Source organism: Vulpes vulpes, chromosome 14 (genome assembly GCF_048418805.1).
Source record: "Vulpes vulpes isolate BD-2025 chromosome 14, VulVul3, whole genome shotgun sequence".
NCBI lineage: Eukaryota > Metazoa > Chordata > Mammalia > Carnivora > Canidae > Vulpes > Vulpes vulpes.
The window spans coordinates 666,199-798,995 of NC_132793.1; the positions used below are offsets into that span (position 1 = coordinate 666,199).

At 66.1% G+C, this 132,797-nt stretch overlaps 6 protein-coding genes across 21 annotated transcripts; 3 read left to right on the top strand and 3 right to left on the bottom strand.

The window, feature by feature from the left end:
* The first annotated feature begins 15,050 nt into the window (after window positions 1-15,050).
* On the top strand, window positions 15,051-29,865 carry CHRNA4 (cholinergic receptor nicotinic alpha 4 subunit). 7 transcript variants are annotated; one of them, XM_026015175.2, is made up of 8 exons: window positions 15,051-15,114; window positions 15,866-15,984; window positions 16,076-16,265; window positions 19,731-19,882; window positions 22,216-22,260; window positions 22,354-22,463; window positions 26,080-27,424; window positions 29,496-29,865. In XM_026015175.2, the coding sequence occupies exons 5-8, from the start codon at window positions 22,231-22,233 to the stop codon at window positions 29,619-29,621; spliced, it is 1,611 nt and encodes a 536-aa protein (XP_025870960.2). In that variant the 5' UTR covers window positions 15,051-15,114; window positions 15,866-15,984; window positions 16,076-16,265; window positions 19,731-19,882; window positions 22,216-22,230; the 3' UTR covers window positions 29,622-29,865. The 7 variants fall into 7 exon arrangements, with proteins under 7 accessions (XP_025870960.2, XP_072591485.1, XP_072591484.1 ...); XM_072735384.1 differs by having other exon boundaries at window positions 15,055-15,114; window positions 16,113-16,401; XM_072735383.1 differs by lacking the exon at window positions 15,051-15,114 and having other exon boundaries at window positions 15,447-15,984; window positions 16,076-16,401.
* Window positions 29,866-36,641: 6,776 nt separating this feature from the next.
* Window positions 36,642-55,993, bottom strand: COL20A1 (collagen type XX alpha 1 chain). 3 transcript variants are annotated; one of them, XM_072735380.1, is made up of 37 exons: window positions 55,893-55,993; window positions 55,492-55,582; window positions 53,882-53,992; window positions 53,204-53,347; window positions 52,947-53,111; window positions 51,748-51,906; window positions 51,396-51,515; window positions 50,889-51,053; window positions 50,080-50,238; window positions 49,697-49,866; window positions 49,331-49,460; window positions 48,542-48,687; window positions 48,331-48,454; window positions 48,102-48,241; window positions 47,561-47,690; window positions 47,095-47,231; window positions 46,879-47,011; window positions 46,445-46,587; window positions 46,126-46,255; window positions 45,069-45,104; window positions 44,547-44,685; window positions 43,380-43,522; window positions 43,173-43,282; window positions 42,618-42,776; window positions 42,462-42,539; window positions 41,870-41,956; window positions 41,443-41,496; window positions 40,326-40,421; window positions 40,203-40,256; window positions 40,014-40,067; window positions 39,685-39,738; window positions 39,016-39,087; window positions 38,603-38,638; window positions 38,454-38,520; window positions 38,147-38,266; window positions 37,367-37,444; window positions 36,642-36,787 (listed from the first exon to the last, which is right to left on the bottom strand). In XM_072735380.1, the coding sequence occupies exons 2-37, from the start codon at window positions 55,571-55,573 to the stop codon at window positions 36,660-36,662; spliced, it is 4,053 nt and encodes a 1,350-aa protein (XP_072591481.1). In that variant the 5' UTR covers window positions 55,574-55,582; window positions 55,893-55,993; the 3' UTR covers window positions 36,642-36,659. The 3 variants fall into 3 exon arrangements, with proteins under 3 accessions (XP_072591481.1, XP_072591480.1, XP_072591482.1); XM_072735379.1 differs by having other exon boundaries at window positions 45,069-45,107; XM_072735381.1 differs by having other exon boundaries at window positions 36,642-36,792; window positions 45,069-45,107.
* A 3,090-nt stretch (window positions 55,994-59,083) lies between these two features.
* Window positions 59,084-71,436, bottom strand: ARFGAP1 (ARF GTPase activating protein 1). Of its 4 annotated transcripts, XM_072735386.1 has the most exons (14): window positions 71,314-71,436; window positions 67,712-67,775; window positions 67,384-67,493; window positions 66,973-67,144; window positions 66,465-66,565; window positions 65,572-65,658; window positions 65,044-65,140; window positions 64,517-64,573; window positions 63,339-63,371; window positions 62,464-62,493; window positions 61,590-61,646; window positions 61,048-61,107; window positions 60,385-60,458; window positions 59,084-59,742 (listed from the first exon to the last, which is right to left on the bottom strand). In XM_072735386.1, the coding sequence occupies exons 2-14, from the start codon at window positions 67,769-67,771 to the stop codon at window positions 59,400-59,402; spliced, it is 1,281 nt and encodes a 426-aa protein (XP_072591487.1). In that variant the 5' UTR covers window positions 67,772-67,775; window positions 71,314-71,436; the 3' UTR covers window positions 59,084-59,399. The 4 variants fall into 4 exon arrangements, with proteins under 4 accessions (XP_072591487.1, XP_072591488.1, XP_072591489.1 ...); XM_072735387.1 differs by lacking the exon at window positions 62,464-62,493; XM_072735388.1 differs by lacking the exon at window positions 61,048-61,107 and having other exon boundaries at window positions 60,385-60,452.
* A 13,445-nt stretch (window positions 71,437-84,881) lies between these two features.
* On the top strand, window positions 84,882-99,951 carry NKAIN4 (sodium/potassium transporting ATPase interacting 4). 5 transcript variants are annotated; one of them, XR_011996816.1, is made up of 7 exons: window positions 84,882-84,985; window positions 90,453-90,590; window positions 90,869-90,949; window positions 91,841-92,035; window positions 96,735-97,358; window positions 98,056-98,140; window positions 99,248-99,951. XR_011996816.1 is itself a non-coding variant. In XM_072735392.1 (7 exons), the coding sequence occupies exons 1-7, from the start codon at window positions 84,932-84,934 to the stop codon at window positions 99,255-99,257; spliced, it is 624 nt and encodes a 207-aa protein (XP_072591493.1). In that variant the 5' UTR covers window positions 84,882-84,931; the 3' UTR covers window positions 99,258-99,951. The 5 variants fall into 5 exon arrangements, 4 of the variants coding, with proteins under 4 accessions (XP_072591493.1, XP_072591494.1, XP_072591492.1 ...); XM_072735392.1 differs by having other exon boundaries at window positions 96,735-96,795; XM_072735390.1 differs by lacking the exon at window positions 84,882-84,985 and adding an exon at window positions 85,012-89,430 and having other exon boundaries at window positions 96,735-96,795.
* Window positions 99,952-99,974: 23 nt separating this feature from the next.
* On the bottom strand, window positions 99,975-103,832 carry BIRC7 (baculoviral IAP repeat containing 7). Its single transcript, XM_072736411.1, has 7 exons — window positions 103,508-103,832; window positions 102,748-102,847; window positions 102,379-102,460; window positions 102,234-102,279; window positions 101,162-101,233; window positions 100,749-100,946; window positions 99,975-100,059 (listed from the first exon to the last, which is right to left on the bottom strand). Exons 1-6 carry the CDS (start codon window positions 103,830-103,832, stop codon window positions 100,753-100,755), a joined length of 819 nt encoding a protein of 272 aa, XP_072592512.1. The 3' UTR covers window positions 99,975-100,059; window positions 100,749-100,752.
* Window positions 103,833-116,017: 12,185 nt separating this feature from the next.
* Window positions 116,018-129,080, top strand: YTHDF1 (YTH N6-methyladenosine RNA binding protein F1). Its single transcript, XM_072735395.1, has 5 exons — window positions 116,018-116,267; window positions 116,473-116,497; window positions 117,629-117,708; window positions 124,173-125,693; window positions 127,830-129,080. Exons 1-5 carry the CDS (start codon window positions 116,241-116,243, stop codon window positions 127,854-127,856), a joined length of 1,680 nt encoding a protein of 559 aa, XP_072591496.1. The 5' UTR covers window positions 116,018-116,240; the 3' UTR covers window positions 127,857-129,080.
* The last annotated feature ends 3,717 nt before the right edge of the window (window positions 129,081-132,797 follow it).

The following is a 132,797-nucleotide window of genomic DNA, read 5'->3' on the forward strand; positions in this document are numbered from 1 at the left end:
CCCGCCGCGGGTGCCCTGGGGTCAGAGCACGTGCTCTTGCCCACATCCAGGTGGGGGTACATCCTGCTGCCTCCGGGGCCCCAGAGTCACCGTGTGGGGGCAGATGGGGCAGGTGGCAGGGTTAGACCTGGGGTGCGAGGAGAGGGGCACTGATAGGAGCACCCGTGGTTGGCGCCTCACGCACTGCCTGCCCCTCCTGCCCTGGATGACCTCACTGGGACCCGAGACGACCTTGGGGTGACGTCGGCATTCCCGTGTGGCTGGCGAGGTTTCCTGGACGTCTGATGCCCCTAAACCCAACACACACCATCCCGTGTGACCCCAAGTCCACGGGGGCTCCACCATCAGTGGGCCCAGAGTGTCTGAGGGTGTCGTCCCTCGGGGTGGGGCGACCCAGGGGGGTCACGAGGCCTGCAAGAGGGTCAGCAGGGCTGCGGTCAGAGGGGGGACAGGATGTGGTGCAGATGGACCGGGGGGCACTGGCTCCACGGGGGCTGCTGGGTGCCGGCTCCTGTGCATGCCAGTCCCCTGCCCCCTGTCCCCTTCCCCTGCCCCTGCCCCTGCCCCCTTCCCCTGCCTCCTGCCCCTGCCCCTGCCCCTTGGACACCCCCTGTCGCACTTCCTGGGCCTGGAGCCGCCGTGTCCAGAAGCCACTAGGTGGCAGCGCACACACGGAGGTCGGCCTCCCGCGGAGCCAGAGCCAGGCTGAGGTGCTCAGGGCTGACCCTGCAGCTTCCCACTGGGATTCTAGAACCTTCACCCCCTACGGAGTGAGGGAGGTAGAGGTCAGACACGGTAAGTCTCGAAATAAGGCTCGGAGCTCCTGGACGAGGGGTTATTGCGGCCTCTCCCACCTGTGCTCAGGCACACACGTGCATGTGTACATGTGTGAGTGCGTGTGCTCGCGCGTGCGTGAGTCCTTATGCTCGTGTGCATGGCGTGTGTGCGCGTGCATACGTGTGCGTGTGTGCTCGCACGTGCGGGCGTGGGCCACGGGAGGCAGGAGCCGGGACCCCGTGAAGCAGCCCACAGGAGGGGCCCTGGGGAGGCCGGGTGGTCACAGGCCGGGTCAGGGGCCCTGGTGGCTGCAGCTGAGCCATGACCCTGGAGCCTGTGACCCGGGGACACGTGACCCCAGAGGCTGGGCCCAGAAGAGGCACCGACCCCGGCTTGCCCTGGCCTCTGCTGACCTGTGCAGAACGAACCTGAGGTCACACGGTCACCTCCGAAGCTTCCAGAACAGCCCCCTCTGACCTGATGCCCCACAGCAGGAGCCGGTAGGGGCTCGGGGAGGACCCGGGGGCCAGAGAAGGGGCCGTGCTGTGTCCCCCCGCAGGCCTGGACTGGCCTCCACCTGCCCTCCCCTGGGCAGAGCATCGGCCCCCGGGGCTCCCCGACGCCCCTGCCTGCGACCAGGTTCCCTCCTCTGCACCCAACACCTCCCCCCCCACCCCCGGGCCGGGCCCACCTCCCAGGCCTCCTGCCTCCAGCAACACTTGGGCTCCGCGACCTGGACCCCAAGGCCAGAGGCGGCAGGTGGGGCCCAGAGCCCGCAGTCTCCTGCAGCCCCCGCAGGGTCTGTTTTGGGGGGGCGGCCGCCAGGCCAGCGGGAGTCTCAGGCAGGACAGAGGGCAGAGGGCAGAGGGCCCAGCACCGCCCGGGAAATGCCCATTAGTGCCTCGGCCGCCCGCCCCCCCCGCCCCTGGGCCCCGGCGCTCCTGCTCCTTCTGCGGCTCCCTGCTGCCGTCGGGGCTGCCAAGTCCCTGTGCTGCCTGCCCCCCCCCCACCCCGCGCCCGAACCCTCCCAGGCCTGCCGGCCGCCCCACTCCCACCCCTGCCTTGCCCCAGGGTCCTCCTTCGTCCGGACCTGCGTCCTGTGGTGACAGGCGGCCCCTCATTCTCGGGGGGCTCCTCGTCCTGGGCCCAAGGTCCCGAAGGTCCCTGAGCTCATCCTGCCCGGCCCCGAGCCCCCGGCACCACCGAGGGCGGGGTGCGGGCCCCGTGGGGCCTCAGGAATCAACCCAGCCACCGTCTGGCTTCCTAAGATGCAAAAAAGTAATCGCTGCTCCAAGTTACACACGGACTGGACTGGTTTCGGCCGCGGACGGACGTTGGCCTTTGCTTCTGCGTCTGCCGAGGGAGGAGCGACGCTCGACCCGGCCTGGCGCGTGGCGCTCCCCACACGTCCCTGCGGGGGCGGCCAAGGGCGCCTGGGAGGCGAGAGCGACCCCGGGGACCCGCCCAGGCTGGCAGCCCGCTGGTGGGGGTGGGCGGCCAGGGAGGCGGCTGGGGCAAGGCCCGGAGCTCTGCGCAGACGCGGCCGTGACCGCGGCCCCCACGCCCGCCGCCAGCACGTGGGAGGCTCCGGGACCTGCGGGGCTGGGGGCTCTTCGCTGGCCGCGGCGGGCGCTGTCCGTCCCCCGCCCAGATGTCAGCCCTGCAGCCCCGTCCCCACTGGTCCCGCGGCCTCTGTGGCCCCGGACGTGCGCTGTCCTCAGGCGGGTTTGCGCACCCATCGTGGCTGCATCGTGGCCATTCGGTCCCCCACGCGCTCCTCAGCACGGAGCCCACAGCCGTGCCCAGGACGTCTCGGCTCCCCCCTGGCCCTGGCCCCTCCTGCATTCTAGACGGGAGATCTCCGGTGATGCAGCCGAGGGTGTCCCGGGCGGCTGGTGGTCCACTGATACCTCCAGTCTTTTCCTCGTCACCCAGCTTGGAGTCTAGGGCAGTGAATTCGGGTCTCGGGTTGGCAACTCTGGTCAGATGGCACGTTGTGCCCGGCGGCTTCTGTCCTCTGGGCGTGGCCTCGGCCCGAGTCCCCCCGACATCCAGAGCTGCTACTTCCACTGCCCGTTCGGCTTGACATTTGCTTGGAACTGGTTTGTGTTCACCTCCTGCCGGCTGCTGGCACAGGCCCTGGGGCGCCGACCCCGTGGGCAGGCCCGGAGCCGTGGGGTCACCTCCACCGAGACCTCAGCACCGGCCGCCCACCCTGCCCACCTCCTCCAGGAAGGCCTCCCGCTGGGCCCCGTCAGCAGGTGAGGCCTGACCGCGCCCCGCTCCGTGGTGCCCCCCCCAGCGTCCGGGGCTCAGGGCTCCCGCTCTCCAGCTGTGCATCCGCTGGCCCTGCCTGGGTGCTGTGCGTGCAGCGGGTGCAGACCGGTTGCCTGCCCGCCCCCCTCGTGCTGACCGCCAGTGGGAGCTGGAGGCGGAGCCGTGGGGGCCCCCACGCCTGCGCTCGCAGATTTGCTCGGTGGGGACCCTCCCGCAGCCTCGCCCCCGACCCCAGGCCTCTGACGGGGCGGCCAGCGGGGAGGGAGGGGCCGCTCAGGACAGAGGCCCAGGCCAGGCTGCACAGCGGGGCCGGGGGGTGTCCTGCTCCCCAGCACCCTCTCCCCCAGGAGGAGCCCCCACCCACCCGGGGGGACCTGGATCCCAGGCGAGCTGCCTGGGCAGGGGGCGGCAGGGCCCAGAGGCACGGACGGCAGCCCTGAGGGTGTGGGTGGGACAGGGCTCCGGATCCAGCCAGCGCGGGTGGGGGGCCTGCTGGGGATCCCAGTGCCTGCCTTGGGGGCCCAGAGGCCCCCGCGGTGGGTCCGCAGAGGCCTTGGTGCCTTGCAGTCTTCCAGCACAGCCCAGGAGGCCAGGACGGAGGGGGGGTGTGTTCCTCCTTCTGCGCCTAGAACACCTGCCTTCTGCGCTGGCCGAGGGGCACCTGCTCTGGGTGCAGGGCCGGGGCACAGGTGGGCCCCCCGGGGACGGGGTCCACGCCCAGAGGGGACAGGGGCTCCCTCCCATCGGGCATTGGCCTGGACAGTGCAGACGCTGTCTCCCTGGGATCTGCGCGGCTGGGGGCCCCCCCCCGCTCAGCCCGGCCCCGCCCAAGCACAGCTCAAGGCAGGTGAGGAGCGAGACGTGTTCACGCAGCTGTGATCCCGTCGGCGGTGCTGCCCGCTCCACCGGCAGAGGGGACGCCGCTCGCCCAGGGACGCGGCCGGGTCGGGTGGCTCGAGGCCCCCGCGTGCTCCCTGCACTCACACCCCTAACCCTGCACCCGCGGATGGTGGACGCGGCGGGAGCTGTGGGCCCGAATCTGCACCCCCGCTTCTCCGTGGATGGTCCCAGCATGAAACGTGGGTTTGTAAGTTAAAAACACCAAATAAATCTTCAGTCATCTCACCGCCGAGGAGGGAAAACAGAACGGAAGGACCAGGCCCGCGAGGCCGCCAGCGCCTCAGAGGACGGCGATGCCCCCGGGCCAGCCCCAGCCCCCCTCCAGGCCTCAGTCCTTGCTGCTGGGTGCGGGTGGTCTCGGTCATGGTCGCCTCCCGGAGGGAAAGGGCTGCGGGGCGAGGGCGGGACTCGTCACATTCGGGCAGCAGGAAATGATCTGGTCAATATTTGATGTGCCTCTTAAAATATCTGGGCTGACGGCAGCCGGGGCGGGGGGCTGTGGGGGGTCAGCGGTTTAGGGTCGGCCTTCAGCCCGGCGTGTGATCCTGGAGTCCTGGGATCGAGTCCCATGTCAGGCCCCCTGCACGGAGCCTGCTTTTTCCTCTGCCTGTGTCTCTGCCTCTCTCTCTCGCTCTGTGTCTCTCATGAGTAAATAAATAAAAACCTTAAAAAAAAAAAAATCTGGGCTGAGAGGAGGCCTCGGCTGGTGGGGGGGGGCAGCTGGGGCCTCAGAGGGGGCGCCTGGGTCTGCAGGACCCTCCCTTGAGAGGAGAGAGAGGAGGGGGCGGGGCCGAGGGCAGCGGAGGAGAGGCCAGGCCTGGGGGGGGCTCCAGTGGCAGAACAATGGGTGTCTGGGACCCAGAGCCCTCGCTGTGGGGACTCCCTGCCCTGGGGGCAGGATGGCGATGGGGATTCTTGGTCCCCCTGCCCCCCAGGGGCAGCAGGGCAGTGCTGCCCTGCTCCTGTGGGGAGGACCTGAGCTGGGGGTGTCCTGGAGCCACGGGGGACCCTGGGGCCACGGGGGGGGGACCCTGGGGCCATGGGGGGGACCCTGGAGCTAGCAGGGGGCCCTGGGGCCACGGGGGGGGGGACCCTGGAGCCACGGGGGCCTGGAGCCAGCAGAGGCGGGGCATGTGCTGCGTCAGGGCCGCCCACCAGCAGCCTGGGCTGGGATCCCGGAGCTTCTGCATCTGCCTTTTCCCTGAGGCCGAGTGTTCAGCGCCTGGAGATGAGGCCCACCTTCCTCCCGTACTTGGGCCCGGCTGCTCCTTCCAGCCTTAGCCAAACCAGCAGCGGAGGGCGCACACGACACAGGGCACCCCTTGGAGAGCGGGGAACCCGTGGGAGGTTCCCAGGTCAGCCCCGAAGCCCCACCGCCCCCCTCAGAAGAGCCCCATCCCACCCTGGCCTTACAGGGAAACAAGGGTCCCTTCCCTCCCTTCCCGGCTCCCCAGGTGCAAAAACAGGAAGGCGGGCGGGCGGGAAGGAAGAAGGAAGACGGCGCGTGTGGCAGGTGCCACTAGGGTGGGGGCGGAGCGGAGGCTGGGACAGCCTGGCCGTGGGCAGCAGGGCCAGCTGCGTGCTCACTGTCTCTCGGGGGGGCACGTCACGTGCAGATCACCGAAGGCCGGACGCTCCGACGCCCGGGCTCGCAGACGCGCACTCGTTCCTTCTTTGATAAATGTCAAGGGTCACTAGGGAAATGAGGCTGACCCGACCCCAAGATTCAAATGAGTTTGCACTTTGCTCAGGGTGACCCAGGAATATGACAGGTCCCATCCAGCTGCCCACCCGTCCGTCTGCTCCTGCCTTAACCGCCCTCAGGAGGACTGCAGAGGCCCTCGGGAGGGAACCCGCCCCGCGGCCACAGCGAGTGTATCCCAGCTGCCCCCTCACGACAGTGGGGCTGAGCACAGAGTAAGTGGACTGGTCAGGAGGGGAGGGGCCGTGCAGGGGTGACCCGACCGTCTGCCCTGTCCCGGCCCCACAGGCAGCTGGGCCCCGTCCCCCGAGGCCCCCCGTGACCCGCCCCTGCCCTCTCTGCTCCCCAGCACAGCCTTCGCCGTCCTCCCTGTGCTGCCTACAGGTCAGCCCCCTGGTCCCTCGTCCCTCCCTGGGTGACCCCGGGGCTGCTCCCCTGCGTCAGATGGGGTCACACCGAGGACAGCGCCACCCAGCAGGAGCGGGGACATCAGCACCCCCCCCACCAGCCCGGACCTGGACGCCCTCCTGTCCCCGCGGCAAGTGGCCCAGTGTTGGTGGAGGCACTTCCGGGAGTGACAGAAGAGGAAGAGGAAGAGGAAGAGGAAGAGGAAGAGCCTGAGCGTCCTGAGGGACGCAGGCCCACTTGCACTCAGGCATCCCGGCCACGTCTGGGGGTGAGAACCTCGCCTCAGAAATGATGCTCCTACTACCGGGAGCTGCAACGGGGCCCCTGCGGGTCTGAAAGGACCGTCGCTGTGCATTGTCCCCGGGAGGGACCACCCAGGTGCCTATGGAGGGGCCACTGTGCTTGCAGCGTTCAGTACTGGGTGCTTGGTATTAGGTCCTCCATCCTCAGTACTGGGTCCTCGGTGCGCAGCACTCAGTGCTTGGTACTCAGACCTTAGTGCCCAGTACTCAGTCTTTGGTACCTGGTCTTTGGTCCTCAGTACTCAGTACTGGGTCCTCAGTCCTTGGTGCTTGGTCCTCAGTCCTCTGTGCTCAGTCCCCAGGCCTCAGTGTTTGGTGCTCAGCACTCAGTGCTTGGTGCTTGGTACTCAGTCCTCAGTGCTCCGCACTCAGTGCTTGCGTGGGGAAGCGCAGGGGCTGGAGCAGGGCTGTGCACGGCACACCTGGGGCGGCCCCTGCTGACACCTGCTCCCAGAACAAATGAGGGCACGCGCAGGGGGAGGCAGGAGACACGCGGTGCACTGCAGACACGCGGCGCCCTCGCTCCGGCCCACCGCTGGGAGGCTGCCCGCCGCCCCCGTGTGATCCAGATGGGACCCGCCTTCGGAGAGCTCACCTGCGGGTTGCCGTGGAAACACGGGCTGGGGGGGGCTGTGGCTGTGGATGGCGGGGGCCGGGCCGTGTGACCTCCCGGGGGGACACGCCGCTAGTGACCTGGGTCATGGGGCCCTGAGCCACTGCCTGCTCACAGCTGCTGCGCAGAGTCCGCCGTGGGGCTCCCGCCGCGGGCTGTGGCCGGGGGGGGGGCTGCGGCCTCTACGCACCCCTGCTCCTCCGTGGGGGGCCCAACCCCAAGCTCGGCGCACCCCGCCGCCTCAGGCCTCTGCGGGCCACGAGCACCTGCTCGGGGCGTGGGGTGGGCCGTGATTCCGCGCATCCCACATTCAGGCCTGGGGGTGCAGGAGGGCAGGGGTCTCGCCCCACGGCGGCCTTGGCCACAGGGACCGCGGGCCGGGAAATGCTTGCCTGTGGGGCCGCCCAGAGGCTCACGCAGGATGGCCCCCGAGTGAATGGCTGGCGCCCCTCCAGCCGGGCCCCCCTGCGTGACCGCGTCGTGGCCTGAGGGCACCAGCCGGGGCCTGTGTGCTGGGGTGGGGGCTGGGACCCGGCACAGACACCCCAGGCCCAGCCGAGGGCACCCAGCGCAGGCCGCAGCCTCCACCGGGTCCCAGCTTTCTCTGCCTTCCCTCTTCCCGAGAAAGCCCTTCCGGGGTCCCCTCGGCTGAGCTCAGGGCTCCTGGGGGCCTGGGGGTGTTGCCCAAGGCTGTTAGGCATGACTGAGGCCCATTCCCGGCGTCCCCACCCGCAGCACCTCTCCTGACCCACCTTCCCCTAAATCATCGGAGGTGTGGTGGAAAGGGCCTGGGTGTCTCTGGAGGCCTGGGTGGGCCGGTGGCCCCGGGGCGCCCCCTCGGAGGGGTGCGGGCCGCTGGGGCTCGCAGGCGGTGGCTGACCTTTGCCCGAAGGTGTGGTGCCCCGAGGTCCCGGGCGTCAGGGAGGGTTGGGGTGGTGAGGGCACAGCTGGGGGGGCCTGGAGGCAGGGAGGCAGCGGCCACCCCCGAGCCCCGGGCCAGACCCCAGGTGCTCCCTGGCTGAGCCTCCCATGGTGTCCCCCACCTGCCTGGCCCGTCACGCTTGGCGGGAGTCAGCAGGCGCCAGGCCTGGGGCCACTCTCAGACCTTAGTCCTGAAGACGGGCGCTTGTCAACTGTGCCCCTGCCAGGCAGGGCGGGGTGGGTGCCGGGTCCAGCTCACAAAAGGGGGGGCAGCAAGAGGGGTCTTTGTGGGGGCCTGAGGCTGCCTGTGCCGCGAGCGCAGGACATGGGGGGCTGCGACCCGAGGCCGGTCAGCCGGAGGGACAGACGGGGCAGGACGCAGCTCCTTGGCGGCTGCACCCGCCCACCTGCGGGCCAGGCTTTGGGGGAAGGACTCAGGGGCCCCAACAGCTAGTGCAGGGCAGCTGTGGCCCCACGTGGGGCTGAAGGCTGCAGGGCGTGTCTGCGCTGGGGGGTCAGGGAGCTGGGCCGATCCTGGGGGGCGGGGGGCGGCTGCGCTGCGTGCCCACCTCTCACCTGGGGGGGGCGCCCAGGGCCGGGAGGGGAGCTGGAGGGCGGCCGTCGGCCGGTGGGGTCGGAGCACTCCAGGCTCATGTCCCCGTGGCCTTGCCTCTCCTGGTCACTCTGTGAAGCCGACCGTCCAGGAGGACGACAGACTTGTCACGCGGGGGAAGGGAAGGTTGCCGGGTAGGGTCCCCAACTCAAGGTGGGGGGTGGCGGCGGCCCCGGGCTCCGCTTCCCGGGACGGAAGAGCCCAGCCCCAAGGCGGTGCCCTGCGGCCTCCCGGAATGCAGCAGCCACTGCCCACCGAGACCCACGGAGGCCGCGGCCCCGCCATCCGCAGGCACCACCCCAGCCGGTGGGCATCAGGCGCCCGCAGGCCCGGGCCGCCCGGCGTGTGCTCAGAGCAGGCCAGGGGCGGGGGACGGGGGGCGCCCGGGCCCACCCAGGTTCCCTCCGCCTGCTGCCCCACCTGCTCGGCTCACCGCCCCCCTCCCCGCGGTCGCACATCCACCCTCCCGCACAGCCCAGAGCCCCCCAGACTGACACCCAGCCTGTGGCACTCTGGGGACACCTGCACACAGAGGGGAGCCAGGCTCCTCAGCGGCCACCCTCCTCCTGCGTGTATCGCAGCCCCGGCCCCCGTGCCCGGGTGTCTGCCCTGAGCTGATGGCTGATGGCGCGACACCAGTCCCGCTCGGGGGAACGCCATCCCGGATGCGGTGGGCCGGGGGGACGCGTGCCACCCTCCGCAGCTGCCACAGCCAGATCTGTGTCTCCAGCGTCGGGGCCGCGCATCTAAACTCTGCCAACCGACGTCAGGGCGATTTTCTCCACCCAGGACTGGGACGGGGGCCAGGGTCTCCCTGGGAGCAGGCCAGGGACGCGGCAAGTGCTTCGGAGAGGCGACGAGCCCAAGCAGGGCGCTGGCCCGGGACAGTCTAAGGGGGCCACTGAAGGTCGGTGGCGGGGACTGGAGCCACAGAAGCGGCCTACTGGCGCTGATTAGGAAGACGTGAATATTCATGAGCGGCGGGCGGCCCTGCCCAGGTGGCTGGGGCGGCGCTGGCACCGCGGCCTTGGCTCGGTCTCCTGGTTCTTGGAGCGCGAGGAGCTATTTGCAGACACGTCTCTGTCAACAGGAAGCAAAGCTGGATCTACGAGCTCTCCTGAGCGGTGGACTCCGCACAGCTCAGGGCGGACGGCGGGCGGGGTGTCGAGGAGCAGCGATGCTGGAGGTGGCCAGGTGACCTCAGCTTCGTCACCACGGGAGCAGCCGAACAGCCGTGTGGCCTCCGTCTGGTACGACGAGTGTTAGAATATGCCAGAAATCAAAGCACTCCCCGCTGCCAATAAGCTCCACTTCCTTCCCCTTCCCGCTCCCCAGATGATGCCAGGGATGAGCTCAGAACCTCGGAGGCGGGTGGAGTGGGGCTCCCGGGCGGTGACAGGTCCCGGGAATGTGTCCTGCGGGGCCCTCGTCAATATGCTACTTGGTCAGGACCTAGTCAGCGGCTCCGTCTCCTTCCGCGGGCACCTCCGGCAGCCCTGGCTCCTGGGCCCCTGCGTGGAGGCATCTCTTCCAGAAAGGGACTGGGGGCTCCCTCGCTGGGTCCGCGTGCCGGGACCAAACAGGGAGACGCGGGGCCCCGGGAGCCCGCCTGGGGCACCTCAACCACCGGAGCGCTCCTCTTTTTTTTTTTTTTTACATCTTATTACTTATGTTTCTAGCTCTGTTGAGCTATAATCAACGTATAACGTTGTGTCAGTTCGAGGCGCACAGAGTGTTGGTCCGATGCACACTTATTTTAAGACGTAAGCTCTGCGCCCAACGTGGGGCTTGACGTCATGATCCTGAGAAGAATCGGCCCCCTCCGCGGACTGAGCCAGCCGCCGCCTCTCGGGCTCTCCTCTTGCTCTCCCCGGAGCCCGGGGATCCTCGGGTGGGCTTCCTCCCCGAAGCCCTGGGGCCCAGAGGTGCCAGGTCCCACTTCATCCACCTGCCCCCCCCTGCAGCAGAGCTCCAGCCCCCGTGAGATGGGAGGTGCGTGCACCCTGGGCGGCCCACAGAGGGGAGCAGGGGAGCGCGGGGGCAGCAGCTCCGCTGCTGGGGGACAGGGGGACAGCGTCCCGGTGTGTGACACTCCTCCCACGTCTCTGGCACCAGCCGCATGGGGGACTGATGAGGACAGGACTGCAGAGGACAGACCCTGCCCCCCCCCCCCCCCCCCCCCCCCCGCCCTCAGGGCACTTCCACAGGAATGTGCTGACTTGCAAATCCAGTCACCTCTGCTCTGGGGGTCACCGTGTGCGGAGCCCAGTGCCCACCCCTGAGGCTGGGAAGGGCAGCGTGTGCCCGGGTTTGGGCGGGCTGCGATGGGGGCCGCCTTCCCTGCTCGAGGGCCGCCAGGGCGGGCGGGGGTGGGGGGGCTGGCCTGTGGCCTCCGGGCCTGTAGCTATCCTGCCGGCCTTGCATCCATGCGGGGCTCCTCTGTGGGCCGTGGCCTGGGGCCCCTCTGCCCGTCTCTGCAGCCCGCTGTTTGCACCGCCAGGGCCGGGGCGCCGCACCACTGTCTTTTCCGGCCTGTTTGTGGGAACTCAGGCCCCACGGGACTGGCCCACAGGGTCTGTCGGAGGATCCAGCCTGGCCCACAGGCCGCCTGACCACGGGGCTCCCCAAGGGGCCTGAGATGGTGACAGGGCAGCAGGTGTCAGCGTGGGGGCTCCTCAGGGCCATTGTCCTGGGACAGCCGCACTGACGCCCCTGCCCCGTGTCCGCTGCAGCAGGGAGCTTTCTGACATCCCTGCTCAGAGCCAGGGAGGCGAGGGCTGCACCCCCATGTTGTGGGCGGGAGGCTGAGCTGGGGGTGGCCTTGCCCTCGCTCCTCTCCTGGGAGGGGGGGGCAGGCTTGGGTCTGGGCCTCAGTCTCCCGACTTGGGGCCCCATGGCTCACCCATGCCTCTCCAAAGGTGGAGCCCGGGACATGCCCAGGGGCAGAGGTGACAAGCCTGGGAGGGCCTCGGCGCTGCCTCCGACCTGCAGGTAGCAGAGCCCTCCTCCCGCAGAGCCCTCCTCCCGTGCCGGAGCCAGTGGGAGCCTGAGCGAGGCCGAGGCCTCGTCTCCCCTCCCCTCCCTGGCAGGTGGGGCCAGTGTTTGAGGATCAAGTCCCAGTTTCCAGCTTCAGGGCATGCTTCTCCCTCCCTTGGAGGCCCTGGGGCTGCTCAGTGGGGCTGTGTGGGCGTGCCCATGCCCCTGGGGCAGGATGCACCATGGCCTGGCCCCTCCTCTAGGAGCTCCCCGCAGCCACTTGCCCCAGGGTCTCAGGGTTTGGTGGGGGAGAGGGACGCCCACAGCCAAGGGTTTGGGGCTGCCTGTGGATCAGCAGAGTTGGGCTAGCCCAGAACCCACGCACCGCTGTGCCCTCAGGAGGGGCCCCCCACACGGTGCTGACATCAGGGCTGCTGGGCTCAGGGCCTCTCCGTGTGCGGATGTGGTGCGTCCATCGGCCCGGAAGGGGCCAGGCCTCGGGGGTCTCAGGCCCAGGCGGGGCTCCACCTGAAACTGCAGAAGTCTCTTCTCTGCCCCGTGCCAGGTCTGGGGCCGAGAGAGGGCGAGCTGACCTGGAAGGGAGGGAGACAGGGGAGGCTCTGCGGGGAGGACCTAGCGTTCTCCCGAAGGGCCACGGCGTCTCCCACCGGCTCTGCTCTCCCTCTGCACGCAGAGCCAGCCAGCCTGTGACCAGCCTGCCCCCTCCTCTAGGACCCCCTCCTGGATGTCCACATCCGCCCCGAAGGCTCATGCGAGGAACCAGCAGGCGGCCAGCTGGCCCGGACAAAGGGCTTTTCTGTGCCGACAGCCATCAGGATGCAATTCTTCACACGGCGCTGGACTCTCTCCTTGTCCCAAAGTCGGCTCCGGGTCCGCAGCCAGAGGGCTCGGTGTGTCTGCCAGCACGAGGGGCAGGCGTGCGTCCAGGGGCCTGTTGTCTGGTCCTGGGTTAGGCCCCTGGACAGAGCCCTGGTGGGGGCTCGGCCCCTGCGTTGGGCGCGAAGCTGCTGGGTGGCTCTGCAGCCCCTAGGACACGGGGCAGGGGGCAGGGCCCACAGGGCTAAGGTGCAGCTCTGGGTCGTGCTGCCCGCGGCCTGGCCCAAGAGCTCCGTGGCTGGGCTCTGAAGGCCCTTGGGGTGCGACCCCGTGTGCCGCCCCTCGGCGGCGGACACAGAGATCCTCCTCCTGAGAAAGAAGAGCCATTTAGCGGCCATTTCGTGGTGGCCCAATTCAGCAGCTGCTGCACCCTAAAGCCGGGTCCCAAGTGGCCAGCTGGCCCCGTCTCCATCCTCGCACTGAGCCGCTGGGTTGGGGACTGTTCCTGTTCCCACTGAGCAGCTGGGGAGACAGGCCCAGGGAGGCATCGGCTGCGACCTGCCCAGGAGCCCAGGGTCACCGCCAGCGGCACAAGCCCCAGTCCCCCGGCTCTGCGCCTCTCGCTGGAGCTGGAGCCTCCTCGGGGTGTCTTATAGACAATCGGCGGCTTAGCAGAGCGGCAGGGGCGCTGGGTGGGGGTGGGGGGGGGGGCGGGGGTGGGGGCGGGGGCGGCCACGCTCAGCGGCGACGCGGGAGGCCAGCAGGCCGCGGATCAATTCTCCGTCTAAGCAAATCCCGCAGAGTCGAGGGCGAGCCCGGCTCCAGGTGGGGCTCGGGGCCTGGTCCCGGAGGGCCCGGCCCGCCTTCCTCTGGCTCCGCCCCCTCCTCTGCCCGGGGAGCATCCGAGGGTCTTTCAACAGCGACCCCCTCCCCCTCCCCTCCCCCTCCCCCTCCCCCTCTCCCCTCCCCCTCCCCCTCCCCCCTCCCCCTCCTCCTCCGCCCGCCTGCGAGGCCTTCAGGGACCCGCGAGGCGCTGTCCCTACGGGGTGGGTGGGGGCGTGGCCGGGGCCGGGAGGGGCGGGGCCAAGGCCGGAGGGGGCGGGGCCAGGGCCGGGCCGGGAGCTGTCCGCGGTGCTGAGAGCCGGGAGCACGCGGCGGCGGGGAGGTGGGCGGGGGAGCCTCCGGGCCCAGAGGACTCGGCTCCGCGGGTGGTCAGCGTGGCGGGGGTGGAGGGGGCCGTGTCGCTGGCCGTGTGCGCTGGGCCAGGGCTCCCGCTGCGGGGCTCCAGCTCAAGGCCCCAGGGAGAGGGCAGCCAGCGCCAGCCCGGGGCCCTGGTGGGGCCGGTCCAGGATGCATCACCGAGAGGGGCCGGCTGGGCTGGGACAAGTGCTTCAAGGGCAGCCAGGGGGCAGGCACGACCCCCGACCTGAGGGCGGGTGGCCTTGCCAGGCCCAGTGAAAACCACTAAATCCTGATTCACTCCTGTTCCCCTCCTGATGGATGACAGGGAATCAATGAGGTGAAAAGGGTCCCCCATTCCGAGCGTCCTTGCTCCTGCCTGACCACTCCTCCCTCCAGGCAGATGTCACTTCTCCGTGAGCCCAGGACCAACCCCAAACACCTGAATCCTCTCAGCCTGAGTGTACAGGGGCCAGGCCACAGGCACAACTGGGGCCCACTCTGGGCCTGGCTTTCCTTATGCCCTTTGATAGGTATCCATCCACCCATCCACCACCCATCCTCCACCCTCCACCCTCCACCCATCTACCATCCACCCCCCACCATCCACTCTCCACCCACCCTCCACCATCCATCCATCCATCCACTCGTCCACCATCCACCCATCCATTCATCCTTGCATTTAACATGTTTACCCAGACTGTACTAAAAGCCAGACACTGTGTACAAAGCCTACAGCCTTCCCTCTGAATTTACTTTATTGGCAGAGGTGCAGGGTCGGGGGAGACCCCATCTGGTGGTGAGGAGTCCTAGGGAGAGAAACAAAGCCTGGCTTTGGGGTAGATTGTGGGGGAGCAAGGGAAAACACCTCCAAAATGTTCCTTTACATTGGAGCACTGACTGTACTTTTCGTGTGCCCCCTTCCTTAGGGATATTTGGGTTTTGAAGGATCTGCTAACCCTAGAAAGAACGGAGAGACATCAGGAACGGTGTCGCCTGGGATCCCTGGGTGGCGCAGCGGTTTAGCGCCTGCCTTTGGCCCAGGGTGCGATCCTGGAGACCCGGGATCGAGTCCCACGTCAGGCTCCCAGTGCATGGAGCCTGCTTCTCCCTCTGCCTGTGTCTCTGCCTCTCTCTCTCTCTCTCTGTGTGACTATCATAAATAAATAAAAATTAAAAAAAAAAAAGGAACGGTGTCGCCTGGGGTGTGATGGAGGATGTGGTTCGTGAAAGGTTGGAGGTCTCCTAGGGTAGTGGGGGTACATGCTGGACCCCCGCATCCAGGCTGAGCTTGCCAGCGCTGCCCCCTTCTCACGGGGGTCCCCTGGAGCCCCCTAGGTCCTGCTCCTGATGGACCCGTCCCAGCCCCCATCAAGGTGGGGCCTGGATGCCTCTTTCTCCGTGCTGCTGGGACTGGGCGCCCCGCTGAATCTCCCACCTTTAATTCAAATCCCTGTTTCTGCCACCAACTGGTTACCATGGAGATGTCCTTGGGACAGGGTGGAGGGTGGAGAGGGCCATGGGAGGGAGGGGGCCAGGCTGCTCCTGCAGAGATGACCTTCCACTTTTGCCGGTAGCAGTCCTTGGTGTTGGCCGACACTGGCTGGGGGTGAGTCTGGGGACGGGTCTTGGAGGACCCAGCCCCACATCCTTCCTCCCCTTGGCCCCCACCGGGGATCACCCTCGAGGACACAGGGCTCCTGCCACAAAGGCTGTGTGACACAGGGCTGGTCTCATTTGTTTGTCAATTGGGGCTTTTCCTTTCCACTGAGACAGCAGTCTGAAGAGCAGCTGGAGGGCTGGGCCTGGAGTAAGTCTAATTCCGCTACGATGATGATTTCTAGGCTCCCGCAAGGAGGGCTTTCCAGCGGGTGCAGGTGGGGAGGGAGGGCCTGGCAAATTAATGAGTTAGACCCGATTAATCTTGCTGCATTAGCAAATCTGCAGGGAAAGCCAAATGAGGTTGGACAGATGTGCGTGAGCGTGCGCACGCCAGCCACGGGGCCCAGTCCGCCAGAGACTGGCCCCGGGCACCAGGGAGACGGGCCTGCTGGCCTCCGCCGGGCCCCTGCCTGGATTCGCCCATAGGAATGGCCATCAAGAGCCACCCTCCTGGCCGCTGGAGCTGGTCAAGATGAAGGGACAGGAGGTAGAGCTGACTTGGCCTGAGAACTGCTGCAGGCCCCTGCCCACAGCCAAGGGATCTCTCCCTGTGCCCGCCCCCCGCCCCGTAGCCATTCTGGCACCTGCTGCGGGCCAGGAGGCCAGGCTGACTCCAAACCCTTGCCCGGGGCTGGGGGCCTGGCTGGAGCCTCCTCAGGAGTCTTTGAAACTACATTCCTGTGTGCTCCTTCTTCCAGGAAGCCTTCACAGATTGAAGCCCCCTATGCCCAACCTTTCTCATCTGACCCCAGCCTGACAATTGCAAGAGCCCCAACTTTACCAAGTCCTGAGGAATAATTGCTTCTCATCCCCAGAGGTGTGTCATATTTGCTACGGTGGGACAATGGGACAAAGCAAAGGTCACTTCATCAGCTGGTGACAAGCCTGTGTATGGCTCCCCTTCCTAGGTCGACAAACGAGTATCATGTGACCTCTGCTTCACAGGGATGCTGAGATGGTTGGAAGAGGCTCCCGGAAGGACCCTGAGTACGGCCGACCTTGTTACTAACCAAGGAATATGGAGTTGGCTCTAGGCGGCCAAGCAGGGCCGTTCTGGGGCAGCACAGGGGACTTCTCTAGACCGGACGTGAAAACGGGGTACGGCTACGTACGGCTTCTCCCAACTGCTGCGCTTGTCCCCTCCCTGGTCCCCTCTCTGAGTGGGAGCCTCTGGCAGGTTCTGAGCCTCCTGTGGCCTGTGTCCTGGGGAGGAGGAGGCCTTTGCCTGCTCCAGGTGAGGCATGGGCTCAGCTGTGCACCACCCCTGGGTCGATCCAACTCTGATCAGCTTCGGTGAACCTTCTCATGATGAGCATGGAGCTGGCTTGTGGAGATTCTGGAGGAATCCAGGGTCTGGCACTGCTGGGGGGCTGCTGGCTGTGAAAAGGAGGAGGGAGGTGTGAGGGGTCCTACCTGCAGGAACAGGACACCAACCAGACCGGGCCCGGGGTCTGTGGGGGTCTCTGAGGGAGAGCCACGTGCTGGGCAAGGCAGTCCAGGCTTCCCTTGGCCCCAGGAAATGACAGACCGTGGGGTGCTACCAGGAGGCCATCTCAGGAAGGGCCACAGGCCAGTTCTGGGACACGCTCTGCCCAAGGACTGAAGGTCCTGAAGCCAGGTGGGCTGGGTTGGAAACCCTGTGCCTGCTGCGTGACCTTGGGCATGTGGCCTAACCTCTGGGTGCATCTACCTCCTCATCCCGATGCAGGGAGAACAGGAGCCCATGGAATAGGGTAACCGCCTATCACTGCTGAGGCCGCCCCGGAGGTCTCAGAGCAGGTGTGTTAGGTGTGAAGAGCTCAACCTGGAGTGCAGGTGGGCTGGGGGGGTAGGGGGCAGGAGAGATGGGGAGGGGAGGGGCAGGGGGTGATGGGGGTGGGGCAGGAGAGATGGGGAGGGAGAACGGGGGGAGGGGAAGGAGACCTGGGGAGGCGACGGGGACGGGGAGGGGCAGGAGATTGGGGGAGGGAGGCCAGCTGGGAGGGGTCTGCGGCGATGGAGGGGGGAGGGGCCCCTGGGATTGCTGCCTGTGACCCCGAGCGCCCCCGCGTGTGCGCGCGTGGGGAGGGAGGCAGGGGTTCCTGGCAGACATGGTGCCCCTTCAAGGGCGGGCGCGGACGTCTGCAGCCTCCGCTCTGCGCGCATCGCTGACCCGGTGCCCGGTGCCCGGGGTGTCCGAGTGGGGGCTCTGGGGCGGCGCAGCGGTGGCCGCGGGCGTTTCTGCCGAGCGGCGCCCTCTCCTCGCCGCAGACCCGGGCTGCGCGCACAAAGCGGCCGCTCCCCGCCGGCCTCGGGCACCTGCACCCACCTGGGCAGAGCCCCCACCGGGCAGAGCCCCCGCCAGGGCAGCGCGGGACCTGAGCGCTGGCGCCCCGCCGCCCCGCAGCCGCCGAGACCCTGCCCCTCCGCCTCGCAGCGTGTCCACAGCGCGGGCCCGGGCGGGATCGGGGCTGCGGGGCCGCTTCGCCCTCCCCCCGGGGGTGCCCAGGACGCCTGGACTCCCCACCGGCCGCTTTCCCGTCCGCGGGGGCCAGGCCGACCGCGTGGTCCTCCCCGCCGCGCCGGGGACGCAGACGAGGGGCTTGTGGTTTCCAACCTGCGACGCGGGCGGGGGCGATGGGGTTAACCAGGCGCCTGCGGGGCGCCCGGGCCGGGGAGCGCGAGCCCACCCGGCGGGCGGCGGGGGTCGCGGGGCTGGGCGGGCGCCGAGGCCCGTGTGCGCGGTCCCCAGCCGGGCGCCAGGACGGCCCCGCGCGCTCGCAGTGACTGTCGCCCCCGCGGCCGCTCGTCCCCAGCCCCGGGGACCCGGAAACTTTGCGGGCCGAGCGGCCTCCGCGCCCCCTCCAGGCGGGTGGTCTGCCCCCGCCCTCCCCGCCGCGTCCCGCCCGCTTCCCCTCCCCCTCCCCTCCCCTCCTCCCCCTCCCCTCCCCCCTCCTCCCCTCCCCCTCCCCCTCCCCCTCCCCCTCCCCCTCCCCCTCCTCGCCGGCTGGAGGCGGGCAGGGCCGGGCGGGGCCGCGCCGCTGAGCCCACAGCCCGGTGCTCCCGGCCGGGTCGCCGCCGCCCGCCCCGCGGGAGGAGCGCGGACGGACGGACGGACGGACGGAGCGGCCGGCGCGGGGGCATGAAGTTGGGCGCGCGCGGGGCTGGGAGCGGGGCCGCGGCGGAGCCGGGAGCCGCCCGCGTCTAGAGCCCGCTCGGTGCGCCATGGAGCTCGGGGGCCCCGGGGCGCCGCCGCCGCCGCTGCCGGCGCTGCTGCTGCTGCTGGGGGCCGGCTTCCTGCCCGGTGAGTTCCGGGGCGCCGGGCGGCCCCGCTTCCCCGTCAGGCGGCCTCGGACCTCGGGCCGGAGGGGGAGGCCGGGGCTGCGGTCCGAGCCGCGGGTGCGCGCAGCGGGGTGGCCGCGGAGGCCCCCGCCCCCAGACGCAGAGGCTGTCCTGGGGGCCGCCGGGCCAGGAGGGAGTTAACGGGCGGGCCGGAGCCGGAGCCGGAGCCGCAGCCGGGAGAGGGGCTGGTGGGGCGGGGGCGGCCCTTTGGGGACTGGACCCGGCAGCTCCAAGTTGGGCGGAGAGAGGCGGGGCCGTCGCTCCTTCTTCATCCTCAGGCCGATTTCCCTGCAGACACCCCAGCCGCCTCCCGGTTTGGGGGAGCAGAGGGGGCTTCCGGCCCTGGCGGCGCCCCCCGCCCCTGCTCTGCGCCCCCAGGCTCCCGGGACAGCTGCAGCCCCAGCTCCCCCAGCCCCCCCCCCCGCCCGCACCCCCATCCCTGGGCTGGTGGTGGGCGATGGAGGGAATCTGGGCGCTCGGCCTCCCCAGGGAGGAGTGGTCCCCCACCGGAAGAATAAGGTTGGGGGCAGAGTGAAGGGTGGGGGGGACTAACACTGACCTAGGGCGCTTGTGCACCCCCCTTAGCACCCCATGCAGGACTCACAGGTGAGCAGGGCCGGGCCGGGGGCAGGCACCTGGACCCTGTTCCCATCCCCAAATCCCTTCCTGATGCGGTGACCCGGGGCAGGGGTCCAGGGGGTTGGCCTGGACCAGAGCGGCCCCTCCCCAGGAAGCAGAGTGCATGGGGTCACCCCTGACGCATGGCCGGCTGTCAGAGAACAGGGGGTCCTGGGTGATCAGTCAGGGCTGCTGCAGCCCCAGGAAGCAGGCTCTCACCCCCGCCCAGTCTGGGCCTCCCCACCCGGGCCTGCCCCCACCCTGGGAGTCCTGCGGTTACCCTCACCTTGGGCGTCCAGGCAAGGTTTTCAGAAGTCAGCCAGTAGCTGCAGATTCAGCCCCTCCTGCCCGAAGGCCCGTCTGGTGAGAGTAAGCCGAGTCAGCGCCCAGCAGCTCCGTTGTCTGTATTTGGGGTGCAGGGTTGTCTGTATTTGGGGTGCAGTGCAGGCGTCTGAGGGGTCTGGAAGGGCTTCCCTGAGGAGGTTACACTTCCACCCAGAGAACAGGAGGGAAACCGAGGCCAGGGCTGGGGCAGGATGTGCAAATGTCCTGAGGTGGGTGGAACTGGAAGGAAGCCAGGGCTGGTCGTCCCGCCTGGACGCCTGCCACCCTCTGTCCCCACAGTGAGCAGCCACGTGGAGACCCGGGCCCACGCGGAGGAACGGCTGCTGAAGACGCTTTTCTCTGGCTACAACAAGTGGTCCCGGCCCGTGGCCAACATCTCCGACGTGGTCCTCGTCCACTTCGGGCTGTCCATCGCGCAGCTCATTGACGTGGTAGGTGCGGGGGGCGGAGCGGGCCGCTCGGAGCCTCGGCGTCCCCGCAGCAGCGGAGACTCGCCCTGGGGAGCACCCCCGCGTGAGGGGAGGCGGGCCTGGCGCCGAACCACCCACGTGCCCCCGTGGAGGAGCCCGAGGAGGGGGCGGCCGGCAGGCCCTGATGGTACACGGGCGCCGCCATGGTACCGGGTGTGCCCCGAGCTCCTCACCTGTGAGCTGCGCTGAGCCGCGTCTGAGGGGCCCCGGGGGCAGGCCCACGGCCCCCTGCACGGACAGCAGGGCCGTCTGTGGCCCTGTGAGGGGACACCGGTCGCTCTGTCCTCGGTGTCCCGACTGGCGCCTTCGGGCCTCTTGGACCTGGGCGTCGAGGGGGCCCTGCCCTGTGCTTCTGGCGCCTGGGGTGCAGCGCTCCGAACCCCCCGGGCTTTGCAGACGTGGCCGAAGTGGCGGTGGGACTGTGCCCCCGGGGCTCTTGCCGCTCAGGGGCGCAGGGGCCACGTCAGCCGCAGCGACTGGCCTTCCCCTGGGCCCCTCGGGGCTGGTCCCCTCCCTGCACCGCCGCCAGCGCGCCCAGGAGATGGTGACGGGGCACACGCGGGGCTCACGCGGGCCGTGTGCATGGAGCGGGCGCAGGCCGTGCCCGGGGCCGTGTGTGCCAGCTGCTGAGCGGCCTCCGCACGTCCTGGCCGGTGGCCCGAGGCCCGCGCCACGTCTGTGGGGGGTCGGGGTGGCGCACACTGTCCGTTTGCAGGGCCTGTGTCCAGGCGGGGCGAGCGCACGGCCTCGGGGAGCCGGGAATCCGGGTGCTTCTGGGCCTGGGAAGCCGGCCGGGCCCTGCCCCTCGGAGCTGGGCCCGTGGAGCTGGGGTGGGGCACGTGCTCAGGCCGCTGGGTGGCCCACCCTGGGTGCTCAGAGGAGGCAGGGTAAAGGGCAGGGCCTGGGGGTGGCAAGAGGCCCTGTCCCCCCTCCCTGAACTGGCCGACAGGGAGCTCGTCCTCGTCTCCCTGGGGAGGTGGGAGGGCAGGGCCCAGGCCTGCGTCTTTGGGGCACAAGACCCCCCAGCTCCCCCGGCCTGTGCAGGCCCTGGACGCCGATCCCGTTCGATGGCCCCCTGGATTTCTTTGGCTTCGGTGGTCTTGCCCGGGGGCCTGCGCTCCTGGTCGCGGGCTGTGGAGGGGAAAGCTTGGGCCGTGACAGGCACGGCCCCCACCCCTGTGCAGCCCCCTCCCCGTGGGGCAGAGCCGCGGGCAGCTGCTCTCTGGGGGAGGCCTCTGTGGGTGGCGGGCGCTCCTGCCCCCAGCGGCCAGCCCCTCTCCAGTGGGTGCCCAGGGGGCTGGGGCGTGGCTATGGCTCCCAGAGGCTGGCATTCAGCCCCCACGGATCCCACAGATCCCACGGAGGGGCTGTGAGGACCCCGGGGCTCCTGTCCCTTCAGGCCCCGTGTCCCCGCGTGGAGTCTCGTGTCCTCCCAAAGGCCTCAGCACGTGCTGGGCTCTCACCCCCTGGGGGACGGCCTGTCGTGCTCCCCCGCAGACACTGTCGGATGCCCCACTAGCCAGCGGGAGTCGGGGGTCAGTGGGGACACTGGCTGGTCGGGACTTCCCAGCACGTGTGGTCCACCTCCCCACCTGGACGGGTGACCCCACGGTGGCCAAGACGGAGCCAGTGGGTCTCCCGCTTCCACCTCCCGGTTCCAGCCCCTTACTCGTCCACCTCAGGGTCCCGAGGCCCCGGACCCCCCGGCCCCCCGGCCCTAAAGGCCCTAAAGGGGCCGCTGTCTCGGGCTGAGCCTGTGGGACCTTGTGCATCCCAGGGTCGCGTTCGTGGCAGCAGGAGGGGCAGGTACTTGCTCCCCTAGGAGCCTGCAGACCAGCCGGGCGGGTCCACCCAGGAGGGCGGGGGTCCAGGAGGGAGGCGCTCCCCCAGTGGCTTGGGGGCCCTCTGTGCACCCCCCTCAACTGACCGTGGCTGGGGGAGGGCCAGGCCCGGGCCACCTGCGAAGTCAGACAAGCCGTGTCCCCACTGTCCTTCTGGAAAGGTTCAGGGTCCTTCTTCCTGCCTCTGCGTCCCCTCGGGCTGACCATCTGCGCTTGGTTGCCTCCAGGGATGAGGGATTCACTCCTTCCTAGGGTCACCTGTTCCCCATGTTCAACTGAGGCCTGTCTTTGTGGGCGAAGAAACTCAGGGCTGGGAGAGAGAGAGAGAGAGAGAGATGAGGAAGGAGAGGGAAAGGGAGAGGGAGAGGGAGGGAGAAAGAGGAAGGGAGGGAGAAAGAGGAAGGGAGGGGAGACACCCAGGGGTCACAGCTGCCCTTGACCTTTGTGTCCTAGGATGAGAAGAACCAGATGATGACCACCAACGTGTGGGTGAAGCAGGTGAGTGAGCGGGGATGGGGGGCCTCCACCCCTGGTTCCTCCCAGCACCCCCCCGCCCTCCCCTCACCACGGCCTCCCCCTGTCCTGGCCCAGGAGTGGCACGACTACAAGCTGCGCTGGGACCCTGCCGATTACGAGAACGTCACCTCCATCCGCATCCCCTCTGAGCTCATCTGGCGGCCGGACATCGTCCTCTACAACAAGTGAGCCCCGGGAGGTCAGCGGGGGGAGGTCAGCGGTTGGGGCAGCAGGCACCTGTGTCCACGTGCGATGACGCAGGGGATCCAGGCGTGAGCAGGAGGCGGTGCCTGTGTGGGCTCGCCTGCCCTCCTCCCCCTCCCCCCTCCCCCTTCCACCCTCGGGAGCCAGTGCTGAAGCCTCTGGAAGGGAGAGGAGGGAGCAGGGAGGGCGGGGGGGGGGGGGGGGGGGGGGGAGAGGGTCTAGTGGGCGGCAGGGGCCGGGGCCCTGGTGCAGCGTGGGCCGGGGTCTCAGGGTCAGTCCCCACCGGGCGGGCAGGGGGCACTGTCCTCTCCGCAGGAAGCTCCCAGACTGCCCCCCGCCCCCCCCCTCACCGGCCTTGGGGACCTTCCCCGGCCCAGACCCCTCCCCGGCCCCTTCGGTCACGCTCCGAGCGTGCAGCCTCCCGGGACGTGGTGGCTTCTGAATCTGCTCACGTCCGCGGCTTATTCTGCGCCGGGAAGCCCGCGTTTGGCGGGCGTGGCCGAGGCCGGGGCTGCGGTTGTCCTTCCCGGGACCCCTGCTGGGGGCTCCCGGGCCCTCCTGTGTCCCCAGTCCCGAGTCCCTGCCTGGCCAGCAGCGCCTGGGGCTCAGAGATCAAGCAGATGGAAGCACTCAGGTCCCTGGGCCCCCCCCGCCCCCCAGGCCCCGGGCGCTGGGCCTGACCTATAAAGCGCTGCTGTTTGATTAACAACCACTGGGCTCCTCTCCCAACGGAACTGATTCCAGGAACGGCCGCGGGGAGAGCTTGATGGTTCTCGGCCGCGTGGGGGGTGGGGGGTCCGCTCCGTGAGCCGCTCTTCCCTCAGGGCAGGCTCCCTGCTCTCTGCAACCAGCCCCCCAACCACCAGCCTGGGGGCCCCCCCGCCGCCCCAGCCTTCCTGGGCTCCACGCCCAGCGCCCCCCGCCCCCCGCCCCAGCACCCGTTTCCCGGAGGGGCCGATTCAGAGACCCCGTAGTGGCGTCATCGTCCTGGGACGCCGGGAGCATCGTGCTGCGGCGCGAGCTCTTCCTGCCCTGGGCACACGGTGCCGGCTGAGAAGCGGCCTGGGACCCGGACGGACCCCGGGACCGCGGCCCAGAATGCGGGGCGGCCGCCTCACAACCCCCCTTGGGTCGAGGTCGGCATAGACGCTGTCCGGGGACGGTCCCGAGCGGGGCCGACGCTGGCCGGGCCACAGCCACCAGCGGGCCCGTGTCCAGGGGCAGCGGGGGGCTGCTGACCAGGCCGCCGTGGGCTTGAGGGGGTCAGGGGTCAGCCCGGCTGCTGGCTTATCTGATGGCTGCGGGGGCCCCGGTTGGAGGCTGTGCATGCGAGGCCCTGCTGTCCACTTGGGGCCGAGGGTCTCGCGAGGCCTCCCACAGCCCCGCGGACGGGGCTTCCCGGGGCCAGGAAGGCTCCTCTGCTCTGCTGGGGCCGCAGCTCCAGGGCCGAGGCCGGACGTGCTCGAGGTGCGCCCCTTCGTCCCAGCGCCTTCTCCCCTGCCCCGCGCCTCAGCCCGCCCAGCTGGGGCCTCGAACCCAGGCCCCGGGCGAGATCGGCCGCTCGGCCGCCTTCAGAGAGCAAGTGGGCGGTGGACGTGAGATGCTGCCTCACGGGGAGCGTCTGCCCGCAGGTCCAGACCTCAAGTCCCGGGGTGGAGGCCCTCCTGGGAGGTGTCTCGGGGATCTGGGCCAGGTCCAGGCTGGGGGCACGGGTCGGGGGCCACAGCCATGGGGGTCAGTGGGCTGTGCCCCAGGAGAAAACTCTCGTCCTGTCTGTGGCATTGAACCCCCGAGACCCAGGCGCAGATTCCCAGTCCTGGGGCTGCTTTCAGTGAACTTCTGGAACATTCCCTGCCTTTCCTGGGGCATCTGGGCTACCTGAGCTCGCGCTGGCTGGAGCCTCTCATCTCCCTGCAGAATGTTTGCTGAGCCATGTTTGCTCTGTGCCTCAGAGAGCAAGGCTGTGGGTTTGGAGCGATGTTGCTGGGGGGACGGTCCTGCACCCCCCTGAGAGCCTCAGTCCCACGCTCAGTCCAGCTGTGGGTCCTGAGTGGACAGCCCCTGCCGCTCCTCCATGGATGCATTTGCAGGTCTCCACCTGCCGCCGACCTAGACGTCAGTGCAGAAGGGCTCGTGGAGGTCATAGGACCGGATTGGCACGGAGGCCATCGGGGGCCTCTGAGCTGGATGTCAGGCGTGGGGAGGTGGCCCCTGGGCTGGGGGCTTCTAGGCTGTGGTGGGTGTGGGAGGCAGGGGTGCAGGCAGCTCGGAAGGCCGGGTTCTGAGGCCGTGGTGGGGCACCTGACTCACATCCAGGGGAGCAGTTGGCAGCCAGGGTGGACTGGGGCCCGGCTGGGCAGCTTCCCTGGCTCAGCGGCGGTGCCCCTGGGTTGTTCCAAGGCAGCGTGGGGCACGTGGGTGCTGTCCTTAGGGCTCGTGAGGCTGTGGGGAGGTTCCCCAGCAGCGCTTCAGAGCCGAGCCATGGGGCCAGCGACCACCTCCACCGTGGACCCCACCCACGGGCAGCGGACAGCTCAGCTTACACCTACTGGGGACCCCGACTGGCACCCAGGGGCTTCCAGCTGCGCAGCAGGGCCAGGCCGACTCCCGGAGCCCTTGAGGGGTGAGGGGTGAGGGCTTGGGGTGGTGTCTGCTAGCAGGTGTCCCTGGGCTCCCATGCGCCGGCCGTGCGTGTCCTTGTGGGGGCACCGAGGGAAGCCCGGGGCCAGGGCCGGCAGCCCCGCAGCCTGCCACCCACCTGGCCCCAGACGGCACCAACACCCCGAGGCTGAGGGCGGGTGGCCGGAGGGGCCCTGTCCTTCCTGCTCAGGCGGCCTGGGGTCTCCCCCGAGCTCGAGCCGCACGCCGGGGGGATAATGCAGAGAGAGCACTGAAGGTGCTCGGAGGTGTTGGCACGCTCGGTCTGTGGCGGGACGCGGGGCTGCTCGGCCCCCAGGGTGGCCCGCAGGGCATTCGGCTCTGTCCCGGGGGACCTGGCAAAGTTCCGCGGCGTGTTGCCCGGCAGCCACTGTCGTGCCTGTGCCCTCACGCCTGCATGGCATGAGCGGCCAGGTGGGCCGTGCTGGGTCCCAGGAGGGGCTGCTCAGCCCCCAGCCCACCGGGACGGGACATGGGGATGTGGTGGGCGCCGAGCCCCTCTGAGGAGCCATCCCCCTGCCTTCCGCCCTGGGCCGAGGGGCAGGAGAGCGTGGGGCTCTGTCTGCAGAGTCGCGCCGAGGACAGGAGCTCCCCAACCTCAGGCCCTTCCAGGCTGCCCACTGGTTCCCAGCTCCCGGACAGGAAGGGACCAGGCGCCTCCTCCCTTGGTGCTGGCAGGTGCACGGCCCCGGTCCCTGCCCGACCCGCCGAGCAACCACCATGGTCACCAACGAGCGGCTGTGTCAGGGGCGGCGTGGGCCGTGGAGGGCAGCGTGATGAGCGGGGGCGGATGGGTGACGCGCCCGGGACGACCCGCCAGCCCCCGGGCCCCGACTCTGGCCGGTGGCCTCCCTTTCTTTGCTCCCCTGTGAAGCAAGAATGTGGGAGAGAGCTGGGCGGCGGTGCGGGTGGGTCTCACGCCCCTCTCTTCCTGCGCAGCGCGGACGGGGACTTTGCGGTCACCCACCTGACCAAGGCCCACCTCTTCTACGACGGCCGGGTCCAGTGGACACCCCCCGCCATCTACAAGAGCTCGTGCAGCATCGACGTCACCTTCTTCCCATTCGACCAGCAGAACTGCACCATGAAGTTCGGGTCCTGGACGTACGACAAGGCCAAGATAGACCTGGTGAGCATGCACAGCCGCGTGGACCAGCTGGACCTGTGGGAGAGCGGCGAGTGGGTCATCGTGGACGCCGTGGGCACCTACAACACCAGGAAGTACGAGTGCTGCGCCGAGGTCTACCCGGACATCACCTACGCCTTCGTCATCCGGCGCCTGCCGCTCTTCTACACCATCAACCTCATCATCCCCTGCCTGCTCATCTCCTGCCTCACCGTGCTCGTCTTCTACCTGCCGTCGGAGTGCGGCGAGAAGATCACGCTGTGCATCTCCGTGCTGCTCTCGCTCACCGTCTTCCTGCTGCTCATCACCGAGATCATCCCCTCCACCTCGCTGGTCATCCCGCTCATCGGCGAGTACCTGCTCTTCACCATGATCTTCGTCACGCTGTCCATCGTCATCACGGTCTTCGTGCTCAACGTGCACCACCGCTCGCCGCGCACGCACACCATGCCCGCCTGGGTCCGCCGGGTCTTCCTGGACGTCGTGCCCCGCCTGCTCTTCATGAAGCGGCCGTCCGTGGTCAAGGACAACTGCAGGCGGCTCATCGAGTCCATGCACAAGATGGCCAGCGCCCCGGGCTTCTGGCCCGAGCCCGAGGGGGAGCCCGGCGTCCCGAGCGGAACCCAGAGCCGGGGCCCCTCGCGCTCCCCGTCCTTCTGCGGCCCCGTGGACGAGCCGGCCAAGCCCCCGCCGGCCTGCAAGTCGCCCTCGGGCCAGGCCCCTGCTCTGCGGCCCTCAGAGGCGGAGGAAGCGAGCCCCCGCCCCTCGCCTGACTCCTGCCGCCCCCTCACCAAAGCCCGGTCCCTGAGTGTCCAGCACGTGTCCGGCCCTCCCGAAGGGGCGGAGGACGGCGTCCGCTGCCGGTCCCGGAGCATCCAGTACGGCGGTCCCCAGGATGCCACCGCCTCTGAAGCTGGGGGCCCCGTGGCCGGCTCCCCCGCCTTGCTCAAGGCCAGCTCGGCCGAGCTCCCGGCCCCAGAGCAGCCCTCTCCCTGCAAATGCAGGTGCAAGAAGGAGCCGTCCCCGAGCACCGTGCCCAAAGCCCGGGGCACCAAAGTGCCCCCCCGGCACCTGCCCCTGTCTCCGGCCCTGACGCGGGCGGTGGAGGGCGTCCAGTACATCGCGGACCATCTGAAGGCCGAGGACACAGACTTCTCGGTAAGTGTCCGCCTGTGGCTCAGTCCGGAGGCGTCCCTGGCGCTGTCCCTGGGGGGACGCTGCTTCCTTTCCTCTCGGGAGGAGGGCGTGGCCCCCGACACCCAGCACTGGGCCCCGGAGCTCTGGGGGGCCTGCAGCCCCCCCACCCGTCCTTTCCCTCCTCCCTGAGCATCCAATACCTACGGGTGGCCCCTGGGGCCCCGTGTGGCTGGTGCGGGCAGGGGCGTCCTGTGTCACCAGGGCGGGGAGCCTGCAGGCACAGGGAGGCCTGGCCTGGGAAGTCCCTGGCCACCGGAGTGCCTCTGGGGAGGTACGAGGGGGCTGTGCCCCGGGGCAGGGGCGGGAGAGGGGAAGGGCAGGGGCTGTGTCTGGGGGACAGCCCGGCCTCGGGGGCCAGCACCCCGCATGTCAAGCTGGGGAGAAGGGGCGGTAATACGGCCGAGCTGCAGGACCTGGGCCCCGGGGACCCGGGGCAGCAGGAGGGACGTGGGGTGTCTGCAAAGGTCCAGGCTGGGGGGCAGCGCTCGGGTCGGGGGGCGGGCAGGGGGAGGGAGAGCAGGCCGCCCTGGGCCCAGCCCCTGCCCCGCGGCGTCCCCCCGGTCCTCGTCGGCCGTGTCCTGCCGTGACGACGCTGCTCCTCCTTGTCCCTGCATCCACCGCGGTCACAGCCCCGGACCGCCCAGGGGGCCCTGCGAGCGGCCGAGCCGCTTCCCCAGACACCCGGCTGGACCTCAGGAGGCAGAGGAGCCATTCTGGAGGTTTCTGGAAGGTCTGCCCGGGAGAAGCTGCTTCTCGACCTCATTTTGCTGCAGCTCTTGAGCAGCGGGCAGCGGCCCTGAGCCGCTCGGGGTGTGACCCGGACCCCGGGGAGCCTGGCGGGCGGGTGGCGCTCTGCGGCTGGGCCCAGCCCCTCGTTTGTGTGCGGGGCACGTGCAGCCGCCGCGACCTGGTTCCGGCTTCGGGCGGCAGAGGCCCCGGGGAGCGAAGTGCGGCCGGGGACGGGCCTCGGAGGCTCGGGCGGCTTTGTCCACGAGGCTTTCATCCTCGGGTGGGGGACGCACGCAGGGGACCAGAGACAAAGCGGAGGCCGCTGCAGCTCGGCCGCCCGGAACGGACGGTCCTGCACGGACTTTTTATTTATAAGTGACCTTGCCTGCTCTCCGGTGTCGGCTTGGTTTTAAACCATCGGGGAGTCTCGGATTCCATGAAAAAACAGCAGAAGGTGGCAGCGGAGAGCGCTCTGCACCCTGCCACCCCTTCCGGAGCCCCGGGCTGCGTCCTTTTCCTTCCCCCGGGGCCCGGGGAGGCTGAGGTGGGGGCTCGGGAGCCAGGGCCGAGGAGCGCCCGGCCTGGTTGGGGCCTGGGGTGTGTGACCGTGGCCCGCCCCAGCCCCCCTGTGCCACGGGGTCCGCGGGTGCACGTGGGCGCACCGCGGCCTTTCCCCAGGGGGGTGGCCCAGGGCCCCTGCTCAGTGGGCGGCATGTGACCTCCCCGCTTGCCCTCTGGCCTCGGCGTGCAGGACCCACCTCAGGCCGGGCCTCTCCCTCAGCTCCTGGCAGCTCTGCCCCACGCGGGGCCTGCCTGCTGTGCCTGCCCCCCCCTTCTGCTCGTGTCCCCCACCCTGGAGGGGCTTTAGGGCCAGAGCTAGGAGACCCGCCGACCCAGGAGGGCCAGGCTGTGTGGGCGTCCCCCGTCTGGGCCTGGCTGTGCTCATCTGCTAACCGGGGGTCGCGGGCGGCTTCCCACGGGGCCCCTCCCAGCGTGCTGCAGCGAGAGCAGATTCCACCGTGAGGCAGCCTGGACCCCGGGGCCCTGGCAGGTGAGGTCAGGTGGGCCCAGCTCCGACCCCCGGCCGGGGTGGCAGTGGACCCTGCGAGGGCGGGCCTCGGCTGGGCAGCCATGTCCCTGAGCCCCTCCGCCGGCCACCTCAGGGCAGGGGGTCGCCGCGCGGGGTTGGCCCGTGTCAAGGAGGGGACACGGAACCCGCCTCAGGGTCGTCAGGCTCTAGGAGGCACCCGTGGCAGGAGGCCGGGGGCGGCGGGCGGGCGGTGACCCGTGTGTCTGTTTGCAGGTGAAGGAGGACTGGAAGTACGTGGCCATGGTCATCGACCGAATCTTCCTCTGGGTGTTCATCATCGTCTGCCTGCTGGGGACCGCGGGCCTCTTCCTGCCCCCCTGGCTGGCCGGCATGATCTAGCGGGGCGGGGCGGGCACCCGCAGGCCCGGCGGCGGCTTGGGGAGGTCACCGGGGGTCTGGGTCCGGCCGTCCGGGGACTGCTGTGTTCTGTGGGGTCGCGCCATCTGCCAAATTGTCCCCCAGTTTCTGCGTCCTGCAGGGGGGCCTTGGCAAGGGCCACTGTCCCCGGGGGACCCTGCTGGCCTCTCGCCTGGACGGCCGAGTCACGCCCACGTCTTATTAAAGTTGATCCGGAGCATGGTGACGGTGGCTTCCTGCCCAGGGTGCGCGTCTGCCCGGCGGTCCCGGGGCGCACTACTCCCAGCCCCCCAGCCCCGAATGCCCTCTTCCCCGTGGGACCCTGGAGGCCCGGGCTCCGACCCCGGCCTGGCACCCTCCCTTGGACGACCCCAGGGCCTGGCGGCAGACCCTCACATCTCATCCTGGGGGGCGGGGGGGAGCAGGGATGTTTTGTGTTATTCTGGGTAAATTAGGAACCAGGCGAGTGTTGTGCTGAGGGTTGAGTCCTTGGGCCTGGGCAGGCCTGAGGGGTCGCGGGACGTCTGCCATCCTGGGTCCTGGGAAGTCCTGGGCCGGGGTTGGCGGCCAGAGTCCCAGGGGCTCCGGGGCGCGTGTCTGAGCCTCCCAGGCTCCCTCTGTGCACAGCCCCCTGGACGCCCGCCCGAAGCATGGACATGGCAGCGTGGTGAGGGGTCGCTGGGGACGGCTGACCCGGCTGACCCTGGGACCCTCGGCAGTGTGGGCGCCTGAGAAATGTCACGGGGGTGGGGGGGCCCCACGGTGGCCAGCACAGCCGAGGAAGCCCAGGGGCCCCCAGCCTGGGACCTGGTGCCATCCCCCTACGACCCTGGGGCCATGTGGGGTGGGCTCTCCCGGGTTCTTCAGAGGCCTTAGGCCCTGAGTACCAGGGAGGGGAGTGAGGACGTTCACGGGGGACAAGGCCCAGGAGGCTGAGGAGTCTGGGCCCCCCTTTGATGCTCAAACCCCACCTCCCCAGACCCCCTTACTTCAGGGGTGCAGGTGAGAACTGGCCTCGCAGCCCTCTCCCTGCCCAGAGGTGCCCGGGTCAGGAGAGCGGAGCGGATACCGACGTTCAGAGCCCAGCGCAGACTGAGCGTCCGATGGACCTGGCTGCTGCGGGACTGGGGTGCGGGTCGGCTGGGGGCAGCCACACCCTCGCCCCCCCGGGGCACCTGCGCAGCATGGACCCCAGCTGGGGCCCGGAAGGTCCTGGAGCCCAGGGGCGGGGCAGGGAGCCCAGGATCCTAATCCCGCGAGGTTGCCTCCCAGCCCCAGGGCATGTGGGTCCCCAGGGGGCCGTGACCTGCCCCTCCCCCTGGGCGGCTGGTCCCCCGGAAGCACCTCCCTCCGTCCACGCGGGCGGGGGCTGCGGGGAGGGGCCCGGGCGCTCGGCCGCCCATGTGCTTTCCTGGGCGGGAGGGGAGCACGGCGCTGCTGCAGGCGTCTCTCTCCTTGTTTTTGTTGTTTGGTTCTGATTTTTTGACTCAAAAATCGACGTCCGAGAATCCCCTCGAGAACACGCAGGTTCCCGTCGCGCCCGGCGAGCCGCAGCCACCATCCTGCGTGTGTGCCTGCAGGGCTCTTCTCTGCATGGAGGCGGACTTCCCAGGTGGCCGAGCGCCTGCTCTCCAGCCCTCCCGTCAGTGAGTCTCCCACTCAGTGCGACACGGAGGCCCCCGGGCCCGGGGCACAAGGGACACTGACGCCGCCGTGGCCGGGAAGGCGCAGCCCTGCGGTGACCCAGCGTCCGTCCTGTCTGCCCTGAACTCGTACCAGAAGCTGCAGGGCGGCGTCCCCCGTGTGCGTCCCTGTGTGCGTCCCCCGCTCCGAGTGTCGCGGCTCAGCGGCGTGAGCGGGTTCTCCTCTCCCTTCCCGTTAACCACGTGTGGATGGATATGGGGATCGGGTGTCACGAGGACATCCGGGGCCTTAGGGGCCAGGAGAGGGACGGCCCGGGGTCGCGGTCCCCAGGAGCGGCACTGGCACTTTGGCGGCGGCCGGGCCCCGCCCCTCCCCGAGCCACTGTCGCCTGCCCACTGCGCCGGGGCCGGGTCCAGGCGACGAGGGGCAGCCCGTGACCGAGTGCCCTGCGCTGCCCAAAGCAGCCGGTCCCACCGCCCCCGGCCGCCCTGGCTGGGGCGCTAGGGCCGCCCTCGCACAAGGCTGCACGCGGCTTCGCTTGGTCGCCCGCACGGCGGAGGCGGACACGGCCGTGGGCACAGCCGTTGCGCTGCTCGGTCACGGGTGCAGGTGACCATGTGCCTCTGCTTTCCCGGCCCAAGTGTCTTCAGGTCCGCTTGTCCCCACCCTGGACGGCTCGGGGCCAGCAGGGCTCGCCGGCCTCGGCACATGGAGCTCAGGGCGCCGGCGCCTCCGGGAGACCTTGTGGGCCCCGCGGTGGAAGCTGCTCCCGCCGGAACCCTCGGGTTCGTGTCCCCGGGTGCGCCTCTGCAGCGCTCACCTGACCCTCCTACGGCCTGGGCTCTGGTCCTTTCGAGTCTAGAATTTTCCCTTCCTCTGAATAAAAACGGGAACTCGGGGCCGGGTTTCCTGACCTGTGCTTGGGCGGCGCCGCACGGCAGTGGCGTGGCTCAGCAGGTGACAGCAGGTCGCCGCAGCCTGGGTCCCGGGCGCACCGCCCGACGCCGCAGCTTGACGGCTCTCCCTCACGGGCCGACCGGGCGCCCTCCCCGCCCTGCCCGCTGTTGACCTTCGCGCAGCCACCCTCAGTGGGTCCCTCGGGCTCTGTGGCCCTGCCGAGAGCACAGGCTGCTGCGTCTGCATCGTGCTGGTCGCTCCGCGGGTCGCGGGTGGCGGGTGGCCCTGCGCAGGGAAGGGCGTGCACCCGCCGAGCGGGCTGTGGTCGGTGGCTCGCCGGTCGCTGTGTCCCGTTGCCTGCCCGCCCCCGCCCCCCGCGGCTTCTGGCCTGGGGGACGCGGCTCGCCCCACGGTCACCTGCATTCCTGCAGCTCCGCCGTGAGGCCGCCTCTTACCGGCCGTGCGTCACCGGCTCTGCTGCGTGTTCTTGAGCTGGGCCAGCTTCCCGGCGTCCCGTGCGGCCTCCTGCCGCAATCCCACTCTAGACAGTTCGGTTCTACATTCTTGACACTTGTTTGGGGCCCAGCGCGTGCTGGACAGGGGGGTGTGGCTTGCCGCGGGGAAGGTTCCAGAAATGCCAGGCAGGTGGGTCGGGGAGGGGTCTGCTGTGGGCTCTGCAGACCCGTCTCGGTCTACTTTCCCTCCCGACTCCTGAGCGGGTGCCGGTGTTGCAGGGTCGCTCCGGGGTGGCCGCGTCCTCTCCGCCCGTTGCTTGGTCATACGGAGGGGGGCTGTCCTCCCGGCAAACGTCCCCCTTCGAGTCTGGCGCTGCCTGTGTTCTGGGTCCACCTCTTCTGACGATGACGGAGCCGTTCGGCTTCCTCTGGGGTGAGTTTCCACGTGTCACGGCCAACCTGGCTCAGGTCCGTGGACCCGCGGACGCCGCGTGGCTACCACCCGAGCCGACAGACGGGGCATCTCCGTCCCCAGGAAGCCCCGCCCCTCCCCGGGAGACCGCGGCCCGGCCGCCGTCACTCTGGAAGCTCGCGTGTTCTAGAACCTGGTGGACGATCCTCCTTTGCGGGTGGCCCTTCGGCCCGGCGTGTTGGGGCCGGTCCCCCGCCGCTGCGTGTGCGATGGCTCGAGTCCCCGCACACGCCGCCATGTGTTCATCCGCTGGTGGACACGCGGGTGGTCTCGTGTGCGGCGCTGTGGTGGCTCATGCTGCCTCGCACACTCACACACGCGTCTTTGCGGGGACGTGTTCGCGTGTCTGGGCCGCACGCCTGGTGGAATTTTGGGGCCGCGGGAGCCTGGTGCTTCGGTCTCAGTGAGGAGCTGAGAACCCCCGAGCGCCCCCGCGGCCACCCCGACCCCCACCCCTGGGCCAGTGTCGCGGCTGCGGGCCCCTCCCTGCGCGGCGCGGCTCGCTGGCCGGTGGGTGTGCAGGGCGCCCTCTTCGTGGTTGTGGATACTCCGTCCTCGTCTCTGGCTGTATTTTTCTCTCTTCATGGCGTCTTGAAGAAAAGCTTTTAATTTCGATGAGGCGCATTTTATGACTGTTCCTGCTGTGGTTACCGCCTACGGCTCCTGAGAAATCTGCTCATCCCGAGGCGGCGTGTGCTTGTGTGTTTCCTTCCAGAAAGTTCTGTGTCAGCTTTCGTGTGTCAGTTTGCGGCGTGTTTGGAGTTAGTTTCCGTGCGTGGTGTGAGGGGAGCGGGGGTCGGTGCTGCTGACTCCGGGCCCAGTTGTCCCCGCAGCGCCTCCGAACGCCAGCGGCCGCCCCGTCCAGCCCCTGGCCCTGGGGGCGGGCGTCCGTCCGGTCCTGGCCGCTCCGTCCCGCGAGACGCAGAAGCTGGCTCTTGCCTCTCGACGCACTTTGGAGAGCTCACGTCTTGATTGATGAGTCGAGCTCACTCACATTTATTGTGACTTCCGCGACGCTGGGACAGGTTGAAGCCGTTTCTGTTTTCTGTTCACACGTTCTATCCCGACCCGTGAGAGAAAACTTGGCCCTGTCGGCTAATCCCGAGGGCTGTCCGTTCTGTTTTTCCCTCCTGGTGGCTGCTCCCAAATGTCCTAAGAGTAATAGGTCGATCCCACACCGCCCATCGCCAGGGGAGCCAGCGCTTTGGTTGCTTTCGGGGACCTGGCCGCCCACACCAGCCACGCGGAAGGACCTAGAACCGTGGTGACCTGTGCGTGTGGAGAGCTCCACTGTTCACCTGGTAGCGAATCCCATCACGTGTTCCAGTGCCTGTGGGTCTGCTACGTATGGGGTCTGATTCCTGGTTATTCGGCCCTTTTTGCAGAAGCCCCCCAAGCGGGCTGCCGAGGAGGGTCTCGTTTCCCCTGAGGCTCCGAGCACTCGCGCATGTCCTCGCAGGCTTCTCGTTTCGGTGATGATTCCAGGGGATCTGAAATCTGAGTCTTGCTTCCTCAACACTCTGGGTCATTATGCTCCCGGGACATCGAGCTGACTCATTCTTCTGCAGAAAGACGTCTAAGGAGTATTTCCATGATCTTTGTCGTGTTTTGCATTAGAGAATCCAAGGGTGGTTTATTTGGGGGGCGGGGGTCAGAGGGAGAGAACCTCACGCAAACGCCCTGCTGAGCGTGGAGCCCGACCCTGAGACAGGATCTGCGCCGAAACCAAGAGTCAGACGCTTCACCGACTGAGCCACCGAGACGCTCCTAAAATTTTAATTTTAAGTCACGTCCTCGCCCAGCGTGGGACTTGAACTCGCAGCCCAAGTTCGGGTCCCAGGCTCCACCTACCTACTGCGCCAGCCGGGCGCCCTATAAGGGTGGATTTTAGGAATTGACCCATTTGGCCTTTGTGAAGTCTCCGATCTTCTCCAATCCTCCGGTTTTTAAAAATCACGTATTTCAACATTCCCAGTCCTCATTCACTCGCCGCCCCTTTCCTCTCGCCACATAGATGCTGACACATTCTCCCTTTTTCAACTTTTTCTGAACCTCGGGGAGACGTCTTCCAGCTGACTTGCCGCTCAGGTTCCCGGGTGGCCGTCACCGCCCCGCCGGCTCCTTGCTGGTAGCTCTGGCTTCGTGTCATTACCGCCCATCCTTCCCTCTTTGAAGGTGTGATGTCCAGGTCCGCGGGCGGAAGGGGACGTGTCCCTGCCACTTCGTCTCCTGGACCTGACAGCGGTGCCGCCTGTGAACACGTGTGGGGCAGTACATTCGGGCACACGTGTGCGTGCGTGTGCGCAGGGCTTGGGGTGCTGCAGCGGCCCACGTGACACGTGCAGTCAGCCCACGGGGGTGCAGGAGGGCGGGAGGGCGGGCGGCAGGGATGCTGCGTCTCCAGTCCAGCGGCACGTCGGGGCGGGCAGGGCGGGGACCCGGTTCCTGCTCGGGCTGGGCTCTCTGCTGGACGCCAGCTCCCGGAAGAGGCGCCCGGCTCCGCTCCCCGGCCCCCCGACAGCGCCCTTCCCGGGGGCACCCACAGCCAGCCCGAGGCTCCCATCGCTGTGAGATGGCGGCCCCCACGCTTCTGTCCCCATGAGCCCCAGACTCCCACCCCTTCTGCACGTGGCTCCCGGGGAGCACCCACAAGCTGCTCTCCCGCCCAGATGGGTCTCAGGCCGCTCCCGCCCCCCAGGGCACGGCCCCCTGCCTCCCTCCCCAGCCAAGCCAGCAGCCCACCCCCACCTCCGTGTCAGGGGACGATGGGCGAGGTCCCAGAGGTCAGACCCATGGGCCACGTAGAACACACACCAGGTGCCATCGGGTCCCCGCTCAGAGTCCAGCCCCCCCCCCGAAGCAGCCCCCGTCGGGAGCTGACCCTGCCCCTGGCCGTGGGCTCAGCCTTCTCTGTCCCCGAGCCACCTGCCGTTTCTGGGCGTGCTGTGGTCCAGGCCTCCCGGTGCCCCACTCCCGTCCCCGCTCCCCCGTTTCTGCCTCTGCTCCACCGTCACCTCGGATGCCCACGTTGGCCTCCGCAGCTAACGGACGCCCCTCCCAAGTTCTTCCGTGTGTGTAGGGAAAGACGTGGTGGTAATAGGCCCACTGCAGGTGGGGGGGGAGGTGTGGCCCTGGGTGCTTCTGGCAGCAGCTGTGATGTCCAGGCTGCGGGGTGGGGAGTGGGGGGGGTGGGAGAGACGAGGCACGGGGCCAGCAGGCCGGGGTCCCCATGGGGCCAAGTCCTTGGGAGGTGAGCTGGACGTTGTGACGGCTGCTAGGGAGGTGGGGAGCCCCCGAGGCCTGGCTGGGCCCAGGAGGTGACATCAGCAGGTGTTTGGGAGGGCTGGGCGCCGTGCTCGTCGCCCCCACCCGGGGGGTCAAAGTGCAGCTGAGAAACCGTGTCCGGGCCGGGCCTGGGGCCGCACCACCAGGACACGGGGGCTCAAGGGAGACTGGGGGGAGCCTTGGACTCCACTTGGCAGGGCCGAACTCTGGGCCCTGGGACACCCCTCCCTGCAGTGAGCAGCCCCGTGGTGACAAGCATGTGGCGGTTTATCTGAGTGCGGAAAGCGTACAGAGGAGGGGCTCCCCACCGCCCTCCTCTCGCTCCAGGTCGTCCCGGGACGTCTCGGTGCTGGAGTCTGGGGAGGGGTGCAGGCTCACTGTGGGGAGCACGGGGGCTGTCCTGGCAGGAGACAAGGGAGGGCAGGGCTGAGGGAGGTGCCAGGCAGCTGGCCCCCAGCCCACCCGGCGCCACAGATCCGAGCTCCCGGGTCTCCGTGGGTCCAGGTGGGCCAGGAGCCCACAGCATGAATCTGCTCCTCAGGGCGCTGCTCCCACGGGCCCCCGCCCCCGGGTCAGGGTCAGGCGTTCCGCGTGCCCCCCGGGTCAGATGCTCCACATGCCCCCCCCGGGTCAGGTGCTCCCACGTGCCCCCCCGGTCAGGTGCTCCCACGTGCCCCCCCCGGGTCAGGTGCTCCCACGTGCCCCCCCGGGTCAGGTGCTCCCACGTGCCCCCCGCTCCGGTCAGGCGCACTGTGGTGCACACCCAGTCTACCCTCCTGATGCGCTAACAACCAACATGGGCCCTCCTGGCTCCCCCACATCTGCCCACGGGCTTGCAAGTCTCCCCCAAGGCCCCTGAACCCCCCTGTGCCCAGCCAGCCAGAGGCCCTGCTTCTCGGCAGCTGCGTGTTTATCTGTGCTGCACCCCCACCCTGCAGCCCCCCTAGTCTCCCCTCCCCTGGGTGGGGGCTCACCCGTTCCTGCCAGGGGTCTCGGAGGCTCGCTCCCTTTCGGCCTAGGGCTGCCCATGGGACCGAGGGTTCTGGGCTCGCCTGAACAGAAAGGGGGTGCGCTAGAGCCAGGGGGTGCAGATGGGGCTCTGTTCTGGGGTGGTGCCTGAGCCCCAACAGACACCAGCGGTCGGCTCAGTGGCCCAGGCTGACTGTGGGGAGCCGGGTGGGGGGCCCGGTGGGGGTTCTCACCCAGCACTTGTCAGCCTCTGGGAACTACGAAGGGCCGTGGAGGGCAGGGGGTCCCGTCCCCCAGCCCAATGGCTAGCCCGAGGGGGGGGCCCTCCTTGCCCGCAGCGCCCCAGCGGCCCCCTGCCCCTCTATCTTCAACCCTACCCGGGCCCACGAGTGGTGTCCCCCCAGGGGCCCTACGTCCATCCTAGCACCTGGGCCGTGAGCAGCGCCGCAGCCCCAGTCAGATGGAGGGACGCCCGACAAGGTCACTGGACCGAGCCTCCTGCCGCATCAGAGCGAGGAAGGAGGGCGCGGAGGACACAGGCAGGAGGGGACAGCAGGGCAGGAAAGGGCCCTACTCCGGGGCTTCCTGGGAGAGCGGGGAAGGGGCCTCCTTGAGAAGCCAGGGAGCCAGGCAGCGTCCAGCCCTGCCCCGAGCGCCCTGTGTGGGGGCTCTGGGGCCCTGCGTCCACACCCCGGCTCCGGAAGGGAGGGGAGCAGCGCACAGGACGAGCACCCCGTACGGGGGCGAGCGGCGGGGCCCTAGACCCTCCCCCAGGGGGCCGGTACCTCTGTCCTCGGGGCGGGGGCTGTCCTGTCCTCCTTGTCCAGGGAGCTTGGGTGCCTCCAAGATGGGCCGGGGGGGCCTGGCGCTCTCGTGGAGGAAGGAGTGGAGCTTCAGCACGTGAGCTGGGGGGTGGGGTGCGGGCATCAGCGGGGTGGGGCAGGGGCGGAGGGCTCCCCGCTTGCTCTCCCGGACCCTGCGGTGCACGGCCTAGGAGAACGGCCACCCAGGAGCCTGCTGGTGAGTGCAGGGGCTGTGTGGTGGGGGTCACGGGAGGTTGTGGGGTCCTCCCGAGGGGGCTGCACCACTCACTCTGGATGGCAGACTCGCAGGCCCGGCTCAGCAGCTGGGAGATGGTGGCCAGGGACTGTGGCTCACCCTGCAAGGGAGGACGGGCCACGTGGCCAGCTGCCCCCTTGCTCCCCAGGAAGTGCCCAGACCCTGGACAGGGGCCGCCTCACCTTCTCTCCTCGCTCCCCTTTGGGTCCCGGCAGCCCCTGCAGTGGAGGAGAAGGAGAAAGCCGGTCGGCGTGGTCAGCGTGGTCAGGGCAGGCGGCCGGGCTCCCCTCCGGGTGGGGGGCCTGCTCCCCGCGGGCGGCAGGAGGGCCAGGCGGCACAGCCCACCCAAGCCCGGGGCACAGGCCAGAGTCCACCAGGCCTGCGAGAGGAGCCCCCACCTAGCCCGCGGCCCCCGTCTGTGCCCCGACCTGTGCAGGGGCGGCCCCAGGGAAGCCCCAAACCCAGGCTCCTCGCAGGCCTTGCTTTACAAAGCGGCCTGAGTGACCGGAAGGAGGCGTTTGCTCACATCTGCTCCCCGCCTCCTCCCCACTCCTGTCTTTGCTGGGGGGCTGCTGAGAGTGGGCAGGGGACTTACCGTGGGTCCCACGGCCCCCGGGGGGCCTCTCTCCCCTGCGGTGCCCCTGGCTCCCACCACGCCCTGGAAGCCCTGCAGAGGTGCAGAGGTGGGGGTTCGGCTGCAGGCCCCGGAGGACGTGGCCCCTCCTCCCTCCGGCCCTGGCTCCCTGTGGTCTGGGGTCCCCGCGGCCCTGGACCAGGACCAGCCCCTGCAGGCCGCTCATCACCCGCCTCGGAGCTCGGCCAGGCCCCCTGCCCAGGGCACAGCCCCGCCCGTCCTGGCCCTCCGAGGATTCTTCACTACCACACCCCTGGCTTTGTTCCGGCTGTGCCCAGTGTCACAGCTGTCCTCTCGCCCCGGGGCGGCCCCACCCGAGGCCGCCCTGGACCTCCCCACTCAGGGTAGTGTGGACCCACTGGCTGGGGAGAACGAGGAGGGGCCCAGCTCATGTCCTGAAGCCAGCCTCACCCATGCACCCGGCCCGGGCCTACCGGGAGCCCGGGCACCTTCCTGCCGTATGGATCTAGTGCAGGGGGCCTGGGGCCACCCGCCCTGCCCCGTGGAGGCCAGAAAGAGCCTCGCTGGGCTCCCCAGGGCTCCCGGGGTCACCTCCAGGGGTGCCTGCACTCTGGCTGTGGCCTTGCAGACTGCTCTGTTCACCCCGAGGAGGCTGGGGGAGGAGCCTACCCTCGGGCCGGGGGGTCCAGGCAGGCCAGCGCTCCCCTCCAGGCCTCTCATTCCCTGAGAGCAGAGGAAGGGGCAGGCTGGGGCGGGGAGTGCTGGGCACCCCCACACGCCCCTCCCGCGGCAGCGCCGGTGACCCCCACGAGTGACCGCACCAGAGAACCTGGACACCCGGCCACCCGCCCCTTGAAGCCGTGGCACCCGCGAGCCTCCCCCTGAGAGCCAGCAAGGCCAGCCCAGCGCGGCGCCCGCCTCCTGCCCGGGCAGCGAGCACACGCCACCCCCCTGCTCCCCAGGCCGCCGCCCCCACGGCTCTGTCGGAGCTCTCCCACCTTTGGTCCCTGGAGGCCGACCTTCCCGGGGGCGCCCTGGTGACCGGGGTGGCCCTGGAAGGGAACGGACACTCTGGCCAGGCTGGGGCCCTGGTCTGAACCAGAGGAGGAGGCCCTGTCCCCGAGACCCAGGTCCCCGGCCCAGGCCCACCCCACCCACGTGCCCTGAGCGGGGTCTGGTGCCACTACCTGCAGGCCCGGGAGCCCATGGTCCCCCTTCTCTCCTTTGACCCCCGGCGGGCCCTGGAGAGGAGAGAGCCTCAGCGGCTGGTCCGTCGGGGAGGAAGGGGGTGGGGGAGGGGCAGCACCTACCACAGGTCCCTGCACAGTCCGGCCCTGGGTCCCTGGCGAGCCCTGCTGACCTCCAGGACCCTCCGGTCCCATCTGTCCGGGTGGCCCAGGCTCTCCCTGCAAACGCAGGTCGGGGAGGGGCTGAGGAGGCCCCGGGCCCCCCTCCTGGCCTCAGTGGCCCTCCTGACCCTCCAGCTGACCCCGGACCCAGACCCGGGCTCGTACAGAGATGTCGTCACCGTCACCACCCACCCTGGGCTGCGCCACCCCCTCTACAGCCAGGAACTGAGCGAGGCCACTGGTCCGGGCCACAGAGCCGGGGAGCCTCCTCCCCCTTGGCGGCCGGGGGCCCGGGGGCGCCTGGACCCTCACAGAGCTCGGAGGCCCGAGCACTCCGCCCCCGTGCAGCGGGACGGGGCGCCCGCTAGCCCCACTGTGAGACCGCGGGGAAGACAATGCTTCGAATCGTTGCGGTGACTTAAGCACATCAAGGTCCCGACCTCCGTGAAGACTGCACGGTTGTGCGTGACCACGCGCGAGAACACGAAGGCCGCGGCCCTCGGCGCCCGGGGGCGCACGCGGTGTAGGCGAGGCCGGGCAGGCCCGGGGGACGCCAAGGCCATCCGCACCCGGCGGCTCCAGGAGAAAAACCATCTGGCCGTGTCCCAGCAGCCGCGGAAGCACCGAATCCTACTAAACATCCGCACTTGAGGTTTTAAGTCTCCCGATAAGACCAGAGCCCACGGACGAGCCAGGCACACTCCGGCCCGGCCGCCCCGGGCAGCTCCACACAGACGCCGCCCCGACTCCCGGCACACGGCGGCAACGGCCATGAAGGACGCGCGCCGAGGGTTAGTAGGAACGGTGACCCGGGGCACAGGGCTCAGAGGACATTCGTCCCACGAGAAAATCCCAGCAACTTCCAAAGGGTGTTGGAGCTGCTTTAGGAGAAACGCCAATTAAAACGGCGTCAGCACATGTCACCTGTCAGAGTCCCAAGGGCAGGGACAAGATGACTTGTGATTGCCGGGCTGGGGGGCGAGGGCCCGTCCCGGGGAGGACGCCCGGCTTCTAGCTGTGGGGCTCACTCCTGTATTCTCAGGAAGGTAGGGTCCCCGCAGGGCTCCCCACAACTCACCCTGGGCCCCGGGAAGCCCCGCTCTCCTGGGGCTCCGCTCCTTCCAGGGAGGCCCTGCAAGGGCAGGCGGGGCTCAGTGCTGTCCACCCGCGGGCCCACGGCATCGCAGCCCGGGGCCGGGAGGGGGACCTGGCCCACCCTTCCCTCCCACAGCCTCTGGGTACAGCAGAGTCCAGGCTCTGACACCCACCGGCCACACAGCACAGCCACAGACAGCTGGGCCTGGGTCCCCCCCGGGGAAACCAGGGGGACGCTGGATCCCACAGCAGAGAGGGCTCGGCCCAGTGGAGGGCAGCCAGGTGATGGAGGGGCGGCCGGGGGCCTCGTGAGCACGTCCCACGGGCGCGGCCACGTCAACCGCTCGGTGCCGTGGTGGCGGGATGTTGCGGGAGCCCCTGGTCACCCCAGGGGAGGGCGGGTGACTCACCGGAGGTCCTTGGGGCCCCGGGGGCCCGGGGGTCTGTGAGGCGCAGGTGCAGGCAGATGCAAAGGCCGGGCAGGTCTCTCCGTCCTTCTGCAGGAAGGACACCCCACCCAGTAAGTGGGCCCCTTGCCGGTCCCGTGTGGACTACAGCTCGGGGTACCAGTGCCCCAGGTCCAGGCCTGGGAGGTGGGGACGGGGGGCCCATGCTGGTGCCACCCTGCAGGCTGCCCGGCCACGCCCTCTCCCAGTGCCGCATGAGTCCCTCACCTGCCCAGGCCCCACGTGGGTACAGGGTGCGGAGGCCACCGGAGCCTCTGGCTCCCCCCAGCCTTGTGGGCGAGCCCCTTGCTGGCCTGCTGTGTACACCCAGCTGTGCCCAGAGGACGGGCAGCGGCCACCCCTGACTCCCCGACACTGCGGCCCGCCTTGCCCCCAGGGCCTCCAGGACACTTGCATCCAGCTGCCCCGGGGCTCTGGCTCTGGCCCAGAGGCCACCTCCTCCAGGAAGCCTGCCCTGGCCTCTCCCAGCACCGTGACGACGGGCACCCTGTGGACCCCCAGGCTCCGCGACCCTCGGCGGCACCAGCCGACCTACCGACGCAGGGAGCTCGCAGCACACGTCTTCGTCTGCCCAGGAGTCACTGCACACGACCTGCAGCATCTGGAGCTGGAACTGCAGGGGGAGCGGCCCCAGGTAAGGCCGGGCTTCCGCGGCGCCCCTGCCAGCCCGCAGCACAAGGCCCACGCTCACTGAGGCGGAGCTGCTCCGGGGCCCGCGCGCCTTGGCCAGCCTCCCCAGCATCATGAAGCCGGCGGCAGGCGGGCTGCCCGCCTCCCCGATGGGCCTCTCGGCCACCTTCCTGCAGTCCACGTACAGCCCGACCTTGGAGCGGCCCACGGCCACGTGCACCTGCCGAGACACGAGCTCCCCTGCAGCCCCCGCCAGGCGGCCCCGTCTGTGCCCGCAAGGCCAGGCCTTGTGAGACACCTCCCCGGGCCTCACTTTCCCCTTTACCCCACGGACCAAATCACACCTGCTGCAGACCCCTCCAGGGAGCCGTGGGACCAGTACAGGGGACCGTGGGGGCCGCGGGGGCAGCAGCATCAGGGACAGGGGCTCCCGCAGCCCAACGGGGCTTCCAGGGAAAATGAGAGGGGGCAGGGAGGGGGCGAGCCCCAGGTGACGGCGGCCCACGGTGGGAGGCAGGCACGGCTTGTGGGGCCGGGGGGCTCTGCTCCAGAGCCTGGGGGCCGGGGGAGGGTCTTAGGGGACGTGCGCTGCCGTCTTTCAGGAACCTTCCAGGACCTTGTGGAAGCTTCCGAAGAATATCCTCTTCACTTCGGGCAGGTCAAAGGTGACCTCTTGCAAGGTGGCCATGCGGTCGTGGTGGAAGTAGGTCAGAGACCTCCTGCCCGCTGCAGGGGAGGGGCGACGAGCTCAGCGGCCCGGGGGGGCTGCACACAGACCGCCCGGGACCCGCGAGCTGCGCCACCGCCCTCGCCCCCGACTGACCGTCCAGCAGGACGCCCAGGACGGGCTGGAAGTCGTCGGCCGTCATCTGCCACAACGCGAAGGTCTCCCGGGGGGTCTCGGGCAGCACGCGCAAGAGGAAGACCACCGTGTGCTCGGGCGGGGGCGCAGCCAGGTGGGGGGCACTGTCGGAGCACGGGGGCATCTGCATCGCGGGCTCCGGGGCCAAGCTGGCCGCTCCCGCCCCCGTCCCCAGGAGCAGCACAGGTGCGTGAGGGGCAGAGCTGGCGGGGTTCAGCAGGACCCCACGGTCCAGGGTCTCTGGGCCTGCGTCCTGGGGTCGGGAGCCCACGAGCGGCTTCCTCTGACCCGAGCTCGTCGGAGTGCTCAGACGGGCCAGGCGGGTTGTGCCCCTGCCCACTGGGGAGTGTGAGGGCTGCGAAGGGCAGGGAAGGTTAGGTCACCCAGTAGAATTGCTCCTAAAGGCCAAAGCCTCGCTCTTCGCCCTTCATTTGCTCTTAGGATAGCCAAGAACCCCAAGGACCCGGCCTGGCCCATTCCTGGGGTTCTTCAAGCAAACTGACCCCAGGGCCTTGGCACAGGTGGCTCCTTTTCTCCGGGGCCCTTCCCCTTCCCTGTTGTCTCTCCAGGGGCCCCTACTTGTTGCCGCTTCCTTGGGGCACCTTCCTGGCCCCCCGCCCCAGGCTCCTGCTCTGGGGGCCCCTCCCACTCACGCTCTTTGTGTCTCTGTCTGCAGTCAGTCAATACAGTGTTTACACAGAAAAGGCAATGCTGTGCCTATCACAGCTCCCGCCTTGACTCAAGACCGCTCCGCAAGCAGGTCGGGGCCGTGCGATGTCGGGAGCCACACAGCCTTGCTCAGGGCCTTGCTCGCTGGCCCCGCGAGCCAGCGGGACCCTCACTTGGACGACGAAGGGCCCCGGGGAGTGCAGGCCCTGGGGGGTCCCGGTGGGCAGTGGCTGCCCTCGTACTCCAGGCTTGCTGCGCACGCAGGCCGCCGGCAGAGACGCAGGGGCTCTCAGGGCACGGGGGTCGGGGCCTTCCACGGGGGAGTCGCCCGGGAAGAGGCCCCGCGCCAGCCACGTCCCCCCGTGGGCCGCCGGCCTCAGTGCCCAGGGAGGGACACGGGGGAGGCGGCCGCCCCCCGCAGCCGCCCCGTCGGACCCCCGCCCGTCCCCGCTGTCTCACCTGGCCCGGCGGCTCAGCTGGGCGTCCCTGAGGATGGTGAAGGTCCTGGCGCGGCCGAAAGCCGAGGGCTCCATGGCGACGCCGCGGACGGAGGCGTACTCCTTCTCCACCAGCCCGAAGGCCCTCATGAGGTCGAAGCCTGGGAGGCCAGGCAGCACGACGTCACCGTCCCCGAGGAGCAGCCAGAGAGCGGGAAGCACGGGGGGGGGGGGGGGGGGGGGGGGGGGGGGCGCGGGAGGGCATCTCGGCCGCGCAGACACGGGAAGAAGGTGACCGTGGAGACCGCAGACCGCAGACGGGCACAAACTCGAGCCCGCAGGCGCTCGGGAGCCTGGGCCTCCTGCTACGCTCCATGTGGACCCCACACCTGGGGGCCTCCGGGGCCCAGCACCAGCCACACCACCTGCCCCTGCTCAGCCGGCTCAGACCACCCACACCTCCTCTGACTACAGTGGGGAAGGGGAAGGGGGTGCGGGGTGGGGGGGAGGGGCTCAGCTGTCACACGGGGGCGGGAGGGCCTACCTGGGAGGGAGCTGTCAGGGCTGAGCGCAGGGCAGGCTGCTGGGGGGCAACGGGGAAGGGTGAGTGCGAGGGGCCTGGCCTCCACCTGGAGCGGCCCCGTGCCCAGGTGCCCGGCCCCGAAGCCCACGGGTGCGCTGGAGCCACTTGCAGGTCTTCAGGCCCGTGGTCCCCACTCCCCAGGGAGGGGACAAGGAAGGGACAGGGATGGCGTCCTGCTCCCTGGGAGACAGTGCCCAGCCAGGGCTGCTCCACGGGGTGCTGCACCCCAAGGGGGCACGGGCCAGCAGCACGCCCCAGGTGGCAGGGGCGTGACATGCCAGCCTGGGCCAAGTGCAGGTTTACTCCACCGCTGGGGACATGGGGGCGCTCAGAGCTTGTCCACCGGCCAGTAAGGGCTCACCATCCCCAGAGGCATTCAAGCCAGAACGAGGTGCCCCACGGAGGCACACAGGGACCCTGGGGTGGCCGGCTGAGTGGCCTCGGAGGGTGCCCTGCTCTGAGCGTCTGTGATTGCCCAGGAGCCCAGCAGACAGCGGCCATGCACAAGCAGCAAGGTCCTCCCGGTGGGTCCCGGCTGTGGGCAGTCCTCCAGGGCCCACGGGTGCCATGTGCGTGGACTCAGTGGGCGCAGAGACGCCAGCCTGGGCCTCCCTAAGTAGCCTCCCGGGCCCCTTGCCCGTCCCGTCAGTGATCTGTGTTCGGCTTGCCCGGGACTCGCCGGGCTGCACGTCTGACCTGCGCCTCCCGAGGCAGATGTGCAGTCCGGGGCCCATTCCCAGCGGTGGGCATCTGCCCGCGAGGTTCCAGCCAGGAGCCCCCCCCCGCCTCAGCCTACACACTTTTTATTGGACTGATGTGGTCTTAACCCCTGGGTAGTGGTGGCCCCGCACGGGGGAAGGTTTCAGGGAAAACCCCAATCGGCCCTCTGCTAGCTCTGCAGGGCTGGGCTGTGTGCGGAGCATGACACGTAGTGCAGGTTCTAGAGGCTTCTGGGGGCCGGGCTGGGGGTGCGGGTCGGGGGCCTGGCTGGGTCCTGGTGGTCTTGGGGTCTGCTCACCGGTCCGGCCCGTGGCAGACACTGTCAGACTCTCCCCTGCTCCGTAGACGGCCGAGACCAGGACCCTGTATTTGGTGGCTGCCAGTAGGTCAGGCAGTGTCACGTGGCTCCTGGGTCCTGGGACAGAGATCTGGGGTGGGGGTACACGGTCACCTAGGTCCCCCTCCCGCTGGAGCATCTTTGCTCATCTGGGCATCTGAGCTCTCACGGTCTGTGTCCTGCCACAGAGGAGCCGCCACCCTCATCAGGGGGGCTGTCTGCCCCCTGCACCCGGGACCCGGGGGCACGAGGGGCCACGGCCTCCCCGCTCCACACCCACCGACTTCTCGGGTCCCGAGCCCGAGGCCAGCGCATAGGTGAGCCGGTAGTGGAGGACGGGGCCGCTCGGGGGCGTCCAGCTGACTCGCAGGCTGTTGGGCGACTCGGAAGCCAGGGTCAGGTCAGACGGCGGGCTGCGGCGCGCTGGGGGAGGCAGCGCCCAGGGCTCAGGGGGCAGCCGCGTGCCCTCCCCCAGGTCCTGCCGCTTCCTGGCCCCAGCTCTGCTCCGTGTGCCAGGTGCGATACCAGGTGACATGAAACCTCGGCCAGCCCGGGACCCCTACCTAGCGGGCTCAGGGGTGGCCTGCGGGCCCCAGGGTCAGGCCAGAGGGCCGGGCGCTCGGGGAGCTGCCCGCCAGCAGTCCTGGGAGGGTCTGGGTCCCCCCGGGCTGTCATTGCTGCTCAGCAGCTGAGGGCGGGGCAGGGGTCACCTACGGGGGCTGTAGCGCAGGGACACCGGGTCGCTGCGGGCCCCGTCCCTGTAGTAGGCCAGGATGGTGATGTCGTACTCCAGGTGGCTTCGCAGGCCAGGCAGGACCGCCATGGCCCGGCTCCCGGGGACGGAGACCTGTGCAGGGAGGGACAGGTGTGCGCCCCGCAGACAGGCCGGCTCACAGGGCTGGAGGGCGCCCTCCCCTCCCCACCCCGCACCTCGTGGGCCTTCCCGTCTCCCAGGGGTGTCCACTTGATCTGATAGACGAGCACTCCGGAAGCCGCCGCCCACTGCAGCCGAGCCTCGTCCCCGGGGAGCCCTGTCACCACGAGCTGGCTGGGGCTGGGGACCTTCCCTGGGCGACAGAGCAGGGACACAGGGCTCAGGGCAGCCCACCAGCGAAGGCTTCACAGCTGCGGGGCCACGCCTGAGGGCTGCCGGGGCGTGGGCAGGGGACCCAGGCCCACACAGCACCCACGCCCACGTTGGCCCCCCCCAGGGCCAGCAGCTCAGCAGGCGGAGCCGAGTCGTGTCCTTGAGGCCCCGACGCCCCGCACCCCACCTGTGCCCGCCTGACTCAGCAGCGCACACAGCAGGTGCCCACGCGGTAACCTGGTCATTTGAACTGTCCATCAGGGGAGGGACGCAGCCGTCCCAGGGACCCCCCAACCTCAGCCCACTCACGTGTGGTCAGGTGGCCAGTCAACGTGGAGGAGCCGCCCCCGGGGTAGAGGCAGGTGACGCGGACAGCATACGTGGTGGAGGAGGACAGAGGGCCCAGAGAGGCCGAGGTGGCATTCCCGGGAACCTCCACCTGCCAGGCAGCCAGGGTGAGGCGTGGAGCCCCGTCCCCAGGCCACGGAGGGGTCGGCCCCGGGCAGGAGGGACACACACCTGGGACCTGCCAACCCGACCACCCATGAGCACCCCCGGAGTGGGGACCGTGGACATGCGCTAGGGGGCCTCCTGGGGCCTGGACGCCCTCACAGCACCCCCTGCCCCGCGCCCCTTCACGATGTCATTTGCGGGTTGCTGATGCCTTGCTTCACGCCTGTGTGTCCCCCAGCCCTGCAGACCAGCCCCCAAGGACCGGGATGGTCAGGGCTGCCCTCTGTGCCCCATGCCAGGCCAGACACCCACCAGCTGTGAATGTGGGGTGTGGGGCCTGGGCTGTCCCCGTGGGGTGCCGGGCCCCCCAGTGGCCCCCAGGCAGGGCTGCGCTCACCTGCCCCGAGTGGCTGCCGTCGCTGGAGACAAAGCTGACCCTGAACAGGCGGACGGGCCTCGGGAGGCCGTCCCAGAACACACGTGCGGAGTCGTGACTCACATCCGAGAAGCCCAGGTGTCTGGGGGGCGCCAGGGTGGCTGCGGAACACATGGTGGCCTCAGGGACCAGCCAGCGCCCTCTCCCAGCTGGGGGGTGGGGGCCTGGGGGCAGCCCGGGGGGCACTCACAGGTCCTGGCGCGGACGCCCCGGGCCTCGCTGGCCTCTGTGCCCTGCAAGCTCTGCACCCGGACATCGTAGTCCCTGCCAGGCTCCAGGCCGTCCAGCAGCACCTCGGGCTGCCCCACCCGCACCTGCAGGGAGGTGGCACCTGCTGGCCGCTGCCCGCGCCCCGCCGCCCCCGCTCTCCCTCCTCGCCTCCCCGTCAGCTGGCCGCGGACCTCTCTGCCCTCCTCCTGGCCCGCAGGGGAGGCTGGCAGGCATCGCACCAGGTACTGTGTGGCCCCGGCCGAGGGCCGCCAGGTGAGGCGGATGGTTCTGGGTGTCACCGCAGCCACGGTCAGCGCCTGGGGCGGGGGCAGAGGCGCTGGGGGAGGGCGGACACTTTAGGAAGGCGGCATGCGGCACGGAGCACCCCCACGAGCCAGCGGGACCCTCACTTGGACGACAAAGGGCCCCGGGGAGTGCAGGCCCTGGGGGGGTCTCGGGGGGCAGACGTCGGCAGAGGAGCCCCTGGGAGCGTGGGGACACCCCACAGACAATTCTGACTCTGCCCCCCCGACTTCACGTGGGGCCGAGTCTCCAGCTCACATTCCCGGGGAAACACGGCCACCTGTGGGGTTTCTGCTTAAAGCCCCTGTCCTGAGGGTGAGGGTGCCAGGCCCCCAGGGCTAGAAACCCCACGAAGAAGCCAGTCAGTGGTGCCGTCCACCAAAACGGCAAGTCCACGGACACAGACGCCGACCGGGGATTGCCAGGGCCTGGGGGACGGGCGGGCCGCGGGGCGCAGGCCTTCCCTCCAGGGGCGACGGTTCTACAGGCCGCTGTGAGGCGCTCGCGGGAGGTAACGGGCAGGCCGGGGGGCGGGGGGGGTGCATATAAGGAGTGAGCGACTCAGAAGAGGATCCTGAGGGTCAGAGGGGCCCCGCGACTGGGTCTTGGCCACGCAGCAACGGGCTGGGACGGCCTGCCTCCGCATCGGCCTCGTGGCCCGGCCCCACCCCACCCACCTGTGGTCACCAGGCCCCGCAGGCCCTCGCCGACCCCGGCCTCGCCGACGGGGATCACAGACACCAAGTACTCCGTGCCGGCGGCCAGGTCGTGCAGCTCCGCGGACGAGGTGGGCCCGTCCACCACCACCTGCCACGGGGGCCACAGTGGAGCCGCAGGGTGGGCACCGGGGCTGCGGCCCTGGGGGCGCTGAGGTCGGGGCTCACTCCCCACGGTGCCACCGCGGGCGCCAGCACCCACACGTGCCCCATCTCCTCCACTTGGCCATCGGGGCTCCCGCCGGGGGGCTGCCGCGGCTTTGGCAGGGCCGCCCTCACCCGGCTCGCCCCGACTTAGCTGGGGGCAGGCAGAGAGCCACCCCTCACCTCCCGGGGCGGGCCACCCCTCGAGGGCCGCCACACGATCAGATACTTGAGGGGCAGCTGGGCGGCTGGAGTCCAGGACAGGTGGGCGCTGGAGGAGGTCACCTGGGTCAACAGCAGGCTGCTGGGAGTGAAGAGGGTGTCCAGGGCGGGGGTGGCTGCCGCCGGCCGGGCTGGGTGGGGGGAGAGGACGGTCAAAGGCCCGAGGGCAGCCTGCGTCCGCGCTGCACCCGCTCTCCCGGCGGCCCCCGCAGGTTCCCCAGGCCGCAGGCCCCTCGGCCGCGAGAACCGAGGCGGGAGCGGGTGCGGGGCGCACCGTACAGGGGCCCCATCCCTTTGCCCAGAGCGGCCAGGCGGGGCCGCGGCCAGCGAGGGTGACTGCTCACCCGGGTCCCTGCTCCCGCCCTGGACCTTCTGGCAGATGAGGCGGCCGAGCAGGCCGGCCAAGGTGCTGAGCTGCGGGAAGTCCTGCACGTTGTGGACGGTGATGTCCAGTGGCTGGGACGCCAGGAGCTGCAGCTCAGCCTCGTCCGCGTTCTTTACACCTGCTCCCGGGCACGGCGGTGAGGACGCAGCCGACCCCGCCCACCCAGTGCTGTCGTCGCGTCTCACAACCAAGACCGGGGCCCCTGCCCGAGTCACCCGGTGGTCTGAGGGGGCCTCCCAAGCGTCGTGCCCGCGATCCCACAGGCCCCCGAGAGACGGCAGCTTGGTGCTGGCACAGGTGGGGCTGGACCCCGGCAGACCCCTCGCAGGCCGTGCCGTGCCTGCTGGGTCTCCACGGGGCTTGGGGCCCGGAGGGAGGCCAGTGTGCTTTCCTTGGAGGCCGACCCAGGAATCCGGGGCCTGAGCAGGGGACCAGGGTCATCAAGGAAGTCCCCTGCCCCCAGGAGCCTCCCAAATGTGCAGATCTCTTCCCAAGGGACAGAGATAGGAACTGACCAGTGACGTGAGCAGGAGATCACTGGGGCACCGGGCGCTGTGGGGACGTCCACATGTGGCCCCCAACTCGGCGTGTTGCTGGGAGCCCCACACTATGTGTCCCCCTCCCCGCCCCCCGAGTGCCCGTTGGCCCTCAGCTCCTGGAGCAGAGACCGGTCCTCACTGTGGCACAGATGCCACAGGACCTCCAGCCCAGGGTGCAAACTGCCCCTGCAGCCAGGGGGACCCCAGGGGAGGGCTGGGGGCTGCTCACCCACAGCAAAGATGGCAACACCCAGGTCCTTGAGGATGCGGCCAGCGGCACGGGCATCGTCCTGGGATTTGCCGTCCGTCACCAGGATCAGCACCTTGGTGGCCTCAGGCCGGGGCCCCGCTGTGGGCCGCAGGTTGTGCTCGAGCACGTGCGTCAGCGCCAGGCCTTGGGCACAGCCAGAACCGGGGGCATGTGGCTCGGGTCCCCTCCCGCCCCCGCCACCAACCCCAGCGCCTGGCCCACCGCATCCTGACCCTGCCGGCTGGGGGCTGCTCCCCTCCCTCAAAGGCAGCCTGAGACCCAGGGGGTGCCCGGGCGCTTCCCGCAGGGCCTCTGCCCCGCCCACGGGCGCCCCCAAGCTCTGCCCCCCGAGGCTGCCCAGTCCCAGCTGGGGCCTGACAACAGGGGGGCTTTGCTCTTGGGGGAGGTGTTTACACCGCCCGCGGGACCGGCTCCAACAGCGCCCAGGGGTGTGTCCCTCTGAGGGGTCGCGGGGCCCGGGCGCACCGGTGAACGTGTTTCCCCCTTTGTAGCGCAGACGGCGGACAGCTGCCAGCACGTCCTCCTTGGTGCGGAGGGCGTTGAGGTCCCACTCGGTCTGGGGGTCTCCGCTGTACTGAGTCAACCCTGGGAGGGGCGGGGCTGGGAGCTGAGCCGCGCTCCCCGGACACCCGGGAGGACGCAGCCCTGCACCGGGGAGGTCAGCAGAACGGCCCCGGGCCGGCTGTCCCAGCAGCCCGTGGGGACCGCCCCCGCCCGGGCTCCCCAGGAGCCCCGTCCTGAGTGGGCCCCCCGGGGCACTGGGAGGGCTCGTGGGGACACCGGGGGCAGGGCCGCAGGGCAGGGCGCAGGTACCCACCGACTTGGACTTTACTTGGCCCGATTTCAAAGGGCTCGATGACGCTGGCCAGGAAATCTTTGACCTGCTGGAAGTGACTGTGGCCGATGCTCCAGGACCCGTCCACCAGGAAGATCATGTCCACGGGGCTGGGGGGTGTGCAGCGGAACTGGGGGCCGGCTGGGCGGGCAGGGAGGGCGGTGAGCAGCTGGGCCAGGCCCACGTCACCGGTCACCGCGTGACCCCCCTCCCAAAGCCCCCGGATCCCCTTCCCCGGGGTTGGTGGAGGCTGAGGGGCCGCGGGGCTCATGGCGGCGGGTGCTCAGGTCCGGGGGGCCCTCCTGGACTCAGAGAACGCCACGCGACCCTCGATGCGTCGTGTCAGCCCCCTGAGCGCCCCAGGGCGGGTTACTGAGACCCAGGAGCTCAGGGCCTCTGCCCTCCGGTGGCCTGGGCCAAGGCGGTGCCGACCGGGGTGGGGACAGCATGGCTGGTGGCTCTGGGCTGAGGCCTCGCTGGCTGGGACGGTGGCTTGTCCTGACGGCCCAGGAGCTCTTCGGAGACAAAGCCACCGCTGGGGTCTGGGGCTCCCTGAGAGTCTATACAGGCAGCGCCTCCAGGCCGAGCCCCAGGCCCGGGACAGGCCCCCATGAAGACTGCTGGGCAGGGCGCGGCCCCGTCTCCCCGGCACAGCCTCGCCCTCAGAGCCCTGTGTTGTTGGGGGGGCCGTCCTGGAGACCCCAGGCCACGGGGATGGGAGGGTGTGAGGGGACGCGTCCATCTGAGGAGACAGCGGTGGGCCCCCCAGGGTCTGGGGAGGGTCTGGGGAGGGGGCCCGGCCGGCAGCGCCCGGGGCCGACAAACGCCACCCGTCTGCCGGGCCTGGGTCGCCGCCCCCCCCCCCCGCCCCCCGCCCAGAGGCCGCGGAGGCTGGTGCCCCGGGGGCTCTACCCAACGTCTCCCTCGCTCCCGCGGAGTCCGTGGCAAGGCCCTGCCTCTCGGGCCCGCGGTGCCTGAGAAGGGCCCTGCCCTCGGAGCCCCTGGGTGGGCGCTGCTCCCCGCCAGGCCATCCTGGGAGGTCACCGGCGCGTCACCTCTCAGCTGCCACCCGCGGGCTGGGAGGCAAGGGGCGGGTGACCTGCGCCCTGAGGCTGAGGGACTCAGGACAGTGAACCTGCGAAACCTTGAGACGCGGGGGTCACTCCGCCCGCCGGACTTACCCTCGTCCCAGTCTGAACCAGCAAGGGTGGGCGGGTCTTGGCTTGGGGACGAGGTGCCCAGGGGCTCAGGGTCTGGGCGCCCCACGTCGGGGGGCGTGGGCTCCGGGGCGGCCCCCAGGGGCTTCCGGTCGCTCCTGCTCCCAGAGTGACTCTTCAAATCTTCGACTGCGGAGAGAGGCAGGGTGGGAGCAGGCCCGGGGGCTGCGTGGGGGCCCAGCTCCCCCAGAGCACAGCCAGGTGCAGGACCGCGGACTTACTCACAAACTCCCTCTGCGCCAACAGGGCGTTCCCTGAGCCGGTGAGCTCGAAGATCTGCACGGTGTAGCCCTTGGAGGGGCTCAGGCCCCCCACCGTGGCCTTGGGGGTCTTGGTGGTCAGCATCACCTCCTGTTCCGCGTCCCCTGTGGTGGGGGCGGGGAGAGACGGAGGCCGCCGGGGGGCAGGTGTGCGTGCGTGTGTGCCAGGCCCCCCCACCCCGCTCCTGCCCTTCGGCCGGGAGAGAAACCAGGGACAGGTCTTTGCGACTCTCCGGGGACCTGGTGGGAGGGACCTGGGCGCGTAATAAATTGAAAAACAACGCACCTCAGTGACAAAATTAGTCTGTCCTTTAGGAAACCTCCCCGGAGGGATTTACCCCCCTGAGAATCCACAGGCCCTGCAGGAGCCCCACACGGCGTCGTCGCGGACACCGTGAAGACGTGAAGGTGGGGGCATGCGGGGAGCCCTGAGCACAGGGAGGGGACCCGTGGTGCCGGCAAGCCCGGACCAGCCCTGGCTCCAGACTCCATGAGCCTAAGCAACTTCCTCGTTGTCCTGCTGCCCCGGCCCCAGGGTGGCTCCCCGCAGGCACACGTAGGTGCTGGGGGGCAGGAGGGGGGCACAGAGCAGCACGCTGGCCGCCAGGCCACACAGCAGCGGAGGGACTGGCCCCTCACCTGCCATGGGCTTCACCTGGACCAGGTAGCCAAGGCTGCTCCCCTCCGACTCCCTCCACTTCATCTGTAGCCGGTCCTCGGGCAGCACAGCCAGCCTCAGGCGGCCGCTCGCTGGGGAGACAGGACGGGGCGCTCAGCCCTGAGCCCGGGACAGCTGCGGGGGGGGTGGGGGGGTGGGGGGGGGGTCCCGGGGGCCAGCGCCACCTGCTGGCTCGTGAGGAGGCTGCTCCCACCCAGGGAGGCCCACCTGGCCCTGCTAGGGGTACCCCCCGCCCACGGGACCCAGGCTTGCATCCAGGATCTGTAGGAACAGCCCCGTTGGCGACCTCGGCCTGGAGCCACTCGAGGGCCCTGCTGGGTGCCGTGGCCGTCCCGAGAGGAGGAGGGGCCGTGGAGGACAGAGCCCGGGGACCCAGCCTGGCCTCCCGGGGAAGTGTCTGGGAGCTCCATGGCAGGGGTGGCTATTTTTGGAAAAGAGGGACAGAGATGGGCTTCTTCTGGCCTCCCCACCGAGAGCCGGGGCGTGCGGAGGAGGGCGGGCTGGGGCGCCCAGGACGGACACAATGAGCAGTGGTTCAGAGTGGGAGCAGCTGGCCGGGCCCCCGGATGCACCCACTGCTCCCCGGGAGCACCAGGCCGAGCGGCAGGAATGTCGATGGGGCAGCTATGAAAAGCCGTTTGTGAGCGGGGCCCCCCCCTCCCGCCCATGAAGAGCCCTCTGTGTCTGCTGTGCCTCTGACGTGGGGGCGACACTCCCCGCTGCCTTCGGGGTCTTGCTGGGGCCCAGGACGGACGCGGGGGCCCGCCGGTGGGAAGGCCCCCGGGAGCGCCCCCTCGCCAGGACGGTCCCCAGGGAAGGCAGCCCGGACATGCGGCCCCCACCCGCCCTGCCCTCCTAGGGACCGGGGGGCCCGGGGGCTACCCAGAGGCTGCAGGGACCCTGTGGGCAAGGGCACCCGTGTGCTGAGTCCCGGGCTCAGACGGCCCCTGGGCTCACCAGTGACGCGGCCCCCCCTGGTGACCCTGTCATGTCACGGGGACCCGGGGACATGCCCTGCTGGCCGTCGCCAGGGTGCACGCAGACCCAGACCCGAGGGGTGAGCAGGCCGGGCGGCCGCACTTGGGGTCAACAGACCGGGAGTCGGCGGGCGAGGCCCCGGCGGGGCAGGAGGGGAGTGGCTGGGGGCTGACGCGGGGCGAAGGGGGTGCCCGCAGCCGCGCACCGGCCTTCCCAATCCGTGGGAGCTACAGTCCTCGGGGAGCTGGGCCAGGGCGCACCGTGGGCGGCTGCGTCCCTTTTGGGGCGTTACTCCAGGGTCCCTCCGAAGGGAAGCCCCGTGAACACCCGGGAGGGAGTGGTGAGAGCGAGGACGCGCGGGCTGCATGGTGGCCCGGAGGAAGCGGGGCGGGGGGGATGCTGCGCCCCGGGGACAGGGCCTCCCTCCCGGCTCCGGCTTCTGCTGCCCGGAACACGCAGAGGGCTCGCAGCAGTGCCCCCCGGCTGGGCTGACGGGCAGAGGGCACGGGTGGCCTCGGGCGTGGGTCCCCCGGAGCGGTTTCCCCTTGGGACGGCCGCTCCCGGGGCGTCCCCCCACCCCACCCCGCCTTACCTGGTCCCTGGCCGAGTCCCAGGGCAGCACCCAGCCACAGGCAGAGGCGGAGCCCGAGCCGGGGGCCGGCGGGAGCAGTCATGGTCACTGCCTGCGGGAGGACAGGCCGTCGGGCGACTTCCTAGTGTCCAGCAGTCTGTCCGTCCAGCCACTCCCGAGCTTCTCCACCCACACCGGGCGCCCCACAGTGACCGGGGACACCCCACAGCTGCTCCACGCCCCGTCCACGGAGGGCCGGCGTCCTGCAGGGCCCGGGCAGGTGCTCCCTGGGGCGAGGGCTCGCTGCTCCTCCGCCGCCCACCCCCGGCGTCTGGCCCTGTCACAGCCTGTGGCCCCGCAGCGCGCCCTCAGGACGCTCACAGGCCAGCACCAGGCCGACTGCGACCCGGGCACGCACTCACCACTGGACAGACTGGGATAGCCGCTGCCAGGGCCACGGGGCCTGGGTACGGGCGGGCCTGGCTGCGGCCCGAGGGCGTCAGAGCCGGGACCGGGACCCCAGTCTGAGCACAGCTGGCCCCTGCCAGCCCAGGAGGGTGTCCTGGGTGGGGACTGGCCCAGAACCAGCCTCCAGCAGGGGGAGAGGAGGTCCGTGGGGGCGGGGCTGGGTCACCCTTCCATCTCCGGGCTGCACACGATGTCACACCCAGGGAGGTCGCAGAAGTGCTGAGCCCATGGGTGTCTGTGGGGCGTGTGGGGCTGGACGGCAGTGCCTGGGAGTCCCCTCCAGGCCCCCTGCTCGGTGGGACCCCTTCCCGGGGCACAGGGGTCACGGCCTTGAACCAGGGTCCTCTGGGCACCACCTGCCCTCCTGGCCCCGGGCCTTGGCCAGAAGGCAAGGCCCCCTCACGTCACAGGCCTGGGCAGGCCCCTGGTGGCCCTCCTCGCCCACCCAGCCCCCCAGGACCCCAGGCCAGTCACCGACCTTCTCCTGGGCGAGGGGGGCATCCCTGGGTCCCCCCGTGGTCCTGCCGCAGCCACAAGAGCCCGGGGCTTCTGACGGCCCCTTTCCCTCGGACGTCACCGGCTCAGCCCAGCCCCTGGCCCACCCCGGCCTCCTCCCTCCCCAGGCTCTCCACCCTTCCCAGCTGCAGCCCGGGAGCGGGAGGGGGGGGGTGTCCCAGCGTGAAGGACACATGCGGTGGGGGGGTGCCCCAAGGAGGGGCTCCCGGGGCAGGCACCACCACGCGTGGACGGACGATGCACCTGGGAGCCTCAGCAGCAGCCCCCAGCGTCAGCCGCAGCGCCCAGGCCCACACTGGCCCCCCGCAGCTACCCCCACAGCCCCAGCCGGGCCCCCAGGCCTGACACTTGGGCGGGACACTGGCCAGACCACACCCTGTTCCAGTCCCTGCCCCACACCCACCTGACCCGGGACCACCCCCCAGGCAGCTGAGGGCAGGGGGAGCCGACGACCAGGAGCCCGCGGGACTGGCGGCCGCCCTGGGTCCAGCTTCTGGGGAAGAAGCGGGATGGGGGTGGGCACTGCACGGGCTCCAGGGCTGGGACGGGCCACGGTCCAGCAGGGCTCACCGGGCCGCAAGCACTCGGTGGGCAAAGGTGGGGGGCGCAGGCTGCTGGGCAGGGGGCTTCCTCCCATGTGGGCTCATCCCCTCCCCAGACTCCGGGCCCCCGGGAGGAGCCAGCTCCAGGGCCTCACCCCTGCCAGCCCACAGTCCGAGCGTGGGGAACAGAGCTGGGGGTGGGCGCACAGGCCTGGGCCACGACACCGAGGGGGCTTTGTCCCTGGTGCCGAGTGCCCCTCTGGCTCCCCCCGCCCCCGTCCCGCTTTGTGAGCCCCACTTCCGGCCCGGACAGCAGCGCTCCTGTGGCGAGGGAGGACCCCAGGCCCCGGGCCAGATGGAGCTCCCTGACCCGCCGTAGCCCAGGAGCTGCCCGACCCTGGGGACCCCTGTCGAGCCAGGACACAACAACGCTGGTGGACGCAGAGCCCGGGTGCCAGTCCCAGGACCCGCACCCGAGGAGAGACCAGCAGAGGGCGCTGGGCCCAGCAGCCACGATCCTGCACTGGACGCACCGTGTCCATCCGTGGCCGTGGGCGCTCGGGGCACACATATGCACTCGCACGCACCCCGAGGCGCCACCCTCCACGCGTCCTTGGCTGGAGCCTGCCCACCCCTCAGCCACGTGCCCACCCTGGGGTCCTGCACAGAGCAGGAGCTCATCACCTGTGACCCCGCACACCGCCCAGCTCACGGTCGCTCTGTGCCAGGGGCCTGTGTGGGGACGACCAGGGAGGTGGGACGGGGACATGCTCAGGCCCCTGCACCACCTGGGCCCCACCCCAGGCAGCATCTACCAACACAGGACACCTGTCTCCTACCCGTGGGGTGGAGGCATCTTGGGCCACCATGTGAGCGCTCCCCCCCCCCCAACATGTCGAAACACCCAACACTGTCCTAATTACACTGGCATTGCGGGGGCTCCCAAAACAAAGGGCAGCTCAGTCCCTACGTAACGTGGCCTTAGGACAAGCAATTATAGGAGATGGGCCTGGTACCCCCGAAGCCTCTAGAACTGCCGGCCAAGGGACAAGCTCCCCCCGGAGGGCGGCCCGGGCACACCTTGTGCTCCTCTGAGGATCATCACCCCGGATGCCCGGTCGCGGGCTGGCAGGCTGACCATCGCCCCTGGGCTTACCCGAACCCCGAGCTCCTGGCCTTGGGGGCAGCAGGTGACTGGGTCAGTGACCGAGACCCTCACGCCGCTGCTGCACACACGGGTGCTCCACACCATGCGTCCTCAAGAGAGAGCCGTGGGCTAGGGGACTGTCCCGGGGCGGCCCCTCTGCGACCGCGGCCCAGACGCCCCCACACCCGACCCTGCTGCTGCAGCCTGGCTGGCGGTGCCCACGCTGGGAGGGCCCGTCCCAGGACGTGAAGGGCCAGCAGCGGCCAGGGCCTGGAGTGCGCACATCCCACGCAAATCACACAGGAGGAGCCGGGGCCACAGCCGCAGTCACGGCAGGGCCGACAGCAACGTGGGGGCCAGAGAAGGGGTGCACGGAGGACCCACCACAGCCTCGGTCAGTTGTCAGATGGGAGAAAGGCCCCTCGTCAGCAGTGGACGGCGACCCGGAGATGGGGCTCGGTGCCAGGTAGGCTCCGGTGGACAAGGAGACCCATGCGACACCGCGAGCCGAGCCAGGGGCACAGCTGGGACACCGCCACGGCACAGCGCGGAGCCGGCAGGGACGGGGCGGCCACAACCCACCCGACAGAAACGCAGCCCTTCCCCGGACACCGAGTGGGCTGAGGAGCCCCCCCTGCCGCCAGGGGCCCCCAGGCCGGGCTCAGAGGCCGGGTGCTCCCCCCCAACGCCTCACTTTCACGTCCCGGTCCCGCAGCCGTCTGGGGCACCCTGGGGGCGCTGCCTCGGCTCCGAGGAGCACGGCTCGGTGCAACCACAGACAAGGGCCCAGGGGTAGGGGACAGCGCAGGACAGCGGCACGGGCAGGGAAGCGGGAGGACCCTGCGCATGTCCCTCACGCGGGAAGGCCAAGGCCGGCCTGGAACAAGCCTGGACCCGCCTCAGGACACGTGCCTCACACAGGACACTGCACGGGCTGCGCTGCGGCCACTCGGGAGGGTTTATTAGAGGACGTACGGGAACGATGGTGCGGCCCGCCTCCCGCGGGGGCAGCCCCTGCCCTCCGCGTCGCCCCGGCCAGATTTCTGCGGGCTGCCCGGGAGCCACGGGAGAGCCGGGACCCGGACCGTGGGCAGCACGTGGCCTTGCAGGGCGGGCGCCCACCCGAGCCAGCAGCACCACCCCCGCGCCCACCCGAGGTGCTGTCTTGGCGCCACGGCTGGTTTCTGGGGTCACACAAGGAGGCATGAGGGCAGAGTGCACACACAGGCCGCTGCTGGCACCGGGGCGTGGCGCGCCTACCAGTCCTGGTTGTCCCAGCCCTCGTCAACCGGCACGGCCGGCGGCGCAGCCTTCTTGGCGGTCTTGGCTCTGCCCTCCCCGCCGCCCCCCCATGCCTCCCCGAGGTCGCTGTGGTCGCTGTTCTTATTGTTGGACGCGGAGCCCGAGCCCCACACATCCCAGCTGTCCGAGCTCCTCTTCTCGGCCGAGGCGTCCGCGCACGTCCAGCTGTCGCTGCTCGGGGACCTGTGGCCCTTGGCAGGGTCCGTGCTCCCGAAGCTCTCCCAGAAGCTCTGGTCCATGGTGCGGTTCTGGAGGTGGTCCCCACCACTGTTCTGGTAGCTCTGGCCCTCCAGGGGCCTGGGGGAGACAGGAGGACGCTGAACGACAGCCCGAGCCACCAGGCCGTCCCTCGGGGTCCCGCCCCCAGGCCACGATGCCCACAGGAGCACAGGGCCTGGGAGACGCTGTGTGCACGGAGCCCGCCGGAAGCATCTGGGTGGGCCTCCTGCCAGTCAGGCCCGGCTCCATCAGTCCCACCCCAAAAGGAGCGTGTTGTGAAGGAAAAGGTACAAGACTGGTTTTCCGCGGCGACTAACGGAACAGCGCAGCCCTGAGCACGCTGTGGAGCCTGATGGGCCCCGCTGAGCAGTGGCCCCCACCACGGCCAGCTCCTACCCCCTACCCTGCAGCTGGAGTAGGGGGGCCCTAGCCAGATCGGGGTTCCAGCACACAGGTGTGGACAGTGAGGGCGGGGACGGGGTTGCTGCGGGGCCCCTGCCGGCCCCACCAGCCCAAGATGGGAGACAGTGGGATCAGTGCTGGCCCCTCTCGTCTCCAGGCCCGAGCGGCAGCCGTAGCCACAAGGTCAGTATCTCTAGGGTTCTGGGAGCCGCCCCTGGGGGTGACAGGCCTGTCGGCCAGCGGGGATGCAAAATGCCTCTCAGAGACCTTGTAGGAAGGAACCCAGGGCACGAGGGCGGGGATGGGGGACCAGCATACCTATCCGTGTCCTCCGCTCTCCCAGAAAAAAAGGTGGTGACGTCTCGCCATCCCCTACTGCCGACCCCCTGGACCTGGAAGGGGACGGGAGGTGGCTGCTCAGGGTGGGTCCTCACAATGCACACACGGTCCCGCTCAAGGTCCCGGCAAAGCTTAGAGACCCAAGCAGCATGGCCGGGCTCAGGCCCGAGGCCTTCGTATGCTCCTCCCGACAGGAACGGTGCAGGGGACGCCCGGTGTGCACACGGTGGTGGTGGCAGGAGGCCCTAGTGCTCAGCTCGAGGAAACAGCATGCAAGCAAAGCCCCTGCAGCAGGCTGGGGAGGGGGGGCCATGCACACCCCAACCCATCTAGAAGACGGCGAGGCCCCGGCCCATCAGATGGCACTCACCGGGGCAGGGCAGCGGCGGCACAACGAAGGCAGAAGGAAAAGAAGCAACAGTTAGCAGACCTGACAGGGCCCCCCACCAAGCTGTGTCCACATTCCTCGGGCAGCGGCACCGGAGCGCTCTGCTGAGCCGCCTCACTGCCCAGCGGGCACCTGGCGGGCATCCAGGCTGCGGGAGCGTGCGGGGCGCGGAGGGCCCTCCTGCTCTCGGCCCGGGCGCCCCGGAATGTGGAGACTGGCTTCCAGCTGCGCCCAAGCGCCAGGGTCTGCCCTACCTTGGACGCCAACTGAGAGACCCCACTGGACACATCATCAAAAATCTTTCCCTCTTTCACCTGCGTGGGTTAAAACACTGCCATCAGCCCAGGGGCACAGAGCCCATCGTCGCCGTCTCTGACCAAGGACAGTGCACGCCGGAAAGAGCCGTGGCGGCAGCTGCGTGCAACGTCTCCCCCGGGCAGCCCCCTCCCCACGCGTGAAGGGGCCAGGGCCGCCGACCGTGCCCAGGCTGCTGTAACGCGGCGTCCTCCTGGGGGGCCTCTGGGTCAGCCACAATGTCCTGCGGACAGGTCGGCACCACCCCCGGGGCCCCAGCCTGCTGGGGGGGCTCCCTGGCCGTCAGCCACCTCTGCACTGCCCACCCAGCCCACCCTGAGGAATGGAGCACAAGGCTGGGCCTCACGGAGCCCAGGGATGGGGGCCCAATGGACGGAGTTGGGACTGCTGGACAAAGCCCCCCAGCACCCGCTGCTCCCCTGGAATGAGGGCCTCAGGGGGCGGGGGGCAGACAAGGGACACCGGGCATCAGGGGCGTTACCTTCTCCTGTGCAGGTTTGAGAACGTTCTCGTTCAGGCTGTGGCCCAGCTCCGAAGCCTGTTTGATGAGAGGGAAGTCAGGTGAGCTCAGGCAGCGTGTCACCCAGGACACCGGTCGGCACAGTGGCCACGAGCCCAGCACCCAGGATGCCCCCACCCCACTGTCATGGCAGCCGCGGCGCCGGAGGCAGTCGCGCGGAAGTGGCCCCAGGCACTGTGGCGGTGGGGCAGCCAGAGACCACTGCCCCAGGCCTCCGCGCTCTGGAGGGAAGAGGCCCAGAGTGGCAGCAAGGCCTCGGGAGTCCGTCCCACCCAGCGGCCACCTGTGGGTCTTCCCATCAGAGCCACGCAGTCCCATCCCCAGGATGGCCCACGTGCTGCAGCAGGTCACATGCTACCCCTCAGCTGGAGTGCAGGCAGGTGCACCTCTGGTCACTGGATGAGGTTGAAGCCCACCTGCCCTCCAGCGGCCACCTGACCCAGAAGGAAGAGGACAGAGCCAGAGGATGAGCCAAGGTGGGTGGGGCGGCAGCAGGACGATGGGGCAGCTAAGAGGGAGAGCACCAAGCAGCAGCAGCCTCGAGGCACAGGGCAAGCACACAGCGTCAGCACCTCAAGGCTGCGATGACACCCCCTCTGCGTACTTAGCAGGAAGTGATGAGGTCATGAAATGAAAATCCTGCCAAGCAGCTCCCAGCACCCCAACAGGAGCAGTGCCCCCGGCCCCGGCCCCAGCAGGTTGGTGAGAAGCTCCGAGGGCGAGCACACGTAAGCGAGGACACACACAGGCCACGGTCCAGGAATGCTCAGGGCAAAGCACGTGGGCAGCACAGAGAACGGGGGAGGCATGCACGAGAACGGACGTGGCGCCTTACCAGCTCGGGCTGCTGCTTGGTGCCCCAAAACTTTACCCAGATAGCAAGGGAGCGGGTTGGGGCGGGGGGGGGGGAGAGGGAGAGAGTGAGAGGCAGAGTGCGCACGAGCAACAAGGAAGCACCTCCAGACACCTTAATCAGCCTCACGTTCTGGTGGCGTCACCCCAGCGGGCGTCCTCAAGAGTGCCCTCGGTGCCCACCTACTGCCACCGACCCTCGCTGCTTTCTACTCTGAGGTACAACTTCCAGAACCACGTGAGCAAGTCAGGAACCCCAAACGGGGGCGCACCACGCACGGAGAGCGACTGCCCTCCCTCCTGGGACAGCCTGCAGGGCTGCTGCCTCCGGCCCGAGTCCTAACCCCCACACCGGGGGACAGGCAGTCCAGCGCCCTGGCATCACCTGGGGACTGCAGGGCCACCAACCAAGATTGAAAAAGAAAAAGACAAACACCAACCACCCCAAACCACCACTCACAGTGAGAAACTAACGGGAACCGAGGTATTTCCGCAGAACCCAGACCCACCGCCCCAAGGAGGGGCTGCCCCACGGCCCACGGCCCTCGGCCCTACCAGGCTTCCCTCCCGCCGCGGGCAGGAACCACACAGGAGCCGTCTGGCCGGCCGGATGCCCAGGCAAGGATGGACAGGGGACCCTGGCCTTGCCCCGCAGGCCCCGAAAGACGCAGCCTCCCACCCCACCTGCTAAACCCGCAGGCGCCGGGGCACAAGTCTGTGAGCACAGGCCTGAGCTGCAGAAACGTCCCCTCTCCAAGCACAGGGCCCGACGACGGCAGCCCGGGCAGCGTCCAGACGCCAACCAGACGGCACACTAGAAATTTTAGCAACACAAAACGCAGAAGCTTCCTTTGTTACCTTCTGACTTGCTTGAGATCCGAATTTGGTGGCCTGGAAAGAGACACAGGGTTTCCAGCTCGTCTGTCCTGACGCCCGGCCCCAGGCTGCGCTTCCCACCCTCGACAAACGCCCGGTCCAGGCCTGTCCCGTCAGCCACACCCCCGGGCGCCCAGCAAAGCTGCCCGCTAGGCCAGGCCCCGAGGGAGGGAGGCCGTTGGGAGGGGCAAGCCCGCAGCACACAGGCCGGGGGGAGCAGGCCCATGGCAGGGGCGGCACCCCCCAGCCCCGGCATCTATGGGTGTTCCTGAGGCCCAGGCCGTGCACCTACTTGGCGCCCAGTGCGGCCCTGTCCCACAGCTCCCGCAGCACAGCACCCCCACCCCCAACCACGTTCACGACAAAGAAGGAAAAGGCCCGGCCAGGCGTTCCAGCTGGAAGGCACCTGGACCTCCCGGCTATAGCCCTCCAGAGGCCACGAGCCAAAGCTGCGGTGCCACAGGGCCTGCTGCTCCTCAAGGCTCCTCCCGGGCCGTACAGGGGAGGATGCAGGGCACATGCACCCACGGGCAGCACAAGCAGTGTCCGTGGGGCCTTCGTCCCAGCCCAGGACCAGCCCTCTGGCTCCTGCGGGTCACGCGACGGCAGGCACCATCTGGCCCACGGTCTCCTGGCCCTCGGAACATTCCTGTCCCGGTTCTGCGTGCCAGGCAGCCCCTTGACCCTGCCCTGGGCTCTCCGTTCTCCAGGGCACCTTCCTTACCAAGGCCACACCTGCCAGACCCCCCAGTACCCCCAGGGTGATGGCCCCAAAAGGTTTCTAGCCTGTTCCTTTCTAAGCCCAAGACCACTGTCCACCTGCGTCTCCTGACAAAGTCCCCAACCCTCCCGTGCTCGGGCGGAGGAGCAGGCAGGGCTGGCGGGACCCCTCTGCCCGCAGGGCTCACAAGGGGCGGTGCCTTGGCACGGCACCCCTTCCAGAGCCGGCCTGCCTCTGCACACAGCTCACCCTGATGGGCGGGCGGGTGCCTGCTGCTAAAGCAGCCAACAGCGGGCCCTGAGACTGGCCGTGGCCTCGGGGACCCGAGAGCACGTCTGGGGGCCGGGAACGCCCCCCACTCCTCGTGGAGTGCCCTCCAGACCCCAGACAGCACCGCCTGTGAGGGGCCGGCGGGCGGAGCGCTGGGGCGGGTACTCACACCCTCCTTAGCGGCCGAAGCAAACTTGCTCGCTCCGGTGGTAAAACTGCTCCAGCCCTGCAAGGAAGCAAGAGGGGCCACGTCGAGGTTCCACGGCGGTGGCCCAGCAGGCTGTCGGCCATGCCACCCACGGCCCAGCACAGAGCCGATGGACTCTGCACCCAGCTCCGCAGGGAGGCCACTTCCGGGAGGCCCTGTGCATGGCTGCAGCCCCGCTTCCCAGGAGGAGCGGGCATTCCTGCCGCAGCGCTGCGCACCCAACCCCGACCCCCCTGTGCCAGGCTGGTGGGCAGAGCGCTGGGATCCATGTGCCCAGTGCGCTCGTGGGAGAGCAGGGCCCGGCAGGTGCCCCGATTTGGATGATGCGCCTGCGGACTGGAAACGCTTCCCCTAACAGCAGCTACACCCGCTGGGACCAGAAGGAAGGCGGCGAGCCAGTCGCACAGACAACCTCACTGAGGGAGGGGAGGCGTGCGTGGATGGTGGGGCTGCGGGGCGCGGGGTGCAGGGCAGGGGACGGTCCTCACCGAGCACAGGGACGACACGGCGCTGCTGAGAAAGTCCTCTTCCCTCTTCGGGGGCGGCACCGTGTTCCCGAACCCCACATAGCGGTTCTCCTGGGCCCTGACAGGAACACGAAAGGCAGCACCCTGCTGCCCAAGGGGCTCGAGGCAGGAGGCGCCCAGACCCGGGAAGGATGGGGTCCGCAGCGAGGCGGGCACACAGGGCAGGCTCTCCTCTGCTCCCCGGAGAAGACCCTCCTGCTGCATTTGGGCAGGGAGCCCGGCGCGACCCGGCAGCCCGCTAGTGCAAGAAGCGTCAAATGACTTCCTCGGACAGCCCCGGGGACAAACACGCGTCCACAGGTCAGCTGGCTTCCAAGAAGGAAAAGCATTCTTTTTCCCTCAACTGAGGTTTTCCCTCCACTCACACTCTTCAGACCTGGGCTAGCCTTGGGATGCCACAGTCAGCGGCTCACGGCCTGCACGCAGGACCCCAGCCCCGAGGGACCCAGAGTCCCCGAGCCACCAAGCCCCCCGCTGCCCACGCCTCACCCCTGATAGGAGCCAAGGTCGTCGTTAAGCCAGTCTTCAAAAGCCTTGTCTGAGGACGAGGTCGAGTTCTGCAGGTGGCCAGAAGCTCTGAGAGGGAGGATCAAAGGGCACTGAGGTCAACGGAGGACAGGCACGCGCAGGGACCGTGCGGCGCTCCAGGACGTGCTGTCACGTCCCCCAGCACGGAGCACCTAAGGCCAGCTGGCCTCCACCTCCGAAAGGCGGCTCACTGGCCGCGGCGGACAACAGCAAGCGGACACACTCCGGCCCAGAGAGGACCCCACGGGCCCCTGACCGCTGCTCCAGGCCTGCCCATGCTGGCGGGGGGCAGCACAGAGGCTGGAGAGCCTGGTGCTGAAGCAGGCATGTCAGCAGTGGCCCACCGAGCTCCCACGAGATGCACGGTGCGGGCGTGGGGTGGGGGTCCCTGGGCGCCCATGGTGCAAACACGGAGCCTTCCCTGACCGGTCACTGCAGATCACCAGCCTGACACTTGAGAGGACGCAGGACGTCTGCCGTGGGGATCGACCTGTCCACACCACGCCTGCGCTCCGGAGGCTGGGTAGTGCTCGGGAGGACAAAGGATGGAACCACCACCCAGCAGGGACGTTTCCTACAGAAACTTGCGGTCATGGGTTCGAATCTGAAAGCACTGTCCCAACGGCTATGGAGAAGTGCGGAGCTGCCCCCTTGGCCCTAGACACAGCTTATGGGGCGCTTTTACTGAAAACCCCTATCGCTAAGACAACCTATGAAGCTGTTTTCCCACTGACTCCTGGGAGTAGCTCACAACGGGAGCCATTCCCACAACAGCACGGGGGCCCCAAGCTACGGCTAAGATCGGGGCTGGGCCCAGAACAGCCAGGACCCGGAGAGGCCAGAGAAGTAGCTACCGGTGAGCAGCGGACGGCAGTGTCTTGGGCTGGGGTGGGGTCCAGTTCTGGGCAGGCGAGGACTCCAGACACCATTCTCTGCCCTCAGCCAGGGTGGCTACCTGCCAGGGGACACAGGGATTTGAAAGCCGGGACCGTCAGGACTGGTCGGCGATGTCACCCACTCTAGCCCATCCTGCTCGCTGTCCTTCCAGGCTCAGCGGGCACAGGCCGGGGTCTCTGTCACATGTCAACACGGGGACAGGGACTCGGTACGGAGGGGCCGGCACACGATGCTCCCCCCGAGGGCAGGGAGAAAGGCCCATCCTCTCCCCGGCTAACTACATGCCGCCTGCCTCCCCCGGGGTGGGACAAGACAGCCCACACGTCCTGTCTGTGCACGGCAGTCCCAGAAGACTGTGCGTGGCCCCCGCAGGCGTGTCAGAGCCCACAGGAGGACGCCAGCTCCCAGAACCACCCAAGCTGCCAATGGGCGGAGCCTCAGCACCACTGGCTGGCCGGTCCCTACCTTGTCCCTGAAGAGGGCCGCGGCCTTGCTGTTGTACTTGTCCTGCAGGGACCAGCAGGGGTCATAGTCCTCCTGAGACTCCAGGAACTCCCGGAATTTCGCATTCCCTCCAGCTTTCATCTTCTCAAGCTCCACGTCCTTCCACTTGTCCATGGTCACCGAGCGCACGAAGCTAGAAACCAGAGCGCCAACCTACTTATCAGCACTGGGTGCCCAGCAGCCCCCACCCCAGCCAGGTCATGAACCTGACGCATGAGCTTCCCGTGACAGAAGCCCCTGGCCGTGACACCTCCGAGGGCAGAGCTGGCAAGGCAGCACGTGTTACCCCGTCACCCTGCACCCCACAGCAGGCCCTGACCGCGGCTCAGGATCCCTGCGGAGCCCAAAAGGCACGAGGGGCAGGGCACTGACCTGAGGTGCACGCCAAGCCCGCGGTGCTTCCCCGAGCACTCCAGGCAGATCCAGATGCCGTAGGTCACACTCACCCACTGAGGGTTGAATGCACCACACTCAAAACACACCTGCAGGAAGAGCCACATGCAACTCACCCAGGCATTTGGGGCAGGACCCAGAGAACTTGGGGAACAAGTTGCCCCAGAGACCCAACAGGTGGCCCCAAGAAGGAGCAGAGGAGAGGCTGGCCCAAGCCTAACAGCAGCAGGGAGAGCTCTGAGGCTACAAGCAACTTCTGGGAGGTTTGCTAAACCTCAAAGCATCAAAGCAAAGCGGAGACGCTTACGTTGTTTTCATCTTGCACCCTGACTTCTTTCAGGACTTTCCTGGTTCTTGGGCTGGCCATGATGCTGCAGGGAAGAAAAACAAAATTTTAAAACTTACAAGTAGGTTACTTTACAAGAAAACCCATTGGTGCAAAAACACGACAACACACAGCTTCAGAGAAATCCCACTAAGCTGCTGGAAGCTATGGGGTAATGTCACTGCTTACTACAGGCAGCATCAGGGAACTACTCATGGGACGATTCTGTCCTTTACACGCTGAAGAAAAACCCAGAGCAGTCTGGATGTTTCCAGGCCAAACACAATGTAATTACCGAGAATAACGTAATTGTCGGTGTCCGCTTTGCCTAACCGTCGTGAACCGCCAACACTACAGAATTTACAAAATGTCCCTCCACCTTGTGACGCAGCCCACAGCAAGGGCCGACCTCTACATAACATACAGACTGGCTGCTAAACCGGGCGCCCACCCGAAGGGCCAACGTATCAGACTCGGGCCAGCAACCTTCGAGGACAGGGAACCCCAGGTTCTCTGCGCGCGGTACCTTCCTTCCCCTCCCCAGCCTGTGGCGTGGGGCCGAAGTGCTCCCCGTGACCAGGAGGTGTGCAGAGGTTGGCCTGCGGGAGGGTGTACAGGTGGGTCCTCCATGGGGCCCCCGTGGAGGGTGGAGTGACCGACAGCATGACCACAGCAGGGCACACCTGCCACCATGCCTCACAAGGACACGCTGGGGCACAAGAGCCACGTAACTCAGGCTGAAGACAAAAACCATTTCTCTTTATAAATCTCCCAGCTCCGGCAAAACCCAAGTTCAAGCCACAGCGCACTGAACTCATGACCAGGAAAACCGACGTAGATTCAAGCTGGAGAACGCGCACGGGAGCAGGCAGGGTGCTGGACGCAGAGCGACCCCACGGTCCTGCACGCACCACCTGGCCCTGCGCCTCAGGCCACCTCTCCCACCACCAACGCACAACTGTGCGGGGGCCTCTCTGAAGCTCGCCCTTCTCTCACTTGTGAAGGCGCCTGTGAGCTGTTGCCCTAATTCACGGCAGCACGCACCCGCCGGGGACCCCACCAGCACCCTGGAAGTGGCACGGATCCGACACCCACGCGGCTGCTGGACGTTTCACGCAGCCGCTCTGCTGCCCGGCTGCACAGCCAGCCTCCCCGCTGACGGCGGAGCTGGAGCTTTCCACGGACACGCAGCCTCAACAAGCCAGGAGATCCTGCGCCGTCCCTCACCCGTCATCTCAGTCTGCGGGAACAAGTCACGGGTGGCAGCCCTGACTGCACAGCCACGCTTTCTAAACCTAGACGGTCGGGACTCCCGTGGTCGTCAGCGCCCACCCGGAAGCCAGCTGAAGACGACAGACGCGGTTATCTTCCCATAACTGACACCGAGACCCGAGGCGCAGCTCCGACTCCTCTGCACTCCGCGGTTTTCCGTGCTACGCAGACCGCCTACCGACGCCGAGGGCACACTCCCGAGTACGGTGCCTGGCCGGCCTCCTTTAAGTGAACGACTTTCGTCGCCGCCGCACACGAGCTGCACGGGGGCGTCCCCAGGTACACCCACACTTGGGGCCATCCTGCCGGGTCTGAACACACAAAGCCCTCTGCACACGTCCGTCTCATGGCGACCACCGGAGAGCCCTCTGCGGGCTGCTGCGCGGGGCTGGCACGCGGACCTGCCCCATCGGGTCTCCATGCCCAGCCCCTGGTCTGTCCAGAGAATCGTGCCTTTCCTCAGACGTTCACATCCTGGTCGAAGGGGGCACCAAGCAAACGAGAGCCAGAACTGGGTTGAATGTGCCCTGAATTTCTAATTGTGTAAAATAAAATCAGGCAGAGCCAAAGTCTGCAGAACTAGCGGCAGGTGACCTATGAACAGGAAATGACCTGGATTGAAAATGAACGAGAGTGACCAGTTTTGATGGGCGTGACCTTCAACTCCCTGAAACGCTAACTTGGATACGTGAAATGCGTCCTAATGTTCAAAACCGTAAACATGGTTTATCTCGAAAAACCATCCAAGGATTCTTTAGTGCCTGAAACCAAGGTGGTAAAAGGTGGCTCCCTGCAAGTGGCCGTAACTTCAGGGAACGCTGACCAAGTGAGGTCACTTCCTCCCGTCCGCCCTGTAAGCAGCTGCAGAACCTGGTCCTGGGGTTGGGACTCTGTCTGCATCCGAGATTCAAAGGGATGACCGGGGGGCACCGCTGGGTCCCAGGATGACGGGGATGACCAGTGGGCTGGGTCCCAGGATGACTTGGGGGCACTGCTTGGTCCCTGGGATGACCAACGGGCACCGCTGGGTCCCCAGGGATGTCCGGTGGGCTGGGTCCCAGGATGACCAGGGGCACCGCCGAGTCCCAGGATGACCGGGGGCACCGCTGGGTCCCAGGATGACCGGGGGCACCGCTGGGTCCCAGGATGACCGGGAGGCACCGCTGGGTCCCAGGATGACCAGGGGGCACCACCGAGTCCCAGGATGACCAGGGGCACCGCTGGGTCCCCAGGATGACTAGTGGGCTGGGTCCCAGGATGACCAGGGGGCACCGCCGAGTCCCAGGATGACCGGGGGCACCGCTGGGTCCCCAGGATGACTAGTGGGCTGGGTCCCAGGATGACCAGGGGGCACCACCGAGTCCCAGGATGACCAGGGGCACCGCTGGGTCCCAGAATGACCGGGGGCACCGCTGGGTCCCCAGGATGACTGATGGGCTGGGTCCCAGGATGACCAGGGGGCACCACCGAGTCCCAGGATGACCAGGGGGCACCGCCGAGTCCCAGGATGACCAGGGGGCACCGCCGAGTCCCAGGATGACCAGGGGGCACCGCCGAGTCCCAGGATGACCAGGGGGCACCGCCGAGTCCCAGGATGACCAGGGGGCACCGCCGAGTCCCAGGATGACCAGGGGGCACCGCCGAGTCCCAGGATGACCAGGGGGCACCGCCGAGTCCCAGGATGACCAGGGGGCACCGCCGAGTCCCAGGATGACCAGGGGGCACCGCCGAGTCCCAGGATGACCGGGGGCACCGCTGGGTCCCAGGATGACCGGGGGCACCGCTGGGTCCCCAGGATGACTGGTAGGCTGGGTCCCAGGATGCGGGGGTGGGGGCACCCCCGTGTCCTGGGATGACCGGGGGCACCGCTCGGTCCCTGGGATGACCAGCGGGCTGGGTCCCAGGATGACCGGGGGCACCGCCGGGTCCCGGGGCTCCTCCCAGAGACCGCCCGAAGCACTCAGCACAGCCGCTGTCCGAGCACCGAGCACCGAGCACCGAGCACCGGGCACCGAGCACCGAGGCGGAGGCCCCGCGGCCCGGGCACGGCGCGCAGGAGCGTGGGGCCGGCCCTCCGCTGTCGCTGCAGCCTCCGGCGGGGCGCGCACCCCACGGGGCCCGGGGAGGACCGCCCGGCCCCTCCCGCCCGGGGTCGTCCGCGCGCGGGGCGAGCAGCGCGGGTCCCCGGGCCGCCTCCCCGCACCCGCCGGGCGGAGGAGCCTGGGCTCCGGCCCCGGGGCCGTCCGTGCGCGAGCGGGGCCGGGCGGGCTGCGGGGGCGCTCCCGGGCGGGGGCGAAGGGCCGCGCGCCTACCGGGGGGTCCGGGCTCGATCCCGCGCGCCGGGGTCCGCCGGGTCCGTCGGGTCCGCGGTCGGGCGCGCCGCAGGCTGCTCCGGGGACGCGCGCCCGCCGCCCGCCCCGCCGCCACCCGCTTCCGGCTACGTTGCGCCTCGCGGGGCATCACGGGAAGCCGGGGGAGGGGCGGGGAGGGGCGGGACTTCCGCCTCCGTCCCCGGGGCAGCGCGGCCCCGCCCCCGTCGCCATGGGAACGCGGGGGCGGCGTCGCGGACCGCGGGGCTGGAGCGGGGCTCGGGGCGGGGCTCAGGGGCCGGCGGGGGCCGCGGGAGGCCCGCCCACAGCGGCGGACACGGAAGCGCAGCGGGAGGTGCCGCGGGAGCAGGACGGCCGCAGGCAGGGGGGACCCGCCTGGGAGGGACCGAGCCCCGGGCCGTGCCCGGACCCGCCGAGACCCCCGCCCTTGGGGCCGCCGTGGGGGCGGGGGCGGGGCCCGGGCCGCGAGGCCCCGAGCGGCGGAGCCGGTTAGAAGAGCTGGTCCCGGGACGAGGGGACCCGCAAATGATTTTCGGTTTGCTTTGCACTCGGTGCTTTTTTGTTGATTTTGGAAGGATCACGTGTAACGTTTTTTCAGATTTTTTTAAAAAATCTTTATTTATTTATGATAGTCACAGAGAGGGAGAGAGAGAGAGGCAGAGACACAGGCAGAGGGAGAAGCAGGCTCCATGCACCGAGAGCCCGACCGGGGACTCGATCCCGGGTCTCCAGGATCACGCCCTGGGCCAAAGGCAGGCGCCAAAGGCTGCGCCACCCAGGGATCCCACGTGTAACGTTTTTATTAAGGTGTAAGTACAGTCTGTGACATGTCCAGCGCCATGACCTGACGGATGCACGCCCCGGGCGGCCACCGCCAGCAGGTCACCATGAGGGACCGCTGGGTCGCAGCAGCCACCGCAGGCGTTAGGTCCTCACCTCTTAGCTCCGCTAGTGTAGGCATCTGTAAATAAACAGTGTGTCCTCCCAGTGGCTCGCTCCGCTGGCTTAACCAAGACCCCCTGGCTGCGGGGTCCGTCCCAGGCCTGGCACAGAAGGGCCACCTACCGTGTCGTCCACTCAGCCGGTGTTCGGGGACTCATCCGTGTTGCAGTGGCCGCCGCCGCTCCTTTGCATCGCTGAACAGTATTCCGCTGAGTGCAGTCCCCTCGTTTGTCCATTCACCTGCTGGACACTGGAGTCACTTTTAAGTTTTCCATGTTACGAATAAAGATGCTCTGAAATTCGCCTACCAGCTTTTTTGAGGGCATATTTTCGATTCTTCTCGTGTAGTCCCCTAGAAGGAAAATTGCTGGGAGATGGGTGGGTGTCCTTTGAACTTTACACAAAGTTGCCAGTCTTCCGGGTGTGGGGTGTGTGTGTGTGTGTGTGTGTGTGTACCATTTATTTTTCCACCCACAGTAAGACAGTTGCTCCACCGCAGCCTCTGTGGGCCCACAGTGGGGTCGCAGCATCTCCCTTGGTTGTTGGGTGACAGCTGCCCCAGTGCTCATCCTTCCAGCACTCCCCGCCTGCCTGTGCCGGCTTGAGCATCAGCACCCTCCTGCCGCCAGAGGAAACCCTCAGGAAGGAGCCAGAAGCACTCACGGGAATGACAGGCACACCAGTGTCTACACAGTGGCAATACGAGACTGGATTTCAGCACAAGAGCCTGGGGTCAGCAGTGTTGCCTCCCCAGGTTCAGACAGTGAGAGCCGTGTGCTGCATTTACAGTGGGCCTCCTGGAGGAGGTGGGCTCTGAAGGCTGAATGGATGCTGGAGGAGAGGAGAGGAGGGGAGGGGAAGGGAGAGAAGAGAGGAGGGGAGAGGAGGGGAGAGGAGGCTGTCCTGGCAACGGCACAACTGGGACCAGCACTGGGCACCAGCCAGACCAACCAGTGGAGGCTGAATGTTGTTTCCTGATCACAAAGCATGAAAGTCGATCACATCACCCACTGCCCTAGGCTCCGGGAGGTCTGGGGCGAGGTTCATCCCCAGAGCAAGGGACACGTCCCGGAGCCAAGACCAGAGGGGGGGCCTTCCAAGGACAGGGCAACACACGGCAGCTCCTTCCTCCTCCTCAAGGCTCTTGCAGTGTCCGGACGACAGGAGCAGAGCGGAATCTGGGTGGTGAAGCGGTGAGTGCTGCAGAACGCGTAGCTACAAATTGGAAACATTCTATTACTCCATCTTTAAAAAATTTATATTTTATTTATTCATGAGACAGGCAGAGGGAGAAGCAGGCTCCCTCCGGGGAGCCAGATGCAGGACTAGATCCCGGGACCCAGGGTCACGCCCTGGGCTGAAGGCCGACAGATGCACACCCGCTGGGCCCCCAGGCGGCCCTTTATTACTCCACCTAAACTATTCAGACAATTTGCTTTTCTTTTAGAACCGCCGCCGGCAGTCCGTTAATTTTCAGTTACAGTAATAGGATCCTGTCTGTGGTTTCCTCCGGGGCAGGGAAGCCCTGGGTGTGATAGGACATGGGAACTCCCGGGAGCGAGCTGCAGGCCCGTGGGCGCCAGCCCAGCGCTCAGGGTGAGCAGGGGCAGGAGTGCAGGTCGCCGTGGAGCGCAGCGGGAGCCGCGTCATCCCGCTACTTGGCCCCAGCCTCCGTTTCCCCAGTGCTGAAGAGAAGCCTGCAGTTAGTTCCCTTTCAGGCCAGGAGCCCACACTTCCCCACACTCTGTGGACGTCAGGCCCTGGGCTCGAAAGGCAGAGCCTGTTAAGCTGCACAACCACCGCGCGTGCTCTGGTATGAACCCATTGCTCAGATTTGCCCGCGGTCCAAAGGGCCGTTTAAAGGGCCAAGGACCCAGCCTCTGTTACAGCCCTCAGGGGAGAAGCAGGCGCGTGGAGCTGGGCAGCCACGCGGGCAAGCGGGCATGTGTTCGGGTCAGGACGCCCAGCACCAGTCTCAGCGGCCTTGTCTGGGCCCCAGGGCGGGGTCAGCTGGGTCCAGGGGGTCCGGCCAGCTGCCGGCAGCGGTGGCAGAGGCTGAGGAAACAGCTGGAGCTCCACCCGGCTAGTGAGGGCCGTGCGTGTGCACATGTGTAAGTGCACATGTCTGTGAGCGTGTGTGGGTTTGCACATTTTCGCATCGTGCACTTATGTGCCTGTGATGTGTGTGTTGCTGTGTGTGCTTGTGCGTGTAGGGCGTGTGCCTTCAAGCGTGTGAGGTGCGTGTGCACACAGACGTGTACACGTGCATATGTGTGCTTTTGGTGTCCGTGTGTGCATGTGAGTGTGCACATGTGTGCATGGGTATCGCGTGTATGGGTCTGTGCCTGAAGGCTCATTGGGCTCAGGCTCGTCCGACTTAGTGTCCTGTGTGCAAAGTGGCAGCAGGTGCGGGTCTGGTGTGTCCCCGGGTAGACCATGACCAGCTTCTTTCAGAGGCAGGTCCTGCTGTGTCGCCTTTGCACAGCGCAGAGGCTGAGACGGTCCCGACCCACGTGCCCGCTATGGCAGCAGCTCCGGGATGTGGTCCCGGCGGCTCCGACCCCAGAGGCCCCGGGGGGCGGCCTCATTGGAACGTCCCCTGAGGAGCAAGGGTGCAGCCCCCACAAGCGGGTGCACCCCAGCAGCAGCGCCCGGGGCTCCAGGGCGTGGGGAGAGTAAAGGCTGCCTCCGCCTTCCCAGCGCTTCTCCATGGCGCGTGCTTGGCCCAGACCCGGGGTCTGTGCGGCCCAAAGCCAGCGCGGGCGCCGGCGGTTCCCTCATGCTGTCGCCGGAGGTGGTATGGGGCCTCATGCACTCCCACTGAACCCCACGCGCTCCCCGATGCAGGCTCCTGCCACCCCGCGCACACTCCCGTGCCAGCCCTCGGGCCACGCGCCTCCCAGGAAGCCCACTACCAGCCTCAAGGCTCAGCCAGCTTGGGGACGGCCAGGAGCCTCAGATGTCCCTGGAGCCCTCAGTGTCACCCTGGACTCTCGGTGTGGACTTGGCATTCCTGTCCTCCCAGGAACTTGGGCGCTGCCCTGGTGGCTGCCCTGCCCCTGCGTCCTGGGACTCAGGCCTTGCTCCCCGCGCTCTGCTCTCATTCCTCTGGGGCCTCCTCCCTGCCCTGCCCGGCTGCCTTGTGGTCTGGGAAGTCCAGCCCCGGTGGCTGGGGGCGAACTCCTAAGGCCCAGCCGCTGGGTCCCACTTTGCCGCCAAGATCACAACAGGTTCAAGCCACGGTGGGTGGGAACGGGCCGAGGCTGGGAGCCCATTTGCCGTGTGGCCGGGCAGTGGCCTTGCAGGGCTGGAAGGACCCGTCCCGCTGCCCCGGGGTGCCATGCGAGGCCTCCTGGGTCCCAGGGTAGGCCCTCCAGAGCTGGCCACGGCCACAAGTTTGGGGTGAAACGACCCAGCCTGGTTTTCCCAAAAAGACCTACATTCAGACCTGGCTCCGTGGCACTTCGTGTCCTCTGCCTTTACAGCGGGACCTCATTCCTCCTAGCTGCGCGTCCGTGTATAATTTCTCTAGTGAAATTGTGCACTGGGGTTCTCGTCGCCGTTATTGCTTTGTGATTATTTTGCTTCATCTTCATGGTTTACCGGACATCTGTGTGCAGCGACCTCCCTGTTCGTGTACGTGTCGTTATGGCATCGATCCCCGGAAGTGGAAGCACTGGGTACATTCCGATTATCCGTCGCTCCCAGAATCTCCGTACCAAGTGCCCTGCCGTGAGCATGCCTGTGTCCCGGGCCCCCTCCCTGCCGTGTTCCCCAGGCGCTGGCCCTGTCCTGCTATAAGCACGTACGCGTGGACACTGCTGCGTTGGTCCTCATTCCGTACTGGTGGCCGGGCCGACGACCGTGAGCGTCCCCTGCTGAGGACCTCGAGGTTTGTTGTCCACCACCAGGACCTCCCTGAAACAGCTTCGTCCTGCCTGGCGAGAAGACCTGGACACTGGTTGGGGTCCGCCTAGGCCCGGGCTGGCCCACCCCGTCTGACTCCCTGGCATTGCCATGATGTGAAGGATGAGCCTAGGCCGGAGGCAGGAGACAGAACACGCGGCTGTGCTAATCTGAGAGGCTGTGCAGATGCTGTTCCTGAAAACCCGGAGCTACCATCCCACTCGCACTCCCCCCACAGCCCCCGCAGCTGAGCCGAGCGACACCTGTCCACGCTGGCTCAGGAGTCACGGCTAAGAATGTGTGGAGACTGGGCCCGCTCCTCAGGTTGCAGGCCTGATGGCTCAGACCCCGGGGGAGAGTGAGGACCCCACACCTGCCTTAGCTCCTCCCATGCTTATCGTAGGAGTATTTCTAGATGCGAGTTGACAGACACGGAAAATCCAACTCCAAATGGCTTAACAACAAAGCCAAGCTATTGATTCATGCGCTGAAAAGCCCAATCAGCCGGGAACTGGCTTTCGGGCAAGGCTCGGTCCGACGGCTCAACCGTCCTGTCGGAACCGTGTCTGCCCTGCGGTTCCTTCTTTATCCTAAGGCCCCAGGGTGCAGCTGCTAAGGCTGCCAGCTCCCTGGTTCACACCCAGCTCTGTACCAGCGTCCCCGGGATGCTGGCCTTGCCTCTGATTGGACTAGCTCGCGTCACGTGTCCACCGCAAAGCTAAGCACGGGCCCAAAGGATGCTCTGTGCCAACTGTGGCATCTGAGCTCCACGCTCTGGCCCTGGGAGCCCGGGGGGAGGTGCGTTCCCTGGGACCCGAAGGACACCCAAGCAGAAGTCGGAGGAGCTGGGGAGCCAGAGGGCAAGGCTGGATAGCGACGAGTCCATGACCCCGCACCAACATGCAGCCCGCTTCAGTGCCCTCTGGGGCCCGGGCCAGCTTTCCCCGGGGCTGAGGCTGAGGCAGGGTGTTGTGGCCCCCTTCTGTGTGGCAGGGTGCAGCACGACGCCGGGAGGTGACAGCCAGCGTGGTACAAATGCTGGTGACGGATGGGCGGGGCTCTGCCTGTCTTCTGTCTTCTGTTTTCTCAAGGCCAGGCTGTTGCTCGATGGAAGAGGCCAGGGCAGGGGGACAGCTGCATCTCAGGAGAGGCGGGAGCTTGGCCGGGTTGGGGGAGGGGGTGTGGGTCCAGATGTGGGCGAGTCCAGTTTGGGGCACCCAGGGAGGCTGGAAGGGAGAGGACGTGCGCGCTGGGGGACCTCCAGGAGACAGAGCCGCTAACTGACCCGCGCTGACCCCCAGGCAACAGGACCAGTGAGGTGCCGATCAGCAGCACTAAATGCACTGAAGACCGGGGGCCCTGGGTGCTCCCCCCAGGGCTGCACCAGCCGTCACAGAGGGAGCCTGCGAGGGGCAGATCCTCCTCCCGGGCGCCCTGTGCCGCTCCTCCCAGCTCCTAGGTGCAGCGGTGAGGAGGCACGTACAGAGCTCCTGCTGGAGCCACACCGGCCTGGAGTCAAATCCCACCTCTGCCATTTCACTCAGTTTTCCCATCTGTGAAACGGGGCACCATCCGGCCCTCCCTCTGTGGACCTTGTAGAATTAACATTGATGGCGGAGGATGAGGGAGGGGGCAGGAGGGAGCCCCGCTGCAGCTCCTCAGTGCACGGAGGGGCCTCCCTGGGCCTCTCGCCACTCATCACCCCGCACTGGGGGAGACAGAAGCAGGGGCTTCTCCCGGGGGCACGGGGGTTTCTTCCTTGAGCAAATAGAACTAAGGTGGGAAGAGCATGGCAGCTGCGGGGCACTCCGTGCTGCACAGCGAGGGGTGCCGGGGGTCATTCCTGTCCTCCCTGCAGCCCCCGACACTGGCTTGTGTGACACCTATGTGCTATTTGGGGAACCATGACCCCACGCCAGAGCCTGCTCTGCGAGAGACAGACAGAGAGAGACAAACGGAGACAGAGGGATAGGGGAGAAGGCCCGTGCAGAGGCGGAAGGCCGCTGACCTCAGGGGAGGACAGACAGGCCTGCAGACCTGCTTTCCCTCTCCTTGTGTTTTTCCTGTTTGTTTAATGAGCCACGTGCTTAAGAAAGAAACCCCAGCCCCCTGCCCCCGCCTTGCTTTTCCTCTTTGGTTGCTCAATGGCTGAGAGTAATGATGAGGCCCTGGGGGGACTGGCCGGCGCATCCTCTGGGCTCTCCTGGCCAGGAGGGCCTGGGAGCTGCAGGTCTGGGCTGCAGCAGCCCTGCGTCCAGGTCAGGGCACGTGAGGCCTGTGACAGCAGCCCCCCGCTCCAACAGGCAGAGACAGCAGCTTGCTTCCAGTGCTCCCATCCGAGTGGCCGTGGGTGGTGGCTCGCCTCCCTGAGACTCCTCTTCCTCTTGTGAAACAGAAGCATCACCTCCGGGGTTCCCGGAGAGCACGGTAGACGGAGCAGATGGTGGGGCACTGGGTCCCCAACTCATGAGTAAGTTGGTCAGTATGAGCCTATGCCAGCCCAGCTGCACCACCAGTGGCCTGTGACACTGTGACGATGGCACACAGTTCCGGGATCTGAGCTCCAGACTGGGGTTGGGTGGCCCGGAACCCACACCTGCCCGGGGGGCCAAGGGAGGAGCAACAGGAGCCCCAGCCTCTCCCGGGGCCATCGTGCGTGTCAGCAAACGCCCTCTCCAAGTTTGTTGGGAGTTTATGGTCCCCTCTTCCCAGAGGCTGAGAGCTGGCAGGCAGGAAGGCTCTGGCCAGGCTGGGGAGAGGCTGCACCAGGACCCAGGGGACTGCAAAGCGCCAGAATCGGAGGTCCTGCAGCTCCGATAAAACTCTCAGGGACACGGGCTGGGCCGGCCTGAGGTGCAGGGGACACAGGTGGGACAGCAGAAGGCTCGGCCAGGACCGGGGCCAAGTCCCCACCACGCCTGGTGCCAGGGGTTGGCCTGGGCCGCCGGGGCGGGAGGGGAAGCAGGGGTTTCCACGGCAAGAGCCCCCAGTCAGGTCAGCGCACGGGGGGGGGGTGGGGTGGGGTGGTGGTGGGGGGTGTGTGGGGGGGGTGGTGGTGAGCTGAGGTGGGGGGGAGCGTGTGCAAGGGCGCTTCCCAAATTAACAGCCACCCCGCTGGCGAGACGCCCCTCTGTGTGGGCACACCTCTGTGATGCTGCCCGCAAGCGCCCGGAGCGACGCCCAGGAGCTGCGATGTGCTTCTGTCCCTGCACCCCCAGCTCTTGGGCAGAGACCCGCTGAAGGGGAGGGCAGGGGAGCCGGGCCAGCCGCAGAACCCGCCTGAAGCTCGGGGGTCGGGGGGCAGGAAGGCCAAGGAGCCCGGGGCGCAGGCTCAGTGCACAGACCAGCACCTGCTGGCTTCAGGGGCCTCGCGGTCAGCTCGGGACCCGCAGTCCCGGGTCAGCGTCTGACGGGTTATGCTCAGCCACCCCGGGTGTGAACCAGCCCAGGGGTTGGTACAAATGCTGGTGACGGCATTTGTATTTGTATCAAGACTCAACCATCTGCTGAGCTGCACCGGCCACGCTGCCTGCTGCAAGCGGTTCTGGGGATCCACCTCTGTTTCTCCCAGTGTTGGTTGATAGAAATTTCTCCCAGTTTCATCCAAAAACATTCGTGTGCGTGGCAATCTCCACGGCTCTGGGTGAGTGGGGACATGAGATGTTTTGACAGTGGAGAGCTTCCTCCGGCCCGGGGTGAGCTGACCCCACGCAGGCGCCCAGGGGTGGGGGCTTTCCCTGTCGTTCTGGTGTGGGGAGGGCCAGGTTCTGCTGGCCGGGAGGGGCAGGGGTCCCAGACCCTCCATCCCGCCTCTCCAAGTGGAGCAGCTGAATAGTGATCCCCAAAACGTGTCCCTAATGCCTGCAACCTGCGGCGTGACCTTTTCAGCAAAAAAGATCTTTGTAGATATGATTGAATTAGGAACCCTGACAGGAGACTGTCTAGGGTTAGCCGGGTGGGACCTCAATGGTGTCACGAGTATTCTTATAAGGGGACACGCAGGGCGGAGACATAGAGGAATGCCACCTGAGGACAGAGGTGGAGGGATACGGCCACAAGCCCGGGGCGCCTGGAGCCACGTGAGCTGGAACTTAGGGATGGATCCCCACCCCAAGAGGGAGCACGACCCTCCCAACACCTTGATTTTGGACTTTCGGCCCCCAGATCTGTGTGAGAATGAACGTCAGTTGCTTTAAGCCCCCAAGTCTGTACACTGTAAATTGTCACAGCTGCCACAGCAAACACCACACCGGGTCTACGCAGGAAGAGGAAGAAAGAGCGCAGGTGGTCCTGGCCGGAAGAGCTCTGGTGTCCCGCAGCCCCCACCTGAGGCCTCCCCCGAGGAAGAAACAGCCCCCGGAAGCCAGGGGCATCCCCCCCCAGTGGCTCCAGCCTGCCCTGCAGCCCCCAGCACGGGGTTCCCCGACTTCTGTTGGCTGAGCCCGTGGGCAGTGTAGACACCCGCAGCCTGGTCCGGTGACTGGGTCCTCGGCGGGGGTGTCGGGCTCCCGCCTTGTCCCCCAGCCGCCAGCCCCCCCGCACGGTCTGGAGTGAGGACTGCGGACAGCCCACCTGTGCCTTGGTTACGACTCACCACACTACACTTTCTGGGGGCCCCGAATGTGACTCGGGGGAGGCCCGTGGGGCCCTGACTGCCGTCTTCTCCTTCGGGCACCTCTGCGGAGTGAGGCTTGGCATCCCTGCACCTCCCAGAACTGTAGCGCTCAGCCCGAGGCACGTGAAGTGAGGTGCTCTGCAACCCGAGGTGGCCGGGTCCCAACACTGCACAGGGATGCCCACAGTGTGACCTGGGCCTTCTTACCTCTGAAACGGGTGATTGCACCCTGGCGGTCCCACAGCCCTGCATAGCAGTGTGCACCCCACCATGGCAGGCGGCGTGGGCGTACGCACCCCACCGGTGCCTGCAGACCCCCCATGCCAGAGGTCCGTGTCACAGCCGCTCTGGGGGCCCCCAGCCCCTCCACCAGGACTGGGACTTCTGCAGCAGGTGGTGGCTGCCAGCCCTGGCACCGCATGGCGCCGGCAGGAGGAGGCTGGCCTGCTTCCATCCGACCTGGTGTTTGATTTCAGGAGGAAGAGCCGACCGTGGCTGTCTTGCTTCGTGTGACGTTTTCAAAAAATTGTTTTTAATTTTTTAATGTATTTATTTATGACAGTCACAGAGAGAGAGAGAGAGGCAGAGACACAGGCAGAGGGAGAAGCAGGCTCCATGCACCGGGAGCCCGACATGGGATTCGATCCCGGGTCTCCAGGATTGCGCCCTGGGCCAAAGGCAGGCGCTAAACCGCTGCGCCACCCAGGGATCCCTCCTGTGACGTTTTCAACGTCCGCGCACGGCATGGGGCGCGTCAGAGCTGGATTCCTACTGATACCGAGGGCCACTCCGCTGTACGGATCTTTTAAAGATCTGCTCATCTGTCCGGGGGCACTTAGGTGTCTCCCCTTTGGGGCCTCGCAGACGACGCGGCTACACACAGGGTGCACGAGCGTCCGAGCGTCCGCGCGGCCACCCCTTTCCTTCTCCCGTAGGCCTCGGAGCGGAATTGCTGGTTCCTATGGTAACTTTACAGTCAACCTCGGGAGGAGCTTGCCAGACGGTTCTCCACGCGGCGGGCGGCTGTTCGGCTCACAACCGCAGCGGCGTGTGCCAGGCTCCGCGCTTGGATTCCAGCCACCCCGGTGGGTGTGAAGGGGTGTCTCACGGTCGTCCTGATGCGCATTTCCCTTCCCAGGTGTTTAGCTGGTCTCCTGTGTGGGCCTCGGGCTGTCGGGCCTCTGGCTGCACCTGGGACGGCGACAGCCATCGCCCACGTGTCCTGCTGCAGGTGGGACAACGTATCCGGGGGAGACATTCCGAGAAGCCAAGGAACCAAGGCCTTGCCTGCTGTCAGGGGGTCACCGGATCTGCCATCCGGCCCCCAGGAGCGTGCATGGACTTTCCCTTTGATAACCCCGAGACCACATTTCACAGCCGTGACGGCTGTCCCGGGGGACATTCGTGCGTGTCTGGAAACATTCCTGATGGCCGTGACTGGTGTGAACACCGTGGCACCGAGCGGGAAGAGCCCAGGCGTGCTGCTGGACCCCCATAGTGCCCAGGACCCCCACAGCACAGAGTCACTGTCTGCGGTGCTGGTTTTGAGGGGCCCCGTTGCATAGAATCTTTTCCCACCTATTCTTTTCACTGAATAATTTTGTATGAACGTCTTCCTAGAAGTCCCCTCATTCTGTGTCTTCTAAAGGTCAGGACTTGTGGGGCACCTGGGAAGCTCAGCGGGTGAGCACCTGCCTTCGGCTCAGGGCGTGATCCCAGGTCAGGGGATCGAGTCCCACGTCGGGCTCGCCGCTGGGAGCCTGCTTCTCCCTCTGCCTGTGTCTCTGCCTCGCTCTCTGTGTCTCTCAGGAATAAATAAATAAAATCTTAAAAAAAAAAAAAAGGTCAAGACTTGCAAAGAAGATCAAAGACCTTGGGTGGTGAGTCCAAGCTTCCCATGCGTAGTCTTGCCGCCAGAGAGCCCCCCACGCAGCCCAAAGCCTGCTGAATCATCCCGTCGGGAACTGGACTTCACATGGCGGCTGGGGGGGGGGTGTTGCTTCAGAGGCCCCTCCTGGTCCCCGAGCGCAGCCCCACAAAGGCTGACCTGCGTGATCTCCAGGGGCCTCCCTGGGCCCATCCTGCATGCTCCCTCCTTCCCATCTGCAAACACCCCCCATCTGGGAATACTCTCCCTTCCACCAAACCTTTCCTCCCAACTTCTCCTGTTTACTGGGGTCTGAGAGCTGCACCCCTCAGCAGAGCCTGCTTAGAGACCTGGTGTGGCTTTCCCCTCATTTGCTGGAGACCTCAGGAGAACTTGAGCTTGCTCTTCTGTTAAGTGGACCATGGGACTTCAACCAACATCAGACAGGTAAAAACCCGCGTTGGTTTGTAAATCCCACGAGTGGGGTCAGGAGTGAGGTCACCTCCGGAAACTGATTTCAGTTCAGCCCCCTACAAAGGGGCTACCGACACTGGGGTGCTCCGAGCTCCTAGGAGCCTATGGGGTGAGTGCTCTGCAGATGCCCCTTTGGCTGGAGGAGCTGCTCAGCCGTGGAAGGCCTTTCCTGTCACTGCCATCGCCACGGGGCTGGCACTTCTGGCCCTGGACTGCTGAAGCCAAGGTCAGTGGCCCAAGGCTGAAGTGTCCCTTGCTGTGCCGCCCTGGAGGTGGACCCTCGTCCCCACACCCCTTTGTGCTCTGTTCAGGGACCTCTCTAGGAGCTGACCAGGACCACTTCCCGGCTCCGAGCATGAGATTCACTTCCCGAGAATCCCTTGATCGTGGCCCCTATGACTGAGGGATAAAATCCAAGCCAGAATGTGTGCAAAGCCTCTGCATCGCACCTCACTTGCCTCCTGTCTCCCATCTGCCCCCTGCCCTGGGTCCCACCTCCACACCTCTGCATCGGGGGCTGTCCCCCAGCCCTCCCTCCAGCACAAGGGACCTAAGCCTCAAGGCTGCCTGCAATGCTGGGAGCTCCCCAGGGTCCCTACCCCTCAGGCCTGACCCTGCCCTGGCCCAGACCCAGTGGGAACAGACTTGGTCTGCGAGGGTCCCCACATTCCCTGGGCTGGTGAGCTCCTGACAGACTATCCCATCTGTGCTCCTACCTCTGAGTCTTCCAACCGGGGAGGAGGACCTCTGCGTGCCTGGGGGATGGGGTGCCCCTGGGGCTCTAGGAGGGAGGATGCTGATGGGGGGCACACTGAGGACCGGGCGCGGGGGGCGGGGGGCGGCAGGCCCCGGAGGTGCCCAGCGGGAGGTTGTAGGCAGGGAGGGGGCTGCGGATTGTCTTCCGGCCCGACGGCGAGCAGGCTCCCGGCGCCCGGACGCTGTCCTGGGGCCCCTGCGTGGCCGGGCCGCAGCTCCGAGCCCCGCCATCGCCCCTTTAAGAAGGGGTCCCGCGTCCTTGCCCAACCGGCACGAAGCCCCCAGACCGAGGGAGGGCGGGGCGGCGCTGGGCCGGGGCGGGGGCGGGGGCGGGGGCGGGGATGGGGTGGGGTGGGGGCGGGGATGGGGCCGGGGGCGGGAATGGGATGGACCGAGGGCGGGGACGGGGCCGGGGCGGGGACGGGGCCGGGGCGGGGACGGGGCCGGGGCGGGGACGGGGCCGGAGATGGGGATGGGGTGGGGACGGGACCGGAGATGGGGATGGGGTGGGGACGGGGCTGAGGGCGGGGATGGGGCCGGGGGCGGGGGCGGGGGCGGGTCCGGGGATGGGGCCGGCGGGGGCGGCGGGGTCGCGCGTGGCTGGGGGCGGGGATGGGGCTGGGGGCGGGGATGGGGCGGGGGCGGCGACGGGGCGGGGATGGGGCGGGGGGCGGGGGCGGGGCGGGGCTGGGGCCGGGGGCGGGGTGGGATGGGCCGGGGCGGGGGCGGGGGCGGGGGCGGGGCCGGGGCCGGGGCGGGGATGGGGCCGGGGATGGGGATGGGGTGGGGACGGGGCTGAGGGCGGGGATGGGGCCGGGGGCGGGGGCGGGCCGGGGCCTGGGCGGGTGGGACCTGCAGGACGGCTGCCCAGTGTGCGGGGCGGGTCCGGGGGCGGGTCCGGGTCCGGGGGCAGCGCGGGTGGGCCCTGCGGGGCGGCGCCCCAGCGTGCGGGGCGGGGGCGGGGGCGGGTCGGGGGATGGGGCCGGCGGGGGCGGCGGGGTCGCGCGTGGCGGGGCCGGCGGCCGCGGGGCGCGGGCACCATGGGCTGCTGCTCGGGCCGCTGCGCGCTCCTCTTTCTCTGCTCCTTCCAGCTGGTGAGTGGCGGCTGGTCCTCGGGCCCGCGGGGGATCCGGCGCCGTCGGCTGCAGCCTCGGCGGGGCCCCCGCAGGCACGTCCGGAGCCGGCCAGTCGGTGCCCGGGGGCGCGTGCGCTCGTGGGGAGGGCGCAGCGGCGGGCACCGGCGGGGGACAGGCGCGGGGCGCGGCTGCAAGGGGCGCGCGAGAAACGGAGGGCTCGGGCCGGGCGTGGGGGGCCGGGTGTGCGCGGGGCCGGGTGCGTGTCGTCTGCGCGCTCCTTCCCGGGCGGCGCCGGGCGCTGAGCGAGCCGCGGCAGCCTCGGGTGGGGGGCGCCGTGAGGGTGCGGGACGGTGCGGTGCAGGCGGGTGTGCACCTGCGGGCAGGGCCCCCTCGCCCTCCCCGGTCCGGGAGAGATGCGGGGGAGAGAAGAGGGCGCGAGCTGGCGCCCGGACCTGCACTTGGGCCCTTTTGCGTCGCGGATTACCTGGTGCCCTGGGCCCAGAGCTTTGTCAGAGAACTTGGGCATCTCTCCGCCAAGTGTCCACTTAGCCGTGGGAGCTCCAGGCCGCCTGGCGGTTCCCACATTCCCGGAGCCCGGCCGAGGCCCTGGGTGGGGGTGGGGAGTGCTAAGCGGAGGTCTGGCCGCAGGGCTGGGGAGGGGATGCTGGTGGGTCCCTGGGCTCCCATCTTAAGCAGGAAATCCTGCTTTGTTGAGACCAGGCCGGGTGGGCTTCCGGCTCAGCAGGGCAGGGGGCTTTCTCCCTCTGAAGCCTGGAGGCCCAGGGAAGACGGAGTTTTAAGCAGAAGTCCTCCAGGCCTGTGGCCTCCTGTCCTTCGCTTGCCCTCTGTGTGGGGGTGAGGGTTGCTGTCGGTTGGCAGGGGGCTGAGATACCAGGCTGCTGGGTCCCACGTGGAGGAAGGAGGGAGTTTCCAGGGGTTCCCTGTGGGTGCACACCCAGTGCTTTGGGAGCCCGAGGGGGTGGGGTGAAGGACAGCATGGAGGAGGTGCACGTGTGCAGGGTCTGGCTGCACAGGTGAGGCGGGGAGATAGCTCAGGGCTATGCAGGAGGCTCCGGCTGAAGCGCTCTTCCAGGGGCAACAGGGAGCTCCCGCCGCCACCGCCACCCTGCAGCGGAGGCGTCCCCTGCTACATTTTGGTAGGAGGCTCCCTCAGTGAAAGCTCTGGGGAGGTGCCTGGGGGTAGGGAAGGGAAGGTCTGAGGGAGAAGGACGCTGGCCTGGTCAGAAGCTCTCCAGCCTGCTGGCGCCTGGAGATCCTAGAGCAGAGTGGCCTTTGGCGCTGGTGGGACTTTGGTTTTCGTGTGTTAACTTTGGCGTGTGGGACGTACTCAGGGTTGACTTGTGACCTGAGATTCAGGGCCCCAGAAATAGATGTCCCGAGTGAGGGATGTGGCCTCGGGTCTGGAAGGCTCGGGTAGGGTCATGCTGCGTGTTTCACCGCTGCAGCGGACAGTGGACCGTGCGCAGGGGGCACCCCCACAGCCCCTGGAGAAGTTGCTGCGACCAAGGGCGAAGGGTGACCCAGGCAAGTTCCAGAGCCAGGACAGAGCTGTGTCCCCACGTGGCCAGCGGGGCCCAGCGGAAGAGCAGCAGAGAGCTTTGAAAGGCCTTTTGTCCTGGGCCCCCCCCCCTCCCCGTGGTGCTTCCTCTGCTGGGGGGAGGGGGCGGCAGACGGGAGAGCTCCGGTCACCGCGTGTAGGGAGGGGGCGCCTTGGGGGGAGTCCTGGGACTTTTCTCTTGTTGCCAAGCTTGAGAGTTTTCTCGTTACCAAGCTACTGGACAAAGGCCCGAGCACCTCTTCTGGGAGCCTTGTCCCTGGAGAATAGCGTGAACTTGGCCGGCCCTGAGCCAGCGGAGCGTGCTGTGGGGGTTCCCAGGCTGTGCCACGCTGTGGGGGTTCCCAGGCTGTGCCACGCTGTGGGGGTTCCCAGGCTGTGCCACGACGTGGACAAGAGGGAAGCCTGCGCTCAGTAGCCGTGTGGGGTGGCCGGGCCCTGCAGCGAAATCTCTCCCTGTTCCCTGCTCGAGCACTGCCGGGGCGTGCTAAGCCCTCTGGTGCGTGGCTCAGACACGAAAAGGTGCCCCTACAGCCCAGCACCTGCGCTGGACACTGTGCCCAAGCTGTAGGGTCCCTGGGGAGCACAGCTGTTAGCGGGACGCTCCTCCAGTCCCGGCATGAGCCTGGACCTCGGAGAACGGTGCCAGCGGCGACATGGTGCCAGGAGTGAGGGGAGGTGGCAGGGGAGTCGGGGCCGGCTCATTCCGTCTCCCCTGAGCGCCTGGCACTGGCGGGGGTGCTGAGGCAGGGCACATACCCCAGCCCCTGATTAGGGTCATCGGTGCAAAAGAGGCGGCCCGGGGCTCACAATGTAATTTCAGTCTGTGTCTGGAACAGGTGGCGCTGGCCAGCTGTGCCCGTGAAGCCTGTGAGGCGCACACGCCTGTGTGCGTGTGTGCGTGTGGGTGTGTGTGCACGTGTGCATTTCTCTTTTTCCTTGCCCCGCAGGGACACCCGTCACCGTGTAGGCCTGTCCTGTGTGGGGAACCCCCTCCCCCAGAGCTTTGCCCCTCATACCAATCCCTCCACTCACCCCCACCACCCCGACCTGAGCCGGGCCAGGGCTTCCTCTGCCCTCCTGGGCGGGAACACCCAGTCCCTGACCCCTCAGTGGCCGGGGGTCCGTGGGGCTGTCCTCCGTCGGGCTGGCCAAGAGCTGCCGATCCTCGGCTGTCCCTTCAGGCTGGGCTCTCCTCCTAGGACAGAGGCAGGGGGAGGCAGGATCTCTGCCCTCCGACGCCGGTCTCTTTCTCCCACATCTCTAACTAAGGAACGAATGTCTGGGGGCCTCCCCTGGGCACCGGGACCCACGCTGGGATGGGGCCGCTGCCCCCTGACCAGCAATGAGGCACATTAAGGGCCGGGTAGTGGGCCCTGCACAGAGACAGACCTGCCCCTGCCGCGGGTCAGCTCCGCTAGCACCTCAGGGGACCCTGGGGAGTGGGCTGCCTGCAGGGGATGTACCCCAGCCCCTTGATTAGGGTCATCGGTGCAAAAGAGACGGCCCGGGCTCTTTTGGGTGCAGAGCAGGGGCGTAGGCCTGAGGGACAGAGGAGTTGGCCCCGGGACTTTCCATCACGCACGCACAGCCGTGTGCGGGGTCCCCATGGGGCAGCAGTGACACGTCTGCAGGGCTTGGGTGGCCGGGCCGTGTGAGCCAGGGGCATCCCTGAAACGGGGCCAGAGAAACACGCGTCCCTCAAGGCGGGGGGTGGGGGGCGGCGGTGCCACCCTCTCTGGGACAGAGGCTTCTGTGGCCACAGGCCGGAACGGACGGGAGGGGGCTTGATTTCGGCTTGTGCTCGCCCCCGTCTCCGTTCTCTACCGCTATTCGTAGCCCAACGCACGCTTCCTTCCACGAGGGAGCTCGGGAGTCTCCTCCTGTAGGCTCCTCGCCTTGGAAGAGAACGTGGGTGGGAGGAGGGGCAGAGGGGGAGGGAGAGTCTCCCGCAGACCCCGACGCGGGGCTCCATCCCGGGACCCTGAGATCACCGCCTGAGCTTAAGCCAAGCCCCTGGTCCTCCTGCTGGGCGTTGGGAGCAAAGTAGGAAACAGCAGTGAGGGGCTGGGCTGGCCTGGTTCTCCTCGGAGACTGTCCGCCTCTTAGGAGACGATGCCCATCACCGAGCTGCCCGGCCTCGGGGGGCTGGTCTGGAGCAGGCCACCACGCCGGGCCTGCAGGGTGGGGGGCTGTGGCGTGCAGGAAAGCGGCCCAGAGCCTGGCGAGTGCCCGCTGGACGCTTCCTGTGCCCTGCCCTCGGGCCCGCTCCTGCTCCCCACGCCGCACTCCCAGCTGTCTCCTAAGACGGACCCCAGCCTCTGCAGGGCGTACTTGGAATGTTCCCCTGCCAGAGACGTCCTGGAAATAGCTGCCACTCCTCTGGGGCCATACACAGCAGCTGGCAGTGCCCGGGATGCCCCCACAGCAGCTGCTCCTGGGGCCTGGTCGGGCTCCTGCCAGGAGCCAGCATGGAGGAAGGGCCAGGCGCTCCTGCTGGGGTCGGGGCGTCTGTGAGGTCCACCAAGGCCCGCCCTGCTGGGCTCGTCCGTCCCTCTCTGCTGTGCACGCCCTGCTCATGGTTCCAGCCGGTGGGAGGGACCCGAGGGGGGCTTGCTTGGAGGGGCTCTCCTCCCTCTTCCACCCTTCAGAGTCCTTCCAGGGCTCAACACAGCTGAGGTTGCTCTGGGTTGGGAACCGGTTCTCAGTGCCAGTGGCGCACTGGTGCGTAGTGGGCCCGCGGTGGAATTGTGGAACGCACCCACGAGCTCCGCCAGGGCGCTGTCCCTTCCCTGCCCGTCTCCCTTCAACCCTTGCTGGACTCGCCTTGTCTCGAACATGGACGGGAAGGTGTCAGGTGCAGCGGATTTGGCCCTATTTTCTCCCGGTATGTGCTCCTGGTTTCTGGGGATGGGCCAGGTCCGCAGAATGAATGAACGCGTGAGCGCGTGCGTGTGTTCTGGAGTCGAGCTTGAGCTCAGAGCCGGTAGGTTCCCCCACAGACGAAACATCAAGTTCCCGGGGCACCTGGCTGGCCCAGTCGGTAGAGCGTGTGACTGTTGATCTCAGGGTTGTGAGCCCCATGTTGGGTGTAGAGATTACGAGGAAAGGAAGGAAGGAAGGAAGGAAGGAAGGAAGGAAGGAAGGAAGGAAGGTCTAAAAAAAATCAGGCCCCTACATGTGCCTGATTGCTCTGGTTGGTTCTCGTCGGCCAAGCCTGCAGGCGAGAGGGCAGGAATGTCCTCCAGGTGAAACTGCTTTGCCGCCACCATGGAGTCCATGGAGGAGGGGGAGCCCAGTAGACAGGGAGGGTGCTGACCTGCAGGCCACAGAGCCCCAGCCCCACCTCCTGCGGAGAGCGCCCCAGAGCCCTCGGCCTCCTGCGTCCTGCCCCATGTGTCCTGCCCCGGGGGTTTGTTGTCAGGCCTTGACCCTGTGAGTCAGGAATGCAGCCCCGGTTCCCACTCTCAGGTTGAGGGAATGGAGGATGGAGGGGCCGCTGCTCGCCCACAGAGAGCCTTTCAAGGTAGAGGGGCATCCCAAGGTGAGGTCTGAGGGCCAGGAAGACTCAGGTGGAGATTTTGGTTGGAAGATCCAAGACGGGGGATCCCTGGGTGGCGCAGCGGTTTGGCGCCTGCCTTTGGTCCAGGGCGCGATCCTGGAGACCCAGGATCGAGTCCCACGTCGGGCTCCCGGTGCATGGAGCCTGCTTCTCCCTCTGCCTGTGTCTCTGCCTCTCTCTCGCTCTCTGTGTGACTATCATAAATAAATAAAAATTTAAAAAAAAAAAAAAAAAAAAAAAAAAAAAAGGAAGATCCAAGACGGTGGCAGATGCTGGACGGTGATGATGAGGCAGGAGAGGCCGGCCTCGGGGGTCTGCTGGCCCTCAGGTGCCCGCGCTGCTCCTAGGTCACTGCCCTGGAGCGGCAGGTGTTCGACTTCCTGGGCTACCAGTGGGCACCCATCCTGGCCACCTTTGTCCACATCGTCATGGTCATCCTGGGGCTCTTGGGCACCATCCAGTACCGGCCTCGCTACGTTGTGGTGGTGAGTTCATTCTGCTCCCACACCCCTCCCACGGGCAGGCGGGGGGGATGACCGGCTGGGGCCTCCAAGGGCCGCCTCCCAGAAGCCAGCAGAACCCAGGAATCCAGGGCCCGCGGCTGCACTCCGAGACCTGTCCCGGGGTGGGCTCGGGGGAGCCTCCCTCCAGTGGAGCGTCCTGGCTGCCAGACCCGGGAGCAGACGTCTCCTCCAAGGTGCTACGCAGAAGCAGGTTGCTGAGTTGGCCTCGTCCACCCCCTGCCCCCCTCCCGGCTTTCTAGTACGCTGTGTGGGAGGCCGTCTGGGTCACCTGGAATGTCTTCATTATCTGCTTCTACCTGGAAGTGGGTGGACTCAAAAAGGTGAGTAGAGTCAGTCCAGGGGTTGTGGCCAGGCCACAGTGAGCATTGTACGGCCTGCTTGTCACCATGTGCCCCCCGCCCGTGGTCTGTTGCGGCTCTGGCCCTGGCACCCAGAACAGCCCTAGCCCACAGGGGTGACTCAGTAAAGGTCTGGGGAGGACTAGTGACCTGGAGAGGGGCGGTGAGCACTGGCAGGCAGGTGGCCTTGGAGGATGGGCCTGGGAACCAGGGCAGCACCTGGAAGGGGAGGCAGGGCTGGGCGCCAGGGGCAGAGGGACCGGGGCTGCAAGGGGGTGCAGCTGGGAACACCTCTGAGGTGCGCCAGGTGGTCCCCTGAGCTGCTCTTTCAAATGCTGGTCAAACCCGCTGGTCTCTCCCGGGGAGGAGGGGACACCACACCCAAGCCGTGTTTGGTTAGGAGCATCGGTGCCAACAAATCCTGAGCGGCTGTTGTGGGCACTTTGGAATGTTTCATTTCAGCCTCGCCTGAAGCGCGGAGTTGGGAATGGGGTCGGGCTTGACTCCAGGCGGGTGCAGGGCAGACTGGCCATTGCCTGGTGGGGCCGCACCTGGGGCTGCAGGGGGCGAGAGAGACCTCAGGTGGCAGTGATGGCCAAAGATGTGAAAGAGGGGCCCGGAGCACTGTGAGGACACACCCCAGGGTCTGCCTGGGCACGGAGGCCTTCCTGGAAGAGGGGGTGTGAGCAGGCTCCGGGGCCCGGGCAAGCAGAGAGAGGCCTTCTTGCAGGGCAGTGACTGAGAAGGCCTTGGGGTCCCTGCCTCCCCTGGCTGGAGGGCAGGGCGCCCCTCACCCTTGTCGGGGCCCACACTGGACTGTGGTGGGTGGGTGGGCAGTATCCCTGCGGCTCACCAGGTCCCACCCTCCTCCAGGACAGCGAGCTCCTGACCTTCAACCTCTCCCAGCACCGCTCCTGGTGGCGTGAGCATGGCCCGGGCTGCCTGCACGACGAGCCAGAGGCTGGCCTTGGGCCCCTGGGTGGCCGGGCCTTGGTGGCAGGCGTCGGCTGTGCCCTGGAGCATGGCTACACCGAGGCCCTGCACAGCGCCCTGCAGATCCTCCTGGCGGTGAGCTGGGGGCCTGGGGGAGGGATGGGGCGGGGGTTACCCCGTGGCTGGGCCAGGTCTCCACCTCCCAGGTCTCAGGGGTCCCCGGCCTGCCTGGCAGGTAAGGACTCCCACCCCGCCCCCACCTGTGCACTTGGGCCACGGGAGCCTCGGTGTCCTGCTGTGTAGAGGGGGCTCGAGCCGGCTTCAGCCCCGGGGTGGGCATGAGGAGCCCGAGGCTCTGCTGATGCTGTGGGGCGGGGGCGGGGGACAGAAGGAAGGCAGCCCGGAGGCGGGTGGGCAGGGCACAGCCCAGAGCCCCACCACAGCCTCCTCCGAGCAGCTGGCCCCCTGCCGCCTGTGTCCCCCGAGGCTTGTGGTCCCGAGCAAGGCCACAGGACCCCAGCACACCTGAATTTCAGATAAAGGACCAGCATCAGCGCGGGGTCCCTGCGGCATTTGCGACGCGCTTCTGCCCAGAAACGCTTCCTGTGCGTCCAGACCTCTGCTTTCCCCGCGGCCGTGGACTTGCCCTGCGAGCCCAGGGGAGAGGAGCGATCTGCCGTCGGGCCTGTCTGCAGGCCCCGGGGCCTGCCCTGCGCGGGCCGTGGGAGCCGTTCTCCCGGGGACCCACCCGGGGACCCCCCGGGGACCCAGGACGCTGCTGGCACTGGCTCCGGGAAGCCTGTGAGCCACTGTGAGCCGACGGTTAGCTTCCTGCGCCCTCGCCTCCCTGCCCCCACTCCCACGGGGGCTCTGGGGCCCGATGGGCGGCCAGGAGCGCAGGGGATTGAACCAACAACCGTGTGGGCTGGCGGGGGCGAGGGGCGCGCTCTGCTGGGCCCCCCAGCTCGCAGCTGCGTCAGGCTCCGCCGTCCACACTCAGCTCGGAAGCGATTTCCACCCACGTTCACCAAGCCCGTTCTACGTGGAGAGTGAAACCCGCGGGAGAGCGGTGCCCGGGCCTTGGCGGGTGGGGGCGCCGTGGGGGGACGCGGGGTGCTGACACACGGCGCGGTTGGTGTCACTCACTCGCTCTCCTGTGCCTGCCTTGTGTCCCCAGCGTGTGGACGGAAAAACTGAAGCCCAGGGAGGGAGGCCCACGGAGCCGCAGAGCTGGTGGGCAGCCGTAGCAGCTACATAATATCCTAAAACGTCCCGGCTTGAAACAGTAAAGCTTTGTGCAGGGTGGCAGCGTGGGGGGCTTAGATGGCTGGTTCCGGCTTGAGGTCATGCACGAAGCTACAGTCGGGCCCCCGGCTGGGGCTCTGGGGCCCTGAGGGCCGGTCTGGCTGCAGGTGCTGCTTCCAAGGGGCCCTCCCGTGGTCCTCGCCGCGTGGACTCTCCCCAGGGCTGCTTGGGTGACCTCACCGCAGGGCGGCTGGTCCTGCAGGGCCAGCGGGTGGGAGGCAGGGGGGTACGCTGCCTTGCAGTCAAATGCTCTACCCCTGAGCTATACCCCCTGCACCCTGCCTTGGACATCACACTCGGTCATTCCTGGAGACTCTCAGCCTTTGCCCAGGCCAGCCAGGGCATGGGGTCAGGGGGAGGCCCCCCAGGACCGCCCGGGGGCTTCTGCAGGGGCGCAGGCTCTCCCCACTGTTGGTCTTTTGCGATGACCAGGCAGGTGGGGCCCAGGTTCCCATCGTCCACCGAGGCCCACCGTCTCTGGACCTGAGCCCTCGGGAGACCCTTCCTCCCCACTGGAGGGGGCTGGCCTGCACGCAGTGCGGTCAGCGTGAACGTGTGTGGCGGATAATGTGTTTATAGGACGGAGGTTCTGTACCCCGCTGCTGACGCTGGAAAACAGATTCCAGAGCTAGGGCCATCCGTGGCGTGGGGCATCCGCGGCTGCCCATGGCCGACCATGGCATGAGAAGCCACAGCAGTTCAGGCGGCCTGCACGCTTCCAGGGTCCCTCCTCTCCAGGGCCATGGACAGTCGGACTGTGGCGCACTTGGGGTGCTGCCCCCGTAGCCGGGAGTCAGAGCTGCCCTTCCCTCGGGTCTGAGGACCTAATCCTCCACAGCTCACAACGCAAAATGGGGGCCACGGTTACCAGAAAACACATGGGGACCCGGGTGCCTTCCTTGAAAGGAGAGAGAACCCACTTGCCGAGGAGACCCCTCGGTGCTTCTGAAGGTATTTACAGAATGTGTAGAAAATGCCACGAAAAGGAAACTGCAAAGCAACAAATTTTTGGTGGGAGTTTCCGACCCGCGGCTGCTGGTTCTGGTGCCGGAGGGGCGCGCCCCGTGTGGAAGGGAGAGGCGGAGCCCCTGGGTCGCCGTCCTCCTTCACCCCCAGGGATGGACATTTCGATCACGAGATGCGCGTCTCTGAATACCCGCCAGCGGGCACCTGCTTTGCCTCCCAGGAGCCCACCCTCTGCTGCTTGTTCGGGCTTAGCGGGCCCTGCAGCCCGGCTGGCGAGGAGAGAACCAGCCAGAGGAGGCAGGGCCGCACGGCTGGCGGGGCGGGGTCTGCCGATCCTGTGGGCCTCTGGGAGCTTCGGGGGGGATCTGGGGGGGAGCTCAGAGGGCACGTGAGAGGTGGAAGGGGGGGTGAGGCCGTGGGTGGCCCCCACCCCAGGACCCAGTGGAGAAGGAGCAGTGGGGCGGGCTCAGCACCACGGCCAGCTCGGGCCCACCGGGGACCACCGAGGCCCACTGGGGACCACTGGGGACCACCGGGGGGGGGGACAGCGGCGCAGCAGTGCCCGCCCGGAGGACCGGCCCAGGCTTGCCTTTCCTTCGGGAGGAGGGGTCGGCATAGAGGAGGCCCACCACCTGCTCCCTGGAGGATGGGGCTTCCAGAGCAGGGCACAGCACCCTGTGGTCTGTCCCCCCCACTGGGCCTGATCTGTGGGTGCAGGAACCAAGCCCCAGAGCTTAAGTGAAGGCCTCGGGTCTCCCCGTTGCTGGTGGAGGGCCGGCCACGCCAGGAAGGCTGCTGGGAGCGCTCTCCTCCCCGAGGCCCCTCGCTTCCAAGACCGCGCTGCTGGCCACCGTCCTACCCCGTCCCATGTCTCACCCCATCCTGGCCTGTGCTTGCCTCAGGGACGGACCCCACCACCGTCGCTCAGAAGAGCTGCTGTAGCTTCTCCAGAGCAGGTGCCGCTGTGAGGCATCTTTTCAGTTTGCCCCCTGACCCATCGGGGTCCAGCAAGACAGAGATGGTGCCAGAGATGGTTAACCAGAGATTTAACCAGAGACGGTTAAATCCTGGGGGCCGTGGGGCGGCCGTTCCAAGTGGGTGCCCTGCCGGGGACCACACGGTATCCTGTTCCCTGGGTGCATAGCCACTGAGCTGCTGCCCTCCCCCACCCCCACCCTCGGCCTGCAGGGGTGTGGGGAGGAGTTACCCCAGGCAGAGTTCTTCCTCCCGCCCCTGGGGTCAGCCCTGCAGAGGAGGATACATGCTCTGCTTCCCTCCTTCCCATCTCCTGCTGGGCTCCCCACGGGCAACCCGAGCAGGAGGGTGCTGGAGTCTGGACACCATCCACACTGCACGGGGTGGAGGATGTGGAGGAGGGTCATGCGGGGCCCCTCCAAGCCCCGCCATCAGACTCTTGCTCCGAGCTGCGTCTGTGGGGTTGAGGCCATTGGTGCCTATGGGAGATGCTCAAAGAGCACCTGGTCCTGAGGACGCAGGTGTGACCTACGGAGCCCGGAGGCCGGAGAGCGTGGTCTCCCCATCCTCGCCGCCTCCCAGGTTCCCAGCATCTGTAGAGGCTGACTTTGCTTTCGTGTGCAAAGCCTCCTGATGAGCTGGGGCTGCCGGCCCCTCCCGAGACCCCGGGAGCACACAGAGCTGAGGGCCTTTCCCGGGAATCTGTGCTGCCCTGTGCCGCCCAGATGTGCTTCGCTGCCAAGTCACAAACAAGCAGTTCTGCTCAGGGACCGCTCTGGCTCTGTGGTCTGTGGTCGGGGCTGTTCTCATTCAGGGACGGGGCAGCTCCCCCATGGCACTGAATGCCGCCCTCGGGAGGTGCTCATCCTCAGTTAGCACTGCCTGGGCCGCGTGAGTGCGGAGAGACTGGGCCACGGGCAGCGCCAGCCCTCACATCTCAGCTGGAGCCCTTTGTCCCACCACGGCCCTGGTGCGTGGCTGTCCCTGGGCACTTAATGCCAGCCTGCCCTCTCCCTGAAGCTGGGCGGCCTCCTGTGAGCCTGGCGGGGAGCCTCTGCCCAGCCAGGCCCCGGCTCCCAGGACAGTGGCCAGCCCCATCCGCTCTGCCCTCTGGCTGGGTCCTTGGCACTTGCAGCCGAACCATCCAGCGAGGCTGGCCCCAGCTTCTCCAGCCGGGGCTGCCATCCTAAATCTCCCCAAGGAGGAGAGACCCGGTGGTGGGCTGGTTAACAAGAGGCCCCGGGGGACGTGGCTTGGCTGGACCTGGAGGGGGGTTCAGCCTGGGGGTCCCTCGGGCTGAGGGCTTCTCTCTGCATCTCACCCTCCCTTTAAAGCAGGGACTCGGTCATCTTCCCGACTCACTGGTCCATTGGCCAGCCCTTCCCCCTCTCACCCCTCACCCCCAGGGGCCGGGCCAGCCCCACGGAGGAAGCCAGACTCTCTCTGGAACCTCGAAGCTGAAAACGTCACACGAGATCCACTCTCGTTGTTCATTTTGCAGACAAGGAAGCTGAGGCCGAGGAGGGGCTGTGGCCCACGCGCCTCAAGCTTGCCTGGGTCCTCATCCCGACCTCTCGGTGTCTTTCAGCTCGTGGGCTTCGTCTGTGCCTGCTATGTGGTCAGCGTCTTCACCGAGGAGGAGGACAGCTGTGAGTGTGCGGCTGCCTGTGAGCGCCCGGCCTGGACGCTCCAGGCGGAGACGGAGGGACAGGGAAGCAGAGGGCTGGCGGGGGGTGACTCTGCGTCCTCCTGGCCTGTCGTTGGCAAAGCCTGAGACCTCGCCTCTTGGGTCCCCATGCCCTTGGGGTCCTTGCCTGAGCAGAGGGGTGGACGGGCCCAGCCACCTGAGAAGAGATGAGGAGGGGACGCGGGCTGTGGCACCAGGGGTCGTCTGGCCCCCAAGCCCCCAGGCTCGAGGGCTCCTGTGCTGCAGGGCTGGCCCCCCACAGCAGCTGCGGGTGCAAGGCTGAGCCCTCAGACCTCCAGAGGGATGGGCGCCTCTGCCTCCTGGCAGCTGAGGACCAGGCCCTACTGGCTGTGGTGTCCCCATCTCTGGACCCATCTGAGCGGCATCTTTGTTTTCCGCTCCCAGAGGTGGGTCCCCTTGACCTTCCTCTGTTTTGCAACGTCAATGTTGAGACACCTCGCCGGCCCTGGCTGCCCCTGGCTCTGACGTGCTTTCCTGGGAAGACCCTGCAGAGGACAAGGCTGGGTGGGTGGGGACTGGGTGCATGCACCTAGGGGGCCATGGCTCCAGTGGGCAGAGCTCCCCCTGGGGTCAGAATGGGGATTCAGAGCCTCTGTCCCTGGGAATCAGGTGGCTGTGGGGTTGGGAGTGCACGTGTCCGAATTGCACGCTGTCCTCGGCCCCCAGGCGCCCCAGCTCCTGTGCCACATGACCCCGACACTGTCTCCCAGACCACTGTGGCTGGGAGAGAACCAAGCGGACCTCACCTCTGGTGAGGATGTTTTAGGAGGGGAGCCAGCCGGGGGGTTGGAGATGCGTTGCTCTGCCCAGCAAGCCCTGCTACCCACTGGCTGTGCAGACACAGCCTCGGGGGGGCAGGTGATTGAGGTTCGTGGATGTGGGGGGCCAGGGGTTGGGTCACAGTGAAGCTCCCTGCGGCTCTGAGGATCCAGGCTGTCCGGGCCTGCTCTGTCCCCCCAGGCCACACCCCCCCCCAGCCGCTGAGCACGTCGGTGTCCACTGGGGAGTCGCACTGTTCGTGCCCTGGAGGGACACGGCCAGCTCTGAGCTGGGCCTGGGCTGGTGCCTGCCCTCCCCGGGCCCTCAGGCTCGCGCCGGCCTCTGCTGTCACCGCACCAGCGCTCGGGCTTCGGCGTCTGCTCCATCTGCCCTCGTTTCCATTGTTTGGGTCTTGTTTTATTTGGGTCTCGATTTCTTTCAGTTGATTTCATTGGTGGATTTGACCCATTTCCTCGCTACCACGTCAGTGAAAAGCCTTCCAACCTCTTGCTCAAGCAGGTGTCCGTGTAAGTATGGCCAGCAGAGCCTGCCCCGGCTCGGCCTCGCCAGTCGGATTAGCTTCTCTCCCTGTGGAGGCCTCACCAGGCAGCCATCTGTCCGTCCATCCGTCCGTCCATCCGTCATCTGTTCGTCCACCCATTCCTTCCTTCTCCAAGATCAGCTCCGTGCGGGCTCTGGGCTTGGCCCCCACCCCCTGGAGCTCCATGCCCAGCACTATATGGAGTCGGGTCTAAGACAGTTTTGTTCTGGGGGCTGAGGGGACATGGGGAGGCCACTTCCCAGGAGGGCGGCGTGGCTGTTCTCTAGGGGCCTCACTGTGCCAGGAAATTTGGGGTGTTGGTTCCTATCTTTGGAAAAATCAGACTTTTCTCTTAAAAAGCAGTATCCACGACCCCAGGCTCAGGGTGACAGTGCCTGGGCCGCCAGCCCACCTCTCAAGCAGCCAGCTTTGCCAGGTCCCACACCTAAGCCTGAAGTTTGGGGGACCCCAGAGGCAGCTGGTGGTCCTCCTCCCGGTAGAGCTGCGCTTCCTTCATCCCATGCCCTTGGGGTCCACCCAGGCCGTCAGACAGGATCCTGCCCTCGGGCCACACCCGTGGCATCCCCTGGGGACCCTGGCCCTCTTGGCAGCTACACCTTTTCCGCCCCATAAGAGAAGGCCCACCTCAGCCTAGGGCCGTCTGGGGGAGCAAGCCTGTCCGTCCCCTGACTGGAGGGCGCTCACTCGGGCCCTGCGCCAGGGCTGGGAGGGGGCGGCGGTGAGAGCCGACCACCCGGAGCACCACCCAGAGCATGCGCCTCTGAAGGAGTTGGCCAGGCTGGAGGGGCTTCTGGGGGTCTCCCACCAGCCCTTGGAGCTTGGGTGGCCAGAAGGACCACGGTGGGCCCCTCACTGCCCCCAGCTGCCAGCCCAATGCCTGGGGAGGTGTCTGCAGACACGGGGCTGCGCCCGCCTGGAAGCCCTCCCGCCGCCCACGGGGATGCTGCCCCTTTTGCATCCGGAGCTCTCCGAGGCGAGGGCACGGCAGCCCCTGTCGACTGCTGCCCGCCCCCCCACCCCCCCACCCCCGCCAGGGAGCCCTGACCACTGCCCGCCCCCGCCTTCCCCGCAGGCCTGCGTAAGGGAAGAAGTGCCAGTCCCGCCTGCGTGGCCCCAGATGACCACGACCAGGGAGCCTCCCTGCCCTCGGGGCGTCCCAGGCTGGAGATGCTGCAACTTCTCTCTCTCTCTCTCACACACACACACACACACACACACACACACACACACACAAAAGAGGAAAGGAAAGAACAGATTGATCTCTGTCACCGGCAGCCGGCCTGGGACTGCTGCACACCCGCTGCTGGGGGAGGGACGTCGAGACGGGAAAGTGTGAGCTCACCACGAGGGAAGTGTAAACCCACGTGACGCCCCTGCCCCCTGAGCAGCACCTGCCGCTGGGAGGGGTCTCCGGGCAAGTCCCCGCCTACCCAGCGCCCTGCTGGCTCCTGGTCCTGAGCCAGGGGCGCTGTTGTTCACCGAAGGGAATTAAGCCCCGCGAACCCCCCCACTACCAGTAGAAAGTAGGACGCTGCCCCCTAGGCCTCCTTCCTGAGAGGCGGGGGTTTGCTGGGGAATCAGAGCCCAGTCCCAGAAGGCCTGAGGCTAGGTGGGCGGGGGGGGGGCGGGGGGGGGGAGCATTGGCCCTGCTGCCCTGGGGTGAGCCGGCTGCCCGTCCTGGCACAGAGGCTGCTGGGCATCGTCCAGGGAAAGCCCAGCACTTTATTGTGAATCTCCAAAAGCACTCAAGCGCAGTAAAAGTGCCTTTACACCCGCTTCCTTCCACCGTCTGGCACTTGGGACGGCCGGTTCGGGGGCCTGCGTGTGGCCGCAGGGAAGGCTGAGATGGATGGGCGCCCGCGTGACAGCCAGCACTGGAAGCTCCTGCGGGGGAGGGAGGGATGAGCGGGCTGCTCCCAGTGGGCTTGTCCGCCGGCCAGGGACCTCAGCCTGCAGGGAGTCCCCCTGAACCCCACCCCCGGCCACTTGACCCCTTGGGAGATTCTCGGAGAGATGGTGGGGCACAGAATCCTTTGACAACCAGGAGGAGGTTCCCGCCATCCGTAAAAATCTAAGTTCACGCTCCCCTCCCTCACCCGCCTGGCCCTGGCTGCCAGGCCAAGGTCCTGCCCAGGCCCATCCTCATAACGACGCACCTCCGGAGCCATCCTGCCTGGGCCTGGCTGCAGCCCATGCACCCGGCTGGACAGGGGGTGCTATCCCCCCCCATCACTGGGGAAATCAGGGCAGAGTTGGCCCTGGTGGGTTAAGGTGCCCGAGCAGAGCGGTAGTGGCCACCAGGGCGCAGCGTTGGGAAGGACCCAGAGCCAGGATCTAAGCGTTCAGGGAAGGTAATGGGGTTGATTAGCAACGTCTGCCGGGACCAGGGAGGTGGAGAAGTCAGAAATGCCGCCTCCCGCCGGCCCTGCAGCACCAAGCAGCCCCCTGGTAAGATGCGGTGAGCTGGGCTCACAGCCTGGGGCCGTCCTGAGGTCCCTGAGGCCCGGGCGGGGGTTGCCCAGGCCAGGCCAGGCCAGGCTGGGACATGCCTGTGGGTAGCTCCGAGCACTCACCTGGCTAGGGCAGGAAGGTACGCACACAGCTGCGGATGGGGGCTCTGCAGACGGGGCACAGCTGCAGGGCTGGCGCGCACTCGGCACAGACCAAGTGGCCGCAGGGCACGAAGACGGTGCACACGGTGCGGTCCAGGCACACCTTGCAGACGCGCTCCTCCCGCAGGCGCTGCAGCTGCTCCTCTGCATCCCGGGCTCCTGGGGGTTCAAGAACCCAGCAGCACCCTCTGGGCCTGGGCTCCACCCCCTCGCCTGGACACACGTACCCGCCCTCCCCCCCCCCCCCCCCCCCCCCCGGACCTCCACCTTGTGTACTGGGCTAATGGAAGAGGCGGAGGGCTGGGGTCAGGCCAGGAGCGCCCCCCCCAGGATCCGGGGGAGCCGGCCCTGCCCCCGAGTGGGCCCGCCCTCACCTGGCTCCCTGGCCCCTTCAGACTGGACCTCTCTTCTGGGCGTGGGCAGCTCAGGACTCATGTGGACAGGAGCTGTAGGTGGTGAGAACAGACCAGAGGCCCCCAGGGGAAGTGAAACCCCACCCAGAGGGGGCCACAGGCGGGGTCCCCCTCCCGCCCCTCCCACAGCATGCCTGAACCCCCGAGCCCGCTCCCCCGGGACATGCCCCTGCAGCCCCTGAGCAGTGGCCGCGGGAGCTGTGTGCCAGGCACTGGGGGGCAGCGAGGGAGGGCCGTGCGCTGAGGGCCAGGGGAGGGGGCGCACCTCTGGCCTCCGCAGGGCAGCCCCCGTCCTCTTCCTGGAGCAGGTCAGCCACCAGCTGGGACGCGGATACGCTGGCCGGCACCGCCCAGCGGTACTTCTGCTGCACCAGCTGCTGCACCTGACTCCGCCCGAAGCCCATGCGGAGCGCTGCCCGCACCGCCGGGCACTGGCTCCACGCGGACCACTCCTGGCTGCCCCTGGCATCTGCAAGGCAGGGTGAGGGGCAGCCGGCTGGCCCCTGTGGCCCGCCACTAGGGCCACCTCCACACAGCGGCCTCCGCGGCCACTCGGCAGTGCTCCCGTGAGGGCTGTCCCCCGAGCCTTTGTTCAGGGGTGTCATCAACAGCAAAGTGAGCAGAGCCTCGCCAGCAAGGCCCTAGAGACGGCCCCCCACCAGGTGCCCGGAGCTGCTCACATAGACCCGCCTTAGTTCGAAACGGGGTTGGCACCATCGGCTTTCGGGGCTCGGGGAGCAGATGTCCCTCGCTATGCAGTTACAAGAGCCGGGGTCTGAACCTGAACCTGACCGCCCTCAGTGCTGGGCACGGGGTCAGACGGCACCTCTCCTCTTCGTGCTCCCACTGCCAGCCCTGGGATTGGCGACGCCCACGGTGGCCTCCTCGGAGGTAGCAGGGGACTGCTTCGGCCTCCCCTGAGCACCAGACCCACCGAACGCCTGCGCGCAGCCCCCTGGCCCCCAAAGCAAGCCCACCCTCACACCTGGCCCCACTGTCCCTGCCCCAGGACATGTCACGCATCACGGCTCACCTGACGGGGTGGCAGGGGCCGTGTCTTCTGGTTCTTCTGATGGGTCCTGAAAGGAGCCAGAGGACATCTGTGCCCTGAGTAGACACGGGAGTAGGGGAGGGGGGGACCGCCCGGCCCGAGCCCTGCGGAGAGAGGCAGGACTCACCCAGGAGCCCAGCAGGTGGCAACAAGCCTCCTGGACGCTGCAGACGAAGTCCCGTCCCTTTGTCTGGAGCAGGAATTCGCACCTGGAGAAAGCCGGGGGGGGGGGGGGGGGGAGGCGTCAGGGCAGTGGGCCCGGGCTGCTCCGGAGCCCCTCCTGCCAGCGTCGTGCCCGCGCAGTGCCCCGCGGAGGGCAGCCGGGACAGCGAGCGTCAGCACCTGCTGGGGGCCGTCCTGGAGACAGCCTCTGCCGAGCATCAGGGAAGAGACAGGGAGGATGCTGTTCCCAGAGGGGCCCCATCCCCAGGAACCACCCCCCCGGAGAGGGAAGCCGGCCGTGCCCAGCGCCAGGAGCGGCCTGCTGGGTTTTTACCTGGGGAACCACTTGGCGTGCTCCGTCCAGGGGTCATCCCCTTGCTCCCAGCTCTGCAGACCCCCGTAGCAGAAGAAGCACCTCACTTTGTCTTGCTGGCCTAGGTGGAGGGTGGACACTGGCCTTGCCCACGCCCAGCCTCCCGGCACCCGCCCACTGGGCCAGGTGTGCCCCCGAGGCTGGTTGTGGGGGCCCCCTGGTCTTTGCCCCCTTTGCCCTGTATTCTCCTTGGATCTCACAGGCACCCCACTTTCTCAAAGGTGAAGTGGGGAGAGTGGAGCCCGGGGAGTGGCGCATGGTTCACTCACAGGAAGGCAGGCGGACAGTTAGGGGTGGGGGCCTGGAGCCCCGAACATTCCGTCCCCAGGATGGATTCCCAGTGATGGAGACGGGTGCCTGCCGGGCTCCTGCCGCCATCGGGACGCGGCGCCTCCCGTCTCTGCCCCCGCAGCCCTCACCCCGGCCTCGCACTGAGCCTTCAACAGAGGCTGCAGGTCGGGGCTGCTCCAGTAGACCCCGAGAGTCTGTCCTCGGGCTCCGGAGACCCCGCGGGCGCCCGCACCCCCCCCTCCCCTGTCACTTGCCACGGTCTGAGGCGCCCGAGGAGGTGGCGGGAGACAGGCCTGGGAAGGCCACAGGACCCCTGCCCCCCGGCCCCCTCACATGGGGCCAGACCCGCCGTGCGGGGCGCAGGGGCTCCCGGGGGCTGCAGAGCTCCATCCAGAAGCCCCCTGAGCGGTGCCCAGGCCCCCGAACTCACCCGTGTGGAAGAAGCCCGCCGCGGCCAGCAGCTCAGGCTGCACCACGGCGGTCAGCGGCCAGGCGGAGAACGAGGCCAGCCGCAGCTGCTCCGAGCCCATCCCGGGGAAGGCCGGCCTCGGGGGGCCAGCCCGGGGCTCCCCTGCCTCCTCCTCCTCTGCGAGGGGGCGCAGCTGGCCCAGGATCTGCCCGTCCACCCGGTCCCGGCCTCCCCAGCACCAGGTGCAGCGGCCGTCCCGGCCCTCGGTGTGGCCACACGGAGAGAGGCGTCCGCGGCCCAGCTCGGGGCCACGGCACCAGCACTTGGCCCTGTCCTCAGGCCCCATGGAGCCCACACCGGCCCTGGCCAGGCCCGCGGCAGTGACGGGACCCACGGGAGCCAGTCCTGGAATGCGCCCAGCCGGCCCGCCTCACGCCTCCTGACCCCTGGGCCCTGCCTGGGGACGGCAGTGGCCGTTGCCTCCCGCAGCTGGCACGGTCCTGCCCCCGATGCCCCAGGTGGGGGAGCGGCCGGGGGGCCCACTGCCTTCTGGAAGGGGCCAGCGTGGCAGCCAGCATCACGCGCTCTCTGCAGCAGGGCTGTGTCATGGGGCTCCCAGGCAGGGGCCGCGGTGCTGCGAGCCTTGCTCCACGCACAGGCTGCACAGGGGTGGGGGGTGACTCTCGGTGACTCTCAGGAAGGAGAGGGCGGGGCGGGAGCCCGGACACCCCTCCCGAAGCAGCAGGGGCTAGCGTAGGGGGAGGGGGAGAAGGGGCAGGCCATGCCGTGGGTCAGCTCCGAGTTCCTGGGCCAGATGCCAGTGGCAGCCCCCCGAGGGCAGAAGGTTCCAGGGGCTCTGACCTGTGCAGCTATGCCCCCCAGGGGGAGGGCAGCCCCTCCCACAGGGACGACACTGGGCTCCCATGGATGGGGACACCTAGGGAGGGGCAGGCCCCTAGGGCATGTTACCTGCCATCCTGCTCTGAAGCCTGAGCAGAAGGGGGCGTGAGACACGCGTGTGGCTGCCGGGCCGGAGCAGGAGGGCCTCCGCGGGTCGCTGTGCAGCTCTGGGCCGTAAGCCACGGAGATCGGGGACACCTGGGCTTGTGCCCCTGCTCTGGGGAAAGGGCTGGGCTCACCTCTGTGACCTCTGTGACCTCCCTGCCCAGCTGGGACGAGGCTGGAGGGTGAAGCGGCACAGCACAGGCTCAGTTTCCCCATTGGAATTAGAGCCCCCGCCGCCCGGTGACCCAGACAGCAGGGACCTTTGGGGAGGGGTCACAATTCCCACCGCCCGTGCCGGCTGCATCGGGCCAGTCCCGCTGCTGGGCCGACCAGACCAGCCAGCCCACTGCCCGGCCCGGGGCCCCCTGCTCTGCCGCAGAACCGGCCCGCCTCCCCGGGCCTGGCTGGGGCACCCGCCCTGCTGGGTAGGTCTGGGGTGGCCCCACTGCCGGCCAGGGGTCCCAGGCTCCAATACCGCACTCGCCCAGGCCCAGATCAGAACCGCTGGCCACGTGGGACGGGCTTCGCTCAGAGCTGGTCATGCCACGCGGTCTCCACCAGCCGCTCAAGCCCAGGGCCCCGGGTGCCCCCACCCCAACAGTTAGGGAATGTGACAGGACGGCTGCACCCCGGGGAGCTGCAGCGCCCAGGTGGGCAGAGCAGGCTCTGATGCGGACAGAGGGACAGAAAGGCTGGATGGGGGGTGGGGGCCGTGTGCCTGCCCCCACCCCGGCCCCGCGGCCCCTGTCCAGTGGCCCAAAGCTACTGCCTGCTTCCCGGAGCCAACCTGGCCCTTCTGCCCGCCCGGGCCCTAAGCCCTCTCTCATCCCTAACACGCTGTCCCTGGCAGCGCCCAGCTGGTGTCAGCACGTCCGCCCACAGTGCAGCAGCGCTTGCAAAACAACTGTGTGAACAAAGTGAGGAGGGGCACCCGGGCTCAGCGGTGAAGCGTCTGCCCTCGGCTCAGGTCATGATCCCGGGTTCCTGGGGTCGAGCCCCATGTCGGGCGCCCTGCTCCGTGGGCCTCTGCTGCCCCTGCCTCTGCCCCTCCCCTGCTCATGCTCACTCTCTCTCTCCCTCAAATGAATACATTTAAAAAAAAAAAAGAGTAAAATGAGGAACCAGGACCTGCTGACAGGTGGTAGGGGCTGTAGGGGCTGATTGGGGGCAGGGGGGACTAATGGGGGCCGGGGGTGCGGACAGTGAGGAGGGAGGGCAGGATGGGGGCGCAGAAGGGGGTGACGGGGGTGCTGATGGTCGGGGTTAGGACTGCCGGCAGGGAGGGCCATGGCCCCAGGGGGGCTCACAGAGGACTGTGAGGAGGCGGAGGGGTCTGGGGTGTAACCCAGGTTAGACCTGGCCAGGTGCCCGTCCCAGGTGCCCTCACTCCCTTCCGCGTAGGGGTGTGTGAACTGGGCCTTGGACCTAGCCCGGGCTCCTATATGCCAGCCTGTGCCCCCGTGCGGGGGGTGGGCGCTGGCCCCTCGCCCTTGAGGAAACCCGTCACTGTCCTGGCTACACCCGCTGCTCAGCCCCGATGCTGCCAGGGTCCCAGAGTCCCTGAAACCTTCTCCTACCAGAGGCCCAAAGCCACTGGGTTCCCTGCAGGAGATCCCGGGAAAGGGTGTGGCTGGAAACCAGGCAGCAGTGACCAGGGCAGCCGCACCCCCTTCTCTGCACACCCCATGCCCGCTCCCGAGGGCAGAGTGCCCAGTGGACAGTGGAGAGAGGGACAGGGGGACGCCTCGGGGGCAGGGGGGCTGGGCCCAGGATGTCCGGGCCCTTGTCCCCGTCCGTGCCCCACTGCCCAGGATACAGAAGGGTCCTTACCTTTGGCCCCTTCAGCAAACCCCAAGGGCACCTGCCCCAGGGTCCGTCTGGGAGGTTTCCTCAGGGGCGCCCCTCTGCCCCGCGGCACCCCCAGGCTCAGATGGACAGAGAGGTGGGTAGCAAGTCTCCAGCCTGTCCAGCCCCCAGGCTTGCTGTGGGCCCTCTGGACCTGGGGCCGGCCGGGGGCTCCGGGGGGGGGGGGCCTGGCAGCGGAGGTGGCTCCCCCTGGGGGTGCCTGTGGGGCCTATTGCCTCCCATCCTGCCGCTGGGCGCTGGAACGGAGAGACGGTGGGTCCCTCCCTCATTACAAAGTGGGGGGAAGGCGGCGTCTCCCGATGTGGAATCTCCCCCGAAAGGCGGGTTTGCTGCCCGAGCCGAGGGAGACCCTCCTCTCCGCACCCGGGGCAGGTGTTCCACAGGCCTCCCGGCGCGCGTCCGTGCAGAGCCACCCGCGGGAGCAGAAGCCTGGGCCCTGGGGGGGAGCAGGCTGGAGACCGGGCGCCCCTGCGGTGCATCGGAGGGCGGGCGAGGAGCGGGGGGTGGGGGAGGAGGCCCGGCGCCCATGGCCTTGCTCACCCACACCCACATTTGAAACTCTTGAAACGAATTATCTGCGAGTTGCGTATATAATTAAAGAGCAACGGGGAGATGCAAACAGCTCACGCTTGTTCTGGCGATATCGATGATATTAAAAATAGAGAAAATACAAGTCACCGTCTGAACCAGCGCGGAGGCACCGCCAGGGCCAGGTTCTGGGTCTGAGCTTGTCCCAAAGCTATGTCGCAAGGTGTCATCCTGGGGCGGGGGGGGGGGACCCCTGCTTGCTTCTTTGAACCTCCCTGTGAACCTGTGTTTCAGAACGAGCCGCTCAGGCGCCCAGAGCCTCGCCCACTGAGGCTCCGCCGCCACCGCCGCCACCGCCCCGCCGCCCACTCCCGGGCCGCCCGGCTTCTCTGCTAACCGGGCAGCTCTCACACACGGAGGGACGTGTGCCGACGCCCCGATGGCTCCCCTCGTTGACTCGGGGCTGCCGTGTCCTTACAGCGAAGTCTTCCCAGGTAGGACGATGCCAGACGGGACATGAGCAGACACCCGGGTCACCCCAATCACCTACAGCTGGGGCTCTGAAGGCCACCCGGACCCACGCGATTTGCTCCTGGAGCCCGACGAGACTCCTGCCCTGCCTGAGACATTCAGAGCCAGCTGGGGTTGGACGGGAAGGTCCTGGGGGGGGGGCTTCTCCCCACCAGAGTGAGGGGCTGGCCTGTCGGGTAGGAGAGGGGCCAGCTCAGCATCACCACCCACAGTCCCCCTCCCCGAGCCACACGCCCACCTGAGAAGGTTCTCACGTGGAAGCCGTTTGACGTGCCCTTCACACAGCGCTGGCTTTCCTTGCAGATGATTGGGGCCGGGCCGGCTGCGGGGTTGGGGGGCGGGTGTTGACCCACTGGACGCACTCCCCGGGGTGAGGCCTCTGAGGCCAGGCCTGAGTCCACAAAAGGGGGGGAAGGGAAGTGGAAGGTCAGCCCCTGGCTCTTGGGCGCCCAGGGTCGGGCCTGCTGCCCAGGCCTGGAGGCATCCCACAGACCGCCCTGAGAGGGGCAGGAGGCCCCCTCCTTGCTGGGAACAGGCTCCATGAGCTCTCCGCCCAGGAGCCCCCCCACTGCGGCCACGGAGCGAGGACTCCAGGCGACCACAGGGCAGCAGGCAAGCGCACAAGAGGCCAAGAGAGGCTTTGGGCTTCGGAGGGGGCAAGAGGAGGTGGGCGAGGATGGGGGCAGAGCCCTGGCGCTGGGAGCCTGCACACACTCCCCCCACCGTGTCCTCACTGCCGCCCTCCTCACCTCACGGCCCCTGCCCGGTGGCCCGCGCTCCATCTAAGGCCCCCCACGGACCCAGTGCTACAGCCGGGCCCCTTGCTGATGGTGATGGGGACTTTGTCCTCGCGGCTGCCGCCAGCAGAAGTCCCAGCCTCAGCACAGGGAGGCCAAGGCACGGTGGAGGCCAAGGCAGCCAGCGTGGGAGGGCGAGAACCACGTCTGGGTGGTTCTCTGTGGGCTCCTCCCGGCCCGGAAGGGTGTCTGGCCAGGGTGCCACGAGGACCTGCGGGAGGAAGGCCAGCGGGGGTGGGTGGGGAGGGCAGGGAGCCAGGCGGGCTGGATTCCACTGTGTCGTCCCCCCAGAGGATGCCTCTGTGTACCCCACCTTCTTTTTCTTTTTTAAAGATTTTATTTATTTATTCATGAGAGACACACAGAGGCAGAGACCCAGGCAGAGGGAGAAGCAGGCTCCCTGCAGGGAGGCCGATGCAGGACTCGATCCCAGGACCCCGGGGTCATACCCTGGACCAACGGCAGATGGTCACCCCCTAAACCAGCCCCTGTGCCCCTCCTTCTTCACCCCTGCATCCTGCCTGCACTCTCCAGTGGACCCTGGGTTATAAGTGCTGGTTGGGGTCACAGCAGGAAGCATAAGGAGAGAGAGAGCAAGTCCCTGATCCTGGGGGTGTTCCTCGGGGGTCACTGCAGCCCTGTTGGGGACCTAGGGACCTGTGGACCCCGTGGCGGGCACTGGAACGAGGGGGCGGGGGGGGGGGGGACTGGAGGGGGCCGCCAGCAGAGCCGCCAGAGGCCAGCAGGTGGCGCGTTGGGAAGCTGAGCCCGGGCCCGGGCCTCCAGCCTCTCCCCGCGGGCCCCGCTGCCGAGCCCTGGACCCACGGAGCTGCCTTGCTGGCGGGGCCCGAATGCCCTCAGGCCCATGGAATCAGATTCTTTTCTGGGCTGTGCGGGCCTGGGCGGGCCGATGGCCTTGGGCGCCGCTGAGCCTGGCTTCCTGCTGCCCCTTCCCCAAGCACAGGTGCCCCCCAAAGCTGAGTCCCGAGGACGGGGGACGGACAACGGTGCGCACGAGGCTTGAAGGGGAAGGAGGGATGGGATGCGAGCAGCCCGCTGTTCTACCGCAAAGCCTGGGAGGCCCACCGGCCAGACGTCCTCGGGCCAGCTCTGCTCTCGGCAGCCCACTGGCGTCATCCGGAACCCTGAGCGGCCCGTATCTGGGCCCAGATCCCAGCCTAGGGGCCTGGGGAATTGTGGGTTCAGCTTCAGGGAGCTCAACCCAGCTTGGGCAGGTAGGGGGCTCCAGGGAAAGCAGAGCTGACAGGTCGCACCGGTAAATGGGCCCCAAATTCCCCAACCGCATGCGGGCAGAGCTCACGGGCTGAGTGGACCATAGGCCCTCCAGACCTCTTCTGTGTCTCCCTCGCTTTGGATTATCAAACTCACGAGATGCCGAGTCCTGCTTGGGATGCCCGGTGGCTCAGCGGTTGGGCATCTGCCTTCAGTCCAGGGCGTGACCCCGGCGTCCTGGACCCCGCATCGGGCTCCCCGCAGAGAGCCTGCTTCTCCCCCTGCCTGTCTCTGCCTCTCTCTCTCGGTCCCAGGGGTAAATAAATAAAATCTTAAAAAAAAAAATATATATATATATATATAGGTCCTGCAGAGGAGGGATGACTCGGCTGGGCCCCAGGGTCCCCCAGAGTGAGCCTGAGGATCAGACCACCCAGGAGGCTCGGGCAGGCTAGGAGGGAAGGCAAAGCAGGGCTGAGTGTGCCGGTCAGAGAGCGGGAGGGCATCACGACAGAGGAGACGAGCCCGCGGCTGGTGGTCGCGAGGACCGGAGGCGCTGAACGGCGCAGGACGTGGTGCAGCAGGTCGTGGGTGCCACCGGAGCAGTTAGGCTGACGATGGTAGCCCAGGCTCCGCAGACGCCCTCGTCGGGAGTCTGAGGTCTGGGCCTCGCGTGCTGTGCACGGTCACTGTGGTCAGAGCTCTCAGGGGCAAGTGAGGGAAAGTCAAAGCTTCACAGAAGGGAAACGTATGGGATCCTGCGGCCCAAAGCACAGGGCTGGCCCGCTTCTCCCTTCTGGCTCTGGCCTCGGCGTCGCGTTCCGTCCTGGCCAGCGAGGCCCTGACTCCTGGCTGCCCGCCTCACACCAGGGGAAGAGTCTCGTTTCCACACCCAGGCCCCACCCTGGGGCTCCCCGGCTCCCACCGGCCGGCCAGGTGAGGGGCCCACTTCCAAACCCCAGGGACCGAGGTGAGCGTCCGGGAAAGAAACGCGGGCTGCCCTGCTCCACGGGGATGACGCTGGCACGAGAGGGGCAGGCCCAGGGCGCTCCAGGGCCCAGTTCTCTGGCCTCTGGCTCCTGCGGTCCCCGTCCCCCCCCCCCCCCCCACTTCCTGAGCCCCTGGCACGTAGTCTTCATGGTACCCTGCGGCCCTGTGACCCAGGCCTGGCCTCGGGGCATTCCACACACTCCACGGGCTGGCACCTGGGGTTTCAAGCTCCGCGGTCACCATCTCGACCTTCTCAGTGCTTTTGTCCTTGGACTTGTGAAGTGACATCTGGGGGATGATGTGGCGAGTGCTGGGGACCCGGGGGTCTCCTTGCTCCCTGCCCGCAGGAGGGACCCTCAGCTGCCCACCGCACAGTCCTCTGCCAGGTGACTGCCACTGCCTCTCACCCCTTGGGGGCCTGGGTGTGAAGGTGGAGGAGCGGCCAGCCACAGGCACAGGCTTGGGGAGCTCAGGAGGGCCCGTGTGCCCCCTCGGAGCACGCTGTGCCCCCGGGAGTGTGACATTACGCAGCCTGCCACGACGGGCCCACAGAGGGTTCTGAGTGAGCCGGGCATTCACCTGGCGCAGGGCCTGCTGGGCAGAGCGCTGCCCCCAGATGTCAGGGGCCGTGAGCCCCTCCCTTTGTCACAGGCTTGCATGGCCCCATTGCCAAGGTCAGTGCCACCTGCATCGGGACAACAGTGCAGTGCCCCCTCGACCCCGCCGTGGCACGGGCCGCCGGCAGGGTACATCTCTATCCTGCCCCACACCTGGGAGACACCTGCAGAGATGTGTTGGCAAAGTGCGGTTAAGATTCTAAAGGCACAGGGACGGCCCAATGGCTTAGAGGTTTATTTTATTTATTTTATTTTTTTATTTTTTTAAATTTTTATTTATTTATGATAGTCACAGAGAGAGAGAGAGAGGCAGAGACACAGGCAGAGGGAGAAGCAGGCTCCATGCACCGGGAGCCCGACGTGGGATTTGATCCTGGATCTCCAGGATCGCGCCCTGGGCCAAAGGCAGGCGCCAAACCGCTGCGTGTTTCTAATAAATAAACAAAATCTTAAAAAAAAAAAAAAAAGATTCTAAAGGCACAGCTCCCGGAAGAGCCGGGTGCAGCCGATGGGCACAGACGGCCTGGGGGGTGCCGCTGGGCCCTGCGGGGCCGTCACGCGGAGCGGGTGGAGCAAGGGCGCCCGCTGCGGACAGGACCGGCCTCTGGGAGCCAGGGGCTGGTTAAAGTCCTCCAGCTGGCCGTGGATGCGCTGTGCGGCCTGGCGAGCTCTCTAACTGCGGAGGCTCTGCTGCCCCGGGGGCCCAGACCTGCCGGCCGCACCCCGCGTGCTCCCCACTGTCCCCAGGCGCCTCCGCAGCCCAGCTCCCTGGCAGGCAGTGGACGCAGGCCCGGCCCGGCCCGGAGCTGCCCCGTCAGCGGCACGCAGCTCGCGTTGTGCCCCGGCTCCTCGGCCTCCGGGCGAGCAGCTGCCCGCTGGAGCTCAGGGCTGGACGGGCCCGAGGCCTTCCTGAGGCCAGACCAGCACCCTGCCTGCTGGCCCCGCTCTAATCCGAGGTGACCTGTTTACGCCATCGGGGTCCCTTCTGGGTCACAGGGCAGCATCTGGCTTGCTCCCTGTCCCTGTGCCTGGTTCCCGGGACACAGCAGGTGCTCAATGAAGAAGCTGAGCCACTGTTCAGGCTGTGTCAATGCTCCCCGCTCCCCTCGCCAGCTCCGCAGGGCCGCCCGCTGCGCACCCTCAGCACCCCGCCTAAGCAGGGCGTGCAGCAGGTGCTCAATGAGCATTATGGAACGAGTGGCCCGATGAAATATTTAAAAAGAGGAGGTTTCAGAACGGTAAAATGCTGTGAATCACAAGAGGCGTGCAAGGTCCCTTCCGGGGGTGGGGGCACCGCATGTCTGGAGAAATGAGCAGGTTTTGTCCCGGACGAAGCAGCCCCCTGGAAGGCAGAGGAGGGGGGCCCAGAAGGAGGTCCCTGATCAGGGATAAACTCCGGGTGTGGCTGAGCAGGCGACCAGGGAGCAACCGGACACTGGCATTGCTCATCACTCCTTGGGTGGACGGGGGTCTTCGTTTGTAGGCCCCCAAGGCCAGCTGTTGGGCAAGCTATGTACCCATGGGTCTGTCTGTCCCTCACCCCACCGTTCAGCCTGCACACAGCTCTGCACCGCACTGATGGTGACAGTACCCACCAACGGCTCCCCTCGTCCCGCCCAAGGTCACTCCTGGGCTGTCCAGGGTCTGGTGTCGCTGCAGTGAGCATCCCAGCCCGGGGAGTCGTTGTGTCGGAGGACACTCAGTGGCCGGGCCATGACGTTGGGTGTGGGAGATCGCCCCGAAAGAGACTGCGCAGATTCATCCCAGCAGGGGACCGGGGCCTAACAGCAGGCGGCCCTGAGTCCAGGTGACCACTCGGCTGGAGCAAACACTCCCCTGGGTGTTAGACACAGCTCACACCTGTGTGCCTTTGAGATAACGGAACAGCGCAACAAGCCTCGAGTAGTGGCAAGGTTCAGAAGACCCCATTCTAGGAGGCACCTGTCTAAGGGCAGTGGACCCAGGATGGGGTGCACGCTCTCTGCCACGGGACACGCACGCAGCGAGAAGCCTGAGCCAACTGCCAGCGTGGACTCGGCTCCTCCCTAATGTGGAAGGGTGAGCGGGGCCCAGTTGGGGAGGGCAGGAGCAGAGTGTCCCAGGCCATGGGGAGAGCCCGTAGCTTGTAGTACGGGCCCTGGGGCTGGGCCACCCCTGCTCCAGAGTTTCCTGCACTGGTCCGAAGCCTAAGCTAGTCACTGCCATCGGGGGCCTAAGCCCACCGTGCCAGGGGCTGCCCCGTCACCAGCCTGCAGGGCCCAAGCCTCTTTGGCCTGAGGAGCTGGCCCGGGAGGGCACAACGGGGGCAGGTTCTCCAACCGCCCTCAGGGTTGGCCCTGGCAGTGGCTCAGCTCCAGACTGTGTCCCGCCACCCCTTCTGGGTCCTCAGGCCTGGCAGAGGGAAAGGCTGGGGTGGCCTAGGGGGCCTCAGCCTTCTGTGCTGGGCTGCAGATTCAAGCTGCTCTGGGGCCCACGCTCTGCCCCCGTCCCCTGTCCCGGGCAGCCCTCGCTCCGCCCCTCACCAAGCCTGGCACAGAACACTTCCAGATCTCGGGCGGGGTGGGCAGCGGCCGGGGGCGGGCCTGTGTGGTGGCTGTCAAACCTGTCGCCCCTTTCCTGACCAGCAAGCTGGCACGACTGCGCCTCCTCTAGCCTTCATTCCGGGGCCAGTCCTTCCCCTTTGTGGGGGTAACTCAGCTCAGCCCCTGGATCCTCTTCTTCAAATTTTCCAGTTGATACCACCTGTGTCCTAAGCCGAAAAGTGCTCCCCCAAATTCGCATCTACCTGGTGCTTGTGAATGTGGCCTTATTTGAAAATAGGATCTTTGCAGAGAGAATGAACTTGGGAGGACAACTTACTGGATCAAGGTGGGCCCTAAATCCAATGACAGGTGTTGTTTTAAGAGAGAGCCTCAGAGACAAACAAAGGATGAGGCCGTGTGACCCTGGAGGCAGAGAGCTGGGGAAGGCCTCGGGCTGCCAAAGCTGCCAGAGGCGGGAAGGGTCTTCCCCTGGAGGGACTGCGGGCCTGATGACACCGGGAGATAATCAATCTCCAGTGCCCGGAAGCCACGAAACTCACACGGTCCCCGGGGGCTTCATCCAAGGCCAGCTGAGCTCCAGCAGCCACTTCCTCCGGAGCCTGTGGCCTCCCACGGCTCCTTAGGCAGATGTGGGTGAGGGCGGGGCATAACGGCCAGCTTTTATGGGCCTGCCCTGGCGCTGAAGCTGTGCATCCCTCATCTACTCCTTGTGCTTTACCTGGAAGAGGAGAGTTGTCCTGCCCCAAACAAGGGAGGAATGGAGCCTAGGACAGGGAAGGGGCTGTAACTGGCTGTGTGGCCCTACGACCCTGTTGTGACCACCATGCTGTCCTGCCTGAGGGTTGCCAGCTGGAGAAGCAAGGAGCAGGGGCTCCAACAGGGCCGAGCACCGGATTCTCCTGGCTCTGGTCACAGGCGCCCTGCTGTTCTGGGCCCCAGGGAGGAGGATGCTCCAAGTGGTAAGTCCTCACCTACGCAGAGGCAGACAGCAGCAGCAAGACAGCACTAGGTGCCCTGCGCCTCCATGACCTTGCTGGCAACCCTGCATCTACTACCTTTCTGGACAGGACTCACCCTAAATGTGCGACTTCACGTTACCATGAGCTGCCCGTGGCCCAAGTGAACCAAAGTCCTGTTGGACCCAGATTCACCCGCAGGGCATCAGATGTTCCTCTGGGTTGTGCCCAGCCTGCCTTTCCCATCCTTACGTCAGGCAGGGCCCCAGGGAGACCTAGTGATGAGCAATTTGGAGCAGTGGATGCCCCCATGGCCCACCCACCTGCCACCGTCATCTCTACCTCCTCCTGCAGCCGTTACAGGTGCTGTCTGGTACCCCACTGATCCTGTCTCCCCAGCGCAGGTGCGGCTCTAAGCTGGTCTTGGCGTCCCACCACGATCCTAGCAGTCCCTGTCCCCCTGCTTAGAGCATGGCCCGCCTGCTGGCATCTGCCTTGGCCCTGTTTCGGGGAGTGCTCTTCTGGATGCCCACCTGCCTGATGCCCCACCCTGAGCCAGCACTCAGCCTCTCCCCTTCCTTCCGCGGAACAAGCGCCCAGACCTGGGGCTTGTGAAGATGTTACAAGAGTGGGCCGTAAAGGGCTGGGAAGGGGGAAGAGATTCCCCCGCACCTGGAGCCAGGGTGGGAAGTGGCTGCAGGGGCCCTGGAGCTGGGAGCAGGGTCCAGGGTGACCGTGGAATAGAACCGCAGTCCGTCCAGAAGGTCACGCTCAGGAAGCGGCTGCCCATCCCTGGACAGAGACCAACAGGCCCCTTGCCCTGCCGGACTAGGGCACAGGCCGGACCAGGGCACAGGCCGGGCTGACCTCTCTGCCCCCCGCGGTGAAATCTGCGCGGACGCTGTCACGTGCAATCTGGTGCTGAACTGGGGGGCGGCCCTGGAGGCCCAGGGCAGCGCTGGACAAGCAGGGCGCTCAGGGAGGCCGCAGAACAGGGCTCCCCGGGCCGGCGGCTGCAGAAGGCGAGCGCGGACAAAGCCTAGGACCCCGCAGGTGCGGCCCCAGCGACCGCGGCGCTCACACCCAGGCTGGCCCTCGGAGGGCTCACACCCAGGCTGGACGTCTGCGGGCGGGGGTCCGGCCTGCTCTCGGCGGCTTAGCTGCGTGCCGCACGCGCCGGCTGACCTTCAGACCTCGGGGCTGCGCCCGGGCGCCCCGGCCGAGGCCCGGCAGGTGCGCGTCCCAGCAGGCCCGCCGCAGCCCCGCCGCTCCGCCGCCGCCGCCCACGTGACTTCCCGGGCGCGCTCCGCCCCCGCCGCGCCATACCAGGACCCGCGGCGCGAGATCCGTCCCGCCCGGCGGAGGCGCGCAGGCGCGGCGCGTGGCGGCCCGTCGGCGCTCCCGGCCTGCCCCGCGCGCGCTGACGTCGCGCAGCCTCGTCCCCGCCGTCGCCGCCGCCGCCGCCGCCATTGGAGTCGGCGCCTCGTCCGTGCGTCCCGTCCAGGCTCGTCGCCCCGCGAGCGCCCCGCGCGCCCGGTAGTCGCCGCCGCCGCCGCCGCCCGGCCGGCGCCCGGGGAGGAGGCGGCGGGCCCGGGGCCGCGAGAGCGCGGGTGACAGGCCCGGCCTCGCGGGGAGGCCCGAGCCGGCGGGCGCCCCGGCCCCGCGCCGCGCCGCGCTGTTGATGAAGCATGTCGGCCACCAGCGTGGACCCCCAGGTGGCTGCCGGGGCGGGCGCGGGGAGGGCGCGGGCGCGGGGGCGGGCGCGGGCGCGGGGAGCGCGCCGGGCGGGGGGCGGGGCGGCCGGGCCGGGCGGGGCGGGGCGGGGCGGGGCCGCGCGCCCGGGACCGGTCCTCGTGGGTAACTTTGTGTCTCCCTCCCGCCCGCCCCGGTGCGCGCCCTCCCGGCTCTGCGGCCACGCAGAGAACAAAAGGACAAGACACTAAAGGTGAGCCGCGTGGGCCCGGGCTGCGGGGGCCCCGGCGGCGGCGGGCCGTGGGGCGGGGGCAGGTCCAGGAAGGGCATCTGCAACCGGAAACTTTGCTCCCGTGTGCTTCCGGGAGATAACCCGAGGCTGCGGGAGCCGCGGGGCGGTGGGGCTCGGGGCTCCTGCGGGTGCTCAGGGACCCTCGCCGGATGGGGCGGGGAGGGGGAGGGGGAGGGGCCGCCCGCCCGCCCGCCCGCTCCCCACCCCTCGGCCCCCTGCGTCGCCCGGGATGTTGTGGCTCCGGACAAACCCCCAGAACGCGATCTGGGGAGAACCCGTAAGTGACACTTGCTTCTTTACTTGGAAGACGCTTTCTCTCTCTCTTTTTTTTTTTTTTAAACTCGGTGTAACCAAATATGGTTCATCACGTTTTAAGATTGGAAGAGGCTCAACGCTTTATTTACCTTTAATTTTTTTTTTTTTTTTTCTTGGCTGAGCCATGGTAACAGTGGGAAGTAAGTGGAGAGCCGGGCAACGGCGAGCTCAGAGCTCAGAAGCTTCCCCGGCTGCCCTGCGCTGGAAGCCCCCGCAGAGGTCCCCGGCCTGCACGCACCCTGGGCCCGCTGACCTCCGCTTGGTCGTCTTAACCAGGACCCAGTTACTAGTTCCTTGTGTTACTCTGTCTGCACCTGCGTCTTGCCGGCTTCTATCAAATTATGATTAGCTTTGCGTCAAAAACGTAAAGTTACTGGAAGTTGTGCATCACCGCGTTAATTACTTGTGTACCTATTAGTTGGATGCTGGTTGTCTTCCTTTTTAAATAAAGGCAGGTTCTAGGAATTGATGGGTGTAGACTTGACTACTTTTTTTTTTTTTTTAAGATTTTATTTATTCATGAGAGACACACCGAGGGAGAGAGAGGCAGAGACCCAGGCAGAGGGAGAAGCAGGCTCCATGCAGGGAGCCCGACATGGGACTCGATCCCGGGTCTCCAGGATCACGCCCTGGGCTGAAGGCGGTGCCAAACCACTGAGCCACCCGGGCTGCCCTAGACTTGACTACTTTTGATTTTGGTGCATCAAAGCAACTTTTTAAGATTCAAAAATTATATTTTTCCTTTTTCCTTTTTTTTTTTTTTTTTTTTTGTTCTAGTACAAAATGGTTCTTTGCATCAGAAGGATACAGTCCATGACAATGACTTTGAGCCCTACCTTTCTGGACAGTCAAATCAGGTGAGTTTTTTTTATGGTCTATATCTTTATGTTCATTTTTGTTGAGTTTTGTGACACATTTTTATTGTTAACAGTTTTTCACCTTATTCTCCTGAACAATCAAGAAGCGCAGTATAAAGTACTAGCAATAGAGAGCATACTGACCACTTGCTTGGTTGACTGTCCTTGAGTTACACATAAGGCGTGAGTGCAGTGAAGCGGGTGTGCTCTCGGAGGAAGTGGTGTCCCACGGGGGCTGCATGCAGGTGGGCTTCTGCTGGCCTCACATGGATGGCTCAGTGATGCACTGTTTTTGATGGAGTGGAAATGTGTGCAGTTTTCTGAAATTTTCTGGTGATTTATTTTACCTCTGGGTAATTAGAATAGAATAGGTGGCCTAGGAGAGCATCTTAAGAACTGAGCTCTGGAGCCAGACTTTGGTCTCATGTTTGAATCTTCACTCTACCACTGACTCCCTGCCCCTTCCTTAGGTGACTTGCCTTCTCTCTACCTCTCTTCCTGTTTGGTAGACCCGGTTGTAGTGACTGCCCACAGAATTGTGGGGTTGGTAACAACGGGTGGCTCACGTGAAGCTCAAACTGGTACCTGTGCAGGGCCTGAAAGGTCACAGCTGCCCATTTTTCTTGGGTGCTTCAGAGTTTGTCAACCTTGGCACTATAGATGTTTTGCACTGAAACATTCTTTGGGGGGCTGCGCTGTATGTTGTAGGATGTTTAGCAGCCTCCCTGGCCTTTATCCATGAGATGCCAGTAGTAACTGACTCCCCTGCACACACACACACCATTGTGACAACCAAAAATGTGTTGGTGTCTCCTGGGGGCCAGCTTGCCCTGGTTCAGTCCACTGGGCTAGTGCAGTATAGGCTTAAGCGTGATGTCTACCAGGTTTTAAATGTATTACATATGTTTGCTTTATGATAAAACCAAGCTTTGCCTTTTCCTGCAGTGGAGTAAAGTTAGTTTGTTCCTTTTCTTCCTAGTCTGCTCTTGTCTAAAGAGTCTTAAAGTTTCTTAGAACTTTTCTTGAGTTTTCTTCTTTTTATTGCATTGAGCAGCTCAGCAGCAGAGGCACCAAGGAGACCCTTTTTTTTTTTTTTAATTTTTTAAAATTTATTTATAATAGTCACATAGAGAGAGAGAGAGGCAGAGACACAGGCAGAGGGAGAAGCAGGCTCCATGCACCGGGAGCCTGATGTGGGATTCGATCCCGGGTCTCCAGGATCGTGCCCCGGGCCAAAGGCAGGCGCCAAACCGCTGTGCCACCCAGGGATCCCAAGGAGACCCTTTATAGAGCCTCCCTGGACCCAGCCCCAGCCCTCCTCTGCACAGGACCTGGAGCTGCAGAGTAGAACTGGCCTGGCTGCAGTGATGCATTGTTAGAGCTAATGGCAAGAAGTAAAACAGACTTAATTTCATTTTGGTATTTTATTTTTTCCTTATGTGATTTGAATATAGCAGAAGTGTATTCTAAATTTTAACCAGAGAAAATCGGAGGGAGTTGCTTCACTACTCTTGAAATACGTTTTTATAAGGCAGGAGCTTTCATGTTACTTGGGAGGACTGCTTTGGAAGTGGAGCAGATGATTTTCTGTCAGGAGGGTAGTTACAGCTGTTTCTCCCTGGGGAAGCTGGCTGTGAAGACCATTGTAGGTTGACATTCCCATGAACAGCCTTAAAACAGCTGCGTTATCTTGGCCGTTAGGGTGTGTGCTTTTCAGCAAGACGGTTAATCAGCATGCTCCTTAAGAGTAAATGCATGCTCTTGATTGAGAACAGATTTTCCAGAAACACCCAACTGTTGGGAGTGTAGGAAGCAGGTAACAGGAGAGCTCTCAGATACTCATGTTCCTGGTCCTCTTGTTTTGTGGATGAAAAAGTGGGACTGGAGAGGCCTGGTTGCCCAGGTGGTGGAGCCAGTTTGGCAGCTGGTTCCCCACTGATTGGGGGGAGGGGGCCAGGGATGCATGTCCATGGCATGGGCTCCTATTGTGCTTGTGTTTGTCACTTTTTTATTCAATGGGGGCTGGGGGCACCATGCAGTGTGGCCTCCTTGCTGATAAGCCCCTGGGAATTGATGACACCCCTGGTTTTGGACTCTGCTGGCGAAGATCCCTGTTGAGGAAAGCTCTTGCATGTTGGTCCTCCAGGTCTCAGGCTGAGGGTACACCATGGTGTCCAGGCAGCCAGAGTGCTGGCGAGTCAGTGAGAGAAGTGGTTTGTGTGGCCTGGAGCAGCACTTCCAGTTGTCAGTTGAGGTATTGTTGACGTGCCAGGCTGCACGTGTGTGAAGGGTGCAGCCTCATGAGTGACTGTGTGCCTGTGTTTGGCCACAGAGAGGGTGGGGGTAGAGCTGTCAGCCCCATGGTTGCTACTTTGTGGCTGTTTTGGCCCACATGTTCCTAGTAGCAAGCTCTTTCTGTTTCTGTGTTTGAGGTTCTCATACTTGGGATGATTAGGAAACTGTTTCAAAGCAGGACTTTCAAGTTAATGTAACTTGTAACATGCTGTGAAGGAACTGTTGTCCTTGGGGTAGGTGATTTTTTTTCCCCCCAGAAAGGTCTCGGGACACTGCTTCTTGTGTGCATTTTTTCCTTCCTAGTTCCCCCCCCCCCCAGGACCATCTTGATGGTCTGGGCCCCTTGTGTGACTTGGAATACATGTTAGCTTTAGGGAATGGGGCAGGCGGGGTGGGGGGGAGCTCTGGGGAGCAGAGGGGCTCTGGGTGAGGGGCTCTGGAGGGGTTCTAGGTAAGGGGCTCCCTGGGGATTTTGGGTGAGGGTCTCTTAGGTTCTGAGTGGGGTTCTGGAGGGGCTCTAGATGGGGATTCTGGGTGGGGTTCTGGGTGAGGGGCCGGCCAGTGTGGGCAGCAGGACCATACTCAGAATACATTCAGTTATTGACACACTTGTTTTCCTGGTCACATCTGATGGGACAGAAAGGAACAGGAATAAACTTTCCTAGTTTCTTCTCAATTCTTCAGTTGTGCCGTCTGTGTAATAGGGCACGTTCACTTTTTGGGAATGATGTGTAAACTCTTCAGTTCTGAGATTCAGTGCTGGTCTGTCGTAGTCTCTTCTGTAGCCTAATCTTGCCCTGAAGATGTGTCCGTCTTCCTTTCTTGAGGTCCTGTGTCTCCCACAGGCTATGATTAGAAGTCTGTGTATGTGAGAGCATCAGTCGGGGTGGTGGTTTTACCTGCATTGTCCTTAATGTGTGCTATGCCTTGTGTGGCCAACATGCTGAGGGAAAGCTTAGCATGTGTGTCCACCACCCAGCATATGCACCTGTGTCCCAGGTATGTTGGCTGCTCGTTGGTGGCCCTGGGTGCGCAATGGGCTGAAGAGTGGTCAGGTGGCAGTACATCCGTTGGCAGCAAGTGCTCCAGGCAGGCTGCGTCCAGCTTTGTCCAGGATGAGGCCTGTCAGTGGGGTCACATTCCAGTTCACCCTTAAGTGAGTAGAATGTCAGTTTTGCTGGAAGATCAGGCCAGAGCAGTCAGCCCCTACACACTGTAGACGGGTGGACAGACGGACTGGGGGGTTTCACTCCCAACACAGCGGGGGGAGGAGGGCATGGGTCCCAGTAGCAAGGGAGCGGTAAACGCACCCTTGTCTCTTTACAGGACAAATGACCCACTTCACAGAGTTTTGCAGACTGATTTGTTGCTTGGCTTTTGGAGCTTTGAAAGAAAGGTGGCTGATGCAGCAGGAAAAAGCTGCCAGTGAGATATTGGGGTAAAGGCGTAAGGTAGATTCACGGCACACAGCCTGGCAGGCAGCAGGGCGCCCCTCGTGCCCCAGTGAAGAGGGATGGCAGTGGGAGAAGTGTGCAGGGCTGGCCTGGAGCCCGGCTCCTGGGTGTAGGTAGTGGGCTGGTTGGGGGGGTGGGTGGGTTCCAGGCCCTGTGTGGAGGAGGACAGCGTGAATGATAGTGTAGGGTGGGGCACAGTGCACAGTGGGACAGCTGCTGGGGGACCTGCAGCCACTGGTCAGGACACTCACTGACGGACAGCTCCATCTGGGAGCTGGAAGTGAGGAGTCTTCGCTGCTTTTATTGTGAGAATTTAGTGCCCAAGGAAGAGCTGTAGTCGAAATTGTTTTGTGACTTGTCAGCAAGCTGCAGCTCCACCAGTGCTCGCTGTACCGTGACCCGCCTACATTGGCAGACCACAGGAAGAGAGGGTTAAGTCCTCTCAGGGCTACCACCGGGGCTGACCCTCCTCTTCCAGATGCCCCCCGACTAGGTCTGCCTTCTGAGCAGAGATGCGGGGTTCAGGAGATGTCAGCTGGGTTGCTTCATCATTGCACAGGATAGTCCTGATTGGAGGCAGCGGAGAGCTGCGTGTCTGCATGGTGGGGTCCGCGGGACTGGAATGCTAGGTTTGTAAGTGGTGAACGTGATGGATGTCATCTTGTGTCTTAAATTATTTCCTGTTACGGTTAAGACTTAAGTGTAAGTCACAAGTGAGGTCCTGGCCTCGTGGGAGTCCGGTGCAGAGCACCTGGTGTCTTATCGAACCATCTTTGGGTGCTGAGGTCAGGCGCCGGGGGTGGGGGATGGCTGCCCTTTGCCTTGCAGAGCACATCCCCTGCCCAGACCTAGTGATGGGCTCTCCCCTTTTGACTGGTGCCCTGAAGAGGCTCTTCTGAGGGCTGAGGTTGGGTGCAGGCAGGCTGAGGGAGAGGTTACAAGAAAGGGGCCAGAGTCGTGGACGTCTTTTCAAGGGAGGGTAGTGCTAGCCGTTTCCAGGCTTGTAGAACACAGATGGTGGCTGTTTGTTGTCTGCGTTTGATTGTTTCGTTTTATTTATTTATTTATTTATTTATTTTTTATTTCCTGAGCATTCAAGGATTTTTTGCGATAGGTAAATAGTTATTGCATTTAAAAACATGATTCTGGAATAGTTTGCCATCAACGGGAACAGCACATCGGAACTGTGATGCCTGAAACCCCATGAATCTTAGACGGGACAAGGAGGCAGGATGTGGCTCTGGAGCCTGGCAGCCAGGAGGCTGGGTCACCATAGCTATGTGTTGGGCAGGGACTGCTGAGGGAGCAGCCCGTTCTCCTTAGGGTCCTCTGGAGAGTTATTCTGCATTCTCATTGTAGGGAGGCAGAGAGGCTTGCATGTCTGGTACTCTAGCCCTCCCTGGCTGCCACCTTGGCAGGTCCTGGGCCTGAATGTGGCACCGACGGCACCAGACAACCTGTGCAGCCAGGGTAGCTGGTCTTCTCACCTGAAGATAGGTGTGGGGTTGGAGGAGGAAGTCTCTAGCCAGTGTTCTCCGTGTAGAACTTCTTGGTTATTTGAGGTGGAAGGTAGGGGAAAAGATGAGGACCGCTGAGCAGTCAGAAGATGGTGTCACAGACTCAAAAGTTTGCTGTTGCTCCCTATTCTTGTTTTCCTTACAGCCTTTTTCACTCTTAGGTCAGCTGCCCTGGGCGGGGAAAGCCTCTACCCCTTTCCTGTACCCCTCAACACCCCCCAGCACTCACGCTCCCTAGAATACCATTTATGTCACCCAACAGTGGCATGGCCTCTGGGGCCCAGATCTGGCCAGATTCCTGGTGACTCTTTCCCCAGGGAGACCCTTTGCCAGAACCGCTGATCTCAGGTATAAACCTGCACCCTGGGCTGACTTCTAGAGACTCCTGAGATGAGTTCCTGCCTCGACGGGCGGTGCAGCCCTTGAAAACCCCTTTCTGAGGGTTTGGCTGCCACACAGGTATTTTCTCAGTGATGGACTCAGTTGAGGCTGGAGCCCGTTGTGAGGGCTTCTCTACCCCAGAGAGCAGGCAGGACAAGGAGTCTTGGTGAAGGAGATGGTCTGGCCCTCCATGCTGCCAGAGCCACTGTGAGAGCCCAAGGCAATGCCCAGGACAGGGTGGATGTGGGCTGCGAAGCCCCTTTGGACTCAGAAGAGGGAGTGGGCTATCAGGAGAGGTGTGGGGAAGGGCACTCTGAAGTGGCCCTTGCTGGGTGGGGAGGAGTCTGGTGGGAAAGGGTGTTGCAGATGAGGTGGGACGCCCGGGCGTGTTGAGCCATCAGAGAGCTTGACACCAGATTGCGGGGCAAGCTGCCCTGTCGCCCTGAGCGCCCCAGTTTGTCCTGTGGCTTGAAACCTCTCCTTGCCTTTTTAAGATGTTTTCACCTGCTGCCATGCTGCCTGTGTTGTTGGTGTGCGGATGAGCAGCACTGCCAGTTTGTTGGGTTCAAACAGTCCACTCCATGAGGGGAGAGAGGGGGCTGCCGGGTAGATTGCTGATGGCCTGGTTGTGTCACCCAGGTCCAGGACATTGCAGGTGGCCACCTGCCTTCTCTCGGTCCTTGCTTTGTTGTCGCTCGGTGCTCTTTGCCTTCCTGTGAGCAGTGATGGCGCTCTGTGGTCAGCCTCTACCTAAGCAGGAAGTTCCTCCAGCTTGTGTCTTGGAAGCAGTCTAACTCGTCCGTGCTTGTTTCCCCAGAGTAACAGTTATCCCTCCATGGCGGATCCTTACCTGTCCAGCTATTACCCACCGTCCATCGGATTTCCTTACTCCCTCAATGAGGCACCCTGGTCTACCGGAGGGGACCCTCCGATCCCATACCTCACCACTTACGGACAGCTCAGTAACGGAGACCATCATTTTATGCATGATGCTGTGTTTGGGCAGCCCGGGGGTCTGGGGAACAACATCTATCAGCACAGGTTTAATTTCTTCCCTGAAAACCCTGCCTTCTCAGCCTGGGGGACAAGTGGGTCTCAGGGGCAGCAGGCTCAGAGCTCGGCATATGGGAGCAGCTACACTTACCCACCAAGCTCCCTGGGTGGCACAATTGTGGACGGGCAGACAGGCTTTCACAGCGAGACTCTCAACAAGGCCCCTGGGATGAACAGCCTGGAGCAGGGCATGGTGGGCCTGAAGATTGGGGACGTCACCACCTCTGCCGTCAAAACTGTGGGGTCGGTCGTTAGCAGTGTGGCGATGACTGGTGTCCTTTCTGGCAACGGTGGGACAAACGTCAATATGCCAGTTTCAAAGCCAACCTCGTGGGCTGCCATTGCCAGCAAGCCGGCAAAACCACAGCCGAAAATGAAAGCAAAAAGCGGACCTGTAATTGGGGCCGCCCTGCCCCCTCCGCCGATAAAGCATAACATGGACATTGGCACGTGGGACAACCAGGGGCCCGTGCCCAAGGCTCCGGCCCCGCAGCAGGCTCCGGCCCCCCAGTCAGCCCCACAACCTCAGCCAGTTGTGCAGCCTCTTCCTACTCAGCCTCCCCCTTTGGCCCAGCCACAGTATCCAAGCCCTCAGCAGCCACCCCAAACCCGCTGGGTCGCCCCTCGCAATAGAAATGCGGCATTTGGGCAGAGCGGAGGGACCAGCGGTGATGGTAACTCGCCTGGAAATACCCAGCCTAGTTCTGCCCCCACCATGGAGTCCCACCCGGTTCTTGAAAAACTGAAAGCTGCCCACAGCTATAACCCTAAAGAGTTTGATTGGAATCTTAAAAGTGGACGCGTGTTCATAATAAAAAGCTACTCTGAGGACGACATCCACCGCTCCATCAAGTACTCCATCTGGTGCAGCACAGAGCACGGCAACAAGCGCCTGGACGGGGCATTTCGCGCCGCGAGCAGCAAGGGGCCTGTGTACCTGCTCTTCAGCGTCAACGGGAGTGGGCACTTCTGCGGGGTGGCTGAGATGAAGTCACCCGTGGACTACGGCACAAGCGCTGGCGTCTGGTCTCAGGACAAGTGGAAAGGCAAGTTTGACGTGAAGTGGATTTTTGTGAAGGACGTGCCCAATAACCAGCTCCGGCACATCAGGCTGGAGAATAATGACAACAAGCCGGTCACCAACTCCCGTGACACCCAGGAGGTGCCCTTAGAAAAAGCAAAGCAAGTGCTGAAAATTATCGCTTCCTACAAGCACACAACCTCCATCTTTGATGACTTTTCTCACTATGAGAAGCGCCAGGAGGAGGAGGAGGTGGTGCGCAAGGTGAGTCTGACTCTCAGACCCGTGCAGTAGGTGGGTCCTGGGAGGGTGTGGGCCGTATCACCTGGGCTTTACCAAGCGTGGTCATTAGGGCAGTGGTGAAGTGGATGTCACTACGTAACTTTTCCATTTTGGGCAGCCCGGGTGGCTCAGCGGTTTAGCATCAGCCTTCGGCCCAGGGCCTGATCCTGGGGCACCAGGATCGAGTCCCACATCAGGCTCCCTACATGGAGTCTGCGTCTCCCTCTGCCTGTGTCTGTGCCTCTGTTTCTCTCTCTCTCTCTCATGAATAAATAAAATCTTAAAAAAAAAAACAAAAACAACTTTTCCATTTTTAAGGAACGTAATGATTGGGACCACTGTGCACAAATTCTATCAGGAACACTCAGAAGTGACACTCTGGCAGTGGGGTAGACCAGCGAGGCCACGGGGGCTGCAGGCCCTGCCCTCAGCACGTGGGAAGCCCCAGTCTAGAGGCCCCTTGAAAACCCAGTGTGTTCAACTTGAACTCTGCACCGGGTGGTAAAGAGGAGCTGGGCCTGGGGCAGGGCTGGAGTGCAGACATTTGAACCCAGAGTGCAAGCCTCGAGGTGGGCTGTGAGGTCATCTCCATTTCCTGTCCCACTACCGGGAGCGTCCCGAGCCAGAGCTGGCACAGCCCCTGGAGTGAAGTGTGTGCAGAGCCTGTGACCTGGCCCAGAAATGGGAAAGATAGGACAGCGTAACACTTCTTTAAGCTGGTATGTCTGGGAGACTTCATCCCGAGATTTGTTCTGCTGATATTAAAACATCCTTTTTGTTTTTTAAAAGATCTTATTTATTTATTCATGAGAGACACAGGGGGGGAGAGAGAGAGAGAGAGGCAGAGACACAGAGGGAGAAGCAGGCTCCATGCAGGGAGCCTGATGTGGGACTTGATCCCGGGTCTCCAGGATCAGGCCCTGGATTGAAGGTGGCGCTAAACCACTGAGCCACCCGGGCTGCCCCTTTTTTACTTTCTTAAAGTTTTATTTTATTTATCATGAGAGGCAGAGAGACAGGCCGAGGGAGAAGCAGGCTCCCTGGGGGGAGTCTGATGGAGGACTCGATCCCAGGACCCCGGGATCATGTGCTGAGCCAAAGGGAGATGCTCAGCGGTTGAGCCACGCAGGCGCCCCAAAAACATCCTTTTTAAATTAAATGTTAGTTGACAATACATGGGTTTGCAGCCCTTTTTAGCTTCCCATGTTGAGAAAAGCGTTACCCATCTGTGAATGGCAAATGTCCTAAAGAATTTTTAGCTGAAAGGCATGTAACGGGGCACGTAGATGATAGTGCCGTTGGCAGTTTAGAAGCTACACCTGTTCTAACAGCGCAGCTTGTCACGCTGAGAATAAGCTGGTCCCTCTTTCATCTGTGTGGGAAAGAGAGGGGCTTGTCATTTCAGTTACTGAAATTCTGTGTTTGAACTCTTCTAGGTATAAAATAAAGCACTGAGTTGTTGACTTCACAGGGATAGAGCAGAGGTCATAGGTCATGAAGCTGAAGACCCTTGGTGGGTTTCAGGCTGGCAGCTGGCTGTGCATGTGGCTATGGTTTATTTTAGTTCCGTGGCACTTGGGTCTTTTCTTGAAGCTCACTAGGTTCTGGAAGTTGTGGGGAGGTTAGGGACAAATTTCTGCCCGTGACTCTTTGGTGTTTAAGGTTCCTGAGTCCTAAACGTAGTTAGCAAGTGGGGCTTGGGAAGAGAGACCCTTGAGTCGGTCCAGGGGGTACCTGCCTGCAGGCCGATGGGGGCTGCTCGTGGCTTGGAGCTGTCCTCCGTGAGCCCGAGAGATTGGAAATGGGGCCAGAGCACAGCGGTGGGCCGCTGCTTGGACTGCCCCCGCGTCTCGGGCTGTGTTTAGCTGCCCCGTGGAAAGGACGGACTGACGTGGCTTCCGAGCCTGTTGACGAGAAGCCAGCCAGGTAGACGTGGGGAGAGGTGGGAGCCACCCCTGGCCAGAGGCCTTGCCTGGAGCAGGGGGTGCTCGGCTGGGTGGTGCTCAGGCCTGGGGCCGCGTGCCGGCGGGGTGCACAGGCCAGGGTGGGCCTCGGTCTTGACGGGTGTGTGGGGCAGGTTCACCCGGTTTGTTAGACTCTGTCCCTTCTCTTTTTCAGGAACGGCAGAATCGAAACAAACCATAAGGACGAACCAGTTTCCTCGATGTGCTGACGTTTGAAAAGGTTTAAGAGAACATGTGCTTGGTGCTGTTGTCTTGTGCAGGGCCCGACTCGTTGCATCTTACGCTCTTTGTCTTTTATTTTTGCCCAGATGGATCTGCGTTCATTTGTATTTTTCTACGTATTCTAGGATTACAGAGCTCACTAATAAAGAAGTGTGTTTTGTCCACTCATCAGTCAGACGTAACGTGAAACACAAGTACCCTCACGACAGAACAGAAAACCTAATACATCCCGAAGCTTCCGTTGTGGTGGTTTGGCAGAGTCACTGTCCTTTAACATCTTTACGTGGGACTTATTTCTCACCCTTTTATTGCTTTATTAGCGACACGAGAAACCATGACTTCTTTTGTCATTTACTGTATTCTGTTAAACACTTTTCAAAATGCTGAAATCAACAAGTTAATGATCACCCCGTTCAGCCGGTTTGTCATTTTGATTGCCCGTTATCTGTCTAAAATACTTGTCTGTCCACTTGATTTTTCTACTAGACAGATTTGAGTTTTTCAGATTCGGGAGCATGCTGTGTTGGTGCAGAGCGTCAGGCCCCACAGCGGCCGCCGCGGCCCTTGCAGCTCCTCGACCCAGCGGGGCGGATGCAGGGCTGCTGGCGGAGGGCTGGGCTCAGCGGTCAGCCGTGCTCACCTGCGTGCAGATCATCCTAAATACCGCCGCCCTTCACTTGTGAGTCCCAGCGCCGTTCTGAGTTGTTTGCCCGCGATGCTGAGCTTCACACGTAGGGTCTGCTCGTACAGATGGTGCCACAATTGTTACTTCCACCGTGTGCGTCGGATTTCATTTTCCTGTCGAATGGGTAAAAAAAAAAAAAAAAAAAGCAAACCTTTTAGAAACTGAATCTGCTGTCCTGTGTTGTGGAATGGGGGACCTGGAGGAACTCGCTGCCACCCGGAGTCTGAGTCTCAGCATGAAAATGGTGCTCACGCCTGTCGCTCTGGCACAGTCTGCACGCGCCCATTGTAGGGGATCTTACTGTTTAGAGAGCAAATACTTTCCGAAAACTATTTACTCCAAAAGACCCTCTGAGTTAAAGTTTAAGCTGTATTATTTAGACTTGTATTGAGAACGTGTCACTCTCTGAACTGTTACTGCCTGTATGGAGTCACGGACAACATCGGATAAATTTTCCTCTGGAGAATACAAGCCTTAATAAACAATACTATTTAGCAAGTCTGGCATCCTGTCATTACTCGCCCTTGTTCTACGGGTCATGGCGTTTTTAGCTGCACAGCCAGTTGGGGGTGTCCCTGCCCCAAAGCTGTTGTGTGTTTATCAGTGTTCTCTGCCCCACGGAGCCAGTGATCCGAGACGGTATCCTAACTTCACTCACCCTGCATTATGGTTTGTGGAAAAGATCGGAGGGGTTTTTTTCTTTTTCTTTTTCTTTTATTCTTCTTCAGTTTCCTCCAGTCCAACGTGGGGCTTGAATTCAGGACCTTGAGATTGAGTTGCATCCTTGGGACGCCTGGGTGGCTCAGTGGTTAAGCCGCCTTTGGCTCAGGGTATGCCCCCAGGGTCCTGGGGTCGAGCTCCCTGCATGGAGCCTGCTTCTCCCGCTGCCTATGTCTCTGCCTGTCTCTGTGTCTCTCATGAATAAATAAATAAAATCTTTTTTTAAAAAAATTGGGTGCTCTACTGACTGGGGAGCCAGCACTGCCTAGAGGAACTTTTTATTTTTATTTTTTTTATTTTTTATTTTTTTAGAGGAACTTTTTAAAGATCAGTTGTAACTCAGTTTGTAGTTCCCCCAACATAATGCAGGCCTTTCAGATGTGAACATACTGTAGTGTGGGCGTCCTGCATCCACTGCCCGGATGCCAGCACCGCTTGCTTATCAGCCACAGATTCCCTCATGTTCTCCCTAAGTCCGCATGGGCATCAGAAGTCTCATGTCTCGGGGAGCCTGGATGGCTCAGGGTCCCTGTGTTGGAGCTGCTCAGCAGGGACACCCCTCCCCCTGCTTGTGCTTGCTCTTGCACTCTCGGTGGCTATCTCTGTCTCAAATAAGTAGAATCTTAAAAAAATATATATATATAATGCTTGTTGAGTTTTACCGTTGCAGTAAAATTTACAGACCTGCACAAACCTTAAGAGTTTGAAAGTTTGAGATAAAGAATAAAGACACAGGACATCAGCACCCCAGCAGGTTTGCTCACGTGCTTTCCTAGGCGTGTGCCCCGCCAGGACCCAGTTATCTGAGGGCACTTGAACACAGGAAGCCCAACCCTGCCCCCAACAGGTCCAGCTGGGGATTTTGCACTCCCCACCCGGTGAGTATTCTGGCCAGAAGATGTAGCTCAGAAAGATTTCTCTGATTTTATTTTGGAAGGTGCTCATGAGGCCGTGGGTGTGGGTTCCTGCAGTGCCATTTGCTTCCGTGTGCTTGCTCACCCGGCTTCCTTAGGGATTAAATGATCCCCAGCTTGCAGCGGTGCCCCCACCTTGGGTTGGGGCCGAAGCAACAGAGGGCCCTGGGCTTTCATAGGCTTGCGGGAGGGCCCGGGTGTTGGTTACCAAGGAGCAGAGGCCGGGCGACCAGTCGGGTGGTGTATCAGTTCCCATCTGGCGGGTGCCTAGTCCTTCGATGTCTCCTTGTCTGAGGCTCACTCCACACCCCGCCAGCCGGGCCAGCCCCTGGGAGCAGAGGTCAGGGGTTGGCTTGCGCACTGGCACTTGGGGCTAACCCCATCCGAGGAAGGAAAGACCATATGTGTTGGAAAGGATTATAGGGATGCTTGCAGTTCAGAACAGGACCGGTTTTGCGTATAAAGGGCTGCATGACACCAGTATCTGCCTCCCCAGTAGCCAACCAAGTCAGCTCTGGTTGTTACCCAAAAGCATGACCCTCACAGGTGGCTCTTGTGTGTGGGCGTTTCCCTAAGGGAGTCACGGAGACGTTGCTGGCTGGACCTGCCTGTGCCTCCTCGGGCTCCTCATGGCCTGCCATGGGTCATGCAGATTCACTTCCACCCCCCCCAACCCCATTGGGCTCTCTCTGCCTGTGCCCACGTGGCCCATCACCTCTCGCTCAGCTTGGAGTTAAGATTTGGGGTGTTCAGGTGTTTTTCCCAAAACCAATATGTTAGAAAACAAACAGTTGTCCTGCGTTGGCATTTCTACTACTCTGTGGATGAGAGTCACAGTGAATTTTTTTGGAGCTAAGAACATGCAGAGGACTGAGAGTCCATCTTTGTTTACTGGGAAGCGCCCCCCACCCCTGGAAGAGGATCCGGGTAAAGGTGTGGGTAAAGGTATGACCGAAGTAGCCACACGCTGGGAGGTAACTTCAGAACCCTCCTTCCTCAGCTGCCGGGGATAGGTGCCCGCCGGATGTGCACCCAGATGAGGGCTCCCTCTTGCACCACCTGCCCTTGTCCGAGAGGAGCCCGTAACAGGCTTTACCCCTGCCAAGTGGCCTTCCTGCAGGACAGCTCTGGGAGTGACCCGGGAAGTGCCCCTACCTGCCAGCACCCGTTGCAGCACAGGGTTCTCCAGGCCATGCGAGGCCACGGTCTTGATCGCCTGCAGGATGTTGGTGGCCTCCCTCCGAGAGTGCAGTCTGCTCGGAGTCAGTGACCAACCACTGCCACCAGCTGGATGCAGATCAAGGCTCATGGGTGATGTCAGGTGTCTTCTGGATTACATGCCAAGCGTCACTGTTGGCAGCCGTGACCCTGCCACCTCGTCCCCTTCCTGCCAGCTCCAAGGCCTCAGGACAGGCTTAGGCCGTCCAAGATTGACCTGTGAGCTCTAAGTGGACATGGAGATGGATAGGGCACCCCGAGGCTGTGGTGTCCTGTGCAAGGGTTAACCCGAACACCCAGGTGCCATGCCGCTGGGAGAGGGCATTCCTGCCAAGTAGAGGGCGCCCGTACCGAAGGCCTGGCCAGCTGAGTGTGGGTGCAGGAGCTGGGGAGCCAGTTCTTGTTTTCAAAAAAAAATTTTTTTAAGATTTTATTTATTTATTCATGAGAGACACAGAGAGAGGCAGAGACAGAGGTAGAGGGAGAAGCAGGCTCCCTGTGGGGACCCCGATGCAGGACTTAATCCCAGGACCCCGGGGTCACGCCCTGAGCCAAAGGCAGATGCTCAACCACTGAGCCACCCAGGTGCCCCGGATTTTCTCTTTGGAATAACAAGGTTACAGAAGAGTTGCAAGAGCAACTTTTTTAAAATCTGGATTTGCTTGTTAACACTTTGCCCCATTTCCTTGGTCCTGTGCTTGCTGTGTACATGCATGTGGGTATGTGTGTCTGTGTGGGCGTTTGTATTGTACATGTGACTATGCATGTTTATGTGTGTATACGTGAGTTGTGTATGTATGTGTGTGTGCATGTGTGGACACGTCTGTATGCAGGGTTCTGTGTATACAAATGTGTGTGCAAATGTTCGTGTATGTATGCAGGTGTGTGTGTGTGCATGCAGGTGTACGTATGCGTAGAGTTGCATGTGTGCAGGTGTGCACGTATGCAGTGTGTAGGCACTGTGTGCAGATGTGCATGCAGGGTTATGTGGGTATACTGCAGGGTTGTGTGTGAAGTGAATGCAGGTGTGTATATATGCAGGCCTATTTGCAGGGTGTGTGCTGGTGTGCATGATGGTGCATGCAGGTGTGTGCAGATGTGCGTGTGTGCCATGTTTCGTGCACTACTTGAGGTCTGCAGTGCATCTTTCACCCACATACTCTGGGGTGTTTTTGACTGCAGTGGGTCAGGCTCTTCAGTGAGGGGGACAGGGCCGTGACCCGAGGCACCCCCTGATTCTGGTTTGATCGTTAGCACAGTGTCCTTTGGAGCATTCTGGGGAGGTGCGAAGGCTTTCCTGCCCGGGTCTTACCCTGTGTCTGGAGGAAGCCTCAAGGCCGACACTCCATGGACCATCCCCGCC

Coding starts and splice junctions, on each gene's coding strand:
- CHRNA4 (XM_026015173.2), top strand. CDS start 19,643: ATGTGCAAATGTCCTGAGGTGGGTGGAACTGGAAGGAAGCCAGGGCTG. Junction 22,261..22,353: donor CCAACGTGTGGGTGAAGCAG/GTGAGTGAGCGG, acceptor GTCCTGGCCCAG/GAGTGGCACGACTACAAGCT. Junction 22,464..26,079: donor GACATCGTCCTCTACAACAA/GTGAGCCCCGGG, acceptor CTTCCTGCGCAG/CGCGGACGGGGACTTTGCGG.
- COL20A1 (XM_072735379.1), bottom strand. CDS start 55,573: ATGACTGCTCCCGCCGGCCCCCGGCTCGGGCTCCGCCTCTGCCTGTGG. Junction 40,422..41,442: donor GGGGCTTCCCGGGGCCCAGG/GTGAGTTGTGGG, acceptor CTGCGTTTGCAG/GGAGAGCCTGGGCCACCCGG. Junction 38,521..38,602: donor AAGGGGAGCGAGGAGAGAAG/GTGAGGCGGCCC, acceptor CCTCCCTTGCAG/GGTGAGCCACAGTCCCTGGC.
- ARFGAP1 (XM_072735386.1), bottom strand. CDS start 67,771: ATGGCCAGCCCAAGAACCAGGAAAGTCCTGAAAGAAGTCAGGGTGCAA. Junction 65,141..65,571: donor GACCTTGGCTCCTATCAGGG/GTGAGGCGTGGG, acceptor TGTTCCTGTCAG/GGCCCAGGAGAACCGCTATG. Junction 60,459..61,047: donor TCTCTCAGTTGGCGTCCAAG/GTAGGGCAGACC, acceptor GTCCCCTTCCAG/GTCCAGGGGGTCGGCAGTAG.
- NKAIN4 (XM_072735390.1), top strand. CDS start 88,960: ATGCCCCCACAGCAGCTGCTCCTGGGGCCTGGTCGGGCTCCTGCCAGG. Junction 89,431..90,452: donor TTTGGCCCTATTTTCTCCCG/GTATGTGCTCCT, acceptor CGCTGCTCCTAG/GTCACTGCCCTGGAGCGGCA. Junction 90,950..91,840: donor AAGTGGGTGGACTCAAAAAG/GTGAGTAGAGTC, acceptor ACCCTCCTCCAG/GACAGCGAGCTCCTGACCTT.
- BIRC7 (XM_072736411.1), bottom strand. CDS start 103,832: ATGGGGCCTGAGGACAGGGCCAAGTGCTGGTGCCGTGGCCCCGAGCTG. Junction 102,848..103,507: donor GGCGGGCTTCTTCCACACGG/GTGAGTTCGGGG, acceptor CCCTCCACCTAG/GCCAGCAAGACAAAGTGAGG. Junction 102,280..102,378: donor GCCACCTGCTGGGCTCCTGG/GTGAGTCCTGCC, acceptor GGCTCCTTTCAG/GACCCATCAGAAGAACCAGA.
- YTHDF1 (XM_072735395.1), top strand. CDS start 116,241: ATGTCGGCCACCAGCGTGGACCCCCAG. Junction 117,709..124,172: donor TTTCTGGACAGTCAAATCAG/GTGAGTTTTTTT, acceptor TTGTTTCCCCAG/AGTAACAGTTATCCCTCCAT. Junction 125,694..127,829: donor AGGAGGAGGTGGTGCGCAAG/GTGAGTCTGACT, acceptor TCTCTTTTTCAG/GAACGGCAGAATCGAAACAA.